The sequence below is a fragment of the Capra hircus genome, chromosome 20 (genome assembly GCF_001704415.2).
Source record: "Capra hircus breed San Clemente chromosome 20, ASM170441v1, whole genome shotgun sequence".
Lineage (NCBI taxonomy): Eukaryota > Metazoa > Chordata > Mammalia > Artiodactyla > Bovidae > Capra > Capra hircus.
This window is the reverse complement of record NC_030827.1, coordinates 62,826,212-62,955,653: the sequence shown is the minus strand read 5'-3', so window position 1 is coordinate 62,955,653 and position 129,442 is coordinate 62,826,212. Positions and strand designations below refer to the sequence as shown.

The 129,442-nt window shown below is 42.8% G+C and overlaps 2 protein-coding genes across 2 annotated transcripts in view; both read left to right on the top strand.

Moving 5' to 3' along the window:
- Positions 47,144-121,854, top strand: MARCH6 (membrane associated ring-CH-type finger 6). Its single transcript, XM_018065553.1, has 26 exons — positions 47,144-47,380; positions 68,814-68,910; positions 69,702-69,775; positions 71,562-71,705; positions 75,956-76,028; positions 79,912-80,080; positions 81,564-81,753; positions 83,197-83,258; positions 83,894-83,926; positions 87,961-88,012; positions 89,742-89,800; positions 91,038-91,118; positions 91,568-91,636; positions 91,721-91,795; positions 92,734-92,868; positions 94,678-94,797; positions 95,757-95,857; positions 98,342-98,479; positions 99,995-100,199; positions 102,071-102,140; positions 105,237-105,418; positions 107,155-107,289; positions 112,413-112,502; positions 114,339-114,471; positions 115,407-115,542; positions 118,191-121,854. The coding sequence occupies exons 1-26, from the start codon at positions 47,362-47,364 to the stop codon at positions 118,279-118,281; spliced, it is 2,733 nt and encodes a 910-aa protein (XP_017921042.1). The 5' UTR covers positions 47,144-47,361; the 3' UTR covers positions 118,282-121,854.
- The window catches only part of ROPN1L (rhophilin associated tail protein 1 like), an 18,518-nt gene continuing 15,596 nt past the window's right edge, over positions 126,521-129,442 (top strand). The window contains exons 1-2 of the mRNA XM_005694858.3: positions 126,521-126,640; positions 126,976-127,130. Of these exons, the coding sequence (XP_005694915.1) occupies positions 127,000-127,130 (131 nt within the window). The 5' untranslated portion in view covers positions 126,521-126,640; positions 126,976-126,999. The remainder of the gene's footprint in view (positions 126,641-126,975; positions 127,131-129,442) is intronic.

The window sequence follows — 129,442 nt, the reverse complement described above, 5'->3', positions numbered from 1 at the left end:
ATGGGTGATGCCCTCCAACCATCTCATCCTCTGTCGTTGTCCCTCTTCGCCTGTGGCTTCTTTGCTATAAATCTAAATTAGGCTCTTTTAAAAAGTAGGTGGCTAGGTATTCATACCTGACCTCCCGCCCTCTGCCTTTTCAGGTCACCTGAGAGTGTGATAACCAAGGCAGCTGGCCACAGAGGAAGGTTGAGAAAGAAAACGGGAAGGAATGAGGGTAAAATAAGTGGCAGAGCGAAAAGGAACAACAGTTTTTTTGACACCATAAGAGTTTCATCCAAAATCTGATGGCCAGAGAGACCAGAGCCTTGCTAATTAAGATGCTTCTAATTGGAAACCTTGTGAATCGAGATTAAGGGTGACCTTTTTCATAAGACATTTTTTCCGCAGAGGGATGATGAGTCAATAATATAAAAAGCCTGCAGCAATAAGGTTTGTGAGACTTAATCTGATTGTTAAAGAGTAATTTTCGAAAAAGGGAAAACAATGCTCACACAGATAGAGAAATGACATGTGTTGAAGATTTTACTTATTCTTGAATTAATGAGAACACCAGGCACATGTTAAAACTAGTTCAAAAGAAAGTTTTGGGGAAGTCCACACATATGTGGAGTAAAGGAATGCTGAAAGGAAAATGCAGACGAAGGCAAAACTGGCTTTTTTCCCACAAGACAGAGGCAAAGGTCAGTTTGTTTATCTGTCATTTCCATACAACGTACTGAATTGTAAAATAGCTCTCAGACACTGAAAGACAAAAATCAGACAGCCTGAAGGGTGACCTCTACACAAGCATATGTTTCCATGGAAACACAAAATTGTTTCTATAAGACTATTTCTAAGCATCTTGTAAGTACCATTTACAAGGAAGGATTAGATGTGACTGATTAGGCATCATTTTTCCTGTATTTGCTGAGTTTTGCTCTCCAAGCATCATTAGTGACTTCTTATTTATTAACACTAGTTAACCAGTCCATTCTAAAGGAGATCAGTCCTGGGTGTTCTTTGGAAGGAATGATGCTAAAGCTGAAACTCCAGTACTTTGGCCACCTCATGCAAAGAAATGACTCATTGGAAAAGACTCTGATGCTGAGAGGGATTGGGGGCAGGAGGAGAAGGGGATGACAGAGGATGAGATGGCTGGATGGCATCACCGACTCGATGGACATGAGTTTGGGTGAACTCCGGGAGTTGGTGATGGACAGGGATGCCTGGCCTGTTGCGATTCATGGGGTTGCAAACAGTAGGACATGACTGAGCAACTGAACTGAACTGAACTGAACATGATGGATTTCATATTCGAAGCTCTATGCATGTCTTGCCAAAACATACCAAGCCAGTGCTAAATTGACATAGATACTTAAAAGTAGTTTTTTTTTTGTTTTGGTTTTTTAAGTGTCCTCCAGGTCGATGTACACGTGCATGCTCAGTTAGCCTGCCAGGCTCCTCCATCCAGGGGATTTTCCAGGCAAGAATACTGGAGTGGGTTGCCATTTCCTGCTCCAGGGTAACTTCCTGACCCAGAGATCGAACACGTGCCTCCTGCGTTGGCAGCCATATTCTTTATCACCTGGGAAACCTCCAGATCACTCCCAACTAGCAAAGTTGTGTGGCAGATTCAGATTTTACGAGACAGCCTTATAATGTGAAATACACCTCTGCTCCTACCTAAGCTGAAGCTCCAATACTTTGGCCACCTTATGTGAAGAGCCAACTAGCTAGAAAAGACCCTGATGCTGGGTAAGATGAAGGGCAAGAGGAGAAGAGGGCAACAGAGGATGAGATGGTTAGATAGCATCACTGACTCAATGGATGTGAGTTTGAGCAAACCCCGGAAGAGGGTGAAGGACAGGGAAGCCTGGCGTGCTGCTCATGGAATTGGAAAGAGATGGACACGCCTGAGCAAATGAATAACAACCACATTCAGAACGGTTTGTATCTACTGTTTTCCCACCTGTTTTCCTAAAATAATCTCCAAGATCCAGCCCACAAGCTTTCTCTTTTTCCTAACTTGCACCTTCCACTTCAGCCTGGCTGCAATTTTCCTTTCTCTGCCTTTCCCTCCCTGTGGTTTTCCCACTTTGGGGAAAGAGCCGCCTTCTCTTTTTCTATTTGTGCAAATCCTTTCCAGCTTTTAAAATTCTTCTGCATGAAGCTTCCCTTAGTGCTACAGCTCTAGATTTTTCCCTAATCAGTTCAGTTCATTTCAGTCGCTCAGTCGTGTACGACTGTTTGCAACCCCATGAATTGCAGCACGCCAGGCCTCCCTGTCCATCACCAACTCCCCGAGTTCACCGAAACTCACGTCCATTGAGTTGGTGATGCCATCCAACCATCTCATCCTCTGTCGTCCCCTTCTCCTCCTGCCCCCAATCCCTCTCAGCATCAGAGTCTTTTCCAATGAGTCAACTCTTCACATGAGGTGGCCAGAGTACTGGGGTTTCAGCTTTAGCATCATTCCTTCCAAAGAACACCCAGGACTGATCTCCTTTAGAATGGACTGGCTGGATCTCCTTGAAGTCCAAGGGACTCTCAAGAGTCTTCTCCAACATCACAGTTCAAAAGCATCAATTCTTCAGTGCTCAGATTTCTTCACAGTCCAACTCTCGCATCCATATATGACCACTGGAAAAACCATAGCCTTGACTAAACAGACCTTTGTTGGCAAAGTAATATCTCTGCTTTTTAATATGCTATCTAGGTTGGTCATAACTTTCCTTCCAAGGAGTAAGCGTCTTTTAATTTCATGGCTATAAGCACCATCTGCAGTGATTTTGGAGCCAAAAAAATAAAGTCTGACACTGTTTCCACAGTTTCCCCATCTATTTCCCATGAAGTGATGGGACCGGATGCCATGATCTTCATTTTCTGAATGTTGAGCTTTAAGCCAACTTTTTCACTCTCCTCTTTCACTTTCATCAAGAGGCTTTTTAGTTCCTCTTCACTTTCTGCCATAAGAATGGTGTTATCTGCATATCTGAGGTTATTGATATTTCTCCCAGCAATCTTGATTCCAGCCTGTGCTTCTTCCAGCCAGCGTTTCTCATGATGTACTCTGCATATAAAAATAAGCAGGGTGACAATCTACAGCCTTGACTTACTCCTTTTCCTATTTGGAACCAGTCTGTTGTTCCGTGTCCAGTTCTAACTGTTGCTTCTTGACCTGCATATAGGTTTCTCAAGAGGCAGGTCAGGTGGTCTGGTATTCCCATCTCTTTCAGAATTTTCCACAGTTTATTGTGACCCACACAGTCAAATGCTTTGGCATAGCCAATAAAGTAGAAATAGGTGTTTTTCTGTATCTCTCTTCTTTTTTCGATGATCCAGCGGATGTTGGCAATATGCACTCCTAAAAAACAATTCCTTTGGCATCTTGGACTACAAACTGGTTCATTGAATCGTGTATTATATTCTAGTTGATGATAGCTTTGCTTTCACAAGTGTAGTAACCCAAGGTTTCTGAAAACAAAGGCTGTGAGTATTCTCTCCTCAAAATACCTGAGTGCCATAAGAGGCTGCTTATTCTTCTCCTCTCCCTGGTGTTGTTGTTCAGTCACAAAGTCATGTCCAACTCTGCAGTTCCATCCACTGCCGCACACCAGGCTTTCCTGGCCACTATTTCCTAGAGTTTGCTCAAACTCATGTCCATTTAGTCAGTGATGCCATCCAACTATCTCATCATCTGTCGTCCCCTTCTCCTCCTGCCCTCAGTCTTTTCCAGTATCAGGGTCTTTTCCAATGAGTCACATTTTCACATCAGATGGACAAAGTATTGGAGCTTCAGCTTTAGCATCAGTCCTTCCAATGAACACTCAAGACTGATGTCCTTTAGGATGGACTGGTTGGATCTCCTTGCAGTCCAAGGGACTCTCAAGAGTCTTCTCCAACACCACATCAAAAGCATTAATTCTTCAGCACTCAGCCCTCTTTATGGTCCAACTCTCACATCCATACATGACTACTGGAAAATCTGTAACTTTGACTCTATGGACCTTCCTGAGCATAGTGATGTCTCTGCTTTTTAATACATTGTCTAGGTTTGTTATACCTTTTCTTCCAAGGACCAAATGTCTTTTAATTTCATGGCTGCAGTTACCATCTGCAGTGATTTTGGAGCCCCCAAAAATAAAGTTCTGTCACTGTTTCCAGAAAATGGAAAGAGTGACTTGTCTCCTTATATTGAGCCAAAGATGTGTCCTTCTCTTTAGACTCGGTTTCATTAACTATGAAATGAGGGATTAAACTCGATTTGGTTCTCAAATTTTATCATGCATCAGAATCCCCTGGTGGGTTTATTAAACCACAGAGTGCCAGGCCCCCAAACACAGAGCCTCTGATTCAGAAGGTCCAAGGTGTGGTTGGGAGGTGGTGCAGAAATTTGTGTGTCCAAAACAAGATTCTAGGTGATGATTCTCGTACTCCTGGTCCAAAGACCACACTTTGAAAATTGCAATGACCAGCAAACCCACTTAGCTGACCATTCTAACCACCTAAGGACTTCATAAAGTTCAGATGTCCTGAGCTCAGATTTACTGACCTAGAATCTTCCAGGGTGGTACTAGGGAAACCACATTTCAAAAAATACTTCCCAGATGAGTCTTATGATGGACCAACTTTAGGATCCAATTGAACTAGGTAATCTGTACAGGCCATGTCAGTATCAACCTTCCATGATTTTATGTTTGGCAAGGAAAGCCTGGCTGGAGGAAGGCAGGTGCAACTCTCAGGATAAAATATCTCTTATAGCTCAATTAGAGATCATTCTCAGGTGGCGCTGGAGGTAAAGGACACGCCTGCCAGTGCAGGAGACATAAGAGACGTGGGTTCGATCCCTGGGTCAGGAAGATTCCCTTGGAGAAGGGAATGGTGACCCACTCAGTATTCTTGCCTGGAAAATCCTATGGACAGAGGAGCCTTATGGGCTACAGTCCATGGGGTCACAAAGAGTCAAACACAACTGCACGACTCAATAGCTCAATCAAACTGGAAACATACAAGAAAAGGAATCCTGGGAAATATAGCTGAGCTAGCAAACCATCACCCCTGGCTGGTTCCCTTCTGATCTTCCCCACTGCAAAGGTGTCCTGCTAGAGATACACCAGTTTAACATTAAACAGAACCCTTCACATGCCAGTCTGAAACATCTGCAGTTGAATTATTTCAAACTTCCTCAGGATTTCTCCAAAATAATATGTAGGTATTTTTTTTTAATATCTGAATAAGTAAAAGAAGTCACCAAAGTATTATCACCCAGGACAAATGAGGGTCAACTCTAAACATAAATTTTTGCTTCTATCTCAAAATGTACAAACTACTCGCAACACCCCAAAGGGCAGTTTTTCACCTTCACCAATTTCAGTTTCAGAGACCTCTGGAAAATTGATCACAAGTTAATATTTAACTCTAAAAAGAATTTCTTTTTTAACTCTATTCTTATAGAAACTCTTACTGAACACTGGGATTTCACAGAGTTCCTTAATAAATTAGAATTGTGACTCAACAGTCACAGCTGGTTATCCCTCCAAAGTTGTTTTATTTATTATTATGAAATCAGGACCGAAATTCCAGGAACTAAGTGAACCCAAGCTGAATTAACAAACAGGGCAAAGGCAAAGTTAAACAAGACCGCTGACTCTGCTAAAGCCCCGGGATCAACACTGACCTTGAAGGCAAGGTCAGGAAAAGTATTCTGTGTAACTGCTCCTCTGAAGAAATTTAGGAGCAAAATCACAAAAAGTGCTGGTGTGTTTGAGAACATCTCCCAGGAATACCTGGGGGAGAGCGTCTTGCGGTTCATCTGCTCCTATTTCTGGGCCGTGTTGCTGACTCAGCTCGCCTGCCAAACCCCCCTTTGTGTGCAGCTGCAGGTAGCCAGCTGGGAAAGCATTGAGTCCTCTGTGCAGCGCAGGCTTTGCTGCTTAATGTCGGAAGGCTAGGGAGAAAGGAAGGCTGGTTTCTAGATGATACTTGAACCAGTAAGCCATCTGGTTACCCCCACATGGAAAACCTAAATTGGTGTTTTCTCTTTCTCACTTTTTATTATGAAAATATGGGAATATGTAGAAAAGTAGAAAGAAAAGCTCAGTGAAGTCCCATAGATTTAAATGTAATTACAGGAAGTCCCCTGGGGCTTCCCAGGTGGCGCTAGTGGTAAAGAACACGCCTGCCAATACAGGAGATGCAGGTTGGATCCCTGGACTGGGAAGATCTCCTGGGGGAGGACATGGCAACCCACTCCAGTATTCTTACCTGGAGAATCCCATGGACAGAGGAGACGGGTGAGTTACACCCATAAGATCACAAAGGGTCACATACAGTAACGCCTCTACAAACAAAGGATCTCCATGCCAAGAGTAAGTGAAATCTGTTCACAAGTCCAAAGTGTTAGCCTAGGTACCTGACTAACACAATCAGCTGTATAGTCCTGTACTATTAACAGGAGCTTCCAGGTGGCGCTAGTGGTAAAGAATCCACCGGCAATGCAGGAGATGTAAGAGACTTGGGTTTGATCCCTGGGTTGGGAAGATCCCCTGAGGGAGGGCATGGCAACCCACTCCAGTATTCTTGCCTGGAGAATCCCATAGACAGAGGAGCCTGGTGGGCTACAGTCCGTAGGGCTGCAAAAAGCCAGACATGACTGAAGTGACTGAGCATGCACATAATAGGTTTATAATACTTTTCACACTAATAATACATAGGAAACAAATACAAAAAATAAAGAAAATGTTTTAAATCTTACCGTATTGTATCGTGAAAAGTCCAGTGGTGCAGTACAACAGCTGGCACACAGGGGCTGGCATCAAGAGAACAGGCAAGAAGGGGGTACTGATTGGAGGAGGGAGAAGAGGTGAGAGATGGCAGAGCAATTACCAGCAATAGGAGGCGGAGGGCCAGCTGTGACTTCACTCACGCCCGATCACCAGGCTACATCGCCGCTGCTTTTATGCTTGCTTCTTAACATCCTGAGCCTGAAGTAAAGATACTGCACTACTGTACCCTAATAGTACTTTACTGTGCAGTAAAGTACACCAAAGCCCAACCACTTGTCAGATGCATGCATACGACAGCCCGAAATTCCAGGAGCTGAGTGAACCCAATGTACATCAGACACGTGAACCAGCTAACATGATTGGGCATGTGAATGCACGTTCGCATCATTGAAGTTTACAACTGGAAGGTTCATACGGCGGGACTTGACTGTATTGTTACTAAGTTTGCTGCTGCTTCCTTTTTTTTTTTTTTTTTGTGGAACTATGTAAGTTATAGACAGCATGACATTTCGCCCCTAAATAATTATGTGATCATCAGCCTCCAAAATGACCCGTAATGCTCCATGCTCCTGGGATTTCACATCCTTTCACATCGTATGGGGTTGGTCCAGGAGAATACAGAAATCGTGATGCCGGTCTCGTCTGGAATTATGTTACAACAGACACGTGGCTACTTCCATCTTGTCTTCACTCCCTCCCCTCCCCATCACTTGCTCTGGGGGCAGTCAGCTGCCAAGTCACTAGTAGCCCCATGGAGAGGCCCTCGTAGCAAAGAAAGCCTCACGGGCATAGATGCTCCAGACCCAGTCAAGTGTCAGATGACCGCAACACCCTCCAACGTCTGGACGGGAGCTTCCTGGGAGACCCTGCATGGGAACCACTGGCTAAGCCACTCAGATACCTGAGCCTCAGAAACTGCAAGGTAATAATTTCTACTGCTTTAAGCTGCACAGTTCAGGGCTAAGTTGGTAGCACAGAGAGTACCCATTTGTAGGCAGGGTCCTGTGATGAAAATTCAAAATGTGGGAGTGGCTTTGGCACCTGCCAGTGGGCTTTGTTGAGAGTATTGGTGAGAGCTTGGAGCCCCTTGAAGAAGCTGCGAATAAAAGAGTCAAGCTCTTGAGACTTCCCTGTGGTCCAGTGGCTGAAGTGAAAATGAAAGTCACTCACTTGTGTCTGACTCTTTGCGACCCCATGGACTACACAGTCCATGGAATTCTCCAGGCCAGAATACTGGAGTGGGTAGCCTTTCCCTTCTCCAGGGGACCTTCCCAATCCTGGGATCGAACCCAGGTCTTTTGCATTGCAGGTGGATTCTTTACCAGCTGAGCCACAAGGGAAGGTCCAGTGGCTGAGACTCTGCGTTCCTAACGCAGAAGGTCTGGGTTCAATCCCTGGTCAGGGAACTAGATCCCACATGCCACAACTAATTGTCTCATGCCTCAGTTAAAGGAGCCTGCATGCCACGAGGAAGATCAAAGTTGCCGCCACTAAGACCGGGTGCAGCCAAATAAATAAATACATAGTTTTGGAAATAATTTTATTTATTTTTACTTTTGGCTGTGCTGGGTCTTTGCTGCTGCATGGGTTTTTTCCTCTGATTTCAGTGACTGGGGCCTACCCTTTGCTGAGTGCAAGGGTTTCTCATTGCAGCGGCTTCTCTTGTTTCGGAGCACGGGCTCTAGGGTGCTCGGGCCTCAGTAGTTGCAGTACGTGGGCTCACTAGCTGTGGCGTCCGGGCTTAGTTGCTCCAGGGCATGTGGGATCTTCCTGGCCCAGGGATCAAACCAGTGTCTCCTGCATTGTCAGGCAGATTCTTCACCACTGAGCCACCAGGGAAGCCCTCTAAATATTTTTTTAAGGCAAGCATTTTTTAAAAGCAATTAAAAAAAAGAAAAAGAGCCAAGGCCTTTAAAGACTCAGGTGAGAGCTGGCAGGAAAGTGAGGGAAGTGTTGTCGGAAACTGGAGGAAGGAGATGCTAGTGATGCCACTGCCTGCCGTCATGTAGACGGAGGAGAACGCACCCAGCGGGCTCGTGATCTAGTCAAGGAGATTTGGAGCCAGGGATGCCTAGTTTCCACTAGTTACTCATAATAAGATGTCAGGGGGAGAGAGAAATGAACAGAAAGGCCGTTAAGCTGAAAGGAGCTCAGACTGGATGGTTTTCAGCTCGGCCAGAAGACAAGTTATGCTAGAATCAAGAAATGGCTTCCAAGCAAAAGGTCAAATTCAAAGCCCTGCTAGGAAAACCGTGGTCCAGTGATAGACCCTAGACTGTGCCTATAAATCATTTTGAAAAGTTTCAGAAAGACATAGAGCCCTACCCCCAGAGCACTTTTGTCAGACAAAAAGCCCTCTAATGAGATTAAAAGTGCCTCACTGCTGTGACCTGAACGCTCCTGTCTCCCCCAGATTCCTACATTGTAATCCCACCCCCGCAACACAATGGCATTAGGAGGTGGGGCATTTGGAAGGTGCTTAGGTCAACTTAAAAAACGCATGTGAGAGTTTCAAGTTAAGTTTTATCTGGGGCAAAATGAGGACTGCAGTCTGGAAGACAGCACCTCAACTAGCTCTGAGAAACTGCTCCAAAGAAGCAGGGGGGAAGGTCAGTATATGTGTGATTTAGGTGAAGGCAGAAGACTCTTGAGAGTCCCTTGGACTGTAAGGAGATCCAACCAGTCCATCCTAAAGGAAATCAGTCCTGACTGTTCATTGGAAGGACTGATGCTGAAGCTGAAACTCCAATACTTTGGCCACTTGATGGAAAGAGTTGACTCATTGAAAAGACCCTGATGCTGGGAAAGATTGAAGGCAAAAGGCGAAGGGGACGACAGAGGATCAAATGGTTGGACGGCATCACCAAGTCAATGGACATGAGTTTGAGTGAACTCCAGGAGTTGGTGATGGACAGGGAGGCCTGGTATGCTGTCCATGGGGTCGCAAAGAGTCGGATAAAACTGAGCAACTGAAATGAACTGAACTGAGAATACATGCAATCAAGCTTGTTTACTTTTTAGAAAATTTCTACTGGTCTCGTGAAGCTTCTGCTAGTCATGAGAAACAGTCATCGCCATGGTGGATTTTAGTGCTCTTCTAGATATGAGGAGATACAAGAATTGGGCTCATAAAGTCAGCTCCTGAGAATATCTGATTATCTGAAGACCCATCCTGCCAGTTTTCTGGGAGCCCAGAGTGCCTCATTTCTGCTCTCTGCCCTGAACCCCTTTAGAGGTGGTAGGAGGTCAGCAGCTACAGTGGTACATGACCTAATCCTTGAGGAAGTAGATGGCAAGCACCATGAAAGTGAAAGTCGCTCAGTTGTGTCTGACTCTTTGTGACCCTATGGACTATAGAGTCCATGGAATTCTCCAAGGCAAAATACTGAATGGGTAGTCTTTTCCTTCTCCAGGGGATCTTCTCGACCCAGGAATTGAACCAGGGTCTCCTGCATTGGAGGTGGATTCTTTGGTGGCTGAGCTATGAGGGAAATCCAGCAAGCACCATACCCAGTGCCAATTTGTGGTTGACAGGGTGGAGCCCCCGAATGGGATTAGCATTCTTATAAAACAGACTCCACCGAGTTCTCTAGCCCTTTTCACCATGTGAGGGCACAAGGAGACGTCTGCAACCTGGAGGAGGGCCCTCACCAGAACCCAACCAAGCTGGTACCCTGGACTCAACCCTTCCAGCCTCTAGAACTGTGCGAATAGATATCTGTTGTTCATCAATTACCCAGTCTGCGGTGTTTTGTTACAGCAGCCCCAGTGATCTGAGACACTCACAGACCCTTGCAATCAAAGGATGGTGCTCCTTGGCACTTCCCTGGTGGTTAAGATTCTGAGCTTCTGCTGCAGGGGGCACAGGTTCAATCCCTGGTCGGGGAACTAAAATCCTGCATGTCAAACGGTGCAGCCAAAAAATTACCTTGTGCTCCCAGAAGCTTTAGCCCATTGCCCCTCAGCTGTCTTCAGAAGCCCTATCTTTGTGGAGAAGATCTCATCTCGAAGAGATTTGGGCGTGTTGCCTTTGTCTAATGGAGGAGATCCGTGGAGATTAGCAGAGAATCCATAAAGTTTTTGTGAGAATTACATGCACAGAATCATTACCGATTTGGACTGAAAGGGACAGAGGTAGTGCAAGAAAAAAGGTCTTTGGACCCTCAAAGTTCTACTGACAAGAAGCAGGCTGAGAATATTCCCCAGTACTAACACATGATACCTTCTTGAAAAAGGAAGGATGAGTCACAGGGAAGGATCAAGAGCCCAGAAGGCAGTCAGGAGCCTTGGAGTATGGTTTCCAAGCCCTGAGACATGATCAAGGAACTTATGACATTTGCCTGGCTTGGAATCTTCATGGACCAGCAACTGCTTCCTACTCTTGTCTTCTCCCTTTTTAAAAAAAAAACTTTTTATTTTATGTTAGAGCACAGTCTCTGGTGGCTCAGGTGGTAAAGAATCTGACTGCGAATGCAGGAGACCCAGGTTCAATCTCTGGATCACAGAGATCCCCTGGAGAAGGGAGTGGCTACCTACTCCAGTATTCTTGCCTGGAGAATTCCATGGACAGAGGAGCCTGGGGGCTACAGTCCAGGGGGTCACAAAGAGTCAACACAACTGAGCAATTAACACACATACATAGCTGATTAGCCAATTAGCACTGTTGTGATGTTTTCAGGTGAACAGCAAAGGGACTCAGCTATATGTATACCAGAGCCTTGTTGTCTGGTTCCCAAACCATGAGACATAAATTAAGGAATTTAACAACAGTTGCTTGGCTTGGAACCTGTACGGACCAGCAACTGCTCCATGCTCTCATCTTCTCCCTTTTTGAGCAGGATTGTCTAGAGTGGATTCTGTGTCTGTCCCACTGTGTGTGCAGTAGGGCAGGGTGTATAAACTGAATATCCGTGGCCCATTAAAGTTCATTATGAAGCCGTAACTCCCAATGCGATGGCATTTGGAGGTGGAGATTTTGGAGGTACTTAGGTTTAGATGAGACCACAAGGGTGGGATTCTCGTGATAAGATTGTAAAGAGACCAGAGAACTAGTTCTGTCTCTCTCTCTTCCATGTGAGGATACAGTAAAAAGGCTATCAAAAAAAAAAAAAAAACTAAGCTCCAAGCCAGGAGGAGAGCCCTCACCAGATCTTAACCACACTGGTACCCTGATCTTGGACTTCCAGCTTCCAGAAATGTGAGATATAAATGTCTGTTGTGTAAGGCCCCCAGTCTATGGGATTTTGCTACAGCAGACTGAGCTGACTAATACACAAGGGGTTGGGGTGGAGCAGACAACTTAGCAAGAAGAGCTGGAATGCAGCAATCGGATTTAAGGAACTATGACAACACCCGGACCTGATGTGCACTGTGAGATTGCGGACACTGAGCAGATGCTATCGCAGGGTGAGATTTCTGGGGACTCTGGGAGGAGCTGACTATATTCTGCCCATGGGAAGGATACAAATCTTTGGTAGACCATGGTGGTCTGCAAGTTGGCACACGGAGATCCCGCCTGCTTGGAATTCATATCCTGTCCAGCCCTTCCCCTCACAATGGTTAGTCTGACCAACAGCACACGGCAGAAGTGATGGTACGTCGCTTCTGATATTCACTGATTTTTGTGCCTTATCTCTTTCACCGTCGGATCGCTTGCCCTGGGAGAAGCCAGCAGCCCTCTGAAGAGGCCCATGTGGTGAAGAACCGAGGCTGCTGGCCAAAGTCAGCAAAGAATGGAGGCTTCCTTCCAACAGAGTAAACAAGATGCCTGGGCCATCTTGGATGCAGATCCTCTGGCCCCATCCAGTTTCAGATGACCGCGGTCTGGCCAGCATCTGGATGATAACCTAGAGACCCTGAGCCAGAGCCACTCAGCTAAGCCACTCCCAGATTCCTGACTCTCACACTAAAATTTTTAAAATCACTATGTGTATTAACCATTTGTATTAAGATGTTTTGATTTTGGGGGCTCCAAAATCACTGCAGATGGTAACTGCAGTCATGAAATTAAAAGATGCTTGCTTCTTGGAAGGAAAACTATGACCAACCTAGATAGCATATTAAAAAGCAGAAACATTACTTTGCCAACAAAGGTATGTCTAGTCAAAGCTATGGTTTTTCCAGTAGTCATGTATGGATGTGAGAGCTGAACTATAAAGAAAGCTGAGTGCCGAAGAATTGATGGTGTTGAACTGTGGTGTTGGAGAAGACTCTTGAGAGTCCCTTGGACTGCAAGGAGATCCAACCAGTCCATCCTAAAGGACATCAGTCCTGGGTGTTCATTGGAAGGACTGATGCTGAAGCTGAAACTCCAATCCTTTGGCCACTTGATGCAAAGAGCTGGCTCGTTGGAAAAGACCCTGATGCTGGGAAAGATAGACAGCAGGAGGAGAAGGGGACGAGATGGTTGGATGGCATCACTGACTCAATGGACATGAATTTGAGCAAACTCCAGGAGTTGATGATGGACAGGGAAGCCTGGCATGCTACAGTCCATGGAGTCCCAAAGAGTCGGACACGACTGAGTGACTGAACGGAACTGAACTGATCTCTGGGGCCTGGAAAGACTGCCCCTCCCAGGGCTAGCCAATTACCGGGGATAGAACTTGGCTTTCACAGGCATGTGTGAAAAGATGCTCAATATCATTAATCATCAGGGAAATGCAAATCAAAACCACAATGAGATATCACCTCACAGCTGTCAGAACCACTATCATCAAAAAGACCACAAATAACAGATGTGGAGAAAAGGGAACCCTCATATGCTGTTGACGGGAATGTTAATTGGTGCTGCCACTGTGGAATATAGTACGGAGGTTTCTCAAAAAATCAAAAATAGAGTTACCATATGCCCAGCCATTCCACTCCTAGATATAGATACCCAAAAAAAGAAAAACACTAGTTTGGAAAGATACGTGCACCCCAATGTTCATAGCACTGCTATTCACAATTGCCCAGACATGGAAGCACCTTAGCTGACCATCAACAGATGAATGGATAAAGATGTGCTGCATATACAATGAAATGTGACTCAGCCATAAATTTTGCCTTTTCCAGCAACATGGATGGCTTTGGAGGGCATTGTGCGAAGTGAAATAAATCGGACAGAGAGAGACAAATACTATATGATATTACTTATATGTGGAATCTAAAAAAGTACAACAAGCTAATAAAGGGAATCAGACTCACAGGTAGAGAGAACAGACTGGTGGTTACCAGCAGAGAGGGGAGGAGGGGCAATGTAGGAATGGAGGACGGGGGATTCCAGCCATTGGGTATAAGATAGGAAGCCCCATAACGTATTAGTCGCTCAACTGGGTCCTACTCTTTGCAACCAAATGGGCTGTAGCCCACCAGGCTCCTCTGTCCATGGGATTCTCCAGGCAAGAATACTGGAGTGGGTAGCCATTCCCTTCTCCAGGAGATCTTCTTGACCCAGGGATCAAAGCCGGGTCTCCTGCATTGCAGGGAGATTCTTTACCATCTGAACCACCAGGGAAGCCCTTAAGAAAGGCTACAAGGACCTTTTGTACAACACAAGGAATATAGTCAGTATTTTGTAACAACATAAATAAAGCTTAACCTTCAGTTCAGTTCAGTTCAGTTCAGTCACTCAGTCGTGTCCAGCTCTTTGTAACCCCATGGACTGCAGCACGCCAGGCTTCCCTGTCCTTCACTCTCTCCTGGAGTTTGCCTAAACTCATGTTCATTGAGTCAGTGATGCCATCCAACCATCTCATCCTCTGTCGTCCCCTTCTCCTCCTGCCTTCAGTTTTTCTCAGCATCAGGGTCTTTTCCAATTCATTGGCTCTTCGTATCAGGTGGCCAAAGTATTGGAGCTTCATCTTCAGCATCAGTCCTTCCAATAAATAGTCAGGAGTGATTTCCTTTAGGACTGACTGGTTGGATCTCCTTGCAGTCCAAGGGGCTCTCAAGAGTCTTCTCCACAGCAAAGTTCAAAAGCATCAAATCTTTTGCACTCAGCCTTCTTTATGGTCCAACTCTCACATCCATACATGACTACTGGAAAAACCATAGCTTTGTCAATATGGACCTTTGTCAGCAAAGTGATGTCTCTGTTTTTTACTACACTGTCTAAACTTGTCATAGCTTTTCTTCCTAGGAGCAAGTGTCCCCTCTATTTCCTGTAAACTGTAGGGTAAGTTTAGAGGGTTGATGAGGTTCAGGTTGAACATTTTTGGCACGAGTCTTCACAGGTTGTTTGAAGAATTTTATGTTCTAGGATAGCAGGGGGAACAGAATGGTAGATGCCCCGTGGTGAGTCATTTTAAGTTTAATCACTTGTTTCCTTTACTAAATATCTTGTACCATGTGGTACAACTAAGAGTAAACTGGGTGGGCTATGGTCCATAGCATCGCAAAGAGTTGGGCATGACTGAAGTAACTTAGCAGCAGCAGCATTATATAGACTTGGTCTTTACCTTGAGTTGTCATAACCTGTGGGGACATAGAAAGTCATAAAGATGTCGCTCAGTTCAATTCAGTTCAGTCGCTCAGTCGTCCGACTCTTTGCGACCCCGTGAATCGCAGCACGCCAGGCCTCCCTGTCCATCACCAGCTCCCAGAGTTCACTCAGATTCACGTCCATCGAGTCAGTGATGCCATCCAGCCATCTCATCCTCTGTCGTCCCCTTCTCCTCCTGCCCCCAGTCCCTCCCAGCATCAGAGTCTATTCCAATGAGTCAACTCTTCGCATGAGGTGGCCAAAGTACTGGAGCTTCAGCTTCAGCATCATTCCTTCTAAAGAAATCCCAGGGCTGATTTCCTTCAGAATGGACTGGTTGGATCTCCTTGCAGTCCAAGGGACCCTCAAGAGTCTTCTCCAACACCACAGTTCAAAAGCATCAATTCTTCGGCACTCAGCCTTCTTCACAGTCCAACTCCCACATCCATACATGACTCCTGGAAAAACCATAGCCTTGACTAGATGGACCTTAGTCGGCCAAGTAATGTCTCTGCTTTTGAATATACTATCTAAGTTGGTCATAACTTTTCTTCCAAGGAGTAAGCATCTTTTAATTTCATGGCTGCAGTCACCATCTGCAGTGATTTTGGAGCCCCCCAAAATAAAATCTGACACTGTTTCCACTGTTTCCCCATCTATTTCCCATGAAGTGATGGGAATGGGACTGGATGCCATGATCTTCGTTTTCTGAATGTTGAGCTTGAAGCCAACTTTTTCACTCTCCTCTTTCACTTTCATCAAGAGGCTTTGTAGTTCCTCTTCACTTTCTGCCATAAGGGTGGTGTCATCTGCATATCTGAGGTTATTGATATTTCTCCCGGCAATCTTGATTCCAGCTTGTGTTTCTTCCAGTCCAGCATTTCTCATGATGTACTCTGCATAGAAGTTAAATAAGCAGGGTGACAATATACAGCCTTGACGTACTCCTTTTCCTATTTGGAACCAGTCTGTTGTTCTGTGTCCAGTTCTAACTGTTGCTTCCTGACCTGCATACAGATTTCTCAAGAGGCAGGTTAGGTGGTCTGGTATTCTCACCTCTTTCAGAATTTTCCACAGTTTATTGTGATCCACACAGTCAAAGGCTTTGTCATAGTCAATAAAGCAGAAATAGATATTTTTCCGGAACTCTCTTGCTTTTTCGATGATACAGCAGATGTTGGCAATTTGATCTCTGGTTTCTCTGCCTTTTCTAACACCAGCTTGAACATCTGGAAGTTCATGGTTCACGTATTGCTTAAGCCTGGCTTGGAGAATTTTGAGCATTAATTTACTAGCGTGTGAGATGAGTACAATTGTGCGGTAGTTTGAGCATTCTTTGGCATTGCTTTTCTTTGGGATTGGAATGAAAACTGACCTTTTTCAGTCCTGTGGCCACTGCTGAGTTTTCCAAATTTGCTGGCATATTGAGTGCAGCACTTTCACAGCATCATCTTTCAGGATTTGAAATAGCTCAACTGGAATGCCATCATCTCCACTAGCTTTGTTCATAGTGATGCTTTCTAAGGCCCACTTGACTTCACATTCCAGGATGTCTGGCTCTAGGTGAATGATCACACCATCATGATTATCTGGGTTGTGAAGATCTTTTTTGTACAGTTCTTCTGTGTATTCTTGCCACTTCTTAATATCTTCTGCTTCTGTTAGGTCCATACCATTTCTGTGCTTTATTGAGCCCATCTTTGCATGAAATGTTGCCTTGGTATCTCTAATTTTCTTGAAGAGATCTCTAGTCTTTCCCATTCTGTTGTTTTCCTCTATTTCTTTGCACTGATCGCTTAGGAAGGCTTTCTTGTCTCTCCTTGCTATTCTTTGGAACTCTGCATTCAGATGCTTATATCTTTCCTTTTCTTCTTTGTTTTTCCCTTCTCTTCTTTTCATAGCTATTTGTAAGGCCTCCTCAGATAGCCATCTTGCTTTTTTTCATTTCTTTTTCTTGGGGATGGTCTTGATCCCTGTCTCCTGTATAATGTCATGTACCTCCATCCATAGTTCATCAGGCACTCTGTCTATCAGATTTAGTCCCTTAAATCTATTTCTCACTTCCACTGTATAATCATAAGGGATTTGATTTAGGTCATACCTGAATGGCCTAGTGGTTTTCCCTACTTTCTTTAATTTAAGTCTAAATTTGGCAATAAGGAGTTCATGATCTGAGCCACAGTCGCTAATGGGTGCTTGAGTTCTTTTTCAGAAATTGGACAGCTTTCCCAACTTGAATCAGTTAAGACTGGTTGGGACCACTAACCCTCCAGTTGAGCCTTTGAGTCAAAAGCATGAACGTTTAAGGTCAGAGAGCCAAGAATTCCACCCTTTGATCAGGCTAACACTGACGTTTCCTGAACATGCATCCCATAAAGAAGTACGTCGTAACTCACACGTACATGTACAGTTACGCCTGCGTAGAAAGAACACCAATCACATCACCTTTTTCTTGCCTCCCATCATCACTCCCCATACCTCAGGCCAGCCTCCTTCTTTTTCCCATAAAATCTCCAGCCCCTCTCCTTTGTGGGGAGCAGAGTCAAGACTTGTTTTCCCCTCTCCTCGCTTGACTGCCTCTTGAACAAACCCTTTCTCCGCTGCAAACCCCTGCATCTCAGCATTTGGCATGTTATGCATCCATCTGGCCAGTGAACCAGGTATTGGGAGATGCATTTTAATTTAAATTCCTGCAAGTGAGAAAAGTCAGTGTCAGAGTGAAGGTGCAGTATCTACCGCACGGTGTCAGTGTGCAAAGAGGGCAGAAAGGAACAGCCCAGTTCTGCTCATTCAAAGTCAGGTGCCAGGAGGGCAGGTTCCAGATCCTTCGAATTGGAAGCCAGCAAAGCACTGACCAGGCCATCATGGAACCCATTTACCAATTTCCTTTTCTTTCTCCCTGACTATTCCCTGGTGGCTCAGATGGTAAGAGACTTTATCTACAATGCAGAAGACCCAGATTTGATCCCTGGGTTGGGAAGAAACCCTGAAGAAGGAAACAGCAAACTACTCCAATAGTCTTGCCTGGGAAATCCCATGGACGGAAGGGCCTGGCTGGCTACAGCCTGTGGGATCTCAAAGAGTCGGACATGACTGAGCCACTAACACTTTCACTACAACCATAATAGCTCTTGGTCTGAATAATAAATCTTAATTTTTAAAAGTGGATAAATATTATATTTTGGCATTCAAATTGGAAGGCACAGACCTTCTTGAATGACTCTGCTTGCTAGCTTGCTTTCTCTCTTTCCAAGGTGAAAACGCTACTTTACCTTACAGGAAAGCAGGGAAATGTTTTTAGGATTGAGATCTATTTTTCTAGAAAAGGACTGCATTCTGACACCATTTAGGGACCTAGTTGTATTTGCTGTCTCTTGTGTGTAACAGACATCCCTAAAATTTAATGGCTTAAAGCAACAAGGTATTGTTTGTCAAGTTTCTGCCGGCCTCCCTGGGGTTAGACTGCTGGTGGAGATGCTGAGGCTGGAGTCAAAGGTGGCCTCAGATCCCAGGACCTTGTTTGGGCTGCGGGATGGGCTTTTCCCTCCTCATGGTCTCTGGCTGTACCACGACATTGAACACGAAATTTACAATACCTCTGAGGGCCTAGCTCCGACATTGCACAAAGTCACTTCTGCTGTATTCTATCGGCCAGAGTAAACCAGGAGATCCGTCCAGAGTCAAAGGGGTGGAGAAAGAGGTCTCCTCTCTTGATTTAGGGAAGAGCAGCAACATCATACTGCAAAGGAGGGAGGCCTCAGGACCCTGGTTTTGGGCCCATGAGCATCACAGTGCACCACGCTGTTGGAAGTAATGTTTAAAGCTCATGTAAACATGAATTAAATTAGCTCTCAGCTCTGAAACTGTAACCTGGATGAAATCAGACTAAAGTTCTATTTTGGATCAGAAGCTTGCATTCAGTCCAGCTTTGATGCAGTTAATCCTTATTTAAAACTATCAGAAACCACTCATAGAAGAGCCAGAGAAATCTGACCCTGCAATTTTTATGGAGCGTTTAACCATCAACTGAGAGAAAAGTAATGCGAATCCATCAGCTATTTTTAAATGTACTATTATTATCTAATTGTATGTCAACTCCCTTAGGTTTCCTGATGTCTAAACATTTCACAGTGTTGTAGAATGATGATGAGATCCCATTCCCAAGAGGATGTGAGCAAAGCTGAACATAAAAGTGAACTGGGACTGTGATTCTGGAAGGTCCCTGGAGCTGCAGGTACAGAGAAGTCTGGGATAATCTTTGTGCCCACTGCTCAGACTTGGCACATCATCACTGCGGGTTGCCAAATCTTGTCACACGCTGGCACTAAGGAGGAACCCTTGGGTGAGGATCAGGGCTATACCGACATCTGACCACCTCTACAGTCTGGGCTTCCCAGGTGGCGCTAGTGGTAAAGAATCTGCCGGCCAATGCAGGAGATGTAAGAAATGCAGGTTCGATCCCTGAGTCAGGAAGATCCCCGGAAGAAGGGAATGCCAACTCACTCCAGTATTCTTGCCTGGAGAATCCCATGGATAGAGGAGCCTGGCAGGCTACAATCCATGGGGTTGCAAAGAATCGGACACGGCTGAAGCGATCTAGCACAAATTAGTGCTTTGGAATTGCTGCTGCCGCTGCTGTTAAGTCGCTTCAGTCGTGTCCGACTCTGTGCGATCCCAGAGACGGCAGCCACCAGGCTCCCCAGTCCCTGGGCTTTGGAATTAGTTTGGGCTAATTCCAAAAATTCCCTGGGAAGAAAGCACCATGCAAAAACATCGAAGTTGGGAACTGTCCCCACACCTGCCCCGTTACTCACCCTCACCAAGTTCATCACGCTCCCCTCCTCCACTGCAAAGCCTTTGCACTAGCAGTCCTTTCTGACCTCGAAGTTGACCCCCAAGCGTAGGTAATGAAGCATACCTCGAACCTTAGCAAGAGCTTCAGCATCCTGGGAAGTGCTTTGCTTTGCTCTTCTGTTGCCTCCAGCCCAGATTTTCTGCCTTCATCCATCCTTAGGAAATTTTTTTTTCTCTGTTCCCTTGAGTCAGGGGTCCTTTCTGCAGCCCCCAACCTGTGCCTGAACCTTAGTGCTGGAGAAGAAATGACAGCGCTCTGGGAACAGCTGCTGCAGAGATACTGGGCAGCTGGACTTCTGAGTGCTTGCAGATGAACAGGCGAGCAGAGAGGAGAGGCACAGAAACAGATGAACGTGGAAAGAAGGAAGAAAACGCAGCTTCTGGAGACACGCATTTTCTTTTCACATTTCTGCTGATCCAAAGGTGACCCTTAAATAGTCGTCCAGTAGGAGCCTGGAGGGGTTTTGCAAATGTGGGGCCGGGCGTGGGTTCGGGGTGTTTGTGCCACAGAAGGGGGTGCCCCATGTAATGGGCACTCCCGCTCCCTTGACGCAGATGGATAGTGAAGACTTTGTCCCAAACCAGAAGAATCTGAGTTTCCATCCGAAGCTATTTTCTTATTGTAGCTAAGTTGGAAGACACAAACATGTGCGCGTGCGCTCAGTTGTGTCCGACTCCATGCACCCCAAGGACCGTAGCCCACCAGGCTCCTTTGAAGTGGAATTTTCCAGGCAAGAATACTGGAGTGGGTTGCCATCTCCTCCTCCAGGGACCCTCCCAAACCAGGGGTTGAACCCGCCTCTCTTGTGTCTCCGGCACTGGCAAGCAGGTTCTCTGCCACTGGCACCACCTGGCCTGTGTGTGCCCTGGGCACTGCCAATGTTCAGCCGTTCTCTCTCCCTAGGAAATAAACGACTAACCCTTTCTGGCTTCAGGTGTCTCTCAGCTGTGTTGGTCCCCATCTGCCTCCTCGTCCCTTTCCCCACCCTCCCTCTCAGGTCTTTGCCCCCATGTTTTCCTGTCCTCTCTCCTGATGGCAACCCCCCCTGCTCTCTTCTCCTCCCAAGGCTGGGGTCCAGATCATGTGCTGACCACCCTGTCCAGCTCCAAGTCCTGGGGTGGTTCCCAGGACTCAAGTTCAAACTCCCTAGTGTGGCATCCGAGTCAGGTCTCAGTTTGCCCTGCGGGACTGTCTCCCTGTCCCCACCCCCTGGCCCATCTCCCCCGCTCCGGTCCTCCTTTTCTCACAGCCACGTGCATCAAGCGCTCTCCCACGGCTGGGCTTTCACCCATGCTGAGCCCCTGTCCTGCTGCAAAGTCTCCTGGAGGTGGAGGCAAATATTATTTCAGCTTTCAGCTTGCTTTCCCCATGCCCTCACCAGAACCCCCCTTTCCAACCAGCCACTGCTGAGCATTCCTGTGGATTTCTGCCCTCGGTATGTAAAAGGGTGACAGCTGAAAGTTGGAGTGTCTGCCTCCCTCCCCAATGCCAGAAAGAGGATGTCCACACTGGACAGGGTCGTCCCTGACCTGGGTCTTATTCCTCTCAGTATAGTGAGCTCTTCCTCTTGTAGGTCCCCGTAGAGTACGCTTTTTGTATAGGAGGCTCTCTGTCAACACCTGGGAGGTCATTTATTCTGTGCTGTTGCAGGTCTATTCATCTGCTTTTTGACCTTGCCCCACCTCCTTCTTCCCCAGATATCTAGAATTAGGTCTTTGATGGTTACTTGAAATGTCAGAGTTACCATTAGAGCCCAGCAGTTCCACTCCCGGGAATATAGCCAAGAGAACGGAAAACACATGTCCACACAAAAATGTATACATAAATGTTTATAACAGCATCGTTCACAATATCTGAAAAGTGGAAATTATCCAAATGTGTATCAACTAATGAATGGAGAAAAATTAAGGTTCTGTATCCATACAGTGGAATATTCTGTGTGTGTTAGTCGTTCAGTCGTGTCTGACTCTTTGCAGCCCCATGGACTGTAGCTCACCAGGCTCCTCTGTCCATGGGATTCTCCAGGCAAGAAGACTGGAGTGGGTTGCCATTCCCTTCTCCAGGGGATCTTCCTGACCCAGGATTGAACGCTGATCTCCTGCATTGTAGGCACATTCTTTACCTTCTGAGTCACCAGGGAAGATTGCCGGGGTCCAGCCCCGGTGGATCCAGGGAATTCGAAGGGGGGACGGAGTCGGCATCTGAGGAATTAATTGCTTAATTAAAGATATGGAGGGAGATTAGAAAGAAATAGTGTAGTAGGAAAATTAGTGGAGAAAAGAAGCTGATATTCCTTGGTTTACACGGAAAGCTAATAGTCTCAAGAGAAGAAATTTGCACCGTCTACGTTAGGCCACAGGCACCCGCTTGAATAGTGGAGGGTGCCCCGCCTTGGGCTCCCTCTCGCATGGGTCTTAGAAGTCCGGGCAAATAAGTAGACATGGAGAGCCTCCGCATTCCAAGGGATCAGCCTGAAAAGGAGAGGGAGGGATAGGGAGAAAGAGAGAGAGAGTCGACATGGGGGAGGCCAAGCTTGTGCAAAAACCCAAATAACTTTATTTTTAAAAGGTGTTTATATACCCTAAGTTTTACATAATGGAAGATACAGAGTCATGCAGGGGCAGCAGTCCTGACCCTTTCTGTATATATTTTTGTATACAAAAGGTCTCAGGTGATTTACATTATCTTCTCGCCAAGACGCCTGTTAGCACTTTATGGCTCTCTTCCTTAATGAATGTTAATCTCATTTCCTCTGAAGTGTTTTTAATCTGCATCACCCTCAAAGCACTAAAGTTACATCCCTATAGAACAAAGGTGCAGTGGGTTATAACAAAGAAGGTACTTAAAGATCTATTGCTACTTGGTTTATATATATACATATATATATACCAACTATATCAACAAATAAAAGACATAAAAATTTGACAGCAAGTATTGGTTCAACAAATGAAACCCTTAATCAGTCCTATTCTAATGATTTTGACTCCTTGGAAGCCCCTACATTCCTAGGATGTTTTGAGCTTCCTGTGCCGAAAACAATCACATGCGCAGCTGTTAAGAGTCCTGTAGGCAGGCTAGAAAGCCATCAGAGGGGTTTTTGGATTGAAACACTCTTATTATGCCCAGGAGACTTATCATCTAAAAGCTCTAAGTTAACTTTTTCCTGAAAAAGGTGGTGGGGGGACAGTTAATGTCAGAAAAGTAGGCGGAAAGCACAGTGCAGCAAGGCAGGCAGACTCTGGTTTTGGGGCAGATGCACGAGCAGATCCAGCGAGGCTCCCTTAAGGCAGGACTCGCCTTTGTCTGTCGGACCCCTTAACCTCATGACCTTTGCCATGGGCGGGACGCCCCGTGCTGGCTCCCGGCAAAAGATTATTTGCTGATAGGAAGGAAGTGCTGTTCCATGCTACAGCCTCAATGGACCTTGATAACATTGTGCTCAGGGACAGAAGGCAGCCACGAAAGATCACGTGTTATATGATCTCCTTTAAGTAAGAGATCAGGAGGAGAAGAGGGCAACCGAGGGAGAGATGGTTGGATGGCATCACCGACTCAATGGACATGAGTTCGAGCAAACTCCGGGAGATGGTGAAGGACAGGGAAGCCTGGCGTGCAGCAGTCCATGGGGTTGCAGAGAGTCGGACACGACTGAGAGACTGAAGTCAAATCTGTAGACACAGAAAGTAGACTAGAGGTTGCCAGGGGCTAGGGGGGATGGAGGAATGGGAAGCCACTGCTAATGGGTATAGATTTCTTTTCATGAGAAGGAAAATCCTATAAAATTGATGGTGATGGCGAGGGCACAACTCTGTGAAGGTATAAACCACTGAAGCAGACACTTGGGTGGATGAATGGCGTGGTTATGTGAGTTGTCTCAGGAAAGGGATTAAACATAATTGTCCTCTGAGCACTGAAGATGGGTATTCTGGTCCTTGGAGGGATGTGCATGGTCTACAGTTCTAAGTGCAAGAAAATCGTCTTAGAAACAGCCTCCTGCTGTTGGTCACCTTTGCTGCAAGGCTCCCTTTTCCCTTTTATCTCTTCCCCCACATGGGCTGGGGTAGGGTGGGGTTGGGGGCGGCAGAGGGTGGTTGAGGAGCCTCTAGCCGCGTTCCCTGGGGGGCAGGATGCCCGGTACAGGGGGGCCCTCCCCCCTGCCAAGCCCCAAGGGCTGCGGTCCGTGGCCAAGGGGACAGCGACACTAACGAAGGCGTTTGACCCCAGGCGAAATCCCAGCTGTCCCGGGAGACCCCTGGAACCAGCCGTAACCGGATGCCCATTCCAGAAAGGGCTTCTCGAGGGCGCAGGTGGCGGCGGCAACCCCTGGATCGGGTCCTTGCGGGGTGGGTGGCTGCCGATCTCCGGCTGCGGGAGGAGAAAGGATACCCGTGGGCGCCTTGGGGCCGAGAGGGGTGGTGTCCTCGGGTGGGTGCGATGCCCCCAGGAGGGGGGAGGGCCGCAGGGAAAGGGTCGCAGAGTCAGCGGAACCCTCCCGACTCTCCCAGCCCGGCTGGCTCAAATCAAAGGGCCGGCCGAGGGGCGGGAGGTTCACGGGAAGACAATGTTTGTTTGAGGGAGAAAAGCAAACAGCAGCGTCCGGAGCACTACGGATTGGGGGTCGCGGAGAAAGAAAAAGCCAGGCGGACGGGAGCTAGAGTTGGGGGGTTGCTGTGGGGGCCCCAGGATCACGTGGGACCCCAGCCGGGCTGGTGGGCCCAGGAGGGCCAACGGAGGGGTTGCGTAGGGAGACAGCAGCGTGGACGACTGTAGACGCAGCGTACAGGTGCAGGTTAAACTCCACCACAGTGCGCCAGCAACCCCGCCACTCAGGTAGAACCCAGCCCCAGGTGCCCCACCGGGTCCTGAGTTTGCCTCTGAAATGCTCGCCAGCCATGAATCTGAGACAGGAGAAGAGGGAGCCACTGGTGGGCGGGTGGGTTGAAAGGAGAGCCTCTCCAGGTCTGGGGTCATTCAGCCCCGCCTTGACCCTGGGGCTTTGCCTCTGAGGCCAGCTTGGGCTCCCTTGTCACAAGTTGTCACAAGTTGCCGTCTCTGCTGCCCGCCAAGTGGCTGGATGCTTCAGGAGCTGGTGGCAGATTCATCAAGACTTGAGGGAGGAGCAAGTGGACGGCTGTCTCTTTGGTCTTTCTTTCTTATAACTTTTTTATCACCACAATAATTTGTGTTCATTATTTATTAATAACAATACATAAACTATCCAGAATAGAACAATGAGGCTCCAAAGATGCCCACCAACAACCTGTACATTTGCTAAAGGTCCTGCCAACCCTACCCCACCCCCAACCCCTCCGGCAAACCAAAAAACTAAGAGACTTTACAGATGTGATTGAGTTAAGGATCTTGAGATGGGTGATTACCCTGGACCATCCAGGGGCAGACAGAGCAGCCGGTGTGGTGCTGAGCAGGGGGAGGCAGGAGAGTCAGAGTCAGAGGAAACGAGAGGACAGAGCAGAGGCCGGAGTGACGGAGTGATGCAGTTGCCAACTCGGAGAACGGGGGACAGAGATGGCAGACAGAGCCTTTTGCAAATGGTTTCTGCTGCTGCTGCTAAGACACTTCAATCGTGTCTGACTGTGCGACCCCATAGATGGCAGCCCACCAGGCTCCTCTGTCCACAGGATTCTCTAGGCAAGAATACTGGAGTGGGTTGCCATTTCCTTCTCCAGCAAATGGCTTCTAGAAGGTGGAAAAGGCAAGGAAAGATTTTCCCCTAGAGCTTACAAAGGAAACCTAGGCCTGTAGAAATCCTTGACTGCAGGCCAGGAAACCCATTCATACTTCTGATCTCCATGACTGGAAGATCACAAATGTGTGTCATTTTAAGCCACTGAGTTTGTGGCAATTTGTTACAGCAGCAACGGGACATAAATACAGGAATGGTTTGTTTTGTTTCATCACTCGCTAAGTTGTGTCTGACTCTTTGTGACTCCATGGACAGTTGGCTGACAGGCTCCTCTGTCCATGGGATTTTCCAAGCAAGAGTACTGGAGTGGGTTGCCATGTCCTTCTCCAGGGGATCTTCCCGGTCCAGGAGTGGAACCCACGTCTCCTGCATTGGCAAGTGGATTCTTTTCCACTGAGCCACCTGGGAGGCCTGAAAACATAAATACATATACCTTGAAAATGAAGAAAATCAGTGATCTCCTTGGCAGTCCAGTGGTTAAGACCTCGCAAATCCTGTGCAGGGGGCATGGGTTCAATCCTGCTCAGGGAACTGAGATCCCACATGCCCTGTGGCCAAAGAAAAAAGGAAAATCAGTCACCGATAGTCCGCCTCCTAGAGCGAACTCATGATTTATAATATCTGCAGCTCAGCAGTCAACTGAGGACCAGTACTGTGAGATGTCATCTGTAAAAGCTAAGTGTCATACAGCTAATGCTGGTATCTCGCATTCTACCCACTAAGAGGGACTTGATGCTTACCTAGTGCCCAAATCTGGTGGTTCCGAATACTGTGCTCCATTAAAAGAAATCAGAACTCCATAGCAAAATGGCTGGTTTCAAGGTTCAGGCAGAAAAGATAGAAGACGTGCCCCCCAAGTATTGTTCTTCCAGACAGTGAGGAAGTGCCAAAGAATCTGAGGAACATATTAGAAGGACAAAAGCTTGGACAGCTCCCATTGGAAAATCTGAGATAATGATATTATTAAATTATAACTATTCTTCCTTGATTCTATTATAAGCATAACCCAAAGTAAGAATCCACATGTCCATACGGATATAATTATGTAAATTAAAAAAATATAAATACATAGGGAGGAGGGAAAGTGCTTCCTTATGGTAGAATGTTGGCTAATGAAGGGATAATAGGATTAGACAATACTATTTGGAGCTACCATAGTAACAATCCTGTCAGGAAGAATCATTAATGTATGCTACAGCGGGAGGTGAAAATTTAATGAGAAACAGGATTTGTAGATGGTCTCAAGTTCTCTCCCCAAAGGATACTACAAAAGGGAAAACTATAACTTCACGGTGGAGAAACCTGTCCACCATCTTAACCGAGTCATCAAAGTTAATGTGACCAGTGATGAGACAGACTGACAACAGGCGGCTCTGATACAATTGCAATACAAGGACGCAGCATGCCCGAAACACATAACCTGAGTTTCATTGTGAGGAAACACCAAACAACTCAAAGTGAGAGATGCTTTACAAAGCAACTGGCCTGCACCCTCCAAAAGTATCTAAAAGTATGGCAATTGTTCCTTACTCAAGGGGACTCAAGAGGCATGACAGCTGAATGCAAGATGAATTCTGGATTGAATCCCGGACCAGGAAAAAACATTTTTTCCTCCTTTCTTTATAAAGGACATTAGTCATGCCACAGCCTGGATGAACCTCGAGGACATTATGCTTAATGAAATAATCCAGCCAAAAAATGACAAATATTGTGTGATTCCACTTTTATGAAGTATTTGCTTAGAAGAGTCAGATTCATAGAGGCGGCATAGACAGTGGTTACCAGGGGTGGCGGGAGGGTGTGTGTGGTGGGGGGCAGGGATGGGGAGTCATGGTTCAGTCAGTACAGAGTTTCAGTTTAGGACGACGAGCAAGTACTAGAAATGGATTGTTGGTGTTCTTTTGTGTCTGACTCTTTGCAACCCCATGGGCTGCAGCACGCCAGGCTTCCCTGTCCATCACCGACTCCCAAAGTTTGCTCAGATTCACATCCATTGAGTCGGTGATGCCATCCAACCATCTCATCCTCTGTCATCCCCTTCTCCTCCTGCCTTCAATCTTTCCCAACATCAGAGTCTTTTCCAATGAGTCAGCTCTTCAGATCAGGTGGTCAAAGTATTGGACACCTGAGAAGTATCTAATATTGCAGTGTCTCACTGTCGGGCACAGTGAGAAGATGGCAGTCTGTGAAACAGAGAGTAGGTTCACCAGCTCCTTGGTCAGCGACCTGCAGCTTCTAGATCTGTGAGAAGTAGATTTCTGTTTCTAGCCACCCAGCCACCCTGTGGTACTTTTTATTTTCATTGTAGCATTCCACATGGACTAAGACAGTGGTGATGGTTGCATAACATAAGAAATGTACTTAATGCCACAAACTGTACACTTAAAAATGGCTAAAATGGTAAAATGTAATGTATTTTACCATAATAAAGATAATTTTTTAAAATGCCAACTTAGTAAAAGGATATTCTTAATGGCAAAATGTGTATAAGGTCTGTAGGTTATACAACAATGGTGTACCAATGTTAATTTTTTCTTTTTGATAAGTGTTCTACGGTTATATAGAAAGTGTCCTTTAAAAAGAAAAGGGAAACATACAGTGAAGTATTTAGGGTAAAGAGGCAACATGTCTACAATCTACTTTCAAATGGTTTATATTATACATATTTAAAAAGTATACATTTAATGCATACACTTATATACAAATTATCCATGTCTGGATAGAGAGACTGGCAAAGCCAGCATTAACATTTGGGGAACGTGGGTGTAATGTATATGAGAATTTGTACAATTACCCAGACTTTTCTGTAATGTCTAAAATTATTTCAAAATTAGTTGTTTTTTTAAATTAGAAGAGGGACATAATTGGAAAGAAATGAAACACCGTCTGGGGGAAACACTTCTAATGTCTGCAGTCGAGATGCAGTGAGCTGTCTGGGCCCCCCTGGCCCTGAGATGCCCTAACTCTCAGGCTCAGAAGTGACTGGTGGGGAAAAAATAAGGCAGATGGAGAAAGACAAATACTCATATGTGGAATCTTAAAAACAAACAAACAAGCAAAATAAAAACCAGCTCACAGATTACAGAAATCAGATTAGCAGTAACCAGAGGGGAAGTGGGTTGGGAGTGAGCGAAATGGATAAAATGGGGTCAACTGTACAGTGACTGATGGTAACTATTATAATGGTGATCACCTTGTAGTGTATGGGGCTTCCCTTGCGGCTCAGCTGGTAAAGAATCTGCCTGCAGTGCGGAAGACCTGGGTTCCATCCCTGGGTTGGAAAGATCCCCTGGAGAAGGGAAAGGCAATCCACTCCAGCGTTCTGACCTGGAGAATTCCATGGACTGTATAGCCCATGGGGACGCAAAGAGTTGGAATCGACTGAGCGATTTTCACTTCACTGTAGAGTATAAAAATTATAGAACGTCGAATTGCAATGCTGTACACCTGAAATATATAGTAATAATAATAGGCAGAACAAATGGATGGTAATGGAAATCCCACCCATGTGCGGGGCAGTGGGCATTGACTGGGAAGGCAGGAGTGAATTCTGAGCGGTCCTGGAAATGTTCTGTGTCTTGATCTGGGTGCCCAAGTTACAAGTTTCCAAGACGCTGCACTTAAGCTCTGCTCACTTTTTACCCCGTTGCGTGTACGCTCTATTTGAATAGGTTTAGACCGCCCCCATCCCCACTTCGACCATGCGCGCTGAGATTGAGTCCACGTAAACAAGACTTTCGCTCAGACTCGATAGAGATTCGATTTACGTTGTTTGTTGTTTCGTTGCTAAGCAACACAGTCTAAACGGCCCAACCAAGCGACGCCTACCTTTGATAGCCAACCTAGGGGATGTTGCTAAGCCAAGGATCCTAGAGTGCTCCGCACGAACAATCCCCACCCCCAGCCCCTTTGTGCTCTGTGGTAGGGGGCGGGGAGGAGGTGAGGACCCCGGGGTTGGCCAGCTCGGTCGCCCCGGCGGAAGTGGGCTGGTTGGAGCTAGCCGCCATCCCGCCTGCCTGCTTCATCTATCGCTATGGCAACTGCTCGCTGGGTTCTGGGGCTAAAATGAGGCTCCGTGGGTGTCAGTCCGTGATTGGTGGTCTCACCTGCCTGAGGAATCGTGGGGCCTGAGGGGGGAATTGATGAGTCACTTCAGGAAAATTGATGAGACGCTTCTTAGACTGGGTCATTTGTGCAGAAACGGGACAGATTTGACACTGGGGGGACCCAGGCCTCAGAGTGGAGAAGGTTATCTGAAGGGCAGGGGCCGTCAGGGTATCAACAGGAGGTGAGGGTCAGCTAAAACCAAAAAGAGGTGGACATAAAGCAAAGATCACCCAAAGGAGAAAAACAAAGGCTGCTTATTCAGAGCTTGCTGATGGAGCAGTCAGCCACCCTCCAGTGTTTGGCAGAGGCTCAAAGACACGGGGAGGAGTGGCCAAGCGCTAAAAAAGAAAATGGGAAGCCTGCAGGTGCGCCCTGATCCGAGGCTGTTGTCATGGGGAAACTGGAGGCTGCCTAAGGGGGTGGGGGTGGGGGGTGTCATCCTGTATGATTGGCTAGGATTGCTTATTTGGCGTTTTCTGATTGGTCCTGCACTGGAAACAGGGCCAAAAATTAGGGATGCTGACCGTCTGGGTTGCTTGCTGCAGTGGTTGTGGTTTGGCTTCCCCTGGTTGTTTGCAGCAGGTTGTGGTCAGAGTTCTATTGTCATATACGGCCTGGCTGTTGTCAGTTTGTATATTCAGGGTCTCAATGAATACCTAGATGGGAGACAGTCAGGAGAGGAGTCCTTTCGGTCCTGTTAAGGAGGGAGTGAGGCACTGTGCAGTGTAGGGGGGGGCACCTCTGAGGACCACCCAGGAGAAGGGGGTCTGAAGCATCACAGGTTAAACACCCATCTGAACTCAGAGATACAGGGTGTAGGGCACCTCTGATGGGGACTCACAGAGTCTCTTGTGAGTCGGGAACTCACAGCTTGTTACTGACACAGGTTCTAAACGCCATGTGAGGCCACTTCACTGAGTAACTCATTGGACCTGAGTGTTCCCTTCAGACTGTGGAGAATTGAATGAGTTAATGTGGGTCAAGTTCACTGGACTGTGCCTGGCACTCGGCAAGTGATTGGTCAATGTTAAAATTTTTTTTAATATTATTTTAGAGTTTCTGAATAATTGGTGAAAAAATGAAACTAAGCGTACCGTTAAGATCCATGTCAGTAGAAGTGTCTGACATCTAGCCTCAGACTAGGGTGAAGAAGGGTGGTGATGAGTGGATTGAAGGGGCCAGCAATGGAAACACGTCATTCGTGGGCACGAGGAGGGTATATGTTTGGTCCAGCCTAGACTGCATGCCTTCCCCAGGGGCAGAGGAGAAAATGGGGCATAGGCCAGTGGGCAGCCTGGCAGGTCCCCTAAAACTCTGAGTTTAGAGTGAAGAAGGAGCCATTCTCTGAAAGAGAGGCGGATCTTATTGCTAGGAGAAGGGGGGATGAAGAGCTTTACACACACAGATAACACGTCTGTGTGGTCATATGCTTAAAGTCTGTGCAAAAAGAAGACTTCAACCTAAGAAATCTAGAAATTTAGAACCTAAGAAGTGTCGAAATTCTAGTTAGACCCCAGAGTTACATTTAAGCAGTCAGAATGTTAATCATGGCATGGGTTTCCATAGTGAGGCTGTAAAAAGTTTTTTTTCCTAGTAATGTGTGAGTGTGTTTGTGCATGCATGCTAAGTTGCTCAGTTGTGTCCTAATCTTTGCAATCCCACAGACTGTAGCCCACCAGGCTCCTCTGTCCACAGAATTTTCCAGGCAAGAGTCCTGGAGTGGGTTGCCATTCCCTTCTCCAGGGCATCTTCCCGATTAAGGGATTGAACCCTGCTCACCTGCTTTGTAGGCAGATTCTTTACTGTCTGAGCCACCAGGGATGCCGTTAAAACCAGATAGTCGTCCTGCTGCTGCTGCTAAGTCGCTTCTGTCGTGTCCGACTCTGTGCGACCCCATAGATGGCAGTCCACCAGGCTCCCCCATCCCTGGGATTCTCTAGGCAAGAATACTGGAGTGGGTTGCCGTTTCCTTCTCCAATGCATGAAAGTGAAAAGTCAAAGTGAAGTTGCTCAGTCATGTCCGACTCTTAGCGACCCCACGGACTGCAGCCTACCAGGCTCCTCAGTCCATGGGATTTTCCAGGCAAGAGTACCAGAGTGGGGTGCCATAGATAGTTGTCCTAATTCAGTGATAACCCTTAAGCACAGGAATCCGGTCTTAGCCATACCAGACGGGCTTATCTTCTGGGTTTAAAAACATATTTCACAAAATAAATGCTCAGTAAATGTTTAATGATAATGAAGGCATAAAAGAAGACAACATAAGAAATTCAGCTTAAGAGCATAATGGTGTCCATAAATACAGGAGTGAGGGGTGCCAGGTAACCCCTGAAGTTTCCTTTGGGCTCCACACTACCTAAGATAAAAATTTCTGGGAAGCACTTCACTTTAGGGCAACTACACAGTTTCAGATTAGAATCCAAAGTATCAGAGGAAAATGCATATTTCAGGAGACTCATCGATTAAAGAGACCACCATCCCTTGGGGCCCCCGGAGCTGCCTCTGGAGGCTGCGCGTAACCACATGTGGCAGAGGGGTTGACCCTGGAGATTTGGTTGTAGACCCTGGAGATTTGGTTGTAGCCCCTGGAGCCAGTAAGTCAACACTGAGGTTCAGATGGGTGGTGAGGCATGCATATTAGTTTCCTGTGGCCACTGTAGCAAATTGCTGCAAACCGGGTGTCTTAAAAGAATGGAAATTCATCTCTCACAGGTCTGGGGTTGAGAAGTCTGAGATTAAGATGTTGGGAGGGCAACGTTTCTTGCAGAGGCCCTGAGAAGCATTCATTGCTTGTTTCCTTCAACTTCGAGTGGTTGCTGGTGTTCCTCGACCTGTGGCCGCACCACGCCAATCTCCGCTTTCATCTTCACGTGGCCTTCTTCTCTGTGTGTCTCAGATCTCCCTCTGCCTCATTCTAATAAGGACACTGCCAGTGGATTCATGGTCCACCCGGATAATCTAGCTCAGATGGCAAAGAGTCTGCCTGTGTTATGCCCAAATTGCGAAATCTCTGAATGACCACCAGGGAGCCGGTATCCGATGCAAAAGCAAGAGAGTTTTTATTACCAAGCTCGAGCTGGGGCTCCCACCGGCACCGACATAGCGGCTATAGGGAGGGAGCCCCGAGTTTTGGGCTACACTGCTTATATAGGGAATATCCAGGTAAAAGGGTAAAAAAGGGGGTGTTCAGGCTGAAGGACAACTGATTGGTTGCTTTAGAGGGTGTTCAGGCTGAAGGATAACTGATTGGTTACCTTCTTCTATAGGGTTGTGTGTGGATTCCTGATTGGTTTTTACTTCCAAGGTAAATCACAAGTTCCTGAATGTAAAGTCAGGAGGTTTAACCTAAGGGCCCATTGGCTCGTGAGCAGTGGGGCAAGGTTAGGTAATATCCAAAGTCTAAGTCTGTTTGCCCGAAACCTTTACAAAATGGAGTTCTTTTACAAGATGGAGTAGCTTAGGCTCTTCACCTACAGTGCAGGAGACCTGAGTTCAATCCCTGGGTTCGGAGGATCCTCTGGAGAAAGTAGTGGCTACCCACTTCAGTTTTCCCATGGACAGAAGAGCCTGGTGGTCTGTAGTCCATGAGGTTGCAAAGAGTTGGACATGACTGAGTGACTAACACTTTCACTAACTCTTGGATAATCCAAGATGATCTCATCCCCAAATCCTTAATTACATCTGCAAAGACTTTTTCTAAATAAGGTTACACTTACAGGTTCCAAGGATGTGTTTTGGAGGGCCACCCTTTAGCCCATGACACTCATCTTCCCAAGGCGAGAACATTAAGACATTCAGAGTTCACCCCTGAAAATGCTTGTTGTGTGCTGTGGAGCTCCTGGAATGTTCTAGGGCTGAACCGATGAGCTCAAATGGAACAGCCCATCATCCATTCACCCTTGGAGATAGCATTCGTTGCCAGCCTGTGGTAATCTGACATAGCTGGGATATCCAACAGGGTTTCATGAAATTCCTGGGCTAAAGGATCCTCTGGATGTGGAAGTTTTCATGGCCAACATAGATGCTTTTCTACTATCAAAGATGGACTTCTTGGTCCATTTATCCTTGGGGTCCTTGGGACTTGTATGGTTCAGCATTTTGCAGAGTGCGTGCCAAGGCACTCCAGCTGTGTGAGATGGCCTCTGAGAAAAGAGTTCAGTGATCGAGGATGTGTGAACAACACTGGTGACCGTATCCTCTCTCTGTGGATCCTCAACACATTTAAATAGATTAAAGGCACTCAGAAATCCTATGGTGGAGAAGCCCAGTATTTACCCCTCAGAAATCATACTTGACTTTGGAAGGGAGACCTATTGAAGAGGAAATGTACCGGCAGGTGTTTGCACTGTGTCTTCTGTGTTGGCAGAATGAGGGAATGTCAGATTCCATCTCCTTCCTGGCTTTATTTGCAATCTCAGAACTTGTGCCAACTGCTGACTGTAATGGACTCTGGTCTCTGTTAGCCACCAGCTCGCCTGCTGACACTTTGCTTTATCCCAGGGTTCAGCCGTGTTTGCCCAGGACTTACTGACTTGTTTGAAGTTACAGCAGAGAGTACAGAATCCTTTGTTGTGCATGTCCTCTGTGGTCCTCCTCACATTCTGCTCTTTTACAATCATTGAGGGGCATGTGGGTGAGCTTTTGTGGCCAGGGTACCAAATAGAGCATCTCCTTTAGCTGCTTCATTGAGTAATAAGGTCAGATGTGGCAACTCAGTTTAAATTTGTGGGACTTACACTCAACTTCTCTTTTTCTACCACTGGTCTCTTCAGAAGGAACTTTCAAGGCCCAGTTACATCACATGGACAGTCAGGATGCTGTCCCTTGGGAAGACCTGTAGGAGTCAACAGTGATTATCCTTTCTTTTTCTCTCTCTCCTTCTTTCCTTCCCCTTTCTTTCTTTCTCTCTCTTTTCCTTTCTTCATTCTTTCTTTGCAAGGATTAGGAGATTGACACAAACAGAACAAGGTTGTCTCTCACTGGGAAAATTACAGGAGAAGTTTTTAATAAAGAGCTCAGGAGATTTTGTAAAAATACACTTGTCATTGTGAATATCAATAAGAATGTTTTCAATGATAGCATGCACTTTCAAATTAAAGAATAATTTAAAAATTTGATTGTCCTACTCGTGAAAAAGATATAAGTGAAGGACTATAGCTTTTGTGTTTTACTCCACAGATTTTGTTTTTACTTAAAAAATATGTTTTGGGGGCTTCCCTGGTGGATAAGTGGTAAAGAATTTGCCTGCCAAAATGCAGGAGACACAGGTTTGATCCCTGGTCCAGTAAGATCCTGCATGCTGCAGAGCAACTAAGCCCGTGTGCCCCAACTCTCGAGCCTGTGGTCTAGAGCCTCTGCTCTGCAGCAAAAGAAGCCACCGCAAAGAGAAACCCGTACATCAAGCTAAAGAGTACCCCTCAATAGCCATAAGGAGAGACAAGCCTGCACAGCAAGGAAGACCCAGCACAGCCTAAATAATAATAATAAAAATAGGTTTTTGATTGTGCCACAGGCATGTGGGATCTTAGTTCCATGACTGGTGATCGAACCCAAGCCCCCTGAATTGGAAGCACAGAGTCCTAACCACTGGACCAGCAGGGAAGTCCCTACTCCACTGATTATTAATGAGTGGTGAGACTCAGTAACCATTACTTCAACCAACTGATCGACTCAGTAACAGTAATCATGGTCCAATCTGACATTCTGAATTCCTGATGTGCTACCATATGAAAAACACATCATCTTTGAAATATTCTTCTTGACAGTGAAAGTCGCTCAGTCGTGTCTGACTCTTTGCGACCCCATGGACAATACAGTCCCTGGAATTCTCCAGACCAGAATACTGGGGTGGGTAGCCTTTCCCTTCTCCAGAGGATCTTCCAAACCCAGGGATCGAACCCAAGTCTCCCACATTGCAAGCAGATTCTTTACGAGCTAAGCCATAAGGGAAACCCAAGAATACTGGAGTGGGTAGCCTATCCCTTCTCCAGTGGATCTTCCTGACCTAGGAATTGAACCGGGGTCTTGAGTTGCATCAAGCCTCTAGGCTAACTTCCAGTTTATAGGAAATACAGAGGCTAAAGGAACAGTTAAATGAAACCAGGACAAATCAATCAGGCAAATCTAGAATGAAGAATATTGTATAAAACAACTGTCCTGTGATTTTCCAACAGGCATTGTCATCGGAATACGAAAAGTACAAGGACCATTTTAGATTAAGGGAGACTACATAGGCTTAAACCAGCAGCAATGTATGAAGGTCAGTTGGCTACTTGTTCGAAAAAATCATAACAAAACTATAAAAGACATTTTTGGGACAATTATAGAGACTTTAGTTTCTAGATATGATGGCTTTAAAGGACATTAACTGTAGGAGATACATGCTAAAGGGCTTAGGGAGAAAGTTGTTCACACACATTTTTTCAGATGACACAGAAAAACGCTATGATTAAAATACATGGCTTCAACTTCCCTGGTGGTCCAGGGGTTAAGAATCCACCTGCCAATGCAGGGGACATGGGTTCAGCCCCTGGTCTGGGATGATTCCACATGCCGTGGGGCGACTAAGCCCGTTAGCCACAAGCACTGAGCCTGTGTAACCTAGAGCCTGTGCTCTGCAAAAAGAGAAACCACCGCATAAGAAGCCCTGTGCTGCAACTAGAGAGCAGGCCTGGCTCGCCGTAGCGAGGGAAAGCCCACAGGCAGCCACAAAGGCCTAGTACGGCGAAAACAGACAAGCAAACAAACAAGAAACTGTTTTAAAAATCCTTATGACTAAATGTTAAGAACTGTTGAATTTAGGCTGAGAGCATATAGGTGTTCATTGCACTATTCCTTCACGTTTTCTGTACGTTTGGTTGGTGATTTAGTCACTAAGTCGTGTCTGACCCTTGCGACCCCATGGTCTGTAAATGTAGCCTGCCAGGCTTCTCTGACCATGGGATTCCCCCAACAAGAATACTGGAGTGGGTTGCCATTTCCTTCTCCAAGGTCTGTACGTTTGAAATGTTCATAAAAAATGTGCAGGAAAAAAACTGGTCTTGAGGGCCTTCATCTCAGCAACACTTTGGCTTAAATTGCAAGTAATTTTTATGTGAATATTGTATCTGAATGTGTTAGGAATAAGAAACACTTGGTACTTTGTTTTGATGATTTGATTTGATTCAATGTACCTCCTTGTTGAGACTGTCTGAAGCACTGAAATTGAATTCATTATTACTGAGAACAGATATAAAAGTACAGACACACAAATCTAATACATCATTATTGCTCAGCTGATATTTCAGCTGCCATATAATTGAATCTCTTGCTAAGAAAGGCATTCATACACATGTTGCTATTTCAGCAACAAAAAGTACCTCCTGGAATATTATGCTTTGTTTATTCAGCCAATATTTATTGAGTTACTGCTACATGTCCACACCTGTGTTGGCCTAAGGGAAACATCAATTAATGAAAGGTGGGTGGTTGAGGGTGGGGGTGGGTGGGTGAAGGCACTGCTGTTGAAGATCCAAGGCCACAGACTTCCAAATGCACAAGGGCAGATGTAGCCTCATTTATGCTAAGTTCAGAATTCTCTAAAGATTTTGCTTGTGCATACCTTAAAAAATTGTTAACTTCATTGCTTGATAAATAAACTTTCTCATTGTATGTTTAAATGGTAGCAAAGATATAATTCTGGAGTAAAATTGCTATTTTTAAGTTGTTCCATCACTTTAAGAAAAGATCCAAGTAAGTATGATTTCTTTATAATCTTTTAAAAATTATTAATTGGAAGATATTTACTTTACAGTGTTGTATTGGTTTCTGCCAAATATCAAGATGAACCAGCCATAGCTGTACATATGTCCCCTCCCACTTGAACCTCCCCCCACCCCCTAGGTTCTTTATAATATTTTCTGGTAATCCCCATATCTGAAGTCCTTGTTGGATGGGTTCTGTTATCTGTTGTCAGTTCTTCTTCACGCATATATTTGGTCATGTTTAATGTGCAGCTCAACTTCTTTGTGAGTCCATTTGTGAAAGTTGTTTGAAGGCTAGTCTTACAGACTGAGCTGGCTCCCTCAAATTAATTTGTTGAAGCCCTAGCCCTCAGTGTGATTGTCTTTGGAGATGGAGACTTTAAGGAGGTAATTCAGGTTAAAGGAGGTTGTAAGAGGAGGGCCCTCATCCAATAGAACTGGTGTCCTTACAGGAAGAGACACCAGACACGCGTGAGCACAGAGAAGAGGTCATGTGAAGACACACAGAGAAGGTCTCCATCTGCAAGTCCAGGGGCGAGGCCTCAGGAGAAGCTGACCTTTATGGCACCTTGGTCTTGGACTTCTAGCCTCCATAACTGTGAGAAATACATTTCTGTTGCTGAATCCTCCAGCGTGTAGTATTCTTTTAGGGCAGCCCTAGCAGACTAACGCAGCGAGAAATCAAGTGCTTTCCTCTGGAGAGAATTTGTGTTTGCTTCTGCCAGATCCTTAGGGGTCCCAGCAGTACAAGATCATTTTCAATGACGTTTACTGCTTGAGATTATTTGGTCACTGGGGTGTTATGAATTTCAGATGCAGTCCATGCCAGGGCTGGTTCATGGGTACAATTTTCATAAGGCTCAGCAAAACCAACTTTTCCTAGAACTTTCAGAGAGGGGCTTGCCTTTTGGTTCACTAATACTCTTGAGATAGCAGCTCTGTGGGCCTTGGGGGAGGATCCCGGTAGAAGGCCTTTTAATAGTTGTTTCCCCTTGGGCAGGCTCTGGGCTTTGATGTTATTCTTGCCCCTGGAATCTGTCAATACACAAGTTCAAAGTTTGCCTGTATCAGCAGAGCAAAAGTCACGGCTGTGTTGCATTTACATCAGGTCCTTAGATTCTGGCCTGTTAGTTGTTTTACTATTTTTTGTCTATGCATCAGTGGCTTTACAAATATATTTTTAATATTTTATCAAGTATTTTCAACTATTGGTCTAAATAAATATTCTTAGAAAGAGAAAGTGAACATCATCATTTTTCTCAATACTTTAAATGAGAAGTGGTGTGTCTTTTTCCCCCTCCAAACATATTTATTTTTAATGGAAGGAAAATTGCTTCACAATACTGTGTGGTCCTCTGCCATACATCCACATGGGTCAGCCACAGGTATAGGTGTCTCCCCTCCCTCTTTAAACTCCCTCTCAGCTCCCACCCCTTCCCATCCCTCTAGGTTGTTACAGAGCCCCGATTTGAGTTCCGAGTCACACGGCTAATTCCTGTTGATTGTCTGTTTTACATATGGTGTACACGCTTCCATGTTACTCTCTCCATTTATCCCATCCTCTTCTTCCCTCCCCCGCGCATGCTCACAAGTCTGTTCTCTGTCTGCGTCTCCATTTTGCTTTGCAAATAGGTTTATCAGTACCATCTTTCTAGATTCCATATATATGCGTTAATACACATTGTTTTTCTCTTTGACTCACTTGACTCTGTATAATAGGCTCTAGGCTCATCCACCTCATTAGAACTGACTCAAATGCATTCCTTTTACAGCTGAGTAATATTCCATTGTATATATGTACCAGTTTCTTTATCCATTCGTCTGATGACGGACATCTAGGTTGCTTCCATGTCCCAGCTATTGTAAACAGTGCTGCTATGAACACTGGGGTACATGGGCCTTTTTCAATTTTGATTTCCTCAGGGTATATGCCAAGAAGTAGGACTGCTGGGTCATATGGTAGTTCTATTCCCAGTTTTTTGAGCAGTCTTCATACTGTCTTCCAGAGTGGCTGTATCAAATTATATTCCCACCAATAGCGCAAAAGTTTTCCCTTTTCTCCACAGCCTGTCTAGCGTTTATTGTCTATGAATTTTTTGATTAAGGCCATTCTGACCGGTGTAAGGTGGTATCTCGCTGTAGTTTTGATTTGCATTTCTCTCATAATGAGCGATGTCGAGCATCGTTGTGTTCATTAGCCATTTGTATGTCTTCTTTGGAGAACTGTCTCTTTAGGTCTTTTGCCCACTTTGGATTGGGTTGTTTGCTTTTGTGATATTCAGTTTTATGAGCTGCTTATATAGTTCAGAAATTAATTCCTTTGTTAGTTGCTTCATTTGCTATTATTTTCTTCCATTCTAAAGATTGGCTTTTCACCTTGTTTATAGTTTCCTTTGCTGTGTAGAAGTTTATACGTTTAATTAGGCCCCCCTTGTTTATTTTATTTCCATTCCTCTGACTGCTGGGTCATAGAAGATCTTTCTGTAATTTATGTCATAGTGTTCTGTCTATGTTTTCCTCTAAGAGTTTTGTAATTTCTGGCCTTACATTTAGGTCTTTAATTCATTTTGAGTTTATCTTTGGCATTAGGAAGTGTTTTAATTTCATTCTTTTGCATGTAATTGTCCAGTTTTCCCAGCACCACTTATTGAAGAAACTATCTTTGCCCTACTGTATATTCTTGCCTCCCTTGTCAAAGATAAGGTGCCCATAGGTGTGTGCGTTTACGAGAAACTCTTTTAACCTGAGGTTTTCGCATAGACTTGAAGGCATCCATGAACTCTCAGAAAACTGTATGCAACATTTTGAGTTTATGCAATTTTTCTGGGAAAAAAGCCTGCAGATTTTGTCAGATTGTCAGAGGTGCTTATGACTGAGATTCCCCAAATTTGAGAACCACTGCTTTACAGTTCTGTCAGAACTTGGCAACTTTCATTTAAAACATGATATCAGAATAATTTCAGACTCACAGAAGAGTTGCAAGTACAGTCCAAAAAAGCTCCCATATTCCTTCACCCAGATTCATCAGGTTTTAACATTTCTCTCTCTCTCTCTCTCACACTTGCACACACAAACACACATTTAGTCTTTTTCTGAACCATGTGACTACAAGCTTCAGACCTGATTCTACATCACCCCTAAATATCTTCATGTGTATTTCTCTAAACGAGGACACCTCAAGAGGTTGAGAAATCAACACTGATACAACGCTATCATTCAAAGAACCTATTCAAATTTGTTTTGCTACTTGTCTTGAAAATGTCTTTTCCGGTCTTCAGGCCCAGGATTTTCACACATTGTGATTGGTTGCCATGTTTCTTCTGCCTCCTCCAGTCTGGAACTGCTCCTCAGTCATTCTGTCTACCATGTCCTTGAGAGTTTAAGAGAATGCAGGCCTGCACACTGGCACTCAACCCAGTCCCACTGGATGTGTCCTTATTCCCAGACTCAGGCATGCATTGCTGATAAACTTTGGTTTTCTCATTATGTCAGTCTTTCCCATAGCTGATGACGGTAACCTTGATCATCTAGTTATGTTGGTATAGTCACTGTAAAGCTATCATTTTTCTTTTCAATGATTGGGAAACGTTGCAGTAATATGCTAAAATGCTCTTCCTCATTGAAACTTTACCTGTTCTTCACCTTTATCGACAACTCCAGTCTGAACCACTGTCAGGTTGGTAAGTGGTTTTCCCATTTGTATCATTCCTTTTTACACTTATTGGATGGCGTTGTACTGCAGAGGAAGAAGTTTCTTCTCTCCCTGCTGGTTTATATCACAATGAGCTCATGGATTCTTGTTTTATTCGATAGGCTATAATCTGTTACTGTAGTATGTATTTTCATGTTCAAATTGTCCCCAGCATGGCAAGTGGGAGCCTCTTTGGGCCAGTTTCTATATCCTTTTAGCATAACCCTGTCAAATTTTGAGCATTTCCTTAGTTTCTTCACAATGTTCTAGGCTTATCTTTAGTTTTCCTGCTCTAGCCCTAAAATTTGACATTTCTTCAGCATCTTGGTTCCTCTTTTTTGCCCATATAAATCTTTTTTTGGAAAATTTTGAACTTTATTTTTTTTAGAGCAGTTTAAGGACCCAGGATGCTCACGATGGTACCGACGGCTGAAACCTGCCTCTTTGTCTCTTTCAGGAAAGCGCGCAAGCATCTAAGAGTGACTTGTTGTGTGGCTGACTTTGTCTACAGCAATTTATTCTCTGAGTAAAGCATTTCCAGTGGAGAAGGAAATGGCAACCCACTCCAGTCCTCTTGCCTAGAGGAATCCTGTGGACGGAGGAGCCTGGTGGGCTGCTGTCCATGGGGTCGCACAGAGTTGGACACGACTGAAGCAGCAGCAAGGTTCACAGAGAAAGTGAGAGGAAGGTACAAAGATTTCCACGTACCATGCTTGTTGTTGTCGTTCTGTCACTAAGTTATGTTCGACTCTTTGTGACCCCATGAACTTTAGCACACCACGCTTCCCTGTATAGTGCCCCCCGCCATCAACATTCTCCCGTGGTATATTTGCTACATTTGCTAGAACTGACACATCATAATCACCTCAAGTCCATGACTTGCATTACACTTCACTCTATGGGTTTGAGCAAATGTATAATGACATACGTCTATCATTATGGTATTGTGCAGTCTTGGTTCCTTTTAGTGGAACATGGTATTAGAGACCAAAGTCTGTATTTTCAGTGTACTCATAGCTACTGGGACATCACTGCATGGAAATCCTCTCAGGGGACAGAACTAAGAAATATATATAACATATATATAACATTACATAATATATATTTACCAGTATATGTACTTAATATCTGATATGTATTACATGTGATGTTTGTAGACATACATATGCATTTGAGCTTTGAACAACATGGCTTTGAACTGCATGGGTTTACTTAGACTTTTTCAATAAATATGTACTGTAGTATTATACGATCCGAGGTTGGTTGATGTCAAGGATGTGGGACCACAGATATGCGGGCTGACTATAAAGTTATAGTTAGCTCTTGGACTGAGTGGAGGGAGTGTGTCAGTGCCTCTAACCCCGTACATTGTTCAGAGGTCAACTGTACATATTTTTATATCTGTTTATATGTTTAAAAATGAGTTCCTAAGGAAATGGCAATCCACTCCAGCACTCCTGCCTGGAAAATCCCATGGACGGAGAAGCCTGATAGGCTACAGTCCATGGGGTCCCAAAGAGTCGGACACGACTGAGCAACTTCACTTTCACTTTCACTGATATCTATAATTCCAATCCAAGACTCAGGGTTCTTCCTAGCCTTCCCCTTTTCCACATTAGTATTTTCTCCAACAATGGAAAATCTGATCATCATCATTATTCAATGTAATAAATTGTCCAACCCCACCAGTCTTCCCCTCTTTCTGCCAGCTGCATGCCTCTCCCTTCAGCACCCATGATCTTGCCCACATTACTGTTGCATCTCATCACAGGAAAGGAAGAGAAATGGAATAGAAAAATGGAAGGGAAGATGAAATAAGAGGAAAAAGAGAACAGGAAGGAAGGAAAGTTTAATGTTAAGATAATGCCTTCAATAATTTGTCGATGTTAATAATGTTAAGCTTATAGCAAGGCATTTTGCTTAATTTGTATCAGCAGCAATTCTGTGCAACTGTTGCAAAGTCTTGGGTTCTCTATAAACACAGGCTCACAGTAAAAAGTTGAAAGTGTAATGGTAGTGTTAAGAGTATGGCTGTTAATGGGAAACAGGTGAGGTTTAAAAATCAGAGGTTTGGAGTCAGAGAGACCTGTGCTTTAATTTTGGTTCCTCTTCTGCTGCTGCTGCTAAGTCACTTCAGTCGTGTCCAACTCTGTGTCACCCCATAGATGGCAGCCCACCAGGCTCTTCTGTCCCTGGGATTCTCCAGGCAAGAACACTGGAGTGGGTTGCCATTTCCTTCTCCAATGCATGAAAGTGAAAAGTGAAAGTGAAGTCGCTCAGTTGTGTCTGACTCCTAGCGACCCCATGGACTGCAGCCTACAAGGTTCCTCCGTCCATGGGATTTGCCAGGCAAGAGTACTGGAGTGGGTTGCCATTACCTTCTCCTGGTTCCTCTTCTACATATGGCCAAAAGCAAGTTACTTACCAACTGTGAGTCTCAGTTTCCTCATCTATAAAATGGGTATAATATTTTCTTCACAAATTGCTACTAATGTTCATTCATAACAGGGGTTAGGGTTAATTATTGTTATTGTTAGTGTGTTAGAGTGCTCAAAAATTTATAGTTGTCTTCCCATACAAGCTCTGTTGCTCATTTTATTGCTATATGGAAACCCAGAATTACTACAGTTTTCTCATGGCAGAGTAACACACACACACATACACACACACACACATTCAGGCTAGAACCACAAATATGCTATACCTTTAAGTGTCACTTTTGACTAAAATAACTCTTCTCAGGGTGAAATTCTGTATAAATTCTAATTGGTTTCCTTGGATAAAAGTTTGGCAAATGAAAATATTTCTTTACAATCTTGGTGTACTTGTTTGAAAACAATGAGAATTCTAACGATAACGCCTATCTATAGTTTTGGGCTCCCTTTTCTCCTGGGAAATGCTTTTTCTGCACTTTAGTAACGGAGTTCAATGGCAGCGTACACATTCCTACAGACCCTTAACATTGGGTTCAGGGATGTGCACCTCGCTGGACCAATTAACTGTCCTTCCTTGAGAATTACTGGCTTGGGGCTAGGGAGCGTCACCCTCAGCCTGTCTGATGGAGAAGCTGAAGATATGACCTTGGGAGCTATCAGCCCCCAGCCATGTGGAGGAAGCTGGTCTGACAGCAAGAAGCTGACGTACAGAACGAAGCAGAGCTGAGGGGTGCGGGCAGAGAGAGGACTCTAGTTCCAGCAGTTCCAGAGGCCCACTGGACCACTTCACTTGTCACAGTTTGTTTATGTCAACAGTACACTCCTCCCTTTTGTCTACAGGCTTAGTTGGGTTCCTGTCAACGGTTAACTGCATCTGATGTCTGAATGACTTTATTTCCAAGGCCCTGTTTTAAGGACTACTGCCTGACACATAGTAAGGACTCAGCAGATGTTGGTTGATTACTCTTATCTTTAAACTCCAAAGACTGAATGAAAAAACACTGGGGCACTGCTTGATTCTTGAACTAACTTTCCTTAGAGCACCACAGAAAGACATAAAGACAAAGGCAAGGAGCCCTCCACGCACACCACATACATTCCAATTCTAACCCTGTTCTACTGCCTGGAGGTTCACATACCTGCTCTGACAGACCGCTAGCACGTCCCTCAGTAAATCTTTAAGTCTACCTATCAGAATCCTCCCCTCTTTTGCTTTATGACCCCTGAGACTGGGTCTGAACTGGTGGCGGTGAGCTGCGCCCCTGGTCTGAGCTGAGTGAGACGTGCCCTGCCACAGGCCACAGAGGAGATGTGTCTGCTCCACATGTTGGGTGGGAGGAGTGGGGACTGAGGTATGAGCCTCCTTCAGATACAATTTCTTGGGAGACAATACAGTCCAAATAAATTTAAGGAAAAGTTTAAATACGTTCAACTCTCAAGGTCAGCCCTTGAAATTAGTGGGCCTCCATTATTACATCAAGAATTTGAATTCTTTCCCACCTTGGGCAACAGGAGTGACTGGAAAAATCAATGGCATTGGTCTTCAAAGGCTTCCGTTTTTCTGGAAGGGCTCCGTTATCTTTAATCTAAGTCTCCTGATTGATGAGGCTTGCAGGAAGCGGGGATCTTCCCAATTCCTTCTCTCTCACAGACAGAAAAAGTCTTGCTAGCATTCTTAATTTATCTTTGCAATTCATTTACATAGTCTTTAAAATATATTTTCTTGGGATTACCAATATCTCTAGTTCTACTCAGGCAATTCAAAGATGGTGACATAACTTGTATTTTCTAAATAGGTTTTTTTTTTCTTTTAAGTTGGAGTATGGTTGATTTACAATGTTGTGTGACAGTTCTTCCTTTAGAGTAAAAAGCAGGAATTACAGTGAGGAAAGCTGTGTGCTGATCCAGGCAGGGCTGTCTTTCATCAGGCAGAAGCAATTCACCTCTGGCCAGGTAAACATCCACAGCTCAATGTATCAAGCCCTGTGCACAACTTGTCGACTAAAACGATGTGATCACAACCTGAAAATAGTTACCTGGTGGGAATGCTTAGGACTCGGAGCGAGGGAGAAGGCATCTCAGTAGCTCTGAGAAAACTGCTCCAAGGAGGCAGGTGGGAAAGTCAGGCTATATACAAGTTTGCAACCAAGGGAACACGCGGTCTGATCAAAGACTAGGTTATCAGGTTAAGGACTTTAGCATTCCAGGTATGGGAAGATGCAACCCTCTGGTCGCACTGAATTCACTCCTTTCACATGCACCTCAGCTATGGGGGGCGGGGTGTCAACTCCGTTTCCTTGTTCACCTTGCATTTCCCCCAGCTCCTGAGCAATCAAGGGCGGGGTTGGGGTAGCAACATCCAGTGGGTTGCAGTTTGGGATTCATATTTAGAGGCCATAAATCGCTGATGGCTGTGACACTTAATAACAAAGTGAGTGTAGTCGTTCAGTCGTGTCCGACTCTCTGAGACCCCATAGACTGTAGCCCACCAGGCTCCTCTGTCCATGTAATTTTCCAGGCAAGAGTATTGGAGTGGGTTGCCATTTCCTTCTGCTGGGGATATTCCCGACTCAGGGATCAAACCCATGTCTCCCGAATTGCAGGCAGACGCTTTACATCTGACGCACCATGGAAGCCCCCTTAATAACAAATTTTCACTTCACAGTTTGAACCAATTTCCCTTAGAGGCGGATGTTACAGCCTCCAGCCTAAGTAGTTTATTGAAGCGGTCCCTCCAGTCAAATGAAGAAGTCTCCTGGGGGAGGGATCTCGCTAAAGTTAGGACTTGCCTTTCTCATACTAATGATTTTAGCACTTCTTCAAAACGTGCATCAGAACTGCCCACAGGTGCGGAACAAAAGTGCCTATTCCTGGACCGACTCCAGACACGCGACACCGGAGTCTCGGGCAGGAAGAGGGGAGTGGAGCCGGGCGCAGGACTAGTCTTTTCACAGGCGCCCAGGTAGCTCTTCAGCCCCGGGGCCCGCCTGTGTGGTGCACCGCGGTGCTGCGGCGGGTGCAGGGCTCGCTCCCGCTGCCCTCTTCCCTTGGCTCCGTGCTTTCTCTGTCGCCGCCCCCCCGTCCCCACCTCGGTGTCATTAGAGTTCAGCTCCTTCTAAGGTTTCAGCCTCTCCGACCGCGCAGCCCTCTGGACAAAGCCCAGGTGGCCCGCGGCCCACGACAGTGGCCACCCGGCGGCCTGTGGAGGGAGTTGGGGGCTGGGGAAGGAATGTCCCGCAACGCCCCCGCGGCCGCTGCCCACTGAGCATGCGCACAGCGGCGCTGCCGGAAGTGACAACACACGTCGCGGAGGCGCCCCGCCCCTTCCGCCCGCACGCCCCGCCCAGGCCTCGCCCCTCCGCTCTCCCCGCCCCTCCCCCTCCCCTCTCTCGCCCGCTTTCTGTCAGCCTCTCTCCCTCTCCCACTCCCCCCTCTCTCTCTTCCTCTCTCGCACCTGAGCACACGCACCTGCCCGGGCCCGGCTCCGCTCCCTCCTCCTTCCTCCCCTTCCCTCCCCCTTCCCCGCCCCGGCCGGAAGGCTCCGGTCGCGGCCGCTGGAGCCTAGCGGCTGCGTCACCGCCGCCCCCCCAGACAAGATGGACACCGCGGAGGAAGGTAAGTCGGCGGCGCCCGCGCCCTGTGCTTGCGGCGCCCGCGTTCGGGTCGGGCCCGTGCCGGTTCCGCGCGGCGCTCGAGGAGGGCGGCGGGGCCCGGGCGGCGCGTGAGGTGGCGGAGTGGGCGGGGGGCGCCTCCGCTCGGGTCAGGGGCTCGCGGTGACAGCGTCGCGAGCGGGCGGGACCGTGGCGGGGCCGGCACCCGGGCCGTTTGCCCCGCGGAGCAGCGGGGCGCGAGGGGCGGCGGGGAGCCTGCGGGGGACCCGTCGGCGCCTCCAGCCGTTCCCCGCGCGCCCGCGCCGGTCGTGGGCCGGGGGCGTCGGGCTGCGGTGGCCGGCGTGGCTCCCCGACCCCCCCACTCCGTCCCGCCAGCCCTGGGGGGCGACGGCGCCGTCGACGCGGCTGGAAGTCTGAGGGGGCGTTTTCTACGTCCTTCTTCCCCCCACCCTGCCACACTCGGTTTTGTCCGTCTTTTAACGTTGCTTCGCCCGGCCGTTCCAGCGGCCCGACCCCTTCGCGACGAAACTTCTTTGTTGACTCTGAAACTTCGCGAAAAACACCTCGCCAGGTGACGGCCGAATGACCCCTATTTGAAGCCCTCGCCCTCTTGCTTGCGTGACCCCCACCGGTAATTTGTTTACAGACGAGGAAGGAGCAGGCCCAGCGAGGTTATTCGAAGCAGGAAGGCTCCGAAGAGACTTCTTTTGTGTGGGTGCAGTTTATTTTGTGCTCAGCCCCTGACACCGATAAGCAGAGTTTGTGTGTGTGTGCGTGCGTGCGTGCCTGGTGGGTGCGTGTGCTTTGACACCAGCTGACTCGTAAGCAGAATACAGAAGTGAAGACACAGCTGAACATCTGTGGCGATTGACATGCGTTTGCTTTATTCAGTGGAGGTAGTTAGGTTGTTTCTAAGCAATTTTATCTTCCTAGAGTCTATCGAATATTGAGTAAGTGTATAGATGAATTTACTAATTTGTTTCTTGTTTCGATTATCAGTGGAGATACGTTTATGCTTGAGGTCTTATGTGGGGATGTGATAAGCGTCTTTCAGCCTTTCAAATTGTGACTCTTGGTGATTTTAGATGAAGATCGTTGAGGACTGTTGTGATATGCAATAATTAGTGGTAGAAAATATGATATTGTCCATATATTTAATGAGTGGAGGGGATCAGTGTATCATTTTTTTAAAGAAGTCTTTCCTTGGATAATAAAGAACCTCAGCCGTAATGATATTTGCATGTTATACTTGACAGTTTACAAAGCATAGTTACATGCCTTCACATTTGATCTTACTAAGAGCCCTGTGGAGTAGGTAGGTATTATTATCTTTTATAGATGTGGAAGTTATTGGTAGTTATTTTAGTTAAAGTTTGTCCAGGTTTCACACCCGAATAAGAAAAATTTGGTATTCTAATTACAAATAATTTTCCTTTCATTGTGTTTCGGCTGTTTCTATTATGTACTGTGAGTGAAAGGTCATTGCCACAGGAGACTCCTTTGGAAACAGTCAAGTGAAACTGCTGAGATTAAGAATGACTTTTTTTGGACAGGTGGTCCTAGTGTGTAAATTTCGGTCTACATCCATACATCCTTTTGGGTTCAAATTTTAATGACTGAACCTAGTAATACATGTGTTTATTGATTTACCACTTGATATATACCGGCATGTTTTATTAAGTTCTCATTCTTTGGGCTTATGCACTTAGTACCTGCATACACTTACCATATGATAGTGGTGATTCAGGAATTGCAGAATCTCAGTCTGTGTGGAATCGTGGAAGACATATTTTCAGTGTGCTTCTTAGTGCACTGTTTTTTTTTTTTTCTTTGTAAAATTATAATCAGGATGAGGTATAAATGATGTTTATGTACTAACTCTAACACTATTCTCTATTGAAATAACTAACATTTACTGAAGGGTTGATGTATGGCATGTCCTTCACTAAGCATTTTACACACAACTCACATTTTACACACAAACACTTACCGGTAGGTAGCACTCTCTTTTCATAGATGAGGAGACTGAGGGTTAGTATGATTAAGTAACTTCGCCAGCGTCATAACAGGTGACCGATGTCAGAGGCAAGATTCAAACTCAGTCCTGTTGGACTTCGTGATTACGTTAGATATTTCAGACTTCATGTTTAAATTAGATATTTATAAGTGGCTATGCTGTGTCTTCTTGGTGGCTCAGGTGGTAAAAAATCTGCCTGCAGTGCAGGAGACCTGGGTGTGATCCCTGAGTGGGCAAGATCCCCTGGAGAAGGAAATTGCTAACCACTCCAGTATTCTTGCCTGGAGAATTCCATGGACAGAGGAGCCTGGCGGACTGTAGTCCATGGAGTCACAAAGAGTTGGACACAGCTGAGCAACTTTCACTTCACCTTGTATCCAGTGTTGAGAAAACTGAATTTTTGTCACTCCGTTTATAAGATGAATTATTTACATGATTGGCAAAGTGTCACTTTGCATTGTTTTATGACAGTGTTAGTTATGAAAGTGACTTTTAATACTTCTCATGCCTAATTTTGCGAAATTCCAAATTAGAAGTCTTCTGAAATTTTCAAATTAATGTAAACTTAACTTGAAAAAAGGCTGGAAAGATGGGAGGATTACAGATTTCATGAAAAAATGATATAGTGATGATACCAAAAAGCTTGGAAGCAACTTCTGTTTGCTAAATGAGTTACTACAGGTTATTTCTTAAATTAAAAACATGCAGTTGGATTTTTATCTGATTATAAAAGAAACTTTCTTTTTGTAGGAGACTTGGAAAATATGGCTAAACATAAAGAACATAAAAATTTTTTTTAATCTTTAAATTTCATCACTTATTGTTAACACCGAAGACGTTGTTTACTCACCTGTTTTTTTTAATTATGTTAATATGAATAGATTGTTACTGAAATACCAACCAGCAAATAGTGTTAACTCTTCCATCTCTTTTAAAAATGCTTGTTGCTTTCCCCTAATGGTACCATATATGATGGTATATTCTCAGAATGTTTCATATTTGTAGTAAAAACCTTGAATCATTACAAAATTGATTATTTGCCAGATTTTGACGCTTCATATTTTTGTTTGTTCTGTATTAAAGTGTTCAGTATATTAAATCTTATTTTTGCAAAACCAACAGGTTTATCATCATTCTCATAATACAGGCATGCCTTGATTCTGTTGTGTTTCACTTTATTGAGCTCTGTAGATAATGATTTTTTTTTTTAATTGAGGGTTTGTGGCAACCCTGCACCAAGTCTGTAGGTGCTGTTTTTCTAAAAACATTTGCTCACATGCATGTCTCTGTGTCACATCTTAGTAATTCTTTCCGTATTTTTTTTTTCTTTCCGTATTTCAAACTTTCTCATTATTACTGTATTTGTTACAGTGATATGTGATTTACTACTATTACAGTTGTTTTGGGACACCATGAACTGTGCCCACAAAGAGAGCAAACTTAACTGATCAATGTGTGTTTTCTGACTGCCCCACTCAACTGCTGTTGCCATTTCTTTTTTTTCCTCCTCAGGGCCTCGCTATTCCCTAAGACACTTGAAATTAGGCCGTATAATAACCCTGTAATGATCTCTTTTAAGTGTTCAAGTGAAAGAATAGTTGCCTGTCTCTCACTTTAAATCACAAGTTAGAAATGATTAAGCTCAGTGAGGAGAGTATGTTGAAATCCAGAATAGGCCGAAAACTAGGCCTCTTGCTCCAGCTAGCCAAGGTGTGAAGGCAAAGATAAAGTTGTTGAAGAAAAGAGTGCTGCTGCAGTGAACATACAGATGATAAGAAAGAGAAGCAGCTGTATTGCTAATAGAGTCTTAGTGGTCTGGAGAGATCAGACCAGGCCCACACTCCCTGAAGCCAAAGCCTACCCAGAGCAAGGCTCTCACTCTTCAGTTCTCTGAAGGCTGAGAGAATGGAGGAAGCTGCAGAGGAAATGTTTAAAGCTAGCAGAGCTTGGTTCATGAGTTTTAAGGAAAGCAGTTCTCTCTTTAACGGCAAAGTGCAAAGTGAAATAGCCAGATATCTAGAAGATCTAGCTGAGATAATTCTTAAAGGTGGGTCACACTGAAAAGCAGATTTTCAATATCCAGGAAACAGCCTTATATTGGCAGAAAATGCCAACTAGGATTTTAATAGCTGGAGAAGGGAAGTCAGTGCTTGACTTCACAGCTTCAAAGGACAGGCTGACTTGTGTTAGGGGCTAATGTAGCTGGTCATTTTAAGTTGAAGCTGTTGCTCATTTACCATTCTGAAAATCCTAGGGCTCTTAAGAATTATGCTAATTCTACTCTGCCTGTGCTCTGTAAATGGAACAACAAGGCCTAGATGACAGCACAAATGGTTTACTGAATGTTTCAAACCCACTGCTGAGACCTACTGCTCAGAAAAAAAAAAAGATTCCTTTCAAAATATTACTGCTCATTGACGATGTACCTGATCACCGAAGAGTTCTGATGGAGATGTGCAGTGAGATGAATGTTGTTTTCATACCTGCTGACAAACAAAATCCATTCTGTAGCCAGTGGATCAAAAAGTTCTAATAATTTTGACTTGGAAAGTCTAAGTCTTATTATTTAAGAAGAAATTTCTTAAGCCTATAGCTGCCATTTGTTGTTGTTGTTCAGTCGTAAAGGCATGTCTTACTCTTTGCAACTCCATGGACTGCAGCGTGCCAGACTCCCATGTCTTTCACTGTCTCCTGGAGTTTGCCCTCATTCACGTCCATTGAGTTGGTGACGTCGAATCATCTCATCCTCTGTCGATTCAGCAAGCTGACGTGGAGATGATGATTCCTTTGATGGATCTGGACAAAGTAAATGGAAGACATTATGGAAAGGGTTCACCATTGTAGATGCCATTAAGAACCTTTGTGATACTAGAACAACATTGTAAATCAACCATCATTCAATTAAAAGAATAAATAAAAATTTTAAAAGAGAACATTTATGATTCACAGGAAGAGGTAAAAACATCAACGTCAACAGGAATTTAGAAGAGTTTGGTTCCAACCCATGTTGATTTTGAGGGGTTCAACACTTCAGTGGAGGAAGTAATTGCAGATGTGGTGTAAATAGCAAAAAACCTAGATTTAGAAGTGGAGCCTGAAGATGAGACTGAATTTTGTAATTTCATGGTAAAATATTAACAAATGAGTTGCAAAGGGGTGAGCAAAGGAAGTAGTTTCTTGAGACAAAATATACTCGTAGTGAAGATGTAATGAAAGTTGTTGAAATGACAACATACATTTAGAATATTATGTAAACCTAGTTGGTAAAGCAGGGGCAGGGTTTAAGAGAATTGATTCCACTTTTGAAAGACGTTCTGTTAGGTAAATTGCTCTCTCATTAAATCTTTAAATGTCAGAGCTTGAGAAGACCTTGTATCTTTCTCATTTTGTCAGTCAGGAGTCTGATTCTGCAACGCACTGAGGTTTTTCAGTTTCAAAGAAAAAATGCTGTCCTTTGCCAAAGGGTATGCACTTTTAAAAAGTAAAAGGACTGCAATATTGGAATTGATGTTGCAAGCAAGTATTGATGTATGAAACTCTCATTAAGATATTAAACATTTTGCTATAGAAGAGTGCTCTTATTTCAGCCCAGTGATACATAGAGGTGACGTTTTTCTTTTTCATTTTTCTAAATTACTGCTCAAACTAGCAAAACATAATATAAAATCTTAGCAGTTTTTTATGGACTGCCAAAGCAATTCTTCTTAATGCTTTGTGAATTGCATTCATTGGGAAGGGATGAAGCTCAAGTGTATCATATTGATCATGTTATGTAGTATGGCAAAACCTTGAGATGACTTAGATTTGGAAGCAGTGAGTTCAAAGGATAGGAAGTTGTCAGAAGCAGACAGCTAGTTATTGCCTTTCTAGAACCACATGGTCTTTTATCTGCTTCCAGTAATGTCTACATTGTTTTTGCCACAAATCAGCTGTCACTGCTTTGGCATGCCTATGGCCAGGCATACATGCAGTTATTTGACGAGTGCTTACTGATCAGCTGTTATGAGCCAGGCATTATTTTATGCACCTGGGGTAGGCGGGTAGCAAAATAGACAAAATCCCTTTTTTCATAGAGCCTGCAATCTTGTCTTTGGCTTCGTAAAGGAGGAAGGGAGAACAGAAAATAAACATGTAATAAATTATATGGCAAGACAGGACAGTTATACGTGCTGTGGAGAACAGTCAGTTCAGAGGGAATGAGATGGGTGAGAGAAGGATAAGAGATGAAGGAGGATTACAAAGGGGCCTGAGTTAATTCTGGTAGTGATGGATCTGTCATTATCTTGAATGTGGTGACAGCTTTACCAGTGTCAAGCATGTCAAGTGGTATCCTCTTAAGTGCATCTGATTGTATGTCATTTATCCCTCAGTAAAGCTGTCTTAAAAAATCCATTGTCTTTTACTTACACATGGCTTTGTATCATCATGTAGTGATCATTTGGTAGCTATTGGATCAAGTTATGCAAATTTCCAAATGTTGACATGTTTTCCTGTATAATATAAAAGTCATGTTGATTAAGGACACCACTTATCTCAGAAGGGCGTTAGATACTTGGGAAACTGTATGCTTATTGTGGTGGAAACAGGTTTGCTAAAATCCTAATTTTTGCTTGAAAGTTGTGTCATTGGCAACAAATATTGTTAGTTGGTTTCTCTGGTTCTTAGACTCACTTCATTCTTTTGTGACAGTGCCTGCCACATACCTGCCTGAGTAACTGTTGTCTGTCAGGCTTTTTTTTTCTTCCATAGTAAAAATGGTGTTTCAGTGGGGTAAACGCAGTTCCAACTTGTCACACTAAAGAATAATCCAAGTGCTTTTTCTTGAGACAATCATTGCTGTTGAGCCTGAGCCCAAGAATGAGCCTAGACTCCCTGTATTTTTCAGTTCTTAAAATTTTCACTTGGTTCTTTAAATCCTCTTTTTTTCTTTGTACTTTGGATCCAGTGAGGAGACTGAAAACACAGTAACTTAATTAGAGGAAGTTGAAAGAATTATTAAGCTGTGGTAAGAGAATAATTATAAAGATGCCAGGACTGCTGTAAAGGGTACGCTGGGCCTGAGGGAAAGTGCAGGTAGGAAGACTTGGGAGGGGTGGAACTCTTCCTCACAGCTGTGGTTCAGATTGCATTGGAGAAGGATGGAGTCCAGGCCAAAGCCAGCCCACAGGTTCTGGGTGAGCAGGAAACACCCCCTCTCCCTCCCCCTGCCCCAGGGCGCATGCAGGAAACTCAAGGTTGGTGGGTGGGTAGACATGCATGGAGAGTTAGGGTACCGCTGTGAGTGCAGGGCCTGGAGTGTGTTGAGGTCTTATAAGTGGGGCTGTGAGAAGCTGGCAAACCCACTGAGAGTACAGCAGGAACAGCTTGCTCCAGGCCTCTTGTGTTGTCCCTCCAGCACCCTCTACTGACAAATCCTTTTCTGAGAACTGGTTAAGAAAGTCAGTCTCTTATTACTGAACAGGTAGTACTGAAGGGTAAGTTTGGAGCTGAGAAGAATCAGACTGATACTCCGCACACTCCTACTGACACTTGGGAGTTACTGCCTCTGCTGCTGAACTTGAATTTGCCCACTGCTGGGCAAAGCCAGAAGTAGAAAACGACGGTGCCCCTTCCCTCCGTCTTCTGATCCCACAGAAGAGCATATCACTGACAGACGTAACTCAAGCCTAGTAATAGTTTTCAGGCTGGAAACTAGTTTTTGGGCTTCCAGGAGCAGTAGTGCAGGTGAATGTTAGTTTTGTAATGACCTGTAATCTGAAGGGGTAAGAAATGACTAAGCTTTGGGATATATGGATTGGAATTTTAAATCCAATTTAAATTGGAATTTAAAATTTTCAAGGCCTAATTACCAAATCCACATTTAAAAAGTATGTGTGTGTGTGTATATATATATATATATACATTTCCATAGTCAAAAAGGAAGTGTTTTCCACAAAATTTTAGTTCAATTTTTTTTTTCCTTATAGTTGTAAAAGTAGCAATGAATCAGTAGAAACTGGGGAAAGAGGAGAAGAAAATCACCCATATTCTCATCTAACCAATTATAGTGGCTCTCATTTTTTTGTGTGTGTTTTCGCTTTTAGGCTGTTTAGGTTTCTTACCTAGTTGGAAGAACAGTGTATATTCATTTTTTAAGTTTGTGCTTTGCTTATTTAACATTATACATTTTTTCCATATTGTTATATAGTTGTTAAATTTGCTGTTTTTAAGGGACTATAGACATTCCAAGTCGGACATGACTGAGTGACTGAACAGCAACAAATAGACATTCCAAGTACTGAATGTACCACAGTTTATGTAGCCACACTCCTGATCTTGGCTGTAATGTTTTGAGTATTGTGGCCCTGCCAAGAGATGTGGGATTTCCCCAACCAAGGATCGAACCCACACCCCCTGCATTGGAAGCACGGAATCTTAATCACTTGACTTGCAGGGAAGTCTTGAGTAACACTTTTCAATAATTGTTTACTGTAATGATAGCTGCTAATTTTAAGATTTTTGTCGATAATCAGATATTGAAAATCCCTGTTACTGCAACCAAGTGAATCAGCGTCAACTTTAGCAGTCATACAAATCATGTTGGTAATCTGTACCCTCTGTATTATGTGATGAAATGGCACTCTGCCTGTGAGATTTTCCTTCCCAAAATACATAGCTCCACTCTAATCATGAGCAAAAACCATAAACAAATTCTGATAGAAGGGCATCTTGCAATACTCCTTGAAATGATAAAAGTTGTCAAAGACGAGCAAAGTCTGAGAAACTGCCAGAGCTAAGAGGAGCCTAAGAAGACCCGACAACTAAATGTAATGTGGATTCTGGAACAGAAAAATCCCTTTAGGTAAAGATCAAGGAAATTCGAATAGCCTGTTGACTTTAGTTGATGAGAGTGTGTAAGTATGGGTTCATTAAGTGTCATAAAAGGAACACCCTAATGTAATAGAAGTGTGACATCCTAATGTAGGATGTTAGTAATAGGGGTACTGGGTATGTGGAAACACTGTAGTGTCTTCCCACGTTTTCTGTAAATGTAATCTGTTCTAAAAAATAAAGTATATTAAACCATTGTTTATTAAAATCATCACTTGTTTATCACCAGAAGGAAAGTGGAAACTTTTTGAAGTCTTAAAGAGCTTTGCGGGTAGACAGTGGTTTAAGAGTTAGGATGTACCCAAAGCTATGAGTTGGTCTGTATTTTTCCTTAGAGTAGATGCTTAGAATGTATGTGGTGAACTGGATTGTTGGCTAAAAAAACTAAAGGGATGGGCTAGCCCTAAATGGGTACTGACTTGGTAACCTCTCACACTATTGGGCTTTCCCTCTCTCTTTCCTCTCCTGGGCTGTCTCCTTGCTCAGTCACTCAGGATTTGAAGGTTTCATTCAAAGTACCTTAATTGAGCTAGGTACTGGGCTAGAAACTTTCAAAAGGTATGCTTTGTGAAGATACTTGTTGTTCAGTCGCTCAGTTGTGTCTGACCCTTTGCGACCTCATGGACTGTAGCACACCAGTCTTCCCTGTCCTTCACCGTCTCCCAGAGTTTGCTCAAACTCATGTCCATTGAGTTGATGATGCCATTCAGCCATCTTGTCCTCTGTTGTCCCCTTCTCCTCCTGCCGTAAATCTTTCCCAGCATCAGGGTCTTTTGCAATGAGTCTGCTCTTTGCATCAGGTGGGCAAAGTATTGGAGCTTCAGCTTCAGCATCAGTCCTCCCAATGAGTATTCAGGGTTGATTTCCTTTTGTGAAGATACTAAGTATTCAAATAAGCAAACCAGCTAAGCAACAAAAGTTGCTACAGGATTTAACAGAAGTTTGCCCTTGAAAACCACCAAGAGCTTTTTTTTTTTCCTAGGTAGGTTTGCAGAGCTTTGATTTCTAGGTAGGTATGTGTTCATAACCAGCAAAGTGCATTGATTTTACTTTGGCCTGAATAAGATGTGTAATTTGACTGCGTGTAAATTTGATGGAGCCTTACTCCACCACATTTCATTCTTAGGGAAGGGCCTCAGGCTGCCTCTTTTGTACACTTTGCTCTCCTTTTGTACCTGTTGGCCTTGTTATTCTGTTGAAGTTTCAGGTGGTGGGATTGATACTACTAAACAAAATGGATTATTCTTTGACTCCCTCCCCGCCCCCCCCTTTCCCCTTTGAGGTGTTTTATTTGCATGTGTTAAACTCCTTTAGGAAAGAAATTCCAGGATTTCTCTCCTGTGTGTTTTTGTCTTGTTTCTTCATGGTCCTCATGCTACCTGAGGTGGTCAGGACAGTGAAACCAAGCTAACAGAATGGAAGTAGGTTATTTTGCCATTTTTCTAGGTTTTCAAGTTGCACTTCCAAATCTAGGGCTGGTCACTCCACGCTTGTTACCTTGCCTGTGAGATTCACTCTAGGTTTCCCAGATCATCAGTGATTGGGAATTCACCAGTGTAAGCATGCTTCATCATCACAGTCAGAAACCAGATGACGACTTGGGAGCATAGCCTGATAAGGACCTAGTATTGGTCTTTCTTTTCAGCATTGTTAATACTCTTGAGAGCATGGAAAGATGGTGGAAAGAGTTTTCTTTAAATTTCTCTGTTGGTGGTAGTTATGCTTGTTTTAGTTTTGTGAATCTGCTAAGATCTTTTATAAAATAGGAAAGGTTAATTTGTGTCTTAGTCACAAACTACCCCCAAACCTTAGCAGCTTAAACCAACAAAAGGTTGACGTTTCTCACTGACATCATATCTCGAAATAGTCCTAAGTTGGGTCACTTGAAGATCTAGATGGGAGACCGTGTTTTTGATCCCACAGTCCTTGAGGCAGGAGCATGCAGTGTGATGGAGTGTGTTCATCGGTGCTCAAAGCCTTCTGTCCAGAAGTGATGCCCATTGCTAGACCTCATATTGCATTGCCCATAGCAGGTCACATGTCCACGTAGGATTTCAGAGGTGACAGGGAAGTGCAGTCACATTTGATGACCAGCAGTCCCTTGCAACGTGGTTGGATGGAATAAATGTGCTCACTGCCATATGTTTCAGTCTACAACTTCATTAGACCACATTTTAGAGAGAGAACCAATTTTTTTCCATGTCATTACCTTTTCTCATTTCCTGTTTCTCGTTTCTCATTACCTGTTCTTGTCTCCTTCATCTGTTTAGTCACTACTATAGAAAATCTTTTGATCTTTTTTCCCCTCCAAGTATAATTAAAGTAAAATTTACCTTATTTAATGTCTGAGTTTTTCACAAATGCATGCAGTCATGTAGTCACCACAGTCAAGAAGATATAGAATACTTCTTTCACTACTCAAAATATCTCCATGCCTTTTTATGGTCAACTCTCCCTCCAGACCCTGGAACCACTCATCTGTTTCTGTCTATATATTCAGTTCAGTTCAGTCGCTCAGTGGTGTCCGACTCTCTGCGACCTCATGAATCGCAGCATACCAGGCCTCCCTGTCCATCACCATCTCCCGGAGTTCACTCAAACTCACGTCCATCGAGTCGGCGATGCCATCCAGCCATCTCATCCTCTGTCGTCCCCTTCTCTTCCAGCACCCAGTCCCTCCCTGCGTCAGTCATTTCCAATGAGTCAACTCTTCACATGAGGTGGCCAGAGTACTGGAGTTTCCAGCTTTAGCATCATTCCTTCCAAAGAACACCCAGGGCTGATCTTTAGAATGGACTGGTTGGCTCTCCTTGCCTATATATTAGGTTGGTACAAACATAATTGTGGTTTCAGACCTTGAATTTCAAATCATTATAATTAGGCTCAAATATATCTTTATTAATCAAAATAGGAACCATTATAATCAACATGTTTTTGCCAGTGGGAGGTGCTTGTTTATTCCTGCAGCATAAAAGTCCATGCTTCGTGATTCAACAAACTCTTGGAAAGCATTGTCTTTCTCCTGCTGGTTGTGGAAGCATTTTTCCTACGAAAAGTTGTTGAGGTGCTTGAAGAAGTGGTAGTCGGTTGGCCAGAGGTCAGGTAAACATGGTGGATGAGGCAAATTTTTATAGCTCAATTCCTTCAACTTTTGAAGCGTTGGTTGTGCAACATGCGGATGGGCGTTGTCGTGGAAAATAATTGGACCCTTTCTGTTGACTAATACTGGTTTCAGGCCTTGCAGTTTTTGGTGCTTCTCATTGCTTGGCTGAGCGTATGTCTCAGATGTAAGGGTTATGCTGAGATTGAGAAAGCTGTAGGGTATCATATGGGCAGCAGACCACCAAACAGTGACTATGACTCTTTTTTGGTGCAAGTTTGGCTTTGGGAAGTGCTTTGGAGCTTCTTGGACCAGCTGCTGAGCTGGTCATCGACAGTTGTCATATAAAATCCAGCTTTCGTCACACATCACAATCTGATCAAGAAATGATTCCTTGTTGTTGTGTAGGATAAGAGAAGATGCCTCTTCAAAATGATAATTTTTTTTTTATTTTCTGTCAGCTCATGAGGCAGCCACGTTTTTCACCTTTCTAGTTTGCTTCAAACGCCAAATGAATGTAGAATGTTGACGTTGAGTTCTTGGGCAACTTGTTATGTAGTTGTAAGAGGATCATAGTCAATGATGACTGTCGGTTGTTGTCACCCTCCAATGGCTGGCCACTGCACTCATCTTTAAGGCTTTCATCTCTTTTGCAAAACTTCTTGAACCACCACTGCACTGTACATTTGTTAGCAGTTCCTGAGCCAAACGCGTTGTTGATGTTGTGAGTTCTCTTGTCTGCCTTATAACCCATTTTGTACTCAAATAAGATAGCCCGAATTTGCTTTTTGTTTAATATCATCTCCGTAGTCTAAATATAAAATAAACAGCAAGTAATGTCATTAGCAGAAAAAACCCAAAAACCAAGAAATGTGCATTAAAATGATGTATAATATAACCACATTTAAGAATGTATTCCAGCATCAAACAGCAAATTTCAACAATGCAAAAACCGCACTTACTTGTGCACCACCCCAATAGTTTTGCCTTTTCCAGAATGTTATAAATGGAATTAAATGGTGTGTAGCTGTTTGAGTCTGATTTCTTTCAACTTAACATAATGCGTTTGAGATTTATTCACATTGTTGCATATACCAGTAGTCTTATCTTTTTTTTAAATTGCTGAGTGTTATTCTATTGTAGGAATGTGCCACAGTTTATCCATTCCCCAGTTGTGGAATTTTGGGGTTGCTTGTTTCAAGTTTGGCAGATTTACACATGAAATTTACATAGATTTCTGTGTGAAAGTAAGTTCTCACTTTATTAGGTCAAATACCTAGGAGTAGGATTCCTGATTGTATGATAAAAGTATATATGTTTTTGTTTTTGTCATTTTAACAGGTATGTAGTGGTATCTTGTTGTTTAGTCACTTAGTCATGTCTGACTCTTTTGCAGTCCTATGGACTATAGCCCCCGCCAGGCTCCTCTGTCCATGGGATTTCCTAAGCAAGAATACTGGGGTCGGTTGCCATTTCTTTCTCCAGGGGATCTTCCAGGCAGGGATCAAACCTGTGTCTCCTGCATTGGCAGACAGGTTGTTTACTGCTGAACCACCAGGGAAGTCTGGTGGTACTTTACTGTGGTTTAAACATTTTTTAAATGTGGAAAAACATACATAACAAGAGTTACCATCCTAACCATTTTTAAGTGTGTAATTCAGTGGCATTAAATACAGGCACATTGTTGTGCAGTTACCAACAACTTACTGTGATTTTAATTTGCATTTCCTTAATGATGTTTGCATTGCTTTCTTGATGCTAACTTCTCTGGGTTAGCATCAGCAAGCTTCTTTGGTGAAGTATCTGTTCAGATCTTTTGCTGAAACTTTTTGGATTATTTTCTATTGTTAAGACAGCAGTTAGTAAGCTGGACGAAGGACTTGAATAGTTCACAGAGAAAAAGAACATGGCAGAATGTGGAAATAATCTAGCTTCACTAGTAATAAAAGTACTTAATTTGCTATTATACAAGTTATTTTTGTCCTTCTATTCAGTAATGCGGTGTGTTTTTATTAGACGGAGCAATCTACCATTCAAATGCAAGAAAATAATGTTGGAGGGGTAGATAGAGATATATAGGATATTGACATTAAATTATGAAAAAATAAAACATTCTAGAAAACTTGATCATATAACCGAGGTATGCATGATAAAGTTGAAAAGTTCTTTTTTGGAATTTGGGGCTCTGTTTTAATCCTCATTTCTTCATAAGCTTGGTTGATAACATCGTTGGGTTAGTTTAGAACTGGAGTTAGCTGATCTCTGTCTGCTCCCCACTTGTCCTTGGTGTCAGAGGTAGTGGTAGGGTTGAAGTTTTTCTTGTACTGTTTGGCTGGATTACAGCAGCAGTTATTGTCTATAAAGTTTCTGGCTTACTGAATTGCCCCTTTTCTGGTCCTTTGGCTAGAGGGAGCAGGTTTTCGTGGGGACTTTTTTTGGTTTGCTCTCATTATTGTTTCTAGGTTGCCAGCTTCTCCCCATTAGTCTCTAGTTCAGGCTCAGTTCAGTTCAGTCACTCAGTTGTGTCTGACTCTTTGCGACCCCATGGACTGCAGGACGCCAGGCCTCCCTGTCCATGACCAACTCCCAGAACTTATTCAAGCTCATGTCCATCAAGTCGGTGATGCCATTCACCCATCTCATCCTCGGTGGTCCCCTTCTCTTCCCGCCCTCAATCTTTCTCAGCATCAGGGTCTTTTCTAATGAGATCCAACCAGTCCATCCTAAAGGAAATCAGTCCTGAATATTCATTGGAAGGACTGATGCTGAAGCTGAAACTCCGATACTTTGGCCAACTGATGTGAAAACTGACTAGTCCAGGCTACTTAAGGCAAAACGCAGAGAACTCACTACTCACTGCTGTGTGTGTAGTTCTTTGTGGCCCCAGCTCCTTTTGCTGGTCTGCGTTTCCTTCACTCTTTGGTCTTCTTATGTGTGTTTCGTGTGTAATATCCTGTGTTTTTAGCTGTCCTTGGCAGGAGGAGTAGAGAGAATATTTTATCTTGATCTAGAACTTTTCATTCTTTTCTAGTCTTTACTGCTATCTTTCTCCAGGAGGAAACTTTATCCTGATTTTCTAGTGATACGTGTTTTTCACATTTTTGTATTTTTTTACATTTGGAATTACAAAGAGTAAGTAACTTTTTGTGTCTGGGGTTCTTTATCACTCAACATCATTTTGTGTTGTTGCTGTTCATTTGCTAAGTTATGGCCAACTCTTTGCGACCCTATGGACTCCAGCACGCCAGGCTTCCCTGTCTTTCCGTGTCTTCTGGAGTTTGCCCGAATTCATGTCCATTATATATGGACACATACACAAATATATGCAGTTGATCCTGGAACACCACTGGTTTGAACTACTTGGGTCCACTTTTATGCAGATTTCTTCCAGTAATTATATGGTGTTGCCCGTCATCCGCATTCATGGGTTTCATGTCTGTAAGCTCAACCAACTGCAGGTCAAATTTTTCACGTGCCTTTGCTTCAATCCGTGGATACAGACAGAACCTGCAGATGTCGAGGGCAGACTTTGGGACTTGAGTGCCCTGGAGTTTTGTTGTACTTGGGGCCTCCTGGAAGCAATCTATCCAGGGATACTGAGGTACAGCTGTACTATAGGCAGCATACCCATGTAAATTAAGGAAAGAACTTTCCCCAGCTGTGATCCCTGCAAAGTAGCAACTGTTAATAGCTCTTACCCTACTCTTGCCTGGAAAATCCCGTGGACGGAGGAGCCTGGTGGGCTGCAGTCCATGGGTTGATGAGGGTCGGACACAACTGAGGGACTTCACTTTCACTTTTCACTTCCATGCATTGGGGAGGGCAATGGCAACCCACTCTAGTGTTTTTGCCTGGAGAATCCCAGGGATGAGGGAGCCTGGTGGTCTGCCGTCTGTGGGGTCGCACAGAGTTGGACACGACTGAAGTGACTTAGCTTAGCTTATTCTTCCAGAATAAGTGTTCAGCCATGACCTATGTTTTGTTTCAGGTTTTTCTGCTGAAATGTGGATTGGCAGGGAAGAAGCTTCCATGCCTTTTACTCCATGCGCACAGACTAGCGAAGGAAACTTAGTTGAGGATATAGACCAGGCGCAGCCTAGCTCTTAGGCAGCTTTTCTTGGCCTCCAGTTCCTTGATAAAGGTGATGAGCCACACCTAATCAGGTGTGTGGCTCGGGGCCTACTAAACGGTCAGTGTTTGCCTTAAAGTGTTGTATAGCTGAGGCTTATCACCATTCTGGTTGATTTAGAGAAACAATCTTTGCCTTTCCATTTAGGGAAATATTCATACAGAAAGTACACTTGAACAAAACTCATGTAGCCACAACTTTATCATGTGGGAAAAGACAAAGAGTGAGTACTACAGAAGAGATGTGCGATATTGTTTCTTGGATCAAATTGTTTTTAGAGTCATTTAGATTAAATGGTTTTAAATTAGAATTGGATTGTTGGTTTCATAGAAATAGACCTTTAGAAATGTTGAGACAGATTACTTAGATCTTACTTTGCTTTCTTTCCCTGATGAGGATATAGACAGTGAAGTCTGAACACATTTTTTTTTGGGCCTTGATGTGTGGCATGTGAAATTCTAGTTTCCTGACCAGGGATTGAATCCATGTCTCATGTATTAGGAGCTCCAAATCATAACCACTGGACTACCAGGGAAATCCCTTAACACATTTTTTAAAACATGATCACTAAAATAGGAAAATTGCTAACAAAAGTTTTCACGTTTGTGTATGTGTATTAAATAAACCACATGCTAAGTCCCCCTACTAAAGAACTTCGTGATAAAATTGGACTTGGTAGTGTTTAGTAAAATAAAAGTTCAGCTATGATATTTCCAAATTGCATGTTTAATCTTTGATTTATATAGTTTAAAAGTTTAATTATATAAATTTCAAACTGTCACAAGTAATCAATGTAGTAAGCCATCATATTGCCAGCATCTAGATTCAACAGATACAAGCAGGGCTGACAGTTCTTTTATCTCAACTCTTTCCCTCTTGCTTCCCCACACTTCTACTGGATTGTTTTAAAGGAAATCGCAAATATGGCATCTTTTCATCAGTAAATGCTTATGAATTCTGTTTTTTTTTAATGCTTATGTATTCTAAGAGATAATAACTTGTTAAAAAAACTAACCATAATACCACTATCATACTGCTTACTGTCTTTATCCTCCCAAGTTTTAAAAGGCCTGTCAAGGGGCTTCCCTGGCAGCCCAGTGGTTAAGACTCCACACTTCCTCTGCAGGGGACACAGGTTCTATGCCTGGTTGGGGGAATAAGACCCCACATGCTGTTTGGTGCAGCCAAAAAAGTAAATAATTAAAAAAATAAAAATGCCTGTCAGTATTATTGCTATTAACATGATGATTACTGAGTTCTCTTTAGGTTATCTCTATAGTCCCTTTTGTCTTTGGATATAGCCTACTAGGGATGTATGATCATGTTATGAAGTCTCTAAAATAATTATTTTCTGTGATTAAGCTTGGTATACACAGGTTCATTTGTTTTTGGTTTTATTTTCTACTTTGACTGTTTGGTTCCCACTTTTATTATGTAAAAGAGTTCCATGATTCTAAAGATGATTTAGAAGCCTAAATGTTCCCTTCTCTTTCCTTTTATATAATCAGTGGAGCTTGTGAAGTCCCTGATAAAATAATAATATTGTATATGTGTGTATTTTGAGAGAGTCATAGTTAGTCAATTTTACTGTGGGGAAAAAAATTATATAGGGCAGTGGTTCTCAAACTTTTTTGGTCCCAGGATCCCTGTAAACTCTTCTGAAAGACTCAGAAGAACTTTTTATTTGCCGTATAAGAGAATAAAAACATTTAGAAATTTTTATTCACTTAACACACTTATTATGTGTTAATATACATTTTTCTTCGTGAAAATAACCATATATTCTAAAGCCAGAACATTGGTGAGAAGAGTAGATTTGTTTTATATTTGCACGTCTTATAAATGTTTGGTTTAGTGGGAAGCAACTACATTCAAACAGTTGTGTTCTGTAGCCTCTGGAAACCGCCGCTGTACACTGGCAAGACAGTGAGAGGAGACTCGTCGTGTTAGAGTGGAGAGAGTTTGACCTTGCAGGGCCCCGGTGAGTCCCAGTTCTGTACTGTAGACTCTGTTGAGCAGAGCTCTGGGGCTTGATTTAGATTTGTTGTGTTTGCTTAGTTTTGTGTTCCTTGGTTTGTCCTTTAGAAGGATGGAATCTTCTGAAAATCTGTCTGGATCTAATGGAGATCTGGTCTTTGCTCAACTCCAGCCCAGCCTGCCCCTTGCGGCTGTCCTGTGGAGTGTGGGGAACTGTGGTGCCCGGGTGGATGGGCGCACCCCGCAGTCACCGTGGTATTCCCGCCTGCAGCGCCCGCGAGCCCTAGGGGCCTCGGCCGCATGGGTATCTAGGAGGAGTCAGGCTGACTGTCAGCCATTTGCCCACTCCTTGGTGGTGTTCCGTGCATTACCTCCCTGTGTTCCGCTGGCCGAGTGTGCCAACAAAGGCTCTCCCTGGCCCAACCCCGGTCCCTCGCCGCATAACTGCTGGCTGCCAGTCACCATGTTTCTGCAGGGTGATGGGAGGCCAGCGGTGTTGCCACCGCTTCCCTCTGTCCTGTGTCCTGCCTGCCACGCTGTCTCTGCTGCCCCCTACTTCAGCCCCCGCGGCTGCTTGAGAGCTGGTGGAGGAGACAGGAAGAGGTGGAACCACTTGCACTGTGACTGCACGTGCCCGCCCACACTTAAGACTCAAACACCCCGTAAGTGGGGCATCTTGCATATGCCTGTCTCTAAAGTCAATCCACAGAGGTCTAGGCATTTCCGCTGGTACCCCGACATAGCGAATGACTTTGAGTGCAGGTTTGGGTGCTACCTGCAGAACCATGGTCATTGTAGAACTCATCCATGCCCCTGGGCATCTGCAGCTCAGCTCTGATGATTCTAGGTCACCAGGAGTGCATGTCCTGTGGCCCCGTTAAGTTGTTGTGCCAACCAGGGCAACTGGGAATTGGGTGATGGGGAACCCAGATTTGGTTCCGTAGAGGAAGCCTGGTAATGGACTACCCCAACCAAGGGGTAGCGGACTTGTTACTCTCAACCCAAGGGTGGGGAGGCAGTGATGAAAAACAGAACTGGTCTCTGGAGGTCTGGTGATTGGAATGAGTCCACTTAAAATTCTTTAAGGTGGATCCACTGCATGGCATATCTAGTACCTGCAGCTGAGGTGGTGGTGGTTTAGTTGCTAAGTTGTGTCCAACTCTTGTGACCCCATGGACTGTACCAGCGTCCTCTGTCTCTGGAATTCTCCAGGCAAGAATACTGGAGTGGATTGCCATTTCCTTCTCTAGGGCATCTTCCTGACCCAGGGATTGACCCTGGGTCTTTTCCATTGCAGGCAGATTGTTTACTGACTGAGCTATGAGGGAAGCAGCGGAGGTAGTCTCCAGCTTCAATGGCAGGGTGTTGAGTTCGGTGCAGTTAAAATACCATGTGATCTGCTGTGCAGGTTTATGGATGGGGATCCTCCGTCCCTATCCCCACACCCTGCTTCTCTCCTCGCCCTCCTGGCTCCTAGCCTGGTTTCCCTGGGCTGAAGTGCGGGAGCTGCCTGCACACTGCCGCTGGAAATCATGGCATGGGACCGTGATTCTGTTTCGTGTTGGAACTTTGCGGAGGCCGATTACATGCGATGGCTGGGAAGTTCCCACTGCACCGCTAGAGCTCAAAGTCTTAGATTGATGCAAAACGGACCAGAGTGAAAGCTGTTGCCATGGATGTTTTTTATTAATTAAGGATGAAGGTGTAAAAGGGAGGTTCAAAGAGATTCTGATCCCATATTGTCTCTCCATAAACGATGCCGACTGCCAGCGTTATTTCCGGTAATGTGCGGGTAGCTTACCGGAAAGCAAAGTCCTTCCGATGATGGTAGCGGCAGTGTCTGGTTCTAGAACTGAAATTTAAAGGCACAGTGGTGCAATCTGTGCTTTATTTGATACAATTCGGATAACTCGACTCCATGGAAACCAGGATTGACACTTTTGATAGCTTTTTCTTGGGTGGTGGTGAGTTGCTTTTCTGTCTTGCTGGAGCGATTTGTCTGGTTTATAGATAACAGGGAGACTAGTGTGCTAACCATAGGTTACCCTGAGGGCTTAATAGCCTTAACTTCGACAAATATTGTTTAGCCGCCCAAGATTGAGCAGTCACAAGTCTGTGATGCTCTCAAGTGGCCAGAACCGCACCACACTGCTCAGCATGTGTGCTTCCAGTCAGATGGGTGCTGGAGATTTCATTATTAAATCCGTTAGAGATAGGCTCTGGGTTGCAGTTGTTACTCATTAATGAGGAATTCCCTGTAAGAGAGTAGATCAGAAGTTTGCATCAAGTCCCTGCCCCTTGTTCACACTGCCCATTGCCCCTCAACATTCCCTCCTTGGGGTTGGTATTTGGCCTTGGTGGTTCGCTGAGAAGCCGTTCTAAATGAAAGTCACTACCAGGTTTTGGTAGGTGGCCCCGCGGAAGGACCACATTGGTGGACGAGAGCTTGATGGCACGCTTTCCGTCCTCTGCATGTCACCCACCACCCCAGGCCGACTGATGGCGGTGCAATCAGAACCACTTGGGGCAGGAGCATGAGGAGAAGCTGCTGCCCTCTGGCGGCAGACCCATATCCCTGCGCTCCCGTAGTTTCTGCTTAAGGCGGCCTCTGGCTGTTCTCTCTGGCCTTCGTGGTCTTGGGATGCCCCCTCCACACCCTGATTGTGTGTGTGTCTGTTACAGTGTCTCCCTCTAGTGGAAGGTTGTCCCCAGAGCCGCTCACTGCTGTTTCTATAAGTCCTGAGATAACGTTTGTGTGAAGTTTAAAGTTAGGACTGGACTTAGGACTTTAAAATGTTAGGAGAAGAATGGTGATTGATTTTTGCAGTTTCCCTGGTGGCTCAGACGGTAAAGTATTCGCCTGCGATGCAGGAGACCTGGGTTAGATCCTGGAGTCAGTAAGATCCCCTGGAGTCAGTAAGATCCCCTGGAGATGGGCGTGGCAACACACTCCAGTATTCTTGCTTGGAGAATTCCTTGGACGGAGGAGCCTGGATAGTTATAGTCTGTTGGGTCGCAAAGAGGTGTCACCACTGAACGACTAAGCACCATGCAGTTTTAAAGAAAACCACTGTTTCTGTCATTTTCAATTTTTATTTATTTACAGAACTCTAATACAAAGAACAATTGACCTTTTTATATAATAGGGATTTTAAGTTTCAGGTATATTTGATTATCATCTTGATCACCCTTTTCAGTTCTCCATAATGTTGATGATGTTTTATGTAGTGACAGAGTCTTACTTTGACAAATAAAAACTTTTTCAATATTTTAGGTTTTGGTGGTCTATTAATTTTTTATAAGTTATAACCAAAATAATTCAATTTTTCTTTTTTCATTAATAGACATATGTAGAGTGTGTCGGTCAGAAGGAACACCTGAGAAACCTCTTTATCATCCTTGTGTGTGTACTGGCAGTATTAAGTTTATCCATCAAGAATGGTGAGTCATCCTTTTGGAAAATTTTTGCCTGAGCTTCACTTTTGTCATCTGTATAATAAAGGGAATTGTTTCAATGACTTTTTCTATAACTAGATATTAAAAAAAATTTTTTTACTGTGTTTGGAGATTATCCCTATTCCTTATTACCAAGCCATGTCATTTTGGTATATTGTCTTTTGCCCATTTATTTGTTTTTACTGTGGGGAGCTTATATGTTCATGGGGAGTATTACGGTTTTCTGGTTTTGCTTAGGATGGTTATAGCTTACATTGAGGAAATGCTTTGTGTCAGGGAATACTCAGTACTTCTGTACATTTTAGCTCATTTAATCCTTACAGCAGAACTGTGAGGTGGCATATTACTGTCATTCACATGAGGAAACTGAAGCATAGAAAGGTTAACTTCTCGGTGGCACAGCTAGCCAATTAGTGATAGGCCTGGCCACCAGGCAGCAGTGTGATTAAACCAGTGTTAGAACTGATGCTGTTGCTTGGAGATTCTTTTTATATTCAGTTATCTTTGAGGAGATTACAGTTTACAGTAATTAATAGTTCAGATTAATCTCAATTGCTTTTTAGTAGTAGAAACATGTGTTTTTTATCTTTATTTGTTATAATTCTGTACTCTTCTAGGGCATCAGTGATAAAAAAAAAAGTTAAAGATACTCTGAATTCAAAATTGTAAAAGTTCTGTGATATGTAAAACTTTAGTACAGCAATATTAGTTTTCAGTGAAACCTCAAAATTTCCTTGTCATAAATACTATACTTATGAATATGTTTGTAATTTCAGCTTAGTTCAGTGGCTGAAACACAGTCGAAAAGAATACTGTGAATTATGCAAGCACAGATTCGCTTTCACACCAAGTAAGTTCTTCAGAAGTTTATACTGCATTTCTAGATTATAACTGGCTACCTAAAGGTGTTTAAACAGTTTTAAAGCAACTATTTTTGATTTAATTTGTTTTTGATAGTAATAGAAGGTATTGCTATAGCATTTTGGAAACCATTTTTTAAAACTACATGTTAGCTTTTAACACACGCATGTGTGATTTAATTTGCAAGATATTTTTTTCTTTCTTTTTTATATTTTAGATGAGTTCAAACATATACAAAGGTATAATGAACCTATGTGTATCCATCACTCAGTTGCATCCATTTTCAACCCATAGCCCTTACATGTAGTCCCCTGTGCTCTTTAACAGCAAGCATTTATTATCTCATAGATTCTGTGGGTCCAGAATCTGGACCGACCTTTGTTGGATGTCTCTGGCTCAGCATCTCTCATACGCTTGTAGTCAGTGTTGTCAGCTAGAGCCCCAGTGTCATTCGAAGGCTTGGCTGGGAAGCTGTGGGGTGAGGTCTTTCTCTGAGCTCGCTCAGGTGTGTGTGAGGGGTCAGGCCCCCGCAGGCCGTTGACTGGGGGCCTCTCTCAACTGCATGTGGGCTTCTCTGGTGGTTCTCTGTGCTCTTGTTCCCACATCTCCATCCTTATTACAGAAAATCCCATGTATGATTTCATCTGTACATATTTTAGCATGTACCTCCAAGACAAGGGTTCTTAAAAAAAAAAAAAACACAGCTCTAATACCATTATTTACGCAGAAAAGTGAGTAATTAATGATGCCTTAAATTTGTGAAATATCTCATCCCTATTAAAATTTGGGATAGCTTTTGAGTTAAAATTGTGTTGGTGGTAATAATAACACTAACAATGAAAAATATTTAATTCACTTTTTAAAAACAAGACTTTTTAAGCTCAGTATTTTGTAAACCTATGGTAAATATTTTGCAGATCTTTAGAATTCCGATTATATTTTATAAGTCTTTTGCCTATTGATTTATATTAATATTATGTACCTTATAAATAAGTAGATGTTCGTACTGGCAAGGTATCAAGAATTTGAAGCATATTTTCATTCTGGGATCCTAGTACATTGCTCTTCTTCCTCTTCTGCCCCCTCCCCCAAAGCTTTTTCTGCTTTGGTGTTTGTTTGTTTTAAGCATCTTGAAGTGCTGAGTATAAATTCTGTGAACTAGTGTTAATTTTACTTTGTTTTTATGCAATGAGTATATGTGATTAAAATCATAACAGTTTACTATTTGAATGTTGGCTGTGCTAGAATGGGAGCGGGGAGTGGCTAAGGACCCCAGTGGGCTGCTGCTCCTGTAGGAAGTGGCTCTGCTGCAGATGCTGCGCACTGGGAGCGCTGCTGCTGAGGCTAGTACTGGGGGAGGGTTCTTTCTTGAGGACCTCTGTCAGCTCTATCATTTGCACCTGTACGCTTTATGTGATCTGTGATAACTCTGGAAACTAGTTGGTTATATTGTTTGAATGCTGAAATGTGTATGAGTTAGCCTTACATAAAGTTCCTGGCTCTTGAGTGAGGGGGGTGTGTACATCTCTTGAATCTTTTTTCCTGCTCAGAGGCCTATTTTATTGGCTTTTATATTTATGTAATCTGCTCTCATAAATGACTTCTGGGTAAATGTAGTATTATGTTGTAACTATTTGAATTATTTTTCATATGGGACAAAATACTTAAGTGCAATACAAAGGTCAAAAGTTAGGTAGTTCTGTATACCTACAAGTAACCTATTTTTGAATCTTCATGAAGTTGTGTGAACTTTTTCCTTTTCCCCCCTCTTACAGTTTATTCCCCAGATATGCCTTCACGGCTTCCAATCCAGGACATATTTGCTGGACTGGTTACAAGTATTGGCACTGCAATACGATATTGGTTTCATTATACACTTGTGGCCTTTGCATGGTTGGGAGTTGTTCCTCTTACAGCATGTGAGTATTCATTTCCCTGTTGCTGGAGTTAAGTATTACACAACTGTTTAATATTATAAAGTATTTTTGTTCAGTGATGTTTATTAGATATTATAATGTTGTATATTAGGAAAGCTTCATTTAGAACATGTTATTTACCTGAATGAAAAACCATTTTTTAACAGGTGAGCTTCTTAAATGAACGTGGGAAAGAAACACAGCATACAGAGGCTAATAATGAAAGTTCATGAGAGAATTGAAAAATGAAAATCAAAGCATAATTGAAAGGAAATTGACTTTTACTCTTTGAAGTTTATCAGAGCTTTCAAAAATGGCAAAAGATGTATTTTTTTGTAATCCCTTTTAAAAAACACATCCTCAATGGTCCTGAAGAGTTGGGAAGTGTATTTTTCGAATATAGGAGTACTTCTGGGAAATTGGTATTCTAACTCTTAGTTGATTCTCTCTAGGTTCTTTGTGTTCTTAAAGACATGGAGAGGAGTCAGTAGTATATGTGCCAGAGTATGTAGATAGCATTCTTTAGAGTTAAATGCAAACAAGATTTTTACATAAGTGTGATTAATATCCTCATGTCTTCTTAAAATAAATAAGCTTGATGAATTATGAAAATCTTATGAGAATAGCAGAATCGGTACTACTCACTTGAAGAATGAATTAGTGAGCTAGAAGATTGAGCAAAGAGTTCTCTAGGATATGACTCAGAGACAAGAAGTTGTAAGTATGAGGGAAAAAATTGAGAGATAGAGGCCACCTCCTGTTGTTTCAGTATCTGACTAGTAACTAGTTCCAAAAGGTGAGAGAGAGAGAGCTGACTCTGATAAAGGAAAAAGACAAAGCTAGGCCCATTCTAAAGTTTTCCAGTGCTGAATAGGGTAGTGTATAGGTATTATGCTTTCAGATTATCCTACAAAGTAATGACAGTCAGGCTGGCTGAATGTTAGAAGACAGCTGAAGCTTCAAAATTTGACAAAATTTTTGAACCTAAAATCTTCGAAAATTATTCTCAGATAGAAGGACAAATACAGACATTTCAATAGAGGCAAGGAGTTGGAAAGTTTACTACTTCAAATTATTTATGAAATAGTGTTTGAAGACATATTTTACTAAGGAGAGCAAGGAATCAAAGAGAAAGGTATGATTTACAAAGAAAAACAAGTACTTCTTATAGCTAAATTATAATTGTTATTAATCTACAATAATTGGAGTAGGAAAGGGCTGCCCATTCCAGTATTCCTGCCTAGAAAATTCCATGGACAGAGGAGCCTGGTGGCTACAGTCCATGGGGTTGCCAAGAGTTGGAGATGACTGAGCATGCATGCGCTACAGTTTTTTAGGTGTCAGTCTGAAACTAAAATTCTAGGCGATCTTCACATGAAAGAATCTTGTGAGGGGAGGATAGAAACGAGAGCCTTTTAGATTGTTTGTCTTACTTGCGGGGAAATTATAGATGCTTTAGACAAAACAAGAAAATATAGGCCTAGCCAAGTAAGAGTCCTGAACTAGCAAAAGTGATTAAGAACAGAGGTGCCACCACTGTTCAGGGGAGGAAAGATGGTCATTTCAGTAAACGGTATAGCATCAACTAGTTGGGCATATGGAGAAAAACGAACCATACCATCATCTCCCACCTGACCCAGGTTAATTTTAGATAGATCATAAGTCTGATTGTGAACATTAAAATTTTTAAAATTTCTAAAAGATAATATACTAGAATAACCATAGAAGAAAACATTGAGAAATTTGACTTAATTAAAGTTAAGGTTTTTAATTCATGCTTAGACATCCTTAAGAGAGAAAGGCAAGCTACAGAGTGAGAGAAGGTATCTGCAGTTCACATATCTAACAAAGGACTTGTATTCAGGATATACACAAGGAGTATGTAATAAAAGAACTATTAAATCTGAGAGAAAGGCAGACAAGCCAATTAAAACGTGGACAGCAGATGTGAACAGGTGTTTCTGGAAAGAAGATTAAAGAGCCAGTAAGCACAGGACAAGATGCTTAGTATCATTAGTCATCAGGAGAAGGTACAAGAAAGGTACTCTACAGAATCAGCAGAACGGCTGAAGTTAAGGGAAAAAAACAGTGCCAAATGCTTTTTATTAGGATGTGGATCATCTGAAACATGTATTCATCAGTAGTAATGAATATAAATATGGTATAACCACCTTGGAAAGCTGTTTGGCATTATCTGTCAGTGGTTAATATTTTAAATACATTATGACCCAGCAGTTCTATTTCTGGGAATATTGATTGCAGAAATATTCACAGGACACAGCCTTGTGTCCACTGAAAGACTTGTATATAATAGTGTGATCACTGCAGCTCTGCAGATAGTAGTTTAAAAGTGGAAGCACACGAGTAACAGTAGAATGGATACTGTGCACTTATCCCTATAATGGAATTCTACATAGTGATGACAAAAGAGCTGGCTGTCGTGACATAGGATAACATGGATGAACTTCACTTCTTTGAGAAAAAGAAGCCAGGCACAAAGAGTATGAATTGTATGATTGCATTTCTGTGACTTTTTAAAATAGGCCAAACTGATCTGCAGTGATAGAGATCAGAATAGTGGTTACCTTGTGCTGGAGATATTGACTGGGAAGTGGCTTGAAGGAGCCTTCTGGAGAGCTAGAAATGTGGAGAATCTTATCTGCGTGGCAGTTACTTGGATATATAGTGATGTAAAAATTCACGCAGATACACTTAAGATTTATGTGAATTTTACCTTTATAAAAAAGTAACAAAACTTAGAGGTAACTACTTGGAGAGTAGAAGTAAGATGGTGAGTTTTTATCCTAGGGAGTAGGAATAGGAGACAGTGAATAAAATTTGAAGTCCACCAAAGGACAGGAAAGACAAGAAGAGAGGACAGAGAAAGGGGAGTAAAAGTGATCACAGTAGCTCTGATCACTGTGTACATGTGAAAGTGTTCCACTATGAGAAAGAAGTACAAAACAGCCGGGGCTGATGTTAGAGAGATTTGTTAGCTAACAAAACACAGGAACAGTATTCACCAGCCAGGTATTCTTCAAGATGAAACACTTTAAATGAGGAAAAGCATTTTATTTTATATTAATAAAAGAAAACGTAAGAATTTTTATGCATCAGCAAACAGGACTTAGAACATAAAACATTCACAGCCATAGTGGAAAACTAACACACTTCTCTGAAATCAGCAGATCAAATAATAAAAAATTAAGTAAGGACTTTGAGGATTTAAGTAAGAGGTAACAGGCTTGGTTTCTGTTCTGACTTGTTTGCACATACACTCATACACAATTAAAATCTGTCATACTTCTTTCTTTAAGTTAGCAGTGTGCCTGTGACTGTCTCCATGTAGGAAGGTGTTGAACTACCCTGTTTTTAAGCACACTAGTAAGGAAGCCTTTAATTTATGAATCTATTCTCTTATCTACAGACAATTGGCCTTCTGTCAGTTTTACTTTGCTATAAACATACTTGCTTTGAATATTTTAAACACAGATATGAGCAATTTGCATTACAGAAAATCTGTTCCTATCTTTCTATTTTGACTTGACATTTGAAAACAGCCATTGAAGTTACTGTAAATTTTTGGTACAAGGCTATAGAGGATACTTAAACTAACACACAAGTACTGGTTTGAAAGAAAACCTCAACTTTTGGGCCCCATTTCCAAATCTATTCCTGCCTGTTCTGGTAAGAGGATAGGGAATGGCTATATATTGACCCTTACTTCATATTTTCCCTTCATGGCCAGATTGAAGATTTTGTCCTTTTGAAGACTCTTGAATTTGTGTTTTTAAAAAATTGGTTGTTAGTTTGCTATTCATAGCATTGAAGCATGTACTCCACTGAAAAGTGCTTTTAATTTCAGAAAGCATGTACCCCCAAAACTTCATTTTCATGAACAGATTCAATGAATTTTGAAATTCTAGGTTAAAAAAAATTCTCTGTATTATAATTTTGGAGATCTTTTCTGAATTCCTCCCCCCCGTTTTTCAAACATCTAAGCTCATTCAGTAAACACAAGTAAGTAAATCTAGAGAGAATCTAAACTTTAAACATTATTGTGTAACACTTACTCTTTACTATCACTATCTTTAATACTTGATCTTTTTTTTTTAGTTTAGTATTTTGTGATTCAAACTTGCAAAGACCAAGTGTTTATTTCAGTGGCATTCCCACTTTACCTCTGTTTAACTGAATGACTGTGTGAATTATGATGAGAGCTGTGACTGTGCTGTTGTGCCCTTCCTTGGCAGGCCGCATCTACAAGTGCTTGTTTACTGGCTCTGTGAGCTCCCTCCTGACGCTGCCGCTGGACATGCTGTCCACGTGAGTATTGAACCTCATAGCTGTGGAAGGCTGTGCGGTGGGAACGGTGCTCATCTGTTCTTCCACATGCTTGGATTTGTTGTGATTGGAAAAGTCCTTCTATTCCTCTTACCTATTCTAACAGCTACAGGGGAAGCAACTGATACATGTAAATGATGTTTTAAAACATACCATCTTAAAGGAGTATTTGGTAATGGTCGGAAAGCTAGTTAAATAAGCTGTCACATAGTGCGAGAAAATGTGTTGTTCCACGTAGCTGCTGAGAGTTCCTTTAAACATGTTTTTAACAACACAGATGTTTGAAGCCAGATACCTTTTTAAATTTTTTTTTTTTGATTGTTAGGTTATGGACTCTAAAAACTTGTTGACTGTAGCTTTATTGTATTTTAATTTGACATGAAGCATTATAATTGCAGTTTCTTGGGAAAGACATGTGACTTATATTTTTATTATTGATGTTAGAAATACTGTAAATGATTAACTGTATCAAGATCATTAGAATATTAAGCTTGCAAAAGATTGGACTTCTGTTTGCTAAATCTTCTTTTGTACCCAACTGACCTTAGGTTTCTGATCCCTATTCAGTAAAGGCAAAGGATAATATAGGACGGTTTTTCAGAATAGAGGCATTCAGATTATATTATGAAAACAAGCCAAATGACAATAGAAGAGTGCAGGAGAGCATGTTTCATTTCTGATAAACAAGAAATCAAGTCTCTGCATCATTATTTTGAATTATGGAAACATGAGATATGTAAGCAACTTGGTTTTCCCACTGGTGGTTTTACCTGCTGGTTTTACCCTTTTGGATAAAACAGGCAAGCTATTTATTTCTGTGTCTTTGGCAGTATAGGAAGCAGAAAAAAGGTTTTGAATTTCATTCACATTAGAACAGCTTCTGAAGTAATGTTCATAAGTAGATAGGAATCTTGGAAATAGGGCACTAATGGCTGTGGTCATGATAACAAGGAGAAGCAGTGATTTGACACACTTGACAATTTAGAAATAGTGTAATAATATTACCCTTTGTATGAAAATGCTAACCTGTGAAGTGATCCACTGGAAATAAGTACGACAGCATTCCTATATCTGGACATCAGATTTTTATCTCAGCCATCCAGAACACAATTTTAGTATGGAGGCAAGGAAAATCAGTCTTAAATGGCTGAAGTGTCATTCATTATGTCTCTGTGTTTATGACATAACTCACCTCTGGCTTTCCTTTAGAAATTGTATGCTAGAGAAAAGCTCATGTTAGAAGTATCAAGGGAGGTCAGAAACAAGTTAAAAGTGATGGAAGTTGCATTTTAACATCTATGAAGTAATAAAATAACTGTTTCAAACAGGGTGGTCTTGTTCCATTTAGTTTGAGGCTGAGTTGTATTTATCATTGTAACTTTTGAGAGAACAGTATAGCAGCCAGTCAGTATCCCAGTTGTTTAGAAAAGATGACTTGAGGTCCCATGTGTGCTGTTCAGTAAAGTGGGGTGTATTCCTCCTTTTATGGTTTCTGTTTTGAGTGGCAAAATATGTTAGTATTTGCCAAAGCTTAAATTGGGAGGCTTTGACTTTGTGAAAGCCAGGTGCTTATGGAAACCACCGTGCCAGAGAAGTTTCCGTGTTTCGGTCTCAGGGCAGTGTTCTACTTGCCTACCGCCTTTACTGCTTGTTGGTGGGACCGCTAAACATCTGATTGTTTGGCTGGTGTGATCATTTAGGTAGTGCATTGAGGTGGTAACAGAAGGAACCCTGGCACTGGAATAAAGTTGCAACTTTTTGGTGACCTTGGGCAAATCATTGGGCAGTTCGAAACCCTTGTCTACTCATCAGACAAAATTCACATTCAGTTTTTACGTGTATTGGTGAATTTAACCTTTGAACAGCCCACTCTTCAAAGTGGGCTGAACCCCCTCCCTGAGGCACATTCAGAGATTAAATTCACAAATATATGTGAAAACCATGTGTGAATTTTGAGCACTGTGTTACTCAGTAGCACAGTTACCACCAAAACACAGAGCTGCTGCTTGCCTTATGTTGGCAGGCTCCCCCTTTCACGCCAGCCTGATGGGTTAGGGCCACGCCTGAATTGCCTTCATAAGCTTCCTCAACTGATACTGGAAGAATGCTGGAGGCTCGGTGGGGATCATCGAAAGAAATTGTAAGCGTGGGTAGATTTTATAATCTCATGCTGCCTTTTAGAATGTGAAGAATTGAACCAGTTTTTCTGAAAGCACTTATAGTTAAATGACTTATTTTTTCTGAGTAATGTTTCATTGTCTCTATAGAATATATTTTTTGAAAGTTTACTTAAAATTTTTTAGTACCTTAGCAGGTGCTACATATTCCATAGCCCGGGTCTTCAACATCTCAAGGCACAGTCTGTCAGTTAACTATTACTACAAAACATGCTGTCTCCAAAACTTAGTAACTTAACGAGCGTTTTAATTCACTCGTAATTCCAGGGGTTAACAGTTTGGATTGGGCTCAGCGGGTAGGTTTACCTGTTGGACTTGCCTCAGTTATGCCTGCATGTCATTGGGGTGGGATGGTCTAAGATGAGGTACTTTGGTTCTTCCATACGACCTCTCTTCCAGAAGGCTAGTGGGGCTTCTTTACATGGTGGTCTCAGGGCAGCCTTCTAAAAGGGTGAGGATGGAAGCTTGGAAGCTCTCTTCTAGGCTTTGGAACTCAGGAATTCTCACTTATGGTGCAGATGGTTCCCAAACCAGCCCAGAGTTAAGGTGTGAGGGGAAAGCAGAGGATTCTACCAGGAGTCTGTCACTGTTTAAAGTCTGCGGTGACTGGTTGCTGTTCTTACTACTGGTGACAAGGCAGGAGGCAAGAAGGGTTCCCACCTATCAAAATTTTAATGTTCTGGAGGGTTCCTTAGCAAGGGGTTGATTATCATTCCTCTTTCTACTAAGATATATTCCAGATAGTATCTGAGGACCACATTATTTCAGTTTGGAGCTTAAAGGCTGAGGTCTCCCAAATTGACCCTTCCTTAAGTCTCCATGAAGGGAAAAATGTCATTTTATTATGATAGTGAATTTTCCAAAGGCTCCACAAATTCTTGAGTTAGCTTTGAATTATTTTAAAATCAGACATAGACCAGGGAAGGATATGCTCCTTCAGAGAGGAAAAGAACAAAGAAGTGTTCAGTAGAGTAATACTCTGTGTATTGACATGTGGATTGTACATGATCTGTTAGAATTTGTTGAGGAGCTAATATACTTTTAGTGTATTTGCTGTTAGCATTGAAATTCAGTCTGCCTTCTGAATGAGGCCTTGGTAGCGCTTCCCACAGGCGTCTTGCCTTGCGCGTTGTGAGCTGTGTGTCTGTCAGCCTTCCTGTAGTGTCTTTGGACCTTACTAGAGGCTCTTTTCGATTTGCTGATTCTGCTCATTTTCATAGGTTTAAGTATGAGCCAAGCAAGTTGGTTAAACTTGTGTGTAAAATAAGGATAAGGAAATTCTTAGTAAGTGTTGGGCAGAGTTATTTATCTTTAGTAAATTCATGCATTTAATACCTGACCTTTGTCAAGTATTTGGCTACTCTTATTTTTTGCTTGCTGCCTTCCTTTTTCTCAGTCATCCTCAAAGAGAGGCTGGATAGCTGGTTTATGTAGTTCTGATGTTATTCCTTACCTTCTATAATATAAACACATACAATACAAATACATAAATACATATATTTGACCCTCTTACAGGTAAAGTGCCACCATCCTCAAATAACTTCTTGAGAGACTGACTTTTACCAAGAATTTACCACTTTTTGGCTGTTCTTTCTAGATTTTTGTATAAAGTGAATGTTACCTTTGGTTTCTTAACTTGAAGTGTTGTTTGGAGTAGTTCTGTATACCTCTTTCTTTTTTTTAAACAGGGACAACTTGTTGGCGGATTGTTTGCAGGGTTGTTTTGTGGTGACGTGCACACTGTGCGCGTTCATCAGCCTGGTGTGGCTACGAGAGCAGATTGTCCACGGGGGAGCCCCAATATGGCTGGAGCACGCCGCTCCGCCCTTCAATGCTGCTGGGCATCACCAAAATGAGGTAAACCCCTCTGTCCCCAAATTCATTTGATCTGGGTGGGACATGAGAATTATTGTCCCCCTCCAGGATCTAAACCCTTGACTCCTGTGTCCCTCATTGCGAAGCAGGACAATGACAAGGTTTGGGAGAAGTTTAAGGGAGAGGTGAAAAATCAGAACCACATGGCTGTGACTTTGCCTGTTAGTTTCCCAGTGAGACTGGGGGCAGTATTAGGTTGTGTACTGAGTGCGCCTTCATTCCCTTCGCCTGGGCTAACAGCTGCCTGGAACTTAATATCCAAATCTCCTTCATGTCCTTTTGATGTGTTCCTTAACATTAAGGAGGCCCCTTGCTCTCTTTGTTCATTAGTTTCTTTATGTGTAGAACAACTCACCTTTGTCTTAAGCATTACCAAAAGTAGAAAAAAAGGAATATTGTTGATAACAGCCTTGTACAGTTTTACTTTTTCTTAATGAGAGATGGCATGCAAGATGAAGAGCGTTTGCTTGAGGCATTAAGAAGAGGACGGTATGATAAATGATTTTTAGTATCTTGTTTACTGAGAAACTACAGGGCTAAAGATGTCAAAGAAAAAAAACTGACACAAAAACAGTTGACACCTTGTAAAATTTTTATTATGAAAAAATTGACTATAAAATTAACTCTGTAAATGGTTAACAACAGTTTTTCATTTAAGTACCTTCGCTTTTTCTAGTGTTAGGATTGATTTCATCAAATTCCACCATACCCTTTTCTCTACAGATTTAAGGGTACAGCTTCTTTGAAAACTATGCATATGAGAAAATGGGACTATAAAGCAAGCATGCTTTTCTTAACCTAGTGTTAATACTTCATCATTGTATCTCATATTTGAAGCATGACCACAGTTCTCTTAAGAGTCTTTGTTACCTTTATAGGAGTTCAGTGTTTTAATTAACTGCAACTGGGTCTTTGCATTTGGTGGGTTGCAGAATTCAGGAAGAGGTGGAGAAATGAGTGTGTGGGAACTGATGACGTTCCTGTGGACAGGCTTAACCTGCAGTGCAGACTTCTGAGAAATCTTTCCTCAGGTGTTAAACTGATGACTGAGAATACAGTTATATATCAGTATGTGTGTAAACAAGCAAGTAGAGAGCATAAATACATTTTCATCCCTGAAGTGATCAGTAAAAACAAGAGGTTGCCTTATAAAGAAGGATTCTGAAATGATGTATTCAAAATAGCCAGATTTGTTCATGTATTTTCTGTAATGCTTCGTGAAATGTTAATCTCTAAATTATACTGAATGAACGTGTATACTGTTAAGTGAGTTTGTGTTCTTATATTACCAAGTTGGTCCAAATTCAGATATATTTAGAAGAGATGCCCTTGAGAGCTGATTTTTTGGGATTTTAGTAGAGTGTTTGTTTGCTAGTTTTGTTTTTTTAGAAAGGAAGGTACAATTTGGAAATACTGCAAAACGGAAACAAGTTAGCCAAATTTCTGGTCTGTTCTGTCATTTTAGGCTCCAGCTGGAGGAAATGGTGCTGAAAATGTTGCCCCCGAGCAGCCTGCTAACCCCCCAGCGGAGAATGCGGTGGTGGGGGAAAACCCTGATGCCCAGGACGAGCAGGCGGAGGAGGAGGAGGAGGAGAACGAGGAGGAAGACGACGCAGGAGGGGAGGATGCAGCCGACGCCAACAACGGGGCGCAGGGTAATGGCTGCGGCCTGTCCCCACCCTTTCTCTGTTCCCAGCTCCCCGGGGGAGGGCCGCAGTCTTCAAAACTTCATGGGTTTGAAGTTCTGTTTGTAACCTGATTTTACTTTATATTAGCAGACTTGCATTTATGGGCATTCATAAGCATGACATTCTTTTTAGCTATGAAGCAGGGCATGTTTTGTGTTTTAAAATTCTTCACACAGGACTTTTTAAAGGATGGATAGGAAGAAGTTATTTGTAAGTTGGAGTAGATACTGTATTTTTTAAAAAGGAATTTACTACCATTTTATCTGATCGCTTTGCCATCTTTACTGAGTCAGTGCAACTTCTCTTATTAAAGAAGAATTTTGAAGTGTTTTCTGCAGACCAGACATCACCCAGAGAAACTCATTTCTCATTTTCTGGCAGTATGTAAAAACTCTAGAATGTAAAAGAATGTCTGAGACTAGCCCACCAGTCAGCTGTCAGCAGTTCACCATGTTCTTTTCTCTCTCCGGCCCCAGAGGTTTCCTGTGAAGTGCTGCACTGTCTCTGGGTCCACTTATCATTGCTGAGTGTTCCCTCTGCCCCAGGCATGCAGACACCAGGTCCTTGCCTTCCTGGAATTTCTGGTCTAGTGATGAAGTAGAAATAATCCAAGTGAGCGAGTCTGTTATTACACAGTATGATAAGAGTGCAGCTTGCTCTGAGGGTGCTCCTGAGAAGAGACCTGTTTGAAATAATTCGCTGGGTAGCTAAGAGTAAGTGATCCCTGAGCTGTGGCTTGAAGGATGAGAGGAAGCCAATTGTATAGAGGGAGCAGGGGCCTTTGAAGGGGGGGGGGGGTGTGTTCCGCGGCTCTGAGAGTGCAGCCGCAGTGCCCCAGTGACACCTGGTTTCCCTGTTGTCTCATGCAGTGGGTCCTGACTGGACCCTCCTCCCTTCCTGTTCCACACAGTGTTTATACTGATCTCTTGCCCTTAAAATCTGTCAGTGATTTCCCCATTACACTAAAGAACAAAATAAAATCCAGGCTTCACTTTCCTTTTGTATCAATATGATCGATCCCCATCTGTCTTTCGTAAACATCCTCTACCACCCTCTTCCTCACCCAGAGAGTTCTAGTTGCCTGGGTTCTTCACTTTTCTCAAATCCACCAGGTTCATTCTTGATTCAGAGCTGTTGAGTTCCTCTATTTCACATAATCTTATTTATGTCCTTTCTAGCACTTATGTCACAGTCTGGAATCATCTAATTTATTTTGTATGTTGTGTTTGTTTGTTTTTTAAAAATTGCCTAACTAGCAAATATTCAGTGTGGAAAAATTTTAATTTTAGTTTAGCCTATTTTAACTGTTGTGTTTAACAACAGTTATAAAACACTGTTAAACGCAACTTAAAATGTCTTATTATTTATTAAACTCACATTCCAGAAGTAATGTTTAAATTATATTTCCAGATGACATGAACTGGAATGCTTTAGAATGGGACCGAGCTGCAGAAGAGCTTACGTGGGAACGAGTAAGACTTCTATCTATTAAGTGTCCTGGTGTTTTAATTCTAATGTATGTCTTAAAGTTGGCCATATTTAGATGGGTCACTGATTTTGCAGTTATATTTGATGAAAATAATTACCAGAACTTCAGTTTCTAGAGGAAATTAAGTGATACATTGTTTGTGTTGAAAATATTACAAATACTGTGATAAAGATCCATTAATTCCTTTTCTGTCTTTTGGTACAAACCTTGTTTCACTTATGAAATTTGTAACTTGAAATTGTGCACTATTGAAACTGAAGTAACAATTTAAATATAAGTATTAACTCTGATATTTCAGTTAACAAAACAGTACAGTATATCATGAAATCTTGACTGGTTCCATATCTAATGTAAGAATAAAAATCCAAGACGGAGTTTTTTTAACTTTATGTAATTTGGATTAAAAGGATATCCAAAATATAAAACTCCTACGATAAGTTTTTCAGTCTCTGAGAATGATAGGCTCTTTTGGAAAGTAGTGGGTAAATATTATGTTTAAAGATATTGAAAGGATAGTAAGCTTTTTTCATAAATAAAATTTATTTTTCATAAAATTTATTTTCATAAATAGATGAAAATCCTGTTGAATCTTGATTTAATGCTTATTATTTATTTTAGATGCTAGGACTTGATGGATCACTAGTTTTTCTAGTAAGTAAAGCTAATCTTTTTTAATAATAGAATTGTAACTTTGTTTGTCTTAGTGATTCAGTGATCTCAAATTTACAATATATGGTTGCTTTTTATGCTAAGGTCAAAATGCCCTTTGATTTTTGATTACTTGGTGTATTGAAGAAAGTCTTTTTTGTGTATTGAAAATATTGGCAAAGCATAAACATAATGCTATCTAAAAATGAAATTATTAAAAATATTTGAATTTCAGAAAAGAAAATGAAGTACGAAGTTGATGGTAATTCAGAAAACTTGGTGTTCTTTTAAAGTCCCAGCTTGCTGTGTTTTAATGCCTGAACTGGTGAAAACAGCAGCTTTGAGATGTTCGCAGAGAGAGCCCTGTTTGCTGAGCCTCACCTATGTTCACCTTAACAATAAAGAGTACCACTGTAATGTAAAGAGCAGTTCTTCGAAGAACTTGTTCTTTAAGGTGAAATGATGCTTTTTCCAGGTTCTGTGATATAAAGTCACAGAACTTGCCCTTTGGGATTTTTAAATAGCTTTGGTCATCAAGATGATTTTGGCTGCAGGTAGCCAAACTCCAGCTGACTAAAACTGCTAACATAAGAGGAAGTCCAGAGGAAGGATGGGTTTCAGGTGTGCTTGATCCAGGGGCCCAGCGATGTCACGGACCCACATAATTTCCCTCTGCTGTTCACAGAGGCCCTCCTAAAACTGCCTCTGGATGGAGCTAGAATAGGAATTGAGGCTCATAGCTTGAGGATTTGAGGAATATATCTGATGATAATTCTCAGATTAGTAAAAAGTGATATTAGTGAGCTCCTATTCAGGGTTAGATCTGGAGAAGGCAATGGCACCCCACTCCAGTACTCTCGCCTGGAAAATCCCACGGACGGAGGAGCCTGGTAGGCTGCAGTCCATGGGGTCTCGAAATGACTGAGCGAATTCACTTTCACTTTTCACTTTCATGCATTGGAGAAGGAAATGGCAACCCACTCCAGAGTTCTTGCCTGGAGAATCCCAGGGACGGCGGAGCCTGGTGGGCTGCTGTCTGCGGGGTTGCACAGAGTAGGACATGACTGAAATGACTTAGCAGCTTAGATTCAAGGTTAGATCACAGTCGGATTCAGTTCAGTTCAGTTGCTCAGTCGTGTCAGACTCTTTGCGACCCCATGACCTGCAGCACACCAGGACTCCCTGTCCATCACCAACTCCCGGAGCCTACCCAAACTAATGTCCATTGAGTCGGTGGTGCCATCCAACCATCTCATCTTCTGTCATCCCCTTCTCCTCCTGCCCTCAATCTTTCCCAGCATCAGAGTCTTTTCAAATGAGTCAGCTCTTTGCATCAGGTGGCCAAAGTATTGGAGTTTCAGCTTCAACATCAGTCCTTCCAATGAACACCCAGGACTGATCTCCTTTAGGATGGACTAGTTGGATCTCCTTGCAGTCCAAGGGACTCTGAAGAGTCTTCTCCAACACCACAATTCAAAAGCATCAATTCTTCACCGTTCAGCTTTCTTTATAGTCCAATTCTCACGTCCATACGTGACTACTGGAAAAACCATAGCCTTGACTAAACAGGCCTTTGTTGGCAAAGTAATGTCTCTGCTTTTGAGTATGCTGTCTAGGTTGATCATAACTTTCCTTCCAAGAAGTAAGCGTCCTTTAGTTTCATGGCTGCAATCACCATTTGTAGTGATTTTGGAGCCCCCCCCAAATAAAGTCAGCCACTTTCCACTGTTTCCCCATCTATTTGCCATGAAGTGATGGGACTGGATGCCATGATCTTAGTTTTCTGAATGTTGAGTTTTAAACCAACTTTTTCACTCTCCTCCTTTACTTTCATCAAGAGGCTCTTTTAGTTCTTCTTCACTTTCTTCCATAAGGTTGGTGTCATCTGCATATATGAGGTTATTGATATTTCTCGCAACAATCTTGATTCCAGCTTACGCTTCATCCATCCCAGCGTTTCTCATGACATACTCTGCATATAAGTTAAATAAGTAGGGTGACAATACACAGCCTTGACATACTCCTTTTCCTTTTTGGAACCAGTCTGTTCCATGTCCAGTTCTAACTGTTGCTTCCTGACCTGTATATAGGTTTCTCAAGAGGTAGGTCAGGTGGTCTGGTATTCCCATCTCTTTCAGAATTTTCCACAGTTCATTGTGATCCACACAATCAAAGGCTTTGGCATAGTCAATAAAGCAGAAATAGATGTTTTTTCTGGAACTCTCTTGCTTTTTCGATGATCCAGCGGATATTGGCAATTTGATCTCTGGTTTCTCTGCCTTTTCTAAAACCAGCTTGAACATCTGGAAGTTCACGGTTCATGTATTGCTGAAGCCTGGCTTGGAGAATTTTGAGCATTTTATTAGTGTGTGAGATGAGTGCAATTGTGCAGTAGTTTGAGCATTCTTTGGCATTGCCTTTCTTTGGGATTGGAATGAAAACTGAGCTTTTCCAGTCCTGTGGCCACTGCTGAGTTTTCCAAATTTGCTGGCATATTGAGTGCAACACTTCCACAGCATCGTCTTTTAGGATTTGAAATAGCTCAACTAGGATTCCATCACCTCCACTAGCTTTGTTCGTAGTGATGCTTCCTAAAGCCCACTTGACTTCACATTCCAGGATGTCTGGCTCTAGCTGAGTGATCACACCATCGTGATTATCTTGGTTGTGAAGATCTTTTTTGTACAGTTCTTCTGTGTGTTCTTGCCACCTCTTCTTAGTATCTTCTGCTTCTGTCAGATCTGTACCACTTGTGTCCTTTATTGAGCCCATCTTTGCAAGAAATGTTCCCTTGGTATCTCTAATTTTCTTGAAGAGATCTCTAGTCTTTCCCATTCTGTTGTTTTCCTCTGTTTCTTTGCATTGATCACTGAGGAAGGCTTTCTTATCTCTCCTTGCTATTCTTTGGAACTCTGCATTCAGATGGGTATATCTTTGCTTTTCTCCTTTGCTTTTCGCTTCTCTTCTTTTCACAACCATTTTGCTTTTTTGCATTTGTTTTCCATGGGGATGGTCTTGATCCCTGTCTCCTGTACAATGTCATGAACATCTGTCCATAGTTCACCAGGCACTCTGTCTATCAGATCTAGTCCCTTAAATCTATTTTTCACTTCCACAGTATAATCATAAGGGATTATGATTCTATACAGTCAGTATAGAAGGTTGCTATTGTTTAGTCGCTCAGTTGTGTTTGACTCTTTTGTGACCCCACGTGCTATAGCCCGCCAGGCTCCTCTGTCCGTGCAATTTTCCAGGCAAGAATACTAGAGTGGGTTGCCATTTCCTTTTCCAGGGAATCTTCCAGACCCAGAAATCGAACCCATGTCTCCTGCATTGGCAGGTGGATTCTTTTTCACTGAGCCACCTTTTGTCCTTTTATCACTTTCAGTTTCTCACAGATGAGAGACCTTAAAGAGAGACACTGGACACTGAAAGAAGTGCTGTGCAGTTTACATTAATATGTTGTTCAGAAATAATGTGGTTTTCAAATTTTTCTTTATTTGGATATCTTAGTGTGATACAAGTGAAATCTGGTGTTTATGAGAATCTATACAGTTCATGGTATATTATTAATTTCTGAAGAGGAACTGTTTCTGGGTTAATTTGATTTTTTTTAATATGTGACATTAAGAACTTCGAGTTCTTTAGGTTTCATTTTAGGAGCTGTCTGGGGATTTCCAGGTGGTGCTAGGGGTAAAGAACCCACCTGATAATGCATGATACGTAAGAGTTGCATGTTCGAACCCCAGGTCGGGAAGATCCCCTGGAGGAGGGCATGGCCAGCCACTCCAGTTTTCTTGCCTGGAAAATCCATGGACAGAGGAGCCTGGCAGGCTACAGTCCATAGGGTCGCAAAGAGTTGGACAGAACTGAGCAACTTAGCACACACACATGAGCTATCTAATGAAAAGTGAAAAGTTACGTATAATTTCTGAATGAAATCTCAAGATTGTAGTAAAAATATCAATCTTCCTAAGTGAATTAAATGTAAATCCAATAGGAGATTAATATGTTTTATTAATCCTTATTTTCTTTAGGAACATGTCTTTTGGGTGGTGTCTTTAAACACACTGTTCATTCTTGTTTTTGGTAAGTGGTGTTTTGCTTTTATTTATGGTATTATGATAGGAGTTTAGTTTTTTCAGACATTGCTACAGGTTTTGTTTGGTTTTAACCTGATATGAAATATAAGAATGGAATATATGAATGGAACTTACATGGAATATATGAAAGGAGTTTTAGACTGTCATCTGGCATAGGAAGGCCCTAGGTATACAGATACTTTCTTTCCTAAGCAGCACTGACTGCTGTTACTGCCAGCTCTACTGTTGGGCATTTCTGTCTCTTTTTGTGGCAGCTGGTTTTAGACTGACTTGAGAATATACAGTGTCCCACTTTTGAAATTAATTTTGTGCTGATTATCTCTGTGTTCTTTCCTGTGGCAGAAGGTCTTGTTTTTAATCTGTTAAAGTCCTGACCAAGACCTTTCCAGAGACCTTGGCTTGGGAGCTGTCGCAGAGAGAGATATGGGTTTGAGGAAAGACAGTGAACTTAGCCCGAGTGTCACTCCCCTCAGAACCAGATTCCAGTAATGCCGTGACTTCCAAACACTTCACAGCTGTACCTGTGAGGTTTCTGTGACAGCACTGAGAGTCCCTCCAGTTGGGAGTCATGAGAGAAAGGAAGGCAGAATTGAGATGCAGCTCACAAGTTTTTCTGCTTTGGGGGAAGATAGGGAAACTGAGTCAAGTAACTAAGGTTCCTCCAGCAGTTCTTCAAGGTGGAGTCTGATAGACTTGGGTCATTGGTTAGACCGTGTTTCGGGTGTCCCAGAGAGACTGCAGGCTGCAGACTGACCTTAGAGTCCTCTTAGTGCCTCACTGTCTGCCCCTTTCTAATTACTTCTTGATGCCATCTGCTACCTTGCTCCTTTGACTCTGTATTTCCTCTAAACTGAAAGTTAGATCTAAGACCTGATTTGATTCAGGGTCAATACTTGCAGGACAAAACCTTCACTGGTCATGCATTGCCTGATAATACGACATATCAGGAGGTACCTGATGTCCGGTTCTCCACCTTTGTCTTTGTTTCAGGTCATGGTATCTTGAAGCCATTATCGTTAGGTTTCATGTTTCCCTTTAACCACCAGAAAGTAATCTTTGGGAGGTGGTATTTTATTATCATGCAAATATCTAGTGTTCCATCAACTTTTTACCTAATAATTTTATTAGCCATTGATATTTGCCTGGATTAATTTATGTTTATTAGGCATTGCGAAATGGTAATTTTCAAATTCCGTCATTTTAAAACATTCATTGGCTGGTTTTCCTGTAAGGAAAAGCTTGTTCTTATCAGTTGGAACCGTTTCGTTAATCTGAAGCAGCAGGTCAGATGTGCAGTTCTTTTCCTTTAATTATTAGCACAGACTGCTTTCCTTGCTGATAAAAGTGTTTTGTGTTATGTTTCTTTTTTTCCTCTTGTGGTTTTTGGCATTCCGTTTTTTGAAGATTATGAACTCATGGGTTTGTATATATTCAGTGTTTTCTTTAGTTTTGGGGTTCTTTTTGACACTCACAGCTTCTTCTCTTGGGCCTGTGAGACCCTTTTCACAATGGTTCTTGTGTCCTTTCACTGTGAACTTACTAGAGCTTGATAACTTTTTTGTTTTCTGGTTCTAGAGAATACCACAGGCAATACAGTTTTGGTTCTGGGGTCTTTCATTTCTCTAAGAAGCCTTTGTTCCTTTTAGTGGGGTTGGTACTAGGAGTGTTCATTCTTTTGATTTTGAAGTTTTCATTGAGTTTTTCCCCCCTTTTAGCATTTTGCCCTTACCACATCGGTCACTTTTCTCTTGTTGGTTTGGGATTTGAAGAACACGTGAGTATGATACTTTCACAAACTTAATTTCAGTAATTAAACCCTAAATTTGATGTATGTTGAGTAAGTAATAATATTGTAAAGAGTTACTTCATTTCTCTGTCTGCCTTACATGAAGGAGTAGTTTATCCAGCACCACCTTGTTCATGTCTTAAGCGAAAAGCGGCTCAAGACATAGAAATGTTGGGATATGTGGAAGGTGTTCTCTGAACCTCGTGAGGCACAGTCTTCCTCCCTATGGGGCAGGCGGGAGACACGCTGTGGGGAAGCTTTCTTACAGACTGACCTTTTCACCTGACCACTGGCTTGCGAGCTCCATTCTCTCCCTTTTCCCTAGTTGCCCCATAGTGAATTTAGAAAGGTAACGAGATGTTAATCAGTTTTTTTTAATGTTGATCTGTGTCAGAATGATGAGCTGTGGTATCTTCTAAATAGTTTGCTCTAATTTTGACATTTATGGTTATTTTCCAGAGGTAGATAAATATTGGGATGGACAACTACTATTTTCGGCGGGGGGCAGGGGTGGTCCCCAGAAAGAGTTAGTCCCTTAAGGACAGCTAGCATAGTTGGAACATTCTGGTCCATTTGTGTGTGTGAATCCTGAGAAGTCACATTCTGAAGTTTCCGAAATGGCAAAGAGACATGTTCTGGTATTTAATGCACCTTTCCAGATTCTCACTAGATGAATGTGAGAACTTGAAAAGTCAGATAAATGCTTTGATACATTTTAATAGCACTTGCTGTGTGAAATTCAGGAACCAAAAGGTGAGCAGTATTTGTCACGATCCAAGCTCTTGCTCTTTGTAAGTTGAGAATGAAACAGATTTACAGAGCAAAGAAAACTGGAACCGTGGCGGTAGGAGAGAAAGTGGCTTGGTTGCACGTGGCCGGTGAATAGCCCAGGCCGTGTGCTGCTCCTTTAGCACTTAGCCTTTAGCGGGTCCACTTCAGCGTGGACTAGAGTGCAGACTGTTACAGCTTCTTTCTTATTTTTGTAAAATTTAATTCACTGTACTCTGATTTTGTCTGCTTGAGCAAAGTGTTACTCTTTAATTTTTCCTCATCTTTTTGTAGTAAATTTCAGTCAGTGGGAGAAACCGGTTTGCAGAATTGTCATCCAGAGGGGATTTTATGGACGGTTATAGAGAGTTATATAGTCAACTTGGATTGTTTAATAAACATTGTTTAATGGGTATAGGCCATGTAGTAAAATTAATATTTATTTTCTTTTGTCTAGGTCCAGGCGTCTCATTTTGAAGGCCTAATCACAACCATAGTTGGGTATATACTTTTAGCAATAACATTGATAATTTGTCATGTATCCTTTAATGAACCAGGTTGGTGTTCAGTAATGTTATTATTATTAACCCAAGAGTTATTCTTATTGATGAAAACTATTTTTCTCCACTAGTCCTTCTTAGTTGAAGTTGTGGGTATTTGTAGTGAGGATGAGAGCAGAAAAAATTGAGATAAATTAATTCTGTCTGTCAGATAGTACTGAGTGTTGCCTAGTTACCTGTTTCATTGTATCTTTACTATTTTGAAATAAGCAAGTTTTTTGTTGTTGTTGGAGTATAGTTGATTTACATGTGTTATACAGCAAAGTGATTCAGTTATACATATATATGCATTATTTTTAAAAATAATTCTTTTCCATTATGGTTTGTCATAGGATAGTAAATGTTTCTCTGTGCTATACAGTAGGACCTTGCTATTTATCTGTATCTTGTCTTAAATGTTCAGTTTTTCCTTGACGACACACTGTAGGGGTTGGCAACTCTTGTTAAATTTCATAGGTCTCGTCGCTTGCTAGGAGTCTGCTATATTGTTGTTAAGGTAATTAATTCCTTTTAATAAATTAAGACTGGAAATGCTTTCTCCCCATTTAGGTGATATTGATGACCTTTATTTTTACTTAAGGTCTCTTTGTTAGTGGTGGTAGAAATTGGAGTTTTCCCTCTCATTTGTGGCTGGTGGCTGGATATCTGTTCCTTGGTGAGTTTATTTTTCATTATCTAATACAATCTAATAATTTAAAAGCTTTTTAAAAAGTCTTTAGAATGGGTTCCTTTTACTGGAAAGCCAATATTTGATGATAATTTATTTTTTTTTTTGAGAATGTATCATCGTAGATTCTCAATGTTGTTAATTTTTCCTGAGTACCTGATTTTTGTGAGGTTTGTACACATATTTGATGTTAGACTGTTTTGACTGGAATCTTTCTAATAATTAGTGAAGAACTTTCTTACTTAACTCTTCTCACTTTCATAAAGATGCCAAGATGTTATAAACGTAAAAAGAGTAAATCAAAGGAGTTCCCTGGTGGTCTGCTGGTTAGGACTCAGCGCTTTTACTGCTGTGGCCCAGGTTCAGTCCCTGGTTGGGAAACTCCTCAAAGAAAGAAAAAAGGAAAAAAAAAAAGAAAGAAATCTTATAAGAAGACTCCCTTTATAGTAACAAATTCAACCCTAACCATTTGTTTTAACTAAGATGCTCAGTCTTCATTAAAATCTTTAATGGCTGTCAGTGATAATCAGTTTCTTCTCAAAAAATAATTAAATATAGAAAAGCTGCCTTTTCTGAGGTAACATTTTCTCTCATAGTATTAAAACCCACCATTAATTTAGATCTGTAACCAAGAGAAGGTATTATGGTAACATAAATGTTTCTTTCACAATAGCAACATTGGTAAAGTTCTTATTCACAAATTGATCCATCAATATTGCCTCTTTTAAATTTTTCAAAATGTCATGTATGTCTTTGAAATAGCATTCAACCTTATTTCTACTATGAAATGCCTTTAAGGGAACTGTAATCCTAGAAACATCAGAACTTTCATGTATGGTGATTGATTCCCTTCCTAGAATGTGAAGATGTTAATTCAGCAGAGGTGAGTGGTACAGATCTCTCTCACCTATTCTGTCTTGATTTAGGAAATGTTTGATGCTACTCTGAAAGATCGGGAGCTGAGCTTTCAGTCGGCCCCAGGCACTACCATGTTTCTGCACTGGCTGGTGGGAATGGTGTATGTGTTCTACTTTGCCTCCTTCATTCTGTTACTGAGAGAGGTAAGCTCCATGGGAAGTGCCAACATTGCACCTTCATGGAAAGGACTTCTGCTTTAACCACATGGCATGCCTTAAAGGCTATGATGATTTCCTAGCTCAGTCTTTTTCTTCTTATTGTAAGAGGGAATAGCTGTAGACTAGTTTGGCTCAATTGCTTTAAACCATTTTTAAGTTATTGGTCTGAAAAACTGGCAGGTTTTATTATTTCTATCAGTTTGAAATATGAGTAGAGTGAGGGGAAAATTTAAATAAAAGCACTTGTTTTACTTGGTATGTATTTTAACCATCCTCAAATACGTGTTCTTGGACTTCTTTATGTGATATGAGCCTATTTTGGACTTCATTCAAGGACATGCTAGAAAGTCCCAAAGGGTATGGTTTCACAGGATCAGATGTGTAAAATGGTCTTGAAGCCGTTTATACTCCTTAAGTATAGTATGATAGTGGGGCTTCTTTATGGTTCTGGTTCAGTTGCCAGGTGGGAACTTTTACCAGTCCTGTTTTCAGAATATGGTCCTTACTGATATGACGACAGTAAAACAGTGTGAGTGAGTGACTAGGATGCATCTCATGCTTAGTCACCTGTTGCAAAAGGAAGTGTGAGACTTGAGTAATTGTAATGCATGTACTTTCTGCTCTGAATTCTTTCCCCAAACAGTACTGTACGCTGACTCTGTGCCAGCCTCTGTGCTGTATGCTGGGGTAATCGGGAGAAACAAGGACAGAGTGCCTACTCAGTGTTACATTCTGAGAAGGAATACAGCCAGGGAGCAAGTCCGCTTACTCCACGAGAGCAGTGCTGGAGAAGCAGGGCTGAAGGAGCAGGCTGGCAACTAGTCCAGTGTGAATGGAACACTAACGCACAGAGGCTTAAAGCTATTCATGGTTACTCCGCTCTTTTGAGAGATTTGAGGAGCTAGGGATGAGGTGGGGTCCAAAATATTCTCCTGAAACATAAGAGTATAAGTTCAGTAAATTCTGTTTGCAAATAAAGCCTTTATTCTTGTTTTGAAACTAGTGATTAAAATTAAGTATACTTTTCAAATTGTAATTTTATGTGACCTCTAAATTACATTCTTCATTGATAAAATATTTTATACTGAATTTTTTCATTTTATCAATGTGGTAGTTTTTTGTTGATACAGAATCCTAGTATTTTGGAGTTAGATGGAAACTTAAAGGTTTCCATCTAACTGTAATAATTGCTTTGTTTGAAAAATGGAAAAATAGAATTTGGGCAGATGAGAGACTTTACACAGGGTAGCTCAGTGAGTTTGGGCCACCCAAAACTAACCCTCAGGCTCATCCATTGTCCCATCACCCACAACTTCTAGAGTTGATGCTTTCTCCTGAGCCAGGGAGAAAGATGTAATAGGTAGTCACTTGAAGATACTGAGAAGCTGAAGGGTTTCTTAATTAAGGTAAGTCTTCTTGAAAAGTGTAAGACTGAAATCACATCTTTTGTTAAGGATAATTATAAATTATAACCCAGTTCTTCCCAGATTATACAATATAGTTATAATTTTTATAAAAGTAGTTACTGTTCATCTTAGAAGTCTAGATTTCTTGACAGATGTACTTAGTAAAATTTTTCCATTGAACGATTAAAAGCATCAGAGAACATCAGGCACAGGATAGTTTTAATTCTGATATAGGAACTTCTTTTCCAAGTAGAGTTACATGAATTTTCTAGGGCCAATTTCTTAAGATGTCAAAATAATTTTAAAAGCTTCTCTGTTAATGTTTTAGCTCATATACAGAGGCAGAAGACATTGATGGATATTTATAGCATTTGAAATAAATTTTCAGGTACTTCGACCTGGTGTTTTATGGTTTCTAAGGAATTTGAATGACCCAGATTTTAATCCAGTACAAGAAATGATTCATTTGCCTATTTATAGGCATCTTCGAAGATTTATTTTGTCAGTGGTAAGTGTAATTTTTTTTAATGATTTTGAAGTAAAATGGGTTACCCTTGAGTTTTTTTGTTTTTTTGGTCAGAAGGACTGGTAGAGTGGATTGAATAATTTAGGTTTATCTACGCCTGTGGAAGTTGGTTATCAAATAGTTATTTTGTTGGTTGCTTTGATAAAATGTTAATAAACAAAAATGCCTTTTGGTTCTTTAGAAGTATAATTAATTGCCAAATTATGAGTTTCAGAATTATGTTTAATTTGCATTTAAGCAATAGAGACTTGTTAATAGCTTCTAAATTAAACTCTTGGGATTTCCCAAGTGGGGCTGTGGCAAAGTATCCACCTGCCAGGAGATGCAAGAAATGTGGGTTCAATCCCTGGGTCAGGAAGATCCCCTGGAGGAGGGCATGACAATTCACTCCAGTATTCTTGACTGGAAAATTCCATAGGCAGAGGAGCCTGGCTGGCTGTGTAGTCCATGGGGTTGCAGGGAGTCGGACGCAGCTAAGTGACTGAGCACAGCACATTAAACTCTGAATAGAACCATCTCAAAATTTCTTCCCTGGGTGGAAAAAGAAATTGCCCAGTTAAATCTTAAGTTTTTCCAAGATAAAATTCTAAAAGCAATATTGTGAGCCCTTTGGAAACTTTTGTGCCATTAGTATGGGTTCTCTCCTACTGTCGCTGGTGGTTTATTATGCGGCAGACAGTTCTGATCCTTCATTGTGAGCTTCTAGCTCTCTTTTCGTATACCGTGCCGTGGTTATCCTTTGTGGCTCCTGTCTGAGCCCTTGTGTCCTAGAGAGAGAGGAGCAGCTGTCCTAGGAACTCGTCTTCACACAGAGTGACCCAGGTGTAGTGTGTTGAGTGAGAACACTCAGTGCCCTGGGTATACGTCGACCTGAACCTGGAGTCTGCCGTCTCTCACGGATGGTGACAGTGGTGCCCAGCCTGCCCTTTCTCTTGCTGCAGATTGTCTTCGGCTCCATCGTCCTCCTGATGCTGTGGCTGCCTATACGGATAATCAAGAGTCTGCTGCCTCATTTTCTCCCATACAATGTCATGCTCTATAGGTAAGTTTTTGATATTTGGAAGCTTTACTAATTAAAAGTCTGTTAGAGATTTGATTTTCAGAGTACATACATTTAATAAAACATTTCATTTCTCACAGATATTAGCAGTCATCTGATAACTAAAATTTTCCATATGAACATTAGCAGTTATATTTTCCAAAGAAAGACTTTCGTTTTTCTGCATATGCAGTGTGCCTTTGTTTAGCATTGAAATGTTAGCATTCCTAATGAGAGGTACCGAGTAGTGTCATCTTTATATGAAAAGCATTACATCGTAGGTAAGGTAGCCATAGTTAAACATGTAATTACAGATGAAGATAGGATCTAGGGCTTATAAATGGAAAAATAGTTTTGATTTAAAGACTAAAGTAACCTGGAAACCTAGGCTCCTACATTCCCTTCTTCAGTGATTTGTATCTTCTCTTCAGTCATCTAAATATGCCAGGCAAATTGAATTTCTTCCTCAGATTTACTTGTAATTGTCTATAAATCTTGTCAGTTCTAATTCTTCATGATCTCTTATAAAAATCAATGATATACCACTTAATATTTTAGGCCTTTTTCTTTTTCTCCGTTTATAATCCATCTGTAACAAATCTCCCTCTTCCTCTATAATATGCATAGTAATATCTGGGTAGTGTAGAATGACATACAAGGCTTGGCATAATCTCACACTGCCTTTTGAGTGTCTTGTCCAGCATCGTCTGACTGGAATTCTACTCCACAGCCCCACGCAGCCTCCATTGAGTCTCCCCATAAAGGCCTAGCTGTTCCTGGTCTTTCCCTCTCTGTTTGTAGTCTCTCTTTTGCTGTCTCTCCTCAGAATCCAAACTGAGGTTTTATTCTCTTGAGTTTTTTGCTATCTAGAGTAAGTCACCTCCCCGTCCTTGTGTGTTCAGTTGTAGCGAGGACCAGGAAGCACAGTTGGTCCCATGCATTGTTGGAATAGTCCCATCTTGGCAGTTGGTTACACCTAGAAGTTCAGTGGAGCTGTTGTAGCAGTGTGTAGTGCATTCTTCCATCCAGCAAGATTGAGGGCCCATCATATACTAGGTGCTTCTCTGTGTGCAAGGGATGTAACAGTGAACAAATCAGAATCAAGAACAATTTGTGTCCTTCTGGACTTGTCTTTCAGTGGGGGAGATAGCCAATAAAATAGGTAAAATATGTAATATGCCAGAGAGTCATAAGTGCTGTGGGAAAAAATGAACAAAGAAGTGACTAGTGAGGCCCTGAAGTGACAGTTGAGGAGGCCCTGAGGAGGTGATGAGGGAGTGAGCCGCATGAATCTCTGAAGGCGAAGGGCCCTTTGCAGCTGGGCAGGCATGTGCAACGGCACTGAGTTTGGGTTGAGGAGCAGCTGGAGGCCAGTTTGGCTGCACTGAAAGAAGGAGAAAAGTAGTTGGCTGGGAGTCAGAGAGGTCGTGGGAAGCTGGGTCCTTAGAGCCTTGTAAGCCACGGTAAGCACTTTGGCTTTGAGTGGTTTGAGGGGTGGGGTTTTGGGGAGGTTGAGCAGAGAGCAGTGATCTGACGTAGGTTTCCCAGGGTTCAGTCTGGGTACTGTGACTAGACGAGCCGGGGTTGGGATGGCCAGGGCAGAAGCAGGAAGCCAGCCAGGAGGGTAGTGCCACATCCTGGTGAGAGGCGAGGGTAGCTGAGATGGAGGAAGTGGCCGTGGCGTCAGGAGAGGTGGTTTGATTTAGGATGCGATTAGGGTACAGTCCATAGGATTCTCTGTATGTTTGAATGAAGGGTGAAGAAAGGCAGCGAAGGATCTAAGTTTCTGTCCTGAGCACCTGAAGGATGGAGTTGGCATTTACTAAGAAGAGGGAGATTGTGGAAGAGCAGGGTTTAAGGAGGAGTGGGAATTTGATACTGAGCACGATCAATTTAAGATGTCTTGGGTGTTCTGTGAAACGTTGGGTTGGCTCTTTGGGTATGTAAGTTAAGGATTAGGGCAGATGTCTGATAGTACATAGAAGTTTACAGAAGGTTGCTGTCTTAAGCCACAGGAGGTTGCGTGCATCCAGAGAGCACATGCAGATGAGAATAGAGAGAGCAGGGGCGTTTCATTGTGTCCAAGTCAGGGAGATGAGGAGGAACCAAAACGCCTTGGCGAGGTGTCCTTGGAGAAAACGTTCTGAGGAGCGCAGAGTGGCTGGTGGTGTACTACACTACTAATATAGCCAGTGAGTTGCGGACCAGGACCCGCCCGTCACTCTAACAACACGACAGTCATGTTAGATGTCTAACCCTAACCCTAACCCTAACCCTGACAGTCGTCAGGAACGGTTTTGGTGATGTTTGAGGGAGATGCCTTGTCGTCTTCAACTGAGAGTGGATGTGAGGTGATAAAGGCAGTAAGTTCATGTGACTCTTCAAGTTTTACCATCATTCCATTAAATGTTTAATATGGTACAGGGTGGGGGTGACAATGGAAATTGAATCCACATTGTGAGTTATGGCTTTTTGTAATTATCTTAGTGATGCTCCAGTGAGTGAACTGTCCCTTGAGCTGCTTCTGCTTCAGGTTGTCTTACCAGCGTTACTCGAACAGGGACACACGCGGCAGTGGCTGAAGGGACTGGTGCGAGCCTGGACTGTCACTGCTGGATACTTGCTGTAAGTACGGCAGGTGCCTCACCGGTGTGTCATTTGTGATCGTTTAGTAACCTTTCTGAAAACGCATGCCCCACTCAGTAAGAGTTAGTTTTAATAAGAGACATTTTGATGATATCTGCAAGTGTATATAATACTTATTAAAGCTTTTCTAATTATTGCTATCCTTTTATGGAGAATGTATACATGTTTTGGGAGGCTTCCCAGGTGGGTCAGTGTTAAAAATCACATGCCAGTGCCAGAGACACAGGTTCGATCCCTGGATCAGGAAGATCCTTTGGAGATGGGGATGGCAACCTACTGCTATATTCCTGCCTGGAGAATCCCAGGGACAGAGGAGCCTGGCGGGCTACAGTCCATGGGGTCGCAAAGAATCTGACATGACTTGGCACGCATACATGTATGTTTTTACCCTCTTACAGAGGGGTTGCAGCCCAAGTTCTTTCATTAAACTGGGTAAAAGTAAAATGCTTTTTAGTGCATTAAAAACAAACCAAGTTACCATTTTTTTAGAAGTTCTAACCTGATAAATTAGGATTGGAAAGGGTCAGTTTTTATTCCAATCCCAAAGAAAGGTAGTGCCAAAGAATGTTCTAACTATTGCACAATTGCACTCATCTCACATGCTAGCAAAGTAATGTTAAAAATTCTCCAAGTGAGTCTTCAACAGTATGTGAACTGAGATACCTTAATGTGAAATATGGGCATAATTTGTTTTTTTGTGCTTCACACTTACAGTATTTTTTTTTTATAAATTGAAGGTTTGTCAGATGATGGTTAACATTCTTTAGCAGTAAAGTATTTTTAAATTAAGGCAGGTACCTTGTTTTTTAAAGACAGTGCTGCTGCACCCTTACTGGATTATAGTCAAGAGTAAGCATAGGATTCATACACACTCAGAAACCGCAAGTCTCGACCCCTTTACTGCAGTGTTGGCTTTCTTGGGGTGTCCGGGCTAGACCCACAGTGCCTCCAGGGGATGCCCGTGTGCACTGGGCTCCGCTTGGACATGTCCTTCTCTAACGGCTCAGTGCCCTGCCATGCCTCCTCCCTCCCCGTCTCATTTGTGCTGTAACTCATTTGCGGCTTGGAGGTTTTAGTGGAGCTGCATGTCATAGCAGACACAGTAGTCATCTGTAGTGAAAGGAGAAATTGATACTTTTTTCCCTAAAATTCTTCCCATAGAGTATCTTGTATGTTGTACACTTTTTTTTTTTCCAGTTACTGATTTTTCTCAGATGTTGGCTGAAGAAAACATAAAATAGATCAAATTTATGGGGTATTCTGTATGTTAATTAACTTTACATTTGGAAGGGTTTCATTTAAAGCAGGCAGCAACATTTAGAGCAGATTAAGGTAATGGTAGTGCTCTGCATAGGTTCTACTTATACCTTTTCTTCCCTAAGTAATAATTATTAAGGATCACCAGTAATTATAATCATAGTTGTTATTACAGGCAGTGTCATGTCTGCTGTTTTATTCTGAGTGAGAATTTTTACTGATGCAATTTTTACACAGGGATCTTCATTCCTACTTGTTGGGAGACCAGGAGGAAAATGAGAACAGTGCAAACCAACAGGTTAACAATAACCAGCATGCCCGAAATAACAACGCTATTCCCGTGGTGGGGGAAGGCCTGCACGCAGCCCACCAAGCCATACTCCAGCAGGGCGGGCCTGTCGGCTTTCAGCCTTACCGCCGGCCTTTAAATTTTCCACTCAGGGTAGGTACTGTACAGACTTAACAGAAGATTTTTCAGGTTTCTGTTGAGAACTTTTGCTGCTGTTATTGGTACTGTTAGTATAGAGTCCTTGGTATAACACATCTTACAGTCATCTGAGGAGAACCTACCTTTCACTCCTCTCATTCTACAATACGTTATGTATGTAAATGTCAGGTAAGTTTATCAAATTTTAGGCATGAGCCATGGAGTTGGGCTTCCATGTGCCATTGGCCCCTGCCATTTGTAAGGAACAAGAAGACCCTAGATCAAATAAGAAATCAACATTCTTGATTCATTTCCTATGTCAGGAACTGGAATCCGCATTTTAGAGTTTTTCTCTCTTTAATCCTTGAAGTATTAATCCCAGTGCTCCAAGGAATGAGTAGTAGTCTTTTGTTTATATCTGATAAAACTGAAGACCAGATTGGTTAAGGAAGTGCCTGCCAAGGTCACCAAGACCTTCCTCCAGATGCTACCGAAACTGATCCTTCAGGGGTCTCCAGGGACCTTCAGGGTGTTAGATTGCATGGTCAGGTCTTGGTCCTCACCTCACTTGCTGTATTAGTAGCACGTTACGTGATTGCCCACTTCTTGTTCCACAGAACACTTTTTTGGAAGTTGTTCAAGAAGCTTCATGGAGGAGTTGATACTTTTAAATCTTTAAAATTAGATCAAGCAGATTAAAAAAAGCAGGTGGGAAAAGGCATTCCAGGCTTGTTGTCAGGACAAGAGGCACATTGAGATGTATGGACCTGCAGGGAAGCGAATGGATGGAGTTGAGGCAGGAGGTGTAGGCGAACTGCCAGAGATGTAGGAGCTGTGAGAGACAAGGCTCTTCAGTTGACAAAAGATCCTTTCCTAACCAGAAGGTACTGTGTGGTTCAGATCAGAGAGAGGACCACCACAGGGTCTGTCAGGCAGGCAGTGGAAGCTGACCGAGTCTCCACGCCTGGTCGTGCGGTGTTACCGCTGGTGCTTGCCGTCTCCCTGCCGGAGCCCTGCCCTCGGGGCCTGGTTGGGTCCAGGCAGGCAGCACTCTTTTTATCTCTCTTTCCAGGATGGCCACTTCCTTCTTGTCTCAGGGTGTTTCCTTTCTATCTACACTTTTCCATATAGGAGCCATCAGCTATAGCTATGATGATTGTTTACTTTTAAACTTAATTAAAAGTAAATACCACTTGTAGACATGTGGTAAATTATCTTGAATGGTGGATATTCCTTCACAGCATATATGTATATCAGACCACACTGAACACTTTATTATTAATATAGTTTAATTTGTCATTTATATCAATTAAGCTGAAAAAATAAAAATACAATTCTTGTAGACATACTTTAAGTACCTAGAATTTTAAATTCCAGCATTCATTCACACTGACCCCCGGTGAAGTGTTTGGTGGCCTCATGTACCCATAGCTCCCGTGTTCAGCAGTGCAGGTGTAGACATCTCCATCATCAGAGTGTTCTGATTGGATGGCACTGTTACAGAGTAAGCTTTCTTTTCATGAAAAGTTGTTTTTGAGAATTTGATAAAAATAAGTGGCTATTTTTAGTTTTAATGAACAGTGAGTGAGGGAAAATAGTTGATCGTGTTTTATCTTTGTGCTCTCTGATTTTAAATATATTTGCTTGTTATTTGCTGATGTATCTGATTATATGAAAGTGGAAGCAGTTTCCTTTTAGCCAGAGTTATAGTTAATATTATCTAAAACGAAAATTTCCTTTTTATGTAAAATGGAACGAGTCTTGGAAATGCCAGTATAGACAGTTTGTTTTTACTGAGAGAATTGTGTTGATTCTTTGAGTGCTGTCCTAAAATACATTGAGCACATGTGACTATTGTTTATGCACTGCTGTGTTTTGCCTTGCAGATATTTTTGTTGATTGTCTTCATGTGTATAACCTTACTGATTGCCAGCCTCATCTGCCTTACTCTACCAGGTATGAGCTTGTCCTAGCTCTCTGCTAATGACATCATGAAAAGATGCTACATTTTAACAGGGTGTATGTTGCTGAGATGTGATCTTTTCATCAAATATAAACTTGAAGCAGTTTTCCCTTCATTTTTATTGAATGTAGGGTACATGGGAACAGAGTTCAAAGTCAGTCACACAGTATCAGAAGCAGCTCACTGCCCCCCAGCCTCCTTGTTAGTGCTTCATAGCAGCCAGAAAACCCGAATCATACTGATGTGTTAGCCACTTAAATCATAACCAAGTGGAAGATACTTTTCAGGTTTTATCAAGCATGCAAATGTATAGTGAGCTAGTGTCTTGATTATAGCACTCAATATAACTTTATAAATCAGATTTACCTTAAATACTTGAATTTTTTCCCATGTGGGCTAAGGCTGAGGAGGAGCAACTAAATAATTTCAAGTGAGGTTTCTTAAAAAAATTATTTTCTGATTTGTGTAAGAGTTGTGATTTACCTTAAACTGGTAAAAATAAAGTTTTTTTTTTTTAATTTTGTTTTAACTGTTTCTTCACTGATTTTTGACTGTTAAAACTTTGCTCCTGAGTTCACTACTCAGATCTCAACTGTTAAAATGACAAAGCCTGGTTAACCATTGCTAAGTCACTTGAGTTGTGTCTGATTCTTTGCAACCCTACGAACTTTAGCCTGCCAGGCTCCTCTGTCCATGGGATTTTTCCAGGCAAGAATACTGGAGTGGGTTGCCATGCCCTCCTCCAAGGGATCTTCCTGACCCAGGAAGATCAAACCCACATCTGTTACGTCTTCTAGGTTTGCAGGTGGGTTCTTTACCACTAGTGCCACCTGGGAAGGTGCAGTGAAATAAACATATTTTTGAGAAAACTTAAGTTTTTGAACTTTGGACAGCTTTGTGGTTTTTAAGTTCCGTTTTCATTCTTATCAGAAATATTAAAAAGTTAACAAAGGAAAGAAATCCAGTTTTATTACTTGAATTTGGCAATACAAGTACTTTAATCTCATTAAAGATTGTTAAGTAAATACTTCCCTGTTAATCCACTCCCAGCATCTGGGGGAAGGAATGCAGCTGTGTTTAATTACAGAAATACTTGTCATAGTACACATTTAAGGTGGTGAGGATGCTGTTTTCCCACAGGTTACTTTCCTATAGCTACATTTTAACTAACGTTAAGTTACTACAAACTAGAAACGAATCTAACCTCTCAAAAACACTTTAGAAGTATGTGAAGTACAGAATTAAAAGAAAGCTTTAAATTTTTTAAAACGAGCCAACCAAAACAGAACAAAAACTTTGGAATAAAAATCAGTTCAGTTCAGTCAGTCAGTCATGTCCAACTCTTTGCAACCCCATCAACTGCAGCACACCAGGCTTCTCGTCCATCACCAACTCCCAGAACTTGTTCAAGCTCATGTCCACTGAGTCGGTGATGCCATCCAACCATCTTATCCTCTGTCTTCCCCTGCTCCTGCCTTCAATCTTTCCCAGCATCAGTGTCTTTTCCAGTAAGTCAGTTTTTCACAAGTGAAAGTGAAAGTGAAGTCGCTCAGTCGTGTCCGACTCTTTGCGACCCGTGGACTGTAGCCCACCAAGCTCCTCCTCTGTCCATGGGATTCTCCAGGCGAGAATACTGGAGTGGGTTGCCATTTCCTTCTCCAGGGGATCTTCCCGACCCAGGGATCGAACCCAGGTCTCTCACATTGCAGGCAGACGCTTTAACCTCTGTACCACCAGGGAAGCCCCAGGTAGTCAAAGTATTGGCGCTTCAGCATCAGTCCTTCCAGTGAATATTCAGGACTGATTTCCTCTAGGATTGGCTGGTTTAATCTCCTTGCTGCAGTAGAAATACATATACATATAGAATGCTTGACATTTTTACAGAATTATCAGTGATACTTTTAAATCTTTAACAAGCATATGTGTTTATTTCACGTGACATTTGCATGTGTTTGTCTTTAAAAATTACTTATCTTTATACCCAAGCTGTTTTGTGATACTGCAAAGAAGTCTGTAATATTATTAGCATTATGGCCTATAAACTTGACTGTTGAGGTGGTTTGATTGGGATTGGAGACAGTGTGGGTCAGTGATCCAGAGCATAATCTTGGTCATGTAAACGTGAGTTCCCCTTCAGCCGCCACCCTCATGTTCCCTTGGTAGGGGCCTTGGTTTCTCAGTCTTCAGAATGGAGGGTCGTTACTGCTTGCAGGGTTGTTGGCAAGATTAATGAGAAAATGTACGGAAAATGTTTAACCCAGCCACTTGTTCCTTTTAGACATTCAAAAAATAACAGATAAGTTTAAAACAAAACAAAACAGATAACTACTGTGTCAAGGAGAAAGAGACACTGGAAAGGGGGTCTTGGTCTCCTTTCCAGCTTTATTAGGGAGTAACCATGTGAAGAAATTATATAAATGATCTTGCCTGATAGATTTTTGTGGGTACATTGTGGAATTTATTTGTAATAACTCTTTGAGGCCATCCCTCAGACAACTTTCACATATTTCCTAAGTTTCATTTTATTTTTTTCCTGAGAAAATTAGTGTGAGATTCTTTTTTTGTTGTGCCCACTTCTTATTAAAATAAGCTTAGTTTTCTATCTTAATGAATGAGCTAAATGAAAGAAAGTTACTCTAAATTCCTTATAATGTTGCTAAATATTAAAAGTATTGACAACACAAATAATAGAAAGTATATACTCCATTTGTGTCCTGTTACGTGCACAATCATTTCATTTGATGATCCAGACAGCAAGAACACCCCGCTCCTCAAGTCATTTCGGTCCCCAGAGAATAAGCAGTTGGCCTCGCAGGTGGCCATCCAGGTCACAGGGGAGCTTGTACCCAGTGACTTGCTGTGGTTTGGTTGTATCTTAAGTTATGACTTTATCTTCAGAGTTTGGGGGGTTTTGTTTTTATTTTGTTTGCTCTTAATGAAGACACTGATACATCAAAATGTGCTGTCTTTTTAATAATCACTTACAATGATTGAAAGAATTGAAAATACTGGTAGTACAACATTGACATCAAGATTAGAGTTGTTTTTGCACGATCGCATGTCTCATTGATCAGCCTTTGTATTTTCAGTATTTGCTGGCCGTTGGTTAATGTCATTTTGGACCGGGACTGCCAAAATCCATGAGCTCTACACAGCTGCCTGTGGTCTCTATGTTTGCTGGCTCACTATCCGGGCAGTGACGGTACTTGTGGCGTGGATGCCACAGGGACGCAGAGTGATCTTCCAGAAGGTCAAGGAGTGGTCCCTCATGGTAGGCCTTTCTAGTCAAGACTTGTCCTGTCTGACAGCAGTGGTGAATGTTTTTCCAGTGGTTTCTTTAAATCTTTTCACTTTGTTTCTTCACTGTGTTGATTGTGTCAAGAAAGTTGATTTTTTTGAATTAAAAGGAGTATTCCTTTAAGGCAGTAGTTTTCTGGTTTTACTTTGAAAAATACAGTCCAGATATATCTGAGGGTTAAAAGAAAGTCATGCTATTAAATGATCCAGTAATGCCCTTGAGACATAAGATAGTCTGTAGAATTTAAAATCAGTTTGTTTAAGTAGAAATTTCCTTGAAAGTCATTTTTTCTAAAATTTGATCAAGTTCTTTTAATATATAAAAACTTGACTTCAGGTTTCAGTCAGTGTTATCTATATAAATGAGATTCTTTTAATTATAGTCTGTTGTTATTCAAGAATGTCCTGGCTAGTGTGAAAGTATAGTAGGTAATGGGAATTATTACTCTCAGTAAAGAACTTAGTTGTCACAGGAGTGGGGGAAAATGTCATTGTAAGATGATTGTCTAAGGGTGGCAACTTATTGATTGATCATAATGTTGATTATGACTGATAAATATGTTTAGGTCACTGCTTTATGCTTTTTCATTTGTATAATCAACTCTAGTTTTGTATCTGAATTTTTATTTTGATTTTACTAGTTTAATAGCTATTTAATATTCATGTTTAAAGAAAACCACAAGAGATTCATTGTATATTAAGAATAGAGGGATTTGATTGCTGTGTCATCTGTAGATAATGAGATACTTAACTATATTTAAATAGAGAAACTAGCCAGTACCAGTTTTCATTTGATATTCTTCCACATCATTTTGCTATGTAAAGAAATAATTACTGTGTCTTAATGCACACCGTTTTAGTCTCTTGATGTTGAAACAACTGTCCTTACTGAGACTTCCTTAAGAAAAAGGGACATCAAGGCCACTTTAAAACTGATTTCTTTGTCAGGATTTCATAGGGGCTCTTACATGTTACCTCTTCCTTCTTTGTGTGCCAATTTCTATTTTGCCACTTTGCCCAAATTCTATAGCTGTGCTAATAGAATAACCATGTGACTAATGGCTACCATCTTGCACAACACAGATACAGGTCGTTTCTGTCATCTCAGTAAGTTCTGTGGGAACTGAACTTCCCACAGAAGTAAGGACTTCCCACAGTCCTCAGTTCCCTGAGAACGTACTGCTCTAATTTGATCAGCTAAGTTGATCAAGGTGGTTAATTACCTTAACAAGGGTTATGCAGAATGCGTCAACTATATCAGTCCATCTCAGAGGTCACAGGTCAGCCTGTGAGTGGGCCACCATTGGCTCAGGGGCGTGGAACAACCAGGGAGATGATAAACACTGGCAGTAACTCTCCAAGACGGAGGGTGGAGACTTGGTCAGCTTCTTGGACAAACAGAAGCCTATTCCTGAGACTTAGATTGAGAAAAGTAGCACAGCCACTTGGTTAATATATGTAATAAGATAATTTTGTAGCAACATAGTAATATGTTTAGTAGTAATTTCATGCTTTTGTTAAGTAGCTTGAGTTTTTGTAGTTATACATTCAGATTTCATTTAAACATGTAACATAAAAAGTGAGTTGTTTAAGGTATGTATTTGTTCTATTAGGTGTCAGGTCAAAGAAGAATAAACTTCACGTGAGATAAAGTGTTTGGCTAGAAGTCAGGGAGACTGTCTAACTCAGTGGCCTTTCATCTCCCACTAGATAATGAAGACTGTGATTGTGGCAGTGCTGCTGGCTGGGGTGGTCCCACTTCTTCTGGGGCTTCTGTTTGAGCTGGTTATTGTTGCTCCCCTGAGGGTTCCTTTGGATCAGACTCCTCTTTTTTACCCGTGGCAGGTAAGTGCATGTCTTTTGCTCATATTTCCTTTTGTATTTGGAATCAGAAAAATTCTCAGGTGTTTAAAGTGATTTTAAGCAGCTTATTTAGAAAGACTCCTTAATTTTTTCTATTGTAGGAGCTCTTGTAAAATTGATCAAATAATGCATTTTACCTTTTGAAATATGCAGGTCATGTATTAAGTAAGTAAAGTAAAGTAAGGAATACCTTACTTTATCAGTTAAAATGTTAAAATAGTTAAATCAGTTAAAATAGTTAAATAGTTAAAATCAGTTAAAATAGGCTTCACTAATATTTAAAAATGCAAGCTAATGTGTTGGTCTTTTCACTTTTAGTTAGGTTGATGCCTTGAGCCTTGAAGCTATAACCTACATTTTTGAATAATTACACATTTTCCCCCACAAGAGTCACAGGCTTATTAAAAACAACATTCTGAGGTTAACTGCAGGTCATAGCAAAGGCCTTAAAATACACGTGGAAAAAGAGATTTAACTTTTCTGTCATACTTAGAGCCTGAAGTTAACATCACAGACCTCAAAGTTTTGAGAGATTAGGGAAAGAGTGGATATTGACTTCAGTCATTCAAAGCCTTTTCAGCTTTGTTTTAAAAATAAACTTTTCAGAGATGAAAATTTTGTCTACTTTCCTGATGAAGAACTTCTGTAAACTTCCATTTAGCAGCAGATACATTCGAGTGCTTTAATGTGTGCCCAGCCCCTGTGCGATGTAACTCAGATGGGAGCGAGGCTAACTCGAGGACTTGCAGGGACCTTGTAGGCTGGTGGGAAAGACTGGTAGACAGTGCTGTGGTGGGGCATGCGTGAGGAGCACAGCATTAGGGGGCGAGGTACTCACCCAGCTGGGGGGGGGTTCACGTACGGTTTTCTGTAGAGACGATGTCCAGGACAACAGAGTAGAGTGCAGAGGAGTGGGCGAGAAAAGAAGTGTATTCCAGGAAGGAACGAGTGGGCAGGCCCTGAAGTGAGACAGCACACACAGGGGACACTGCTCGTAGGTTAGAACCTGAGTGAAAGTGAGCAGAAAAGGGAAATTGTTAGGTGTATGTGATGCCTTCCTGTAGGAGCTGAATTGCAGTGTAGTGTAATAGCAGCAGGGACTGAAGGAAAGCTGTTTTTCACAGAATAATAGCATCTATGAAAAATAGAGGAATTAAGGGAATTAATTAGGAAAATCATTATTTTGCAATAATTAAAATAATTGATTCCTGGGATTGTCAGTGAATACTGAACCCATCAGGTGAAAGTTGATGGGTTGCTCTTTGGTTACTGTGCTGCAGTAACAAGTTACCTGACAGCCCTGGCTTATTGGCTCAAAACAATCATTTATTCTGTCCATAGAGTCTGTGGGTCAGAAGTTAAGCCAGGGCGTAATCTGTTCATATCTGATTCACGTTCTCTGGGGTCTCATGTAGGAGACTCAGTGGCTGAGTGTAATTTGACAGCTTTAGCTGACATCATTTGGAGATGTCATCACTCATGTGAGGGCTGGCACTGGTCATTGCCCCTCATTTGGGCTCTTGGCTGAAGCCCCTGGACCTATTTGAGCTTTTTTATAGCTTGGAGGCCCAAGATACTTGGGCTTCTTCCAGTGCACTTTAGGGAAATGAGTGTCCCAACCAACAAGGCAGAGGTTACATCAGCTTTCATGTCCTCCTCTCACAAGTCCTGCACATTGCTTTTCACTGCCTCCTACTGGGTACAAGCAAGTCGCAAGTTGGCTCAGATCTATGGGAAGTGGCCATAGCCCCCTACCACTCCATGGGAGAAGAATTTGTGGTCATGTTTTAAGGCCACTACAGTGCAGAAGTGGTTGTTTGGATGGTGACAAAGTGTCACCTTTCAGATTACTTGATACCCGAAAGGGAAACAGCTTCATAGAGGAGGGGTCAGCAGACACTGCCTTGACCCGCGTGATCATTGCAGATGTGGCCAGCAGATGCTCTGTGCCTCCTGAGGTCGTGTGGCACGCTGCACTAAGAACATCAGAACAGCCCGAGTCCAGGAGCTGTGCCTCCTGTTGGATATGAACATTTGGCGGAACATCAGCAATATATTGCCACTCTGACCGTGAGGGATCACAACAAAATTAAGGCCCCCCATAATCATGTCTGAATGCAGGCAAAGCATGAGCGTTGTCCAGACCATGCAAATGACTAAACGTGCCCATGCCTAGCTGCTCCTTCGTTTCCAGCTGCAGTTTTATTAGCCTTAGTCTGTCCTGTCTTCTGGATAAGATTGATTAAAATATCGAATTATAGATTACCAGGACTTTTCTAATGGGCTTCCCTGGTGGCTCAGACAGTAAATCATCTGTCTGCAATGCAGGAGATCTGGGGTTGATCCCTGGGTTGGGAAGATCCCCTGGAGGAGGGCACAGCAACCCACTCCAGTATTCTCGCATGTAGAACCTCATGGACAGAGGAGCCTGGCGGGCTACTTTTCTAAATAGCATCTGGAATAGAGCAAAGCCCTACTCCCTTAAATTCTCCTCAGAGCACTTCACACAGGCCAGAGAACTAGAATTAAGCCTTTGCTAACACTCTTACTCAGGGCTCTGAGTCCTCCCCACTGTCTGTTCTGCCTCACCGCGTTGAGTAGTGATGCAGCTTGTTCACCTGTGTATGTGTTCTTGGTGGTCTTGACGGTGTCTGACATCCTGACTTTGGCGGAGTAGTTGAAATTACTGTTTCAAGAATGCTTATATGTTGTGACCCATCAGTTTCACTTTTCAGAAACCCTGCAAAGAAATATTTACACGTGTGCAGGAGACATGAACAAGGTTGTTCTTCTATCCTGTGGTTTTTATGATGTCAGAAAACTTAGAAGCAAGCCAGATGTCCATCAGTAGAAAATGACTAAATAAAATCTGATATATATTTCCTTTTGAATTCAGTGCTGCAGTTAAAAAGAAGTCAAGCTGTGTGTTTCATTTTTTGCTTTTGTTTTGCTGTATGTTTTAATACAGCTTGCTCTCAGATACATTTTTGAGTCTAGGATAGATGAAAGTTGCCAACAGCATGATATCCTTAATATGCTGGATAAAATCCAAAGTTTGAAGGAACAACTCAGTTTTGTTCATCCTTGACTCTAAGCTGTTCTGTGGGAGGTTGGGCTCTTCTGGAATTCTAGCAGAGGAGCTAGTGTGGTGTGTTTTGTTTTGTGGGAAAGAACTGCAAAGCAGAGGATTTGAAAGAGCTGGAACCTCAGTGTTCTGTGTTCCTGCCCAGGTGAACATTAACTTCACTTGGGTGCCTTCTAGACTCCCAGAGGCCACAAGAGAGCTGAGCTGGTGGGTTGAAGCTTCTCTGTCTGGAGCCTGGAAGGACAGAGAAAAAGCAGAGAGGCTTTCTCCATGTTCTCATTGGCAGGCTGTTGGCTTGCTACCCTAGAGCTCTAATGAGCTAAAAGATCCTTTTGCAGCCCTGTAGGCTATTCTCAGTCTGAGCCTCTGAGCCACATTGAGCCTGCAGAGAAAAGTAACAACTGTTGTATGTAAGGAGAGGCCCAGCAGCCACAGAAAGAAAAGGCCCAGTGTCGGGGAACTGCTTGCAGAGCTGTGAGCATCCAAATAGAAGATAAAAACAGGCTATTAGGATATGTGTGAATGCACACACAGCAGCACCCATAAAACACAGAGAAATTGTCGTGGTGTTTTATAGCGTGGATTTCAAACAAATTCAGTAAATGAATTAAAAATGTGACCAGTCACCATTAAGGCTCAGGCTGGAGATCTGGAAGACCAATGCCTAGTGCACAACTGAAGAGCAGGCGATTGAGGGGAGAAGAGGTGGAGGATACAGCCAGGAGACTTAATAACACTCAGAAAACAGGTTCTACAGTGCGAAAATACGAGGCCACATTGACACAGAAATAGACATTCTTAAATGAATTGAAGAAAAGAACTGCTCTGTAGGTTGAAGGAGCTTATCAGGTTTGGTGAAATGGAAATTGATGAGGAAAACACATATTTGGGTATATCTTGGTAAAATTTCTGAATTAAATCACAAGCTCCAAAAAGAACCGTACTGGCAATGCACTTTGTAGCACTGAAACCGTAGAAGGTAGAAAGGTGTTCAGAGATCACTAAGATCAAAGGGACAAAAACCATACTTCCTATACCCAGACAAAATGTCATTCAATCATTCATCTGTCAGGAGAGAGTGGTGTTCAGTGCATGCCTCAGCCTCCCACCCCGTTTTGAAGATGTTTTGGAAAACCAGCCAACCAAACTGGAAAATCAGAACAGAACAGTATGAGCAAAATCCATGTAAAACAGGTACTGCGTATTTCCTGTGGGACATAACACGTATGGAAATTGGTTGGTGCCTAGGGAAACCAATGTAGAAGATACTTAGCAGATGTTAGCTGTGGTTACTGCTGCCAGGTGGTCACAGAGGACTCCAGCCATCCCTGGAAAGGTTTCAGTTTTATGTAAGAATATATTCAAATGTTATGTGATACTTACACAGATATTTTAAGATGAACAGATTATGAAGGGACTGTGTGTGCTATGTTTAGGGTTGTAAGCAGGGAAGGCTCTTCAGATGATCTGATTTGCACTTTTAAGAGATTCCTTGGGTGGTGGGAGTGGCAGTCGCTTTGGCTGCCTGGTGGAGAGGGGGGGTGTGCAGGAGGCCCCCCGTGAGGAGCTCCGTGTGGCAGTGAGGGTCCTAGTAACAGTTCAGCAGAAGTGCCAGTGCACCAGCTCAAAATGCGCTGAGCCCTCGGGATGGCTTCTTCAGGTCAGACAGGGCTTCCCTGTCCAAACAATAGAACAGCCTAAGAATGGTGTGATGAAATAAAAGCAGGGCACTGGTTTATTTATTTGCTTATTGAGATCTCCTCTAAAGTAAAGACTTTTCTTAGTTCTCTTGGGAAAATAATGCAGATTTTTTTTTTGTTGGCTGGGGGAGATAATGAGTTTTGGTAGAAGCACTGAACTTTCCTGAATTTTCTTCCAGTGTACTTATTACTCTTATATAAAATTGTTACTGATCCAACAGAACTTGTGTTTTGAAGTAAATAATGTAAGAAAATTGTATAGCCTCTGTGTTGGTTTTATTGCTAAAAACAAAACCTGTTAACTGATTTTTATTCCCTAGGACTGGGCACTTGGAGTCCTGCATGCCAAAATCATTGCAGCTATAACACTGATGGGTCCTCAGTGGTGGCTGAAAACTGTAATTGAGCAGGTAAGCAAGTTTGACTCATGGGCCCTTTATTTTCCATGTTCCCACTTCTCTTCAGGTTTTCTACATTTCCCTTAATGAGAATATATAATTTTTTTTTTTTAGGAGAAAGGCACTTTTTACTCTTATCATCAACTACTCTTAAAACTTCCCTTTCCTGAAGTTAACTGGTAGCGTAAAGTACCTAGATGCCTGAGCAAAAGTAAAGGCAGAATTTAGCACGTGTGCTTTTCTTTGTTTTTTAGAGCAGGGATTCAGGTTTGTAAACCTGTAGTAGAGAAAAGAGGTCATTGTGTAAGGCAATAAAAAAAAAGTCAGGAAAGGAATAGATTTAAAAAATAGAGCTATTCTAGCTATGTAGCACCTATGATAGTTTTGTATTATGGAAGTGTCAGATAATTTGGTCATTGTGGTGATAACCTTGAAAGAGATAGGTTGTGCTTCTCTACTTGGATAATAAGGCTGGGAGGTAGGATAATTCATTTTAGGAAGATTTCTTCCAAAATAACCAATGTAGTAAATTTTGGTACTTATTTATTTTAAGTTTGGTTTCCTAGAGGATGGACTTAGAAACAACCTACTTGTCCTTAGGGCAGCACCAAATTAAGAAGGTGTTACAGTTTCGTAGCCCTAAAGGTACACCTCCTTTTGATGTATAGGAAATAGTTCTCAGTCCACTATGCACAAAAAAGTAGTCCAAAAATCCCTGTACCTGGAGATTTGTGGGACCGGGAAGAGCCATTGTATGTGTTTGCATATGTCTCTCAAGAGAGGGCTGATTCTGAAGTGAGATGGATTGTGGGGTACATGGCAGCATATCCATTCACTGTAGGGGTACAGACCAGTTCATTTTCAGAGGTTCTAGGTGAGGCCCTGACCCTCTTGGAGAATAAACATTGTTGATCTTTATGACATTTTCTCTCTGATGCATTCTTTCTCATACATGTGTCTAATGGCTGAGAAACAATGAGCTGCTTTGCTGCATTAATTTAAATGCATTTGGTTTAAAAGGACTTTGAAGGGGTCAGAGGAGCCTGTGTGTCATTCACATTCTGATGCTCTGGCCCATGTCTGAGGGACCCAGGGCCCGGAGTGAGCCGCACCACACTATGTGGTCGAGGGCCAGGAGAGGCTGGAGCGTTGGGGAAACAGTGCTCTTCAGTTTTGATCCCTTCTGCACACCATGTTTATGTTCCATTATTCCCAGGATCTCCCCACTGCCATCCATTCTTTCCTCTGCAGTACTATTCAGTAGAACTTTCTAGATAAAATGATGGAAATAGTTTAGAAATTCTTGAATTAAAAAAAATTTCACTGTAGCATTCTTTCATACTGAATTGTTACATAAAATAGCTTTTGATTTGTTCAAATTTGATTCATAACTAGATCTTTAGAAACATGCTTCCTATTTGTAATGTTTTCTTATATTCAGATAACATGAATGTAATCTTGAGTAATAATACAGCTTACTCTCACACAATTTATATATAAAGTTACTTCAAGTTATGTGGTCTTGAGCTAATGTTACGGATGCCACCTGGTGTTGTATAGCACAGAGCTAGTATAGCTGTTATTCTCGATTAGATCTTACTACTGCATCTCTTAGCAGAGTTAACTGCAAAGTGTTAGGAAGTAAATGCATGTCTTTTGAAAATTTGTGGACACCACACCTATGTTGTGTTCCAGAATTTGCCTTGACTTCTGAAAAAAAACAGCCACCTTGAATCCGTTTGGGCTGGTAGGTCCTGCCCCGTGGCTTGGCTGCAGTAGAGATCGCCCTTTTTAGCCTGGAGGAATTTTGTCTCCTATAGTGGCTCTCACCCATCCCCTGTGTTTCAGGTTTACGCAAATGGCATCCGGAACATTGACCTTCAGTACATCGTTCGGAAACTGGCAGCGCCAGTGATCTCTGTGCTCTTGCTTTCCTTGTGTGTACCTTACGTCATTGCGTCCGGCATCGTTCCTTTACTCGGTGGGTTTATCCGCATCAGTACATTCTTGTCCCTTCCAATATGAGGTTACCTGGCTCCAAACGCTTTATTGTAAATATAAATCCAGCTGAAACAATGATTCTCAAACTATTTTTTTTAGATTTCACTAGTCAGGGCAAGATAAGGATAATAAAACTCTGTCACAGTTTTCTTCTCTAGGCAGGTAAGAAAGTATTGAAACGTAAAAAAATCTTTAGCATAAAAGAAAAACCAAAGAGGAGATGCTCATTTGTGACACTTTTAACATGTAGATAGCACCTTAGTAGTTACATGCTGAACAAGCCTCACACGACCTTAAAGCACATGTTCAATAATATAGACAGTTTTCCCCTCCAGGTATTTTTCTTCTACTGAGTTCCCTCTCTCAGTTACCCCCATTATCATTCCAACAAGTAGCATGAATCAGAGACCTTGAAGGTCTTACATGTCACCTGAGGCTCTCTGCTTTTCTGACTCAGCTGGCTTCTGAGTGCTGCTGATCTGACCCCGGGAACCCGTTCTCTCATCTGTGCCCTTGCCTGCCTCCTGTTGAGACAGAGATCGGCTCTCACTGCAACCTCAGCCGTCTCCTTTTTGGGTTTCCCTGCTCAGAACCCTCTACCACTAACTCATTCTCCACACTGCAGCCACGATGACTGAAGGCCAAGTCTTACTGTTCAAGACTTTCTGGTGAACATGCTTTCTTTGGTTGCTCTGTGTCATTCAGAGCACAGTCTAGCTCCGGGGGTAGTTCACAGGGCTCCTCCTCTGGCTAGGACTGGCCCCAGGCACTCCTGGCCTCACTCTGGGTCGTACAGGATGAGTTTTAGTTAAGCTCCCCTTGCCTCTTCTTAGGGAAGGGATGTATTTTCATTTCACTGTCTTTCTGTATACACTGTATATATACTTAAGAGTTCTCCTTTGTTTGGTTTTACAGGTGTTACTGCGGAAATGCAAAATTTGGTCCATCGGCGGATTTATCCATTTTTGCTGATGGTTGTGGTGTTGATGGGAATTTTATCCTTCCAGGTCCGCCAGTTTAAGCGCCTTTATGAACATATTAAAAATGACAAGTAAGTCCAGACTATTGGTTTATCTGCCCTTGTTAAAATGTCACGTATCTTAACTATTGTGTCTGATGTGATAAATCACAGGAGGGAAAAGTGCTCAGATTCTGGATGTATTCTGAGGTAGAATGAACAGGATTTGCTAACAGGTTGGGTGTAGAAAGGGAAAAAGAGATTTATTAAGTACTTGGCTTGGATCAAGTGACTAAAAATACGGAATTATTGCCGGAGATGAAAAAGACTGAAACTCGTTTTGGGGGGTAGATTTTTTTAATGTCCATTTGAAATACTTTTCAGTCTGTTTTCTGATGTCGTGGTCTGGCAGTATATTAAGTAGTTTCAGATAAAAAATCAGAAACCTAAAGAGAGAAAAAAAGAAACCTACTCTAGGAGCTCGCAGTTGTGCCCAAGCCCCTCCTGTAGCCACGGGCCGGTGGGTTTCTCTGCCTGTGGCTGAGAGAAGAGGTCAAGGTTGCTTTAAAGTGTGCCACACTCTGTTTTGAGGAGACGCTGCCACCTGCCCTCCGCGAAACTGAGGACAGTCGATGAAAACCCCTTCTGGGGTAACAGCCCTTTGACCCTCTGTGTGCTGCTGGAAGGCGGAATCCTCTTGTGCTTTAATGGCGTCTCACAGGAAGTGCGTCTGTCATTCTCCGTCCTCCCAGTTTGCACGTGCGCCTTCAAGTCTTTGTTAGCAGCCGCCACCACCCCCACCCCGCCCAACCGGCCCCTGTTTAGTCGTGAGAGCCAGCTTTGGACAACAGATTATTTGGTCACCTTGTTACTCTGAGGACTCTTACTTAAGAGTAACTTTTTAAAGAGTGAAATCTAGAGTGTTCAGGGCTTCTCCATATCATTTACTGGTGATGATAAACACTAGACTTCTTAGGGAGTCAGAGTCTTAAGTTCTGTCAACCATGAAAGAATGGGGAAGGCGATTTCAGTGCTGAAAGTTTTTCTCACCTCCCCTGTCTTGGCAGTGCAGTAATACTGCAGTAACACACAGGAGACACTCTCAGGAGCTGCCCGCAGCCCAGCGCCCTCTGTTGTCTTTCCCCTCTGTCTCTCCGTGCAGGAAACCATTGAACTGCAGGCTCCACGGAGGCCACGTTCTGTTCGCAGTGTACATTCACAGTGCGTGTCTCAGGGCTTGGTCCCTGGGAGGCGCTGAGTGTGCCTGTGGGGAGGGCGGTACCAAGACTGCCTGTGGGCTTAGAGTCTTCTTTTTCTGCCCCTACTTTTTGGGTCCTGGGCAAGTTTACTTTGCTTTTCTCTCTGTGCTTAATATCTTGATATGGTTTGAACTTCAGGTGTGTGTCCGGTAGTGCCCTGTGGATTATGTCAGATATTACTAGGTTGGCATTGTCTAAAACATTTACAAAATCCTCACAGTTTGAAAAAACACTGTTTGGTTGGGGAACAGTGGGATAAGGAATGGTTACCTTCAGAAAGAATATCAGGAGGACAAAAAGAAAAGGGATTAAACAGTGAGCTCATGACAAAGAAGCTGTAGGATTAGTGGAATGTTTTTAATAAGCTCCTTTGCATAAACTGCCAGAGTACCTTGTGCAGCATATGTGTTGGCAGAAGAGTGATAGATGGAAGTCAGGGTAGAGAAGATCATGGTGAAAAAGAAAAGCTGCTGAGTCCTGAGTCCTCAGCACGTGCCAGGCCTCCGTTCCCTGGGCTTTTGCATGCTTGCTGTTGACTGCAGCAGTGCCCGGCGCCCTGTCATGGGCTGGCTTCCCTCTCCCGCTTTCACACACCGTTGTGTCAAGTCCTGCTGGGCACTTCTGGATCTCTGTTGCTGACTCCAAGCGGGTGCACTTGTTCTCGACCCCTGGCCCAGCTTGTTACCATCAGCTTTGCACCCCCTCGTCTCCTGGGGTCAGCCTCCAGGAGAGGCATGTTCCTGCCCCTCCTCCCCAGCCCCTGCGATTGTTACGGGGACACCATCCTGATGGGGACTCCAGCCTCATCACTCCAGCCGCAGGAACTTCCATCTCCGTCTCTGCAGCCCTGCTTCATCTGTCGTCACCTCCCTGCCGCCACATCGCACAGGTTACGGACAGTTAGTCTTCTTTCTTGAACCATAAGCTCCTATCTTCTGTCAGTCCCCTGCACACACACTTCTCCGTTGGACCTCCTTGAAAACTTTGCCTTTTGATTTCTCCTTTTCTTTAGAGCTGGAGCTTTTCAGAGTTTGACTCTCCTCCCTACCCAGCTTCCTGGTGATAATTGCAGTCCATTTCTTCAGATCTGTCCACTTACCTGTTTTGTAAAATAGGATCTGTAAGACTTAAATCCCCTGAGAAAGTTTACTTGACCTTACCTACCTCTGGCCTCCAGGGCTCAGTTTCTGAGGGCCCCTGGTCTGTGGACCAGAGTGTATTCTCCATCGCACAGCATCCGAGGCCACTGACCTGTGCATCTCTGTCTCCTGGTAAGCCCCATGGCTTGCTATGAAATGCCTGCTTTTGTGCTTGTGGTCATTCTAGACCCCCCATTCTACCTCCCTAAGTATTGAAGGGTTCTAAGAGGTAGTGAAGTGATCTGATTTACATTTTTAAAAATGTATCACTGGCTACCCCGAGGAAGGATGTTTAGTAAGGAAGATGACAGAAGAGAGTAACCACCCTGTTTTTACAACCCAGGTACCTTGTGGGCCAGCGCCTCGTGAACTATGAACGGAAATCCGGCAAACAAGGCACGTCACCACCACCTCCACAGTCGTCCCAGGAATAAAGTGGTTGTCTCCACTACCTTGGCCTTCCCCTTGCCTTCACGTGTCCTTTTTTGTGGACTTCTCTCTCTGGAGATTTCCCCAGTGATCTCTCAGCATTGTTTTTAAGTTAGGTGTCTTTGACTTGTGTGCTCAGCACTCAGCGAGCAGCAGCGAGACCCTGCCGCCCTTGCATCTTCTGACATCACTGCTGTCCGAGGTCTGTACATGTGTAAATAGAAGTTCCTGGATACCCTAGAGCCCTGGAGTAAACAGAATGTGCATTGTACATCTTTAAACAAAATGTATATTAATTTATTAAATCTAGTTGTCACTTTATTTTGGACCTGCTGTGATCTTGACAGGAAATGTGCCACAGAGCTGTAGTGCAGAGGCAGACTTTTTAATGACATCGTTTGGAGCACGATGTCCTGGTGTTCCTAGCAGTTCTTTTTAAGTGAACTGTGCGTTCTGTGTGTCTTGGCTGTTCAGACCTTACCAAGAACGTAAAAGGAAACAAGTAGAAATCAACAGTGGAGTGTCTGTGCTAAGAAAACATGAACTTGTGCTTCACTGTCAATCGTTTTTGGAAGTTATTTTGTATAACACCAAAGCTGTTGTACATTTTCTACTGCCTGATTTTTTTTCATATGTCTGTGTTTGTAATATTGTATAGTATCTTGTGCTAGGTGAGGAAATTATTTTTAATTTTGATAATTTAATATTCCTAGTGATCAGCATCGGGAGTAGGGGTTTTGTGCTTGTTAGGGGCATGTCTATACTTAAGAGGAAAAACAAAAGTCCAAAAGTTTTTTCTTTGGGTCCCCCAATTCCCCTTTCCCACACACAGCTGTCCTTTTGGCAGCAGTGGCCAGGAGTCACTCACGATCATAAATCTTAAGAAAATAACATCACCAGTGACCCTACATCTTCCTGGAATAAGGGCATACTGAATGTCTGTCCAGTGTAGCCGGGGTTTGTGGTCTTAGGTTGACAGCATTAGATTGTGGGCTTAGATTAGAGGAGACTGGCTGGAGCCCCAGGTCCCACTGGCGAGCACGTCCCTGGGTGAGGATTAGGGCCAGTGCTTTTCTCAGAAGTTTCTGAAGCTTTTTGTTTACAGAATAAAACTTGTCAGTGAAATCAGCTTGGTTTTATTTGACCAGGAGGAAGCTGGCCACGCTGGCCTTTTAACATAGGAGTGCAAAGTGTATTTCATTGAAAGCATGCTGTAAAATCTCAGAAGGCAGAGCACTTAGAGACTTGGTTTTCCCGTATAACCAAAGCTTCAAGTGAGAGATGGAGAGAGAGAATGGTCGGGCCTGTGATCCCAGTGTTTGATGGTGATGGTATATTGTAAGGGGAGTGTTTGTTTTATGAATGATAACTTAGAAGTTCTCAGAGAAAATGGTCAGCAAAGGTCTTAAAAAACCATAAAAGAGTTTCCATATAGTATTAAAACCCATAGGCTTAAATCCAAGGATTTTTAAAGTGTGAGAGTCAGCCAAACATAAGCTACCAAAATCAAAAGCACCAGGTTCTGATTGTTTCATATTTCAGCAATTTTTCCTGAAGTGGTAAGTGAGAACTTTAAAACATCAGTATCAAAAAAAGAAAAAGCTTGACATAGGACTCAGTGTTACAGTTTCCACACTTGGTGGTGGCCCTTTCTCATGTTTGAAATAAGGTCTTTGCTAGCCCTGCCTTCACTTAGAAATCTAGTCCTACTGTAAAAATCAGCATTTTTTAAACATAATGCCACTTGTTATGGTGTATGTCTATATAAATTGTTCTCTTTGGGGGAAAAATATGATCAAATTGGGCATATAACTTTAATTATGTTAATTTTGTTTCTTTTTAAATTTTTCAGAGAATTTGTAGATCTTGATACAAAGTTATTGGAACACGTTTATCTGTCTTGCCAGAAAGAAATCTAGACAGATACCACAATAGATAAAAATTGTTACTCTACAAAATTTTAAATGAATCTTATCAGATATTTTGTTAAAAAAAAAAAGAAAAAAAGAATGGCCAAAAAGTTGCCCTCCATCTCACTGGCAGATCCCTTTGTTTTCTCTTACTTAAGGGTCTCCCCTGGGTTTCATCTGTGCTTTGTCCTGTTGTTTTCAGTGAGGTGAATGCTTTCATGAGGAAAGCATTTGCTGGCATACCATTTACTTGGGTAGCATCAAGATTTTATTATTAACTAATAGTATTATAAATGTTTAAACTTCTAGTTCAGAAAGTGCTACTATTGCTACCCTTCTTCATGTAGAATTAAAAAAAAAAATAGTCTAGTTCTGCATCATCTTACATTGGGCTAAAACTGTCTTCAAGGAAGTTCTTTAGGAAAGATCTTTTTGCTTTACTTTCCCTGTTTATAAATTGAAGACAAATCAACATTTTGGGGTTAGTTTTACATGACCAGTTATCAAATGGTCACAGTATGAAGTGTGTAGTTGTTCATTATTAGCAAATTATGTTTGATTTTTAAACTACTATTAAGTACTAATAGTTGAGATGAAAGCTGAAGAAAAAAATGCCAATGTGAAGTTTGTGTATACCTAGCCTTAAAAAAGCTCCATGTTTTTAGGTGATTTTTTTTTTCCTGTTAGTTCTCTGGAAAAACAATGGAGATTGGACATCTCAATTCCAGATGTAAATGAAAAGTAATTTTTATTTCAACATTTAATATAACTGTTATTACTGTGGATTCTTGTCTTGTGTTTTTTCTTTCCTTTATTCAAGTAATAGAGAATAACTTTTTCTCAGATGATTTGATCCTAGATGGTATGTCCTTTCTGTATTGGCAAAATGCTACTATTAAAGTGTAATTCTTGAATTTAGGTTGAATTAATGACTTTTTAAAACACACACACCCTTACTCACTCATTTACTTACTCTGAAGAATGTTGCACCAGCGTAAGAACATTGGCATTTTTAAAATGTTCATGTAAGCTACTTATTCTCGTTTTCAGGACTGAACATTTTAGGCTCTCTTACTGTGATAAATTTTTTATATTGTAAAATTAAATGATTATGTTTAAAATACTCCTTAAGAATGTTACCTGTTCAGTCGCCTTCAAGAAGAAAACAAATGTCTTAGCACAGAGGTACTAGGAGAAGTCTGACCTGTGAAGATTCTCTAACTTCCTTGTGTCTTCCTCATTAACGTGCCCTGCAGTCAGGTGTTTTTGCTTTCAGTCTGTTACCGCCCTCTGTCATTTTTAAAAAACAGCCATCATGAGTAAATAAGGGCTTCTTTCAGATGATCCCCAACAATATCTTGGGCATTTAATGCAACATGAAGATAGGATACATCTGTTTTCATTCCCATCTGTTTTGTATGAGTGCCTCATTTTGTAGTCATGAAATTAGTACCTTAAATGAAAATGTAATGACCATAGGGCCTAGAAATGACTGTTGTAGAAGCTCAATAAATAGAACATTTACGTAGTTGGGATGTCAGTTTTCTACTAAACACAGATACACAGACCAACTTTATGTGTACATAAAGTGCTCCCTTTTTTATGTGGTCCTTTGTTGCCTTCTGAGTTGAGAGAACAAAATTGAATAAAACTGTTAGTTGTAGCCTAGCTTTTTGGTTCGTTTATTTTTGCTTTGTGGCATGGTTGCTTCAGAATTACAGAAATGTGCACTGTTAGTTGGCAGAGGCAGATAATCCAGACCGTTAAAAATATAATAATTATGGAAGACAAAACTCAAATTACATATGATTAGAGCTCCTCCATTCTGTTTTAAGGGTGAATTTAAAAGTGTAGTTGCGGAAGGTACATCCTCCCTCCCTCCTTGCCTCTCCTTCCACTGTGATTACAGACCATCCTCACCAGGAATAGTGAAGCCCAGCTCCGCGCCTTCATTGCAGGGTCCCAGTTTGAAGCTTCCCCAGGTGGGCTCTTAGTGGAGATCTGGATGGAATGAAGCCAGTCAAGTCTACCTCACATATTGATCATGTGTATCGGAGAAAAAGGACCACAGTGAAGGTTACTAAAGTGCCCTTTGTGACAAGATTCCTTTTTTCCTAGGTTCAGTTTTGTTTTGTTTTGTTTTTTTATGATTTTTTTTAAAAAATCAAGTGTATCTGTATTTTATATGCAGTAGTGGTAGGTGAAATGCTATTTGACCCACAGGGTATGTATAAGCTGTGAAGTTGAGATTTCACAGCAGAGGATATTGTGCTCTGAGTCTCAGTAAGCGGTCATCAGTGCCCTCCCCCGACTGTGCAACTTGCAGCCACTCTTGAAACGGAACCCACATCACAAGTGCCATAATGGTCTGAGGAGGTAACACTCACCCCACCCGACCCTCCTGTACTGTGGTGTATGTTTTGTTTCCAGCACTGTACTTAGTACCATAGCGGAATGAAGTATGGGATCTACCTTCAAGGAGCCCAGTTAGAATGGAAAAGAACAGGAAAAAATGAGCAAAAGTTTCTGTTACAGGTATGAGTGAAACGCCGGGAGGAACACAGAGCAAGGATGCACCTGGGGAAGTCTGTGACGAGTTGATTGCATCCTTCTTTACTGTCGCGTGTACATAGCACCCCTGCTCCCACACACCCACAGCTCCTCCACACCCTCGTGTAGTCAACTTCCGCTCAGACCCATGTGACACCACAACTGTCCGTATGTCAACACCTAGTAACCCACTGTACGTTAAGCATCATCTTTTTGAAATTTCTTCCTTTACATATATATGTAACAGTGCCCCAGCCTTTCTGCTCCTCCATGTTTGTTCTTTAACTTTAGGACAGGATACTTCATACCTGGGAGCCCCATTCATTCACTCATTGGTTCTTTGCTTAAATGGATCAGTCCCTTCTGCTAGCTGCACAAATCCAATGTGTGATGGAACATAACACACAGAAATAGACCTACACACATGGTCTGCTGGTTTTTGACAAAGGTGCAAAAGTGAACAGATGGTGCTAGAGTAATTGGACACCAGATGCAAGATTAAAAATTGATCCATGTCCTAACATTTGCAAAAAGTAACTTAGAGTGATTACAGTCCTAAACGTAAAACCCTAAACTGTGTAACTTCTAGAAGACAAAGGGGAAACTTCGTCCTTGGGTTACAACCTCAAAAGCACAATCCCTGGAAGAAAAGTTTGATGAATTGGCCTTTATCAAAGTTGAGGACGTCTGCTCTTTGAAATACACTGTTTAGAGGACAAGAAGACAAGTCATGGAGTGGCAGAAGATATTTGCAAACATTTCTGATGAAGTGCATTTGGAATAAAGAAGTCTCAACCCAGCAGTAAAATCTATTTGCCTATTTTAAAAATGGGCAAAATTAATACTTAACTAGAGAGGCTATATAGGTGACAAGTCAGCACATGAGATGTTCAACAGAATTAGACATAAGTAAAATGCATGGTTAGATAGTATCACAGACTCAGTGGACATGAGCAAACTCTGGGAGAGAGTGGAGGACAGGGAAGCCTGGCATGCTGCAGTCTGTGGAGTCTGCAAAGAGTCAAGACGCAACTGAGCGACTGAACGGCAACAAAATGCAAGTTAAAGCCACAGCGAGACACCGCTCCATACCTAGCCTATTACTAAAATTAAAAACACCATCCCACATCCTGATGAGGTTGTGGCGGAACTGGAACTCATACTCTGCTGGAGGGAGTGTAAAATGGTACAACCACGTTGGAAAAGAGCTGCACAGTTCTTAAAAGGTTAAAACATGTACTTAACACTCCTATTTATTTGCCAAAATATAAAGTCCATATGAAGAGTTGTACGTGAATGTTCATAGTAGCTTTATTTGTAATAACCCAAAGCTGGCAACAACCCACATGCCCATCAGTAGGTGAGTGGATAAATCATTATTCATATAATGAAATATTGCTCAGCAACAAAAAGCAATTCACTATCCATGTATACAACACTGATACACCTCAAAATGCTTATGTTGAGTGAAAGACAAAAAATGTATGCTTTCCTTTATATAGAATTCTAGAAAATGTACAGAAATCTGGAAGTAGCAGATCAGTGGGAGTGGGGTTTGGCGAGGAGGGATTTGAGGAGCTTCAAAGGTGCATGAAGAAATGGGGCGGGGAGGCTGCGTGTGTGTGATGGATGTGTTTGCCCTATTGATGGAGTTCTGGTTTGACATGTCAGAATTTACCGAATTGTGCAGTTTGCTGCATGTTAATTACAGTTCTACTTTAAGAAGTAGTATGTTCATACATTCTCTCCAGTGGACCATTTCATTCATTCTCTTTAAAGCACTTCCTCCTCCTCCTTCCAGACTTTTGGCTGATGTTTATTCTTATTTCTGCTAGAAGATAGACGCAATCAGAAGAGAACTTTTCACAGGTTCACACCCTTGGCAGTTCACACCATCCTCCCCACCCATTGGGTTTACCATACCCCAGGCACCCTCCCCTTTTCCAGAACAGGTCAGACCTCAGGACCTTTGCACTTGCTGTTTGCCATACGTTAATATCCAAGCTTTCCCCAACCTCATTTCTATACTAAAATGTCTGTTTTAGGGAGTCTCAACCAAAATTGTAGCTACCGGAGCACTCCTGTCTCCTGTTTTTTTCTCTTTCATATTTAGTAATATTGTACAGTTTACTTAATCTCATTTGTATTTGCATGTTTTTTCTCACTTGAATATAAGCTCCAAAGATCAAAACAAAACAAAAATTTATTTGGGGATTACTACATGGCTTCCCTGGTGGTTCAGATGGTAGAGAATCTGCCTATAATGCAGGAGACTCAGGTTCCATCCCTGGGTCCGGAAGATCCCCTGGAGAAGGGAATGGCTACCCACTCCAGTATTCTTGCCTGAAGAATCTCGTGAACAGAGGAGCCTTGTGGGGTACAGTCCATGGGGACACGACTGAGCGACTTTCATTTTACTTTCTTTTTTTACTGTATTTCAGGACTGGGACATATTGGGCATTGAGTAAATATTGTTGAGTAAGTGATGAATCAGAATGAAAATAATGTATATATGGTTAAAATAAAACCTGAAAACCATCCTCCAGAGGCAAGCACTTGTCAGTAGTTTGGTGTTTGCTTCCAGACTCTGTGTAAGCATGTGTCCACAGGTACTCTTATCAACACCCGTGTCAGGTGGCATGAGCCCTGGGCAGCTCTGTGGGGTGCTTCTTTCACTTCATATTTCTGAACATCTTTTTATCTCAGTATATAAGTAGCTGTCCCATTGAAAAATTTATAGCTGTATTGTATTCCATTGTGTGAATAAGATTATGATTTAAGTTTTCTGACAGTTAACTTATTTTATTACATGCTACAGTAAACATTTTTGCCCATATTACTTTATTAGTATTTCTGTAGGATAAATTTCTGGAAGACTGCTAAATCACTTTGCCCCATTAACACTTCTCTCTCTTGGTGTATGAAATTCCTTGTTTTCCCATAACGTTAAACAGTACCTATTTTCAGTTTAGCAAGTGCTCTGAATTTGGAATCGTGTGTCTTCACTTAGTAGGTAGGCTTCATTTGCTAAGTTGCCCAGTTGAGGTGTTGTGTTTGGGGCCTTCTGGAGATAGCTCTGTCTATCGATTTAGCAGGTCTTCATCTTCGTGCCTGGAGGCGGGAAAGGAGAGGTCGGTCTCAGGCCTGTTTCTTCCAGTGTGGGTGTTAAGGGCACCTTGCAGCAGCCAGCCAGGAGACCCGGAAACTAGGCTTCACACCTTGCACGCTACTCTAGTCAGCATCCACCAGAATGGAACAGTTTCTCCTACCCTCGGACCCCAGAGCTATCGTATCGGGGAAAAAAGTAACTTATTTACTCCCAGACCCAATCAGATCGGCTCAACCCCACCATCTTATTTAGGAAAACAAGTTAAAATCTTTCGGCTGGAAACTGCCACTCTATATAGTGGCAGGGGCCAGGCTTCCGCAGAGAGGCTCGGGCCGCGGGCACATGTCAGCTCCCAGGACCTCAAAGGCTTCCTTCCACGGAGGCCACGAGGCATCTCGTTCCAAAGCTTCACCGAACCAGTGCAAAAGAAGAGAGGGCCTTTTGCGAATTCGCTTCTCACAGTTGGTAGTGGGAAATCGATCCAAACGTCCTCTTTTTTTAACTGAAAAGTTCGGCTCGTGCATCCGTAAACTACCCGTTTATGCAAAGCGGACGCCGAAGCTAGACTGCGCAAGCGCATCGCTCCCCCGACCCCCCCCCCAAGCCCCGACCAGCACACGCGGCCAATCCCGGCTCTAGGCGTGTGCGCCTGCGCGACGCCAGAGGGGCGGAGACCGCGCGCGCGTCTCGGTTGCCTGGTTACTGCTGCGAGACAATAACGCCGGGTTGCAGCTTCTGGTCTGTTGCTAGGAAGGGCGGTTGGCTCTCATTTTCAGAGGAGCCTGCGGAGGAGCGGTAAGAGCATTTCTCCGTCCCCCGCGCCTTGGGAAGCCGGCCCCTTGGCCCGCCTCCAAACCCGAGACCCCCAGCCCCCGTCCGCGCCCCACTCCAAACCCAGGGAGACACGGACTGCCTGGCCTGGCCCAATTTAACCCTGGGACCCCGATCTGGTTCCGGATCCGGGACCCCGCCCCCAGCCCCTCGCGTCCCACAGACCGCTGGCCCCGGCCAGGATCTAAACTCGGGACCTGGGACCCCGGCCCCGGAACCCCTTGGCAGGCGCGTCTCCCGCGCGCCCCAGGCTGACCGAGTCGTCCTTCCTCTCCCCCTCCCCCCCTGCCCCCTTCCAGCTTGGTTCTGGTCTGCGGAGAGCGATGCCGCTTCCCGACACCATGTTCTGCGCGCAGCAGATCCACATCCCCCCCGAACTGCCGGACATCCTGAAGCAGTTCACCAAGGCTGCGATCCGCACCCAGCCTGCCGACGTTCTCCAGTGGTCCGCGGGGTAAGCCCCTCTTGGGCCAGTACCTGCAAGAGCCGGCCCGTCGGCATGTCCAGTCGTGCCTAGTGAACCCTCCTACCTGGACCAGTGGTCCAACCCTCAGGACACAGACCAAGTACCGACGGAACTTAGCATTGGTAGCATCTACACCTAAGTATCTGTCTAGGAAACATCATGCATTATTGACTATGAGACCAGAAATTACTGCACAATGCCCATTTATCTACGAAGTAGTGACACCATTCTTGGAGAATGGTATTTATGCAGGTAGACTGAAATTTATAAAGCAGTAACATGGGATAAAAAGGTTTTGCATTGTGTTATAAAAGTCAAACTATCACAGTCCCTTTATCTTACTTGTGAAATGATTTTACAAAGAGAAATCGTAGGCTTATGTTCCTTGTCATCAGAGAATCCTCCAGGATTAGGTACTTGTTGAGTTTTTTGGAACCAGAGGGACTGGCTTCAGTTAGAGTAAACATCCCAAGAATGCAATAAGGTTAAACTCTGTCCATCCTAGTTCACAGCACAAGAGACCTGACAGTGTCTTGCAGCAAACATTCTAACCATTTCCAAGAACAGATTATCAATGCTTTTATAAAGTCACAAGTCAACAGACCGTGTGTGTGTGTGTGTGTGTGTGTGTGTGTGTGTGTGTACGCGCGCGCGCGTGCACTCAGCCCTGCTCAGTTATGTCCGACTCTTTGCGACTCTGTGGACTGTAGCCCACCAGGTTCCTCTGTCCGGGGAATTTTCCAGGAAGAATACTGGGGTGGGTTGCCGTTTCTTCTCCAGGCAGAGATCTCTACCCAGAGATCTAACCCAAGTCTCTTGCGTCCCCTGCATTGGTAGGCGGATTCTTTACCCCAGCAGACTTTGGAATCATTAAAATAAATCCTGATGCTTTTACAGGAAAGCTCTTTGTCCTTTTGTAGTAAACAGACTCAGAAACTCAAATCTGTGGTCACAGAATCAGTAGAAATCTAACTTAGGGTTTTTGTTTTTTTTTTTTTTTTAGTAATGAGTGTCAAATTTTGCTGAATTTCTCTATAAATTGTATGACCAAAGTGAATTATTACTAGGATGGCTGTAACAGATAACCACCAAATGTGATGGCTTAAAACAACAAACATCTCTGTTCTCACAGTTCTGGAAGCCTAAAGTCCAAAATCAGTTTCACCAGGCTACACTCAAGATATTGCCAGGGCTTTGCTCTCAGCTGGTAAAGAATCCGCCTGCACTGTGGGAGACCTGGGTTCGATCCCTGGGTTGTTGGAAAGATCTCCTGGAGAAGGGAAAGGTTACCTACTCCAGTATTCTGGCCTGGAGAATTCCATGGACTGTATAGTACATGGGGTCGCAAAGAGTCGGATACGACTGAGCGACTTTCACTTTTACTTGCTCTCTCGAGACTCCAGGGAGAATCCGACCCCTCCCCTTGCCTTTTCCAGCTTCTGGACCTGCATTCCTTGTGTTGTTGGGCTCCTGGGCCCTTCCTCCATTGCCAGCACTGTGGCGTTCTCACATGTACCTCTGCCTCCCTCCTCTAGGAGCACTTGTGATTGCATTTAGGAACCATCCAGATAGTTCTGGATGGTGTTCCCAGCTCAAAATCCTCTCTCAAACACGTGAGAAAATTTGAGCATATATTTGCTCAAAATACATGCAAACTCCCTGTTGCCATGTAAAATAAGATCCACAGCTTCCAGGATCAGGGCCAGGGTATCTTTGGGGCCCTCACTGCACCTACCAGACAAGGCTGCTGGTTAACGAGCACTTTACCTCTGACAAATGCTTCTGAAGGACTCTCTCAAGGTTCTTGCCCAAAATTGTGGTCTCTGAGTTTTTTTTTTTTTTTAATTCATTTTATTTATCTTTTTTTTCCTTTCTAGTTATGCTGAGTCTTTGCTGCTGTGCACTGGCTTTCCCTGGTTGTGGAGAGCGGAGGTTACTCTCTGGCTGCCGTGCTCGGGCTTCTCATGGGGTGGCTTCTCTTGTTGCAGAGCACAGCCTCCAGGGCGCACAGGCTTTAGCAGCCACAGCATTGGGCTCAGTAGTTTCGGCTCCTGGGCTGTAGAGTCTGGGCTCAGTGGTGTGGTGCACGGGCTTAGTTGCTCTGTGGCATGTGGGATCCTCTGGGACCCGGGACTGAACCCATGTCTCCTGCATCAGCAGGCAGATTCCCATCCGTTGGGCCACCAGGGAAGTCTGTGGCCTCTGGTTTTAACCATTACTCAAGCCTAAATAAAAGATCACAGCTCTTTCAAAAGAGTTTATTCATACTTAACCAAACCTTCCAAGATTTAATCTTCTTT

Bases quoted from the DNA above. Each gene is read 5' to 3' on its own strand.
- MARCH6 (XM_018065553.1), top strand. The intron at 80,081-81,563 runs GTAAACCCCTCT...CTGTCATTTTAG, and splicing joins CTGGGCATCACCAAAATGAG to GCTCCAGCTGGAGGAAATGG. The intron at 102,141-105,236 runs GTATGAGCTTGT...TTGTATTTTCAG, and splicing joins CATCTGCCTTACTCTACCAG to TATTTGCTGGCCGTTGGTTA.